The following is a 124,659-nucleotide window of genomic DNA, read 5'->3' on the forward strand; positions in this document are numbered from 1 at the left end:
GTTCCCAGCACCCACATGGGGTGGCTCACAAGTGCCTGTAACTCCAGCTCCACAGTATCTAATGACCACTTCTGGATGCTGTGGGCACCTGTATGCACATGTGCACCTGTACACACACACATACTTAAAAAGAAGATAACCTGCTGGATGGTGGTGGTGCACCTTGAGTCCTGCCTGCCACTTGCCCTGAGTCTGTTTTTGTCTGAAACCATCACAAAAGGTTGAGCTGGTGTGGAACTCTCCTATGGGGCTATGGATGTGGTTTAGCTGGTAGAGTGATTGCCTAACATGCAAAAAAATTCTTGTTTTTTTTTTTTTTCTGGAGTTTTGGTCTTACATATTCATGTCTGGCCTGCATCTTGTGATGTAGACCAGGCTGGTCTTGAATTCAGAGATCCACCTGCGTCTGTCTCTCAAATGCTGGGATTAAAGGCTTGCACCATGGGCTGGAGAGAGAGAGAGCTCAGTAGTTAAAGTACTCTTACAGAGGACTTGGGTTTGATTCTCAGCACCCACAAGGTAGTTCACACCTGTCTGTAACTCCAGTTCCAGCAGCCTTTAATCCCAGCACTCAGGAGGCAGAGGAGTCGGATTTCTGAGTTCAAGCCCAGCCTGGTCTACATAGTTCCAGGACAGCCAGGGCTACACAGAGAAACCCTGTCTCAGGAAAAAAAAAAAAAAAAACAACAACAAAAAAAAACCCACAAATAAATAAACAAACAAAAAAAACCAAAAAACTTAAAAAAAGAAGAGGGACAGGTAGATCTTTGTGAATTCAAGGCTAGCCTAGTCTACATAGCAAATTCAAGGCCAGCTGGGGCTACACAGTGAGACCCTGTCTCTACAAAATAAAAGCATTCAGTTAAAGAAAGAAGAGATTGAAGAGAATGCTTCAGTCTGGAAGGACAGTTACACCCACGGGAACTTTTGTGTGTTGTTATCAGGCACAGAGTCCAGGATCACTCACAGGCTGAAGGACCTCAGTGTCTGACATCATCCTGGAACCCTGTGTGCTTAAAGCTAAGAGTCAATGGGAAGTCACTTCTCTGTTCATCAATGTCATAGTGTCTGTCATGTGTGTGACAAGGATACACATGTCTGAGACACAGGAAGGCAGGGGCTTTGGGGAAAAGAGATGTGAGGGGAGTCCAGCTCCATACTGGGCTGGGAGGGAAATCCACCCAAGGCTGAGCATCGCCTCCATCTGCTGCACCTTGGAGCTTGGCCTGGACAGGCCGGCAGAGAGGACCAAAGTGCAGCTGTGATTTCCATACAGGCCTTTCTCCAGGCCAGGCACTGGGGACAGAAAACCTTCGAAAATGACCTAAAAGGGGAGGATACTGTTTGTGGATTTCTGTGTCCCTGTTCCTGTCCCTTTGAACTCGGGTCCCCAGGGAAGTTTTCAGAGGTCAACGTCTTTCCAGAGCAGTTGGCCTGGGCAACTGGAGAGACAAGGAGAGAGGCAGATTTCATCCAGGGGTTCTGGTCCTGTGTGAAAACCAGCACAGTGCAGGGCTGAACACATGCAGCCGGTCAAGCAGGTGGCTACAGGCTGCCAAGTGTCGCTGTGTTCAGGAGGAGCTGAAGTCGGACAGGACCCAGAGCGGAGGTGCAGCCTGGGCAGAACATGGGGAGGAAGAAAGATGGGGTTAGGGTGAGCATCAGGGAAGGAAAGAGGGAAGGAGACACGTTGGGGCTACCCTGGGCTGGAATTACCCTCCCTTGAGAAGAAAATTCCTTTCTTAGGCCAGGCCAGGAGAGAAGTCCTTAATCCCTCCTGAGTTCTGGGTTGGTACCTGGCCATCAGCCCGCAGGACTCTACCCCTGCCTCTCACTCCCCCCGTGTGTTCTTTGCCTGGGCTTTGGCCCTGGCACATCAGGCCCCTGCACTGGGTGACCTCTAGAGGCCCTTCTTTGTTTGAACTCTGTGACCAACATGACCTTTAGAACAGGTGTGAGCCACACTTCCTGTAAGGGGCCAGAGAGCAAATGCTATTCGTGTGTTGGGATGGGGGGTGCCGCAGGAAATGCCAGCAGCCTCAGACAAGGAGCAAATAAACAGACATGGCTTGTTCCAACACACCTACATAGACACCTCGGAGTGAATTTCAGGTCCTCTCCGGGTATCACAAAGAATTCTTTCAATTTTTTTAAAAATTGTGGCCAAATATATATACTAGCTTAGGTTAGACGTCTTGCCTAGCATGTCATCCCCAGCACTGGAGAAACAAGGGGTTTGATACACATCTGTAATCCCAGCACTTAGGAAGTGGAGACAGGAGGATTAAGAGTCAAGGTTATCCTCAGCTATATAGCAAATTGGAGGCCAACCTGGGATAATTGGAACATTGTCTCAAAAACAATTACAAACCATAAAATTAGCCACCATGGCTCGTTTACATACACAGTAGGTGATGTTGGACACACGCACATTGTGTGTAGCCATGACCTGCTTCCTTCCCCACAGCCCTTCAGCTGAAAAGAACTGTCTTCCGAACCAAACTTCACCATCTTCAGGAGTGACACTTGACCTTCTTCCCCGAGTCCCAGCTGTACCCACACCTTCCAGCCAAATTCGCATGTGGCTTCACCTCTTGGAGAGGGGCTGGAGTATATAAGTGGGAGGACTAGGGGAGAGGCCTCCATCTATACATCCACAGCCGGGGTGGAGGTCAGGCAGGGGTCATCATCTATGCTGGTGCAGACCTTCCAGTATGGCTGCTTTAAGATCACCCGCTCTCCTGCCTGTAACCCCTCACCCACTGCTCCATCAGTAAGACAAATAAACTCCTTAGTTCCCCAGAGTGAGCTTTGATGGAATTTTACCTTAGTTTGTCAAAGGGACCCTTAGTGAGTGGGGGTAGACATTGTTTATATCTCCCCCCCCCCGCCCCCCCGGAAGAATTTTAGGCACACAGCATAGCCAGCTGGCAGGACACAATGAAACCAAGGATGAGTTCTGGGAGAACAGCGGTGGCGTCCCTGAGATGGCTGATGAGACACAGCCGAAGCTGTGCTGCTGGAGGGTAGAGCATGGCCGGGCAGCAGTGATGCACGCCTTTAATCTCACACTCGGAGGCGGAGGCAGGTGGATCTCTGTGAGTCTCAGGCAAGCCTGGTCTACAGAGTTAGTTTCAGGAAAGCCAGGGCTACACAGAGAAACCCTGTCTTGAAAAAAACCAAAAAAATCAACTGGGGGTGGGGGGCAGACAAAAACCCAAACAAACAAAAATCCCCAAACCAAAAACTAACAACAAAGAAAAGGGTAGAGCATCTGAAGAGGGAATCTTGACGTGGCTTTCCATCCATGTGGCTTGTGGTAACGTGCCTCTTGGACATAGTGCAGAGGGTAATAAGAATCCGTCCCTGATGGGCTGGCTCAGACGAGACATTGGAGATAGTTTAGTGTCAACCTGACATAAGCTACAGTCACCCGAAAGGAGGGAACCTCAGTGGAGAAAATGCCTCCGTAAGCACTGGGCTGCAGGCAGGCCAGCCTGAGGGGCGCTAGAGCAGTTCTTCCCCTCCTCCTCCCCCTCCTCCTCCCCCTCCTCCTCCTCTTCTTTTTTGAGACACGGTCTCTCTGTGTAGCCCTGGCTGTCCTGGAACTCGCTCTATACATCAGGCTGGCCTCAAACTCACAGAGATCCGCCTGCCTCTGCCTTTGGAGTGCTGGGATTAAAGGCATGCGCTGCCACCACCAGCAGGCTATGGGCATTTTCTTAATTAGCAATTGATGGGGGAGACGGGCAATTTCATTGTGGGTGAGGCCACCCCCCAGCTGGTGGTCCTGGGTTATAAGCAAGCAGGCTGAGCAAGCTACAAGGAGCAAACCAGTAAGCAGCACCCCTCCACGGTCTCTGTATCGGCTCCTGCCTCCAAATTCCTGCCTGGTTTGAGTTCCTGCCTTGGCGTCTCAAGCCGAATAAACGCTTTCCTCCCCAAGTTGCTTTTGGTCATAGTGTTTTTATCACAGCAATAGAAACATTAACGAAGACCCTTGGCCATCGGCATGGGGGTTCTCGTGGATGTCAGGGGTTGGAGGACAGTAGAGAATAGAGTTAGGTGCTACTTAGGGAACTAGATATGAGGGAAGCAGTGTATGGTACCCAGGACAGGTGGCCTGAGAGGACAGTGTTCACTGATACTTAAGGAAGAACCGGACTCAGCAGGGACCTTGAATCTGGCTTGGAGCTTTGCTGTCTTTGCTGGCCCCTTGGTGGGGTAGGATCTTTATGAAGAAGGGAAGTGTCTTAGGCGAGTATGGTAGAGTGTTAGTGAAGTGGGAGATTGGCCTAGAGGAGATAAGAGAGAAGCAAATTAGAGGAAGAGAACTAGCTGGGTTATTTGGAGCAAATGAGTCCAGATTTGCCTGAGTTCTAAGGAAAAAATCGACAAAAAGATAAATTCTGTACTAAGAAGCTGCTGGAAGGCTCTGAAGCATGAGGAGCAGTCTACGAAAGGCATCGCGATAAAATCATACAGGTGGAGAAGAGCAAGCCTGACCCAGGGGTGGGCATTCTATCCCCTGACTAACCAGGGTACATGTCCCTCCTGCAAAAAGTTACAAAAAGGTCAAGACTGTCTACCCAGCCATGACCTCCTCCAGTAGCCAGGGGTGGCGGATGCAGAGGCGACAGCTGCCGCTACAGCAGTGCCAACGACGGAAAGCCCCTTGGACCCAGGGAGCCGGGAGCAGGGGAGAGCAAGGCATGGGTGGGGCCACTCGGCCCTGGGTAGAGCTGAGCAACCTGAGCCAGCCCCACGGGGTTCATCAGGGGTGGGGAGACACAGGGAGGCTGCACAGGGGGCTTCAGCATCTGGAGGCGGAAGGTTAGAGATTGAGGACTGTGGGGAGCTAATTTAGTGCCCCCTATCCACACAATTGTACCCAACCTTGATCTCTGGAGGAGGCAATTGATTCTAATGTGTGGACTTTTCCCATGCTGTGTTAGACCTTGCTCACCTTTGACCTTGCTGTCTTATTAGCTGTGAACTTCTGTGATGACCCGGCACTTACAATGGCTTTCAGAGGGCTTTGCCAGGGTTACCCTTGTAACCCCACTAATTGTTGGGTGGTTTGCAGACTTGGAAATCCATTTGAGATGTGTGGGTGCACCTGAAGGAGCAAGTGTGCGAAATCAGTTCAAAAGGGTTCGAGAGCCAGGTTCAGCCGTGCGTGACATTCTTGGGAGCTTTATGGCTGGGTAAGGTGCAGACGCTGCCCACCAACGTGGTTAAGACAAGCCTGCAATAACTTGGGTCTGTAAATGTTAAGGAGTAAATGGGAGGGGGGCATCTTGTGAGAGGGGAAACAGATGCTGCCTGAAACCGTGTTTTTTTGTTTTTGTTTTTCTGGGTTTTGTGTGTGAATGGTTTGTGTTTTTTTGTTTGTTTGTTTTTGTGTGTTTGTTTGTGTTGTTTTGTCTGAGGCAGGTTCTCACCATATAGCTCTAACTTGTCTAGAACTTGTTATGTAGACCAGGACATCCTTAACTCACAGAGATCCTTCTGCCTCTGCCTCCCAAGTAAAGTGTATACCACCACGCCCAGCCCATAAAGTTGTTGAGAACCCAGTGCCAGTCAGTGATGGTATTACCTCCCTAGCAGTTGTTGGCTACAGAGGCCTTAGAGGCCCCAGAAAGATAACACCTATTACCACAATTGCTGGTTGTATTTCAGAACAAAATGGTAAGAGCTTATTGCTGAAGACATTTTATGCTCTGGTCGCAGGACTTGGAGAAATGAAGCTAGGACTCAGTTGGCAGTTTCTTCTCCCTGCCAGCTAGCTCCTGGGTGCCAGAAGCTGCTGCTAAGGATGCTGAGGAGGACTAGGACCAAAAGTCCTACTCAGTTGTGGACCGGCACGCTTCACAGTGTGCCAGCTAGTGCAACAGTGGACCAAGTGGTTGTGAATAAACCTTTCTTAGTCAGGTGTGCTGGCACACGCCTTTAATCCCAGCACTCGGGAAGCAGAGACTGGTGGATTTCTGTGAGATCCAGGCCAGCTTGGTCTACAAAGTGAGTTCCAGGACAGCCAGAGCTACATATAGAGACAAAACAAACAGCCCCCCAAGTTTCTGAATGGCCTTAATGCCCTTCCAGAGGAGGAAATTCACATCTGGTACTGGAACCTTAGACAAAACACCATCACTAAGGAAGTCATGGGCACCAGTGGAGAGACAACTGCCATTGGTTTCTTAAATGATACACTCAATAAAAAAGTGCTTCCCTACATTAGTTTTTACTATTATAGCCGAAGATCATCAAAGCTGGCCTTGTTGACTATTGACCATCACTCTTGGAAGGAGGGGGCAAGAAGGGTCATGAGAACATCACCTGAGGATCAAACCATCCCTCCCAACAAATTGTATGCAAGTTTGCCTTATCTGCATGTGACTGGGGTCTCTGGCTAGGGCTAGATGGTATACTTGTGAGGGAAGAATTTGGGAAGGAGTCTCCACCTATAAATCCATAGGGAAGTCATCTGATGGCATAGTACCTTAGTTTGTTATTGGGATCATAGAAGTCGGGTAAATGCTGCTTCTGTCTTCCAAAGGGAAGGAATTTTAGCAACAGAAGATAAGGAGGGAGGGAGAAAGAGAGGGGTGGATGGAGGGAGGGAGAGAGAAGGAGGGGGGCAGAGAGAGCTTGAGTGACTCCCCAGAATGATGTCCCAGGCAATCACCAAAACAAGTGTCAGAGTTTTGGGGAAATGGTGGGATTCACATCACATGATTTAGCTCAACATAGCATGCAAGACAAAGCGTATGGAGGAGGCAGGTGTCTTAAATTAAGAGCTGTCAAGTGGGGGAAGATGGATCAGCAGTTAAGAGCGTTTGTTGCTTTTGCTAAGGATCAGGGTTCGATTCTCAGCTTCTACCTGGTGGCTTATAATTATCTGTAACTCCAATTTCAGGAGATCTGAGACTCTCTTCTGACCTCCATGGGCACCAGGCACACGTGGTGCACAGATATACAAGCAGGCAAACAACAGGTTACTTGTTTTTTTTTTTTTTTTTTTTTTTTTTTGTAAGACAGGGTTTTTCTGTGCAGCCCTGGCCATCCTGGAACTTGCTCTGTGAACCAGGCTGGCTTCAGACTCAGATCTGCCTGCCTCTGCCTCCCAAGTGCTGAGATTAAAGGCATGTGCCACCACTGCTCAGCTAACAGACTACTTCTTAGCTCTGTCCCAAAGAGAGCTGCAGGGAGGTATGGCCTGATTTATTCAGGGTATGGGGTCTGGCCTTTTAAAGTGACCACTGTCTTTAAGGGGCAGAATTATGTCCTAACAGAGTTTAAGGTACAGTCATACTGTGGTTTAAATGCCCGAAGGATCCATTTATCCTTCCTTTTCTTTTCCCTGGGTCTTCAGTCATGCTAGACCTGTCTTCTACCACTAAGCTATATCCCCAGCTAGAGATATATAAATAAGATATAAAATTCAGAGCCAAGGATAAACCTGGGCCTTAGATGTGTTCTTATTCCTGACATAGAACTGGAGCCCAGGCAGGCCTCGAACTCACAGAGATCCGCCTGCCTCTGCCTCCCAAGTGCTGGGATTAAAGGCGTGGGCCACCACCACCTGGTTTAAGGATTCTTTTCTGTTTGTTTGTTTTTTAAAGATTTATTTATTTATTTATTTATTTATTTATTTATTTATTTATTATGAACACAGAAGAGGGTGCCAGATCTCATTTCAGATGGTTGTGAGCCACCATGTGGATGTTGGGAATTGAACTCAGGACCTCTGGAAGAGTAGTCGGTGCTCTTAATCTCTGAGCCATCTCTCCAACCCTGTTTGTTTTTTGTTTTTGTTTTTTCAAGACAGGGTTTCTCTGCGTAGCTTTGTGCCTTTCCTGGAACTCACTCGGTAGTTCAGGCTGGCCTCAAACTCACAGAAATCTGCCTGCCTCTGCCTCCCAAGTGCTGAGATTAAAGGTGTGGGCCACCACTGCCCCGTTTAAGGATTCTTTTTTTCATATGTGTGTCTATATGTCAAATGTGTGTGGGTGTCCATGGAGGCCAGAAGAGGGCGTTGGATCCCCGGAGCTGGAGTTCCAGGTGGTTGTAAGGGGCCTGACGTGTCTGTCTTAACTCCTAAGCCATGTCTCCAGTGCCAGCGTTTCTTGTAGATATGGAGAAGCCAGCCATAGGACTAACTCAGCAGACACTGGATGTTCAGGGCTGGGCGGGAAGGGTGTGGCTGCTTACCTCAGCAGCCATGCACTCTCCTTGGATGTTCCACAGCCGCAGCACCCTGGAAACTTGTGTTCCATCGAGCTTCGCCAGAGAGCTATACTTAGCCATGTGGGTGTGGCCAGGAATGGGTGCTCTGAGTATAGATAGTAACAAGTGAGCTATTTCAAGCATCTAGAGAAGCCCCTAGAATATTCCAAGGCCAAAATGATATTTATAGAATCCACCGGGCTTTTGGAAGCAAAAGCCATAACCTTAGCACCTCTTTGGCTTTCTGAACAGGCTTCTTTCAGCAGGTTATGCGGAGAAGGACTGGGTCACCCGGAGGCCTGCTGTCCCTCATACACCTGTTTCCAGAAAGCCAAGGATGATCTTTAATTTCCACCCTGACTGGAAGAGCAGTGGAGACCCTCAGACCCCAGACGTTCTCTCTGCAGGTACCTGTCCTCTGAGCAAACAGCCGCACACGGGGAGAACGGCCAGCACTTCGGAGGAGCCAGCTTACAGATGTTATATGTTTACCTTGTTCATCAGTGAGCTTGGAGGCCTCTGCTTTCAATAGACACAATTGGGCCGTGACTAAATTACCTGCTTTCCAACTCTCCTCGGCTCATGTCCCTCCTCGTCCCCTGCTCATGCTTTGGAGAATGGCTCTAACAAAATGACCAGAAGGTTTCTCAAAAGACCCTACTGAGAGCTGGGCAGTGATGGTGCACGCCTTTAATTCCCAGCACTTGGGAGGCAGAGCTGTGAGTTTGAGGCCAGATCGAGATCCAGGACAGGCACCAAAACTACACAGAGAAACCCTGTCTCAAAAAACCAAAAATAAAATAAATAAAAAATAAAAAAGACCCTCCTGGGAATGTGGGGCTTTGAAGAGTAATTTGGTAGAAGGGGACAGACAAGAAAGGCAAAAAAAAAAAAAAAAGGCTGGCCAAGCACCTTGTGGGGACCCGCCCCCCAACTCCCTGACCCTCGTTCTGCAGGTCAGGGACTGGGCCAGAAATCAAGTGAGAAGTAAACAACCTCAGTTCCTTTGCTGTGCTGTGTGAAATAAGGTGAGACTTTGGAGGAGGAAGCCACGGAGCGCCAGGCTGGCTGAGCAGGCACAGGTGTCTGCAGGCGGGGCCGCTCGGCCGCCGTGGCCTGACTTCGGCCTGGCCTGCCGAGTGGAAAGTCCTCCATTCATCCCGTATCAGTTCCCTGGCAGGTGCCCTCCTCCTGCTCCTCTGCCAACCCCCACCCTCTGCTACCTCAGCCCTCCAACAGCCCAGATATAAATACAAGAGCATTTTCCATGGGCTGGAACCAAAGGGGGAAAACATTCCACTTTATTTTAGGCTGTGAGATTCCCTGCTTCATGCCGACAGGTGCGACAGCCCCATTTAGACATGAGAAACCAGAAATAGGACACAATCTACAATATAGCTTCCTCTGGGCATCTGGATGCTATTTTAAAAGAGCGCTCCTGTGAGAAATCCAGGCTCATGTTGGTTAGAGCTCTGAGGGCCCCTCTGCCTGGGGAATCTTGACCTGCTTACAGAGGCCAGACATTTGGGGACAAGGTTCCTTCTTTTGCTTTGACAGAGAGATGAAGAGGAGGTGTGTGTGTGTGGGGGGGGAGGTTCTTACCCAACCTTTGAAGCTATTTCAGGTAATTGACTAACTCATGGTCCTGTGTAGATTTTTGAGAAGGGATCATTTAGACCCCTTTGCCTTGCTCTAAAAGTGAGGGTCAGTCACAGGGAAGGTGACTTGTCAACACATGTTCTGGGATGTTTGGACTGAACAGCACTCCTCCATTCCAAATCCATGTCAAAATCCTAACCCCTAGAACCTTAGACTGCAACCTGAAGTGGATCTTTGCAGATGTTAAGATAAGGTCACTCTGGAGAGACTCACAGGACAGGGCAGTGTGATGGCTAAGGCAGAAACGGAGGAACTCTTCCTACAAGCCAAAGACAAGATTCACCTCCGCCCTGAAGGTCTCTTTGGGCTGGGACTTCTGGCCTCCAGAACTTTTGGTGGGTGCTTTTCCATTCAGAGGATACCCTCATGTCCAGTTCCTACCCATCCCCCTGGAAGGCAGTGCTCTTGGTCTGAAGACATGAGTGTGTCTGTCTCGTGTGTCCCTTCACCAGCTGGCATAGGTCTGGTGCAGTCAGCCTGCAATCATCTTTCTCACGGGAGTCTGGGCGGGGTATTTATGCATTTGCAGCCGCTCCTGGTGTAGAAGCCCAACCTCAAGGTAACATTCCTAAGCCAGAAATGGTGCTCACCCCTATAATCCCAGAACTTGGGAGGCTGAGGCAGGAGGACTGCTGTGAGCTCAAGGCCAATGTGGGTTATAGACTGAGACTGTTTGAGACTTTCTCCAAATAGATTAAGTTTCCTTTGGGAGGTCCCTAAGGCCTCTTAGGGAGCTATCCCTCACACCAGCAAACCACAGCCAGATGCTCATTACCGAGCCTGGCCTGAAGCAGCTGCAAAATCAGAGGTAAAGGTACCTGCATGACCCGTGGGCTTTCTAGCAGGCTCCTGGAAGCTCAGAAGAAGCTGGGCCTTGGTTACTGAGCCTGAACAAAGGATGCTGGCTCATGTCCCTTGTTCTGGGCCAGAAGTGGATTGCCCGATAGCCTCTTACCTAAGAAGGTGTCAAGAATTCTCTCTTGCGGACTCTGTGGGATTCCTTTCTCTGTCCAAATGCCAACTAGAGTCAATCAGATCCAATGGAAAAAGCAAGTCCTTCCCTGTTCTATGCTCAGGATGCTACTCAGCTGCACACAGTATTCCTACCAGTTCTCAGCCTTGGTCCTGTCCAAGCATCCTCCACGGGCCCTTAACCCTGGTGTGAGTTGTAGGCTCAGCTTCATTTTCCAGGCCAAGCCACTTCATGCAGCTTCTCTCTCAGGTTCCATTTCCAGTGAAGGCCCCAGCCTCACAGGGCTCTGAAATGCTCCCACAAGATGCCCTCAGTCTCCTGCCTGCTCTGTGCCCAGAAAGGCCCAGGTTATCTGGAATCCCATTGCCCCTGGAGAATTCTGCCTCTCCACAGATCCAAGTGGACTGGTAAAGACTCCAGACTTCAAGGCTCAAGACAGGAGGCCTGAGTATGGAGGCTCTTCATTCACTACCTCACGGCTGCTCTCCTGAGACATTAAGCAGTCACTGAGGCCAGCTCCAAGCAGGACAATGGAGATGAGGCAGGACCTGGCATCAGCCCAATCCTCCCTGGCCCTGCCTCATCTCAGGGGGAGGAGCCAGGACATATGTGTGCTCATGTGTGTGAATGCATGTGCACATAAGGGGTAAGAGAAAATGTGTCTCCAACCCAAGGGCAAAGGCAAGTGAGGCTGGCTGAGAGGTAGCTGTGCTTCCCAAGGTTATACAGACACTGTGCTCTCCTCAAGTAAAAATGATCGTTTTAAGTTGCACACAGAGGGACCCAGGTGGCCAGGCTCACTGGTGTCATGGTGGGATTTGTCCAGTGTTAGCCACTTCCCAACAGTCTCTCCTTCTTGGAATAGGTCCAGCAGACAGGCCAAGCTGAACATTAAACTGTTGGTTCTTGTTTTGGTGAGTCTGGTGGTGATACATCTACTCTGAATGTAGGCCTGGGGGAAAGATGCCTCAAGGTTCCACTGGGCTTCTTCGTTCTGGCTGGACACAGGCAACAGTAGCCTGGGCCCTGCCTCCTCTGGTTGTCCTGGATGGCATAGAGCCACTGAGAATATAGTCAATCTTGGTCCCTCCACCTTGCTGTGCCTCTAAGGGCCAGAACAGCAGCCAGCTTCCTCATGCCGTGCCAAGAGAGACATGCGGGAGAAAGCCTTGGAGCAGACAGTACAGCGGTACTTCTTGGTACCAGCATGGGTCTGCAGATGAGCCCGCAGGTTGGAGCGGTCAGCAAAGGCCCTGCTGCAGTGAGGACAAGTATAGGGCTTCTCACCTGTGGGAGGAAGATGGGAAGTCAGGTGAGTGACCACAGCCAGGACAATCCCACAGACAGTGGCCAAAGGTGAAATGTGCCTGTCTATTAATGAGTAACTTGCCTCTGCCCTCCAAATGCTCATCACAGCCCTAGCACCCAAGGTCAGAGCCCTTTGGACAACCAGAATGTCACTCTGGGCAGAATCACAGTATCAGAGGCTCTTCTGAGGCAAAGGCACAGTGTGGCTGCTCCTCTGTCTCTACCAAGCCCTGGGTGCTCAGTTCTGACCATGAGAAGTACTGGGAGCCTCTGGCAGCCCTTCCTGGCCACTGGCCAGCATAATATTGAGCCACTGTGAGGGCAGAGCTGGATGGAGTAAGCCATACTCCTGGACACAGGCACCATCTCCAATCAGGGCCACCAAGGATTGGGACAAAATCTTTCTGCTGGGACCTTGGCTTCCAGGATAACCCTTCCAAGTGGAAAGGGAGGGGGTCATTGAGTGTTGTCTGTCTGGTCTGCAGCCCACAAGGGGCACTTATATCCTAGCTGGTTACAGCTCTCCAAATCCAGAGTCTGCCCTTCCTGTTGGAGTCTCCACAGTGGCCAGGCTTCCTCACCTTCACACACTTCGCTGGCTCTGAAGCCACCAAACGTGGGGACAGGCTCCACTGGAGCCCTGCAATCCTCAGTCTCATCTTTCAAGAGACACCTGCTCCCTGACAGCTTCCCTGCTCATAAAGAAGGCCTCTGCAAAGATGACTGAGTTACGATGAGGCCACTTGGGTGGACCCTGGTTTCATGACTTGCAAGGGTCTCCTTCCCCTTACAGCAGATGTGGTCAGTTGCCAATGAGTAAGGCGGCTTCCAGGAGACAAGAGAGGCAAGTAAGTGGCATTCCTATAATCTTTGGGGAGAATGTGGCCTGGCCATGCCTGGATTTCAGGTTTCTGGCCTCGGGACCTTGAGAGGATATGTCTGTGGTGTTCTTCATCTGTGGAGCTGTCCGTCAGCATTTGCACAAGGTGCAAGGACCCTGCCAACGATGGGACCAGCCTCTCTTTTCTTCTGCCCATGGTCCAGCCCCTTCCCCAACCTGTATCCCTTTTCTGGATTGCAGCCTTGCCCGTCCTACCTGTATGGGTGCGGATGTGGCCCTGGAGCAGCCAGGGCCTGGAGAAGGCCTTGCCGCATACCTTGCAGATGCAGGGCAGCGTGTGGGTGCGGATGTGCATCTTGAGGGCCCCCAGGCTGGCATACTCCTTGTCGCAGTACCTGCAGGTGAAGGCAGGCCCAGCCGACAGATGGCAGTGCAGCTGCTGGTGCCTGGCCAGGCCGGCCAGTGTATGATAGGGCCTGTGGCAGTGGATGCATTCAAAACTACCTGGGACTCGCGATGTTCCCTCGGCCCTTAGTTGTTTATCTAGAGCTCCATCTGGGCCCAGGATTGGGGGCCATCGTGTGGGCAGCACCAACAGTGAGGGCAGATTGAAACTGTCTTTGAGGGGAACACTGGGGGCCTGGCCCGCCCGAGGGCCCACCCAGCCGGTTTCCTGGGGTTTGGGCCCAGAGGCTCCCAGGGCTTCCCCAGGGTGTGACAGAAGAGGCCGAGAGATGCAGGCGACGGCAGACGTGCTGTCCCAGGGCTGCAGAGGGTCACGAGGAGTGGAAGGGGCCTCCTCATCTGGAAGGTGGCAGGATCCCACCGGCTCCTCACAGGCAGGGCCGGAGCCATTAGCCTCTAGAAGGGCAGTGGGGGAGAGAGAATACATCGTGAGAAATGAGGCCATAAGGCCTGGCTTCCAAACGTCTGCTCACTTACCTAACTGCAGTCTGGCCTGTCTTATCAGCAGCCAACAGGAAGCCAGAGTTACGCGTGCCTACCACGAACCCATCATACCCAGAGAACCAGGCTTCCCCACCTTCGCCTACTGCTCTGGTCCATCCATGCAAGGTGGTAGTGGCGGGAGGCAAAAGCTGGGGAATGCATGAACTAGACAAGTCCGGACACTAGAACGTGAACTGAACTTCCTTGTCTAAAATGAGGAAAGGGAACTATCTTCTAGGACCTCCAGGGCCTAGGAACATAAACAGTCCAGCAGCCAGTCATGGTGGTACACACCTGCAAACCTAGCTCTCAGGAGACTAAGTCAGGAGGATTCTAAGTCTGAGCCAGCCTGGGCTACCTAGGACACCCCAAGAATCAGCTCCTCACAGGAGTCCTTGCTCTAAGTCTGTGTCTGGGCAGCTTGTCTAAGGAGACCCGGTCCCACATCTGGACAGTGGGCAGCAGCTGGGGCCAGCACCCTTAGGCTCCCACACAGATGAGCTCAGAACAAAAGGAACCTGGTTTAAAAAAAAAAAAAAGTCACCCACCCCCACAGCAATTAGCCTCCAGTGGCGTCAGCCACCCCTGTGGCGTCTGCTTGAGTGTGTCATGATATGCTGTGCTCAGACACATCCTTGGCCACTGCACAGCACATACTTGCTACTTGTCAACATGCATGAACATGCCCAGCCAGGCAAGTGGCTGGAGCTGGTGGCTGCTGCTCTACTAGGCAGCATCAGATCTAAGTCCCGGTTTTGTGTGTCTTTTGGTTGTGGCTCCTGCATTTGTGGCCAGAATTTCATGTGTTTAATCAAATAATGCCAGTATCCCTCCCCCACGCAAAGAGACCAGGCTGCAAATAAGAGGCAAATTTTGGATTCTCCAAAGACAGACGCACTAATCAGCTCTTCATCCACTTCTTCTACATGTGCTCAGACAAATCTCTACCCTTGTTTTTGCCTCGATGACTTTGTTTTGGGTAGAAGTGGCTGTCCACAGGTTGGGAGGGGAGAGTCCCAAATGAAATGTGTTGTGGAATATTAATTTAAAATGTGTTATATCTGTTTATGCTGTGGAACGTTTGTTTAACGATGTAAAGATGTGTTACATTGGTTTGACTAAATAAAATTAACCTGCAGCCAGGAGGCTGAATCAGCAACTAGCTGACAGGAAGTGGTAGGGAGGAACCATGTGCAGCTGGGGTTCTTAAGTGGGGGCCAAGCAGAAGGATGCTGGGTTTTGGGGAGATGTGAGCAAGGAGAGGAGGTGAGCTACTTGCTATTCGGCCTCTCTGAGCGAGCAGAATTTCACCTTAACCTTTGAATCTTGAGTTCTTTAGAGGGAGAGATGTAGATAAAGTTCCCTTCGGCAAATGTGGTAGAGCTGGTGCCTGAGGGAACAGAATTCCTGCCGGCTGTGGCCCTCGCGGCTGACGGCTGCTGGTAGCTGTGGGGTTGCAGTTGCTGATTAGGACTGCCGTTGCTTAAGGGGCAGCCACTATATTTAGTGAAAAACAACAAAAATGCTTGATTAGAATCTAGTATATGTACAAAGAAAGTGTCATCAGCTTCACGATGAAAAGTCTAACAGCACGATTTAAAAACAGGCACAAAAGGGTGCGAGCATAGCTCAGTCGGTAGTGCTCGCCTAGCGCACAAGAAGTTCTGGGCGCCTTCTCCAAACTGGGTGTAGCATTGCACACTTGTAATCCTAATTAGGGAGGTAGAAGCAGAATGACCAGAAGTTGAAAGTCGTCCTCAGCTACATAGAGTTCAAGGTTAGCCTGGGATACACGGGACATCCCCTCTCAAAAATAGTGTGTGTGGGGGGGATATAGGAATATCTATTTCTCCAAAGACAATACACAAGGGAGGTTGGCAAGGTGGTTCAGCAGGTAAACACGTTTGCAGCGAACTCTGACAGCCTGAGTTTTGTCCTGACCCACATGATCAGAGGAGATGGTGGCTCCTGCATGGTAGGCTCTGACTTCCACGTACATGCCATGATACGCACGTGTCCACACCCACCCACAAATAATAATAAAAAAAAAGACGAACATTTTAAAAAGGATATACAAGTGGGCAATCACACTTAATATAATAATAATATTATTATTAATAATAATCACACAAGAAAATGCCCAACATCATTAGACAACAGAAAAATGCAAATTAAAACCACGTTAAGATACCCCTTCTTAGTACAACGATGGCTAGAACTTAAGGAAAAAGACCCCAGCCAGTGTTGGTGAGGATGTGGAGAAGCAGAAAGCTAAACCCTTCACTCTCCCCACACCTGCGCTCTTTCACACATTCCCCCTAACTATGTAGCCAGCACATCACACTCCGAATTAGGGGAGGAGAGAGCAGGATAGCTAAGAGGCTCTCGGTAGAGTTCTGGACAACAGAGTGGGGCCACCATCCTGGAAAGTTTCACTGGGGTCCTGCCTGCAGGCAAATCTCTACAGCTGAGACGCAGGCACGACCAGATTTAAACCCTGTCTGTGTTCTGGGCCCACTCCACAGGCAGAGGAAAGGGACCCATGGCGGTGGCGGGGGTGGGGGATGGGGGTGGGTGGGGGGAGGGGGAGGTTCCAGGAAGATGAGGGTCTCAGTGCTCTCTGGCTCATGGAATCTCTGAGGCCCCTAAAAGGCATTTACGTAAGAGGAGGGAGGGGCCCCGACCTCAGCACCTCAGGTCTTATTCCAGGGTAACATCCTGATAAGAAGAGAGTCACTGGGACCATGGGGTCCTGGGAAAGCCAAGAGGGAACGCAAAGGCGTCAAGGCTGTCCTGGAAAACCCCTTATCCTCCAACAGGGCCGGCCCTGCAGGGCACCTGACTTGTTCATTTAAGTGGTAAGCTGGGGGTGTGCTGGAGGAGTGCACCCTAAGGTCTTAAACTTTGAAAGCTATGGCTTGAGGCTAGAGGTGTGGTTCCATGATCTAGTGCTTGACTAACCGTGTATGAGGCACCGATTGCATCGTTAGCACAAGAAAAACACCACATTCACTGGAAATACAACTTTCCACCTCCTCCGTAAGGAGACCCCCCACCCAACTAAAAGGAGACTTTTAGCCACTCTAGTAGTTTCTCTTCTGTCACAAAATTACAAGTGGTGACGCATCAAATTGAATTCAAAATGTTCCCTGAAGAGCAGGGTCCTAGATAGCACCCCCTAGTGGCAGCATGGCTGACGGGGTCCGATCCAAGGGGAACCCCCCCACACACACACACACACTGGGGTTCTGGGTAAGACTCAGGGGTGCTGGCCTGAGCCCTGAGATCCACGGTACCCACCAGGCTCTGCGCATGTCCCTAGTGGGTCTTTTCCAAAGAGCTGTCCACTTGGGTGGGGATGGCTCTGACCTACTGCAGCAGGGTGGCTCTGAGAGCTAAGGGTGCTTCAGACCTCAAGCCCTGGAGCCTAGCAGGAATGGTGAACACCTGAGCCTGTGTGTGGAGGGTGGCTCTGCCCTGGTCACTGCACCAGGAGAGCAAGGTTCTGCTTGCTCTGTCAGTGAACTCCCCACTCCCAAGTAGGATGCTCGGGGTGGGGGGTGAGGGGTCGGGGGGAGTCCTGCCTTTTCTCACCAGCCACCCTCTGCGGGTAGGACAAATTTCCCGGCTGTGGTCAGTGAGGCCCTCTCTGGGTGGGTGTATACAGCGCCTGGGACACAGTTTAAGTTTGGCCCCTTCCAGGCCTGCAGGAGAGGCCTGCAGGGTCTTAGCCGGAGCTGTAGTGTTGGCAGTACACAGGGAGAGGCGCTCCAGGGAGACCCGGGGCTCGGGAAACTTCTCCAAGTGGGGAGAAGGGCCTCCAGGTGTGTCCAAGTCTCCCGAAGAAGCAGAGAAGGTGCCCTGAGCACATCCCTCTGGGAGCCCTAGTCTTAGCCCAGAAGGGAACCTCGTCCCTGGGTGTGCTGGACAACTTGACCCTCTTCCCTTCTCACCTGGGAGAGGTGTGACCCAGCTCCCAAGGACTTCCCAGTTGCCTCCTTCCCTGCAGCGCTGAGAGCTGGGGACAGAGATCCAGCCAACCCCTACCTCTCCGTGTCTCCAGTTGCCCGTAGTTGGGGACCCTGTGACTGGAGTGCGTTTTCACCAGGAAGGAGCGCGGCATGGTCTCCTCCCTAGAGGCGGCAGAATCTCGAGCCCGCAGCGGGATACGGGGTGTAGGGTCCGCGCGGTGCCCGCGGGCAGCGCGGCCGGCAGGTGCGAGAAGGGTCAGGTTCATTAGCATAGCGCCCCTCCTCGGCCAACCAGCGCGGAGCGCGGCGGGGCGGGGCCGCGAAGCCACGCCCAGGACAGGTGCGCGGGCGGGGAACCCGCCGCGTGGTCGGCGGTGTCTGCCCCACGGGACTTGGCTGGCCCGCGCCGCGGTCACGCACCGACCCTGCGGGGGCTGGTCATCGACCTGCCATGGATGAAAGAGCAGAGTTCAGGGTTGGGTGACAGTGACAAGCCAACTTGAACAAGCTTGTCTCTATCCTCTGCAGCATCCTTCATGCCGCCCATGCCCCGGAGAAGTGGAACAGCCCTGTCTGGTGGTTTAGGTTCTCCATGAGGGTGTTTACGACTTTCGGGGTAGTGGCTGAGTAGCAGGGCTGTCTGGCCAGAAATGAGCTTTACCCTCTAACACGCCATTCCTTGGCATCTGTGGGCTGAGGTGGGGAGAGAAGGTGAATCTTCAGAGACAGTGGGGGAAGAGGCTGAGTCACCCTGGCATTCGGAGCACAGTAGCTGGAGTCATTCCGTTCTACTTTCATAGAAGACCAAGGTTCTCAGGGGGTCTGTGGACAACAGAACGAGGCCCAGCCCACACTTCTGGCTGGTTAGATGCGGCTGTGAGTACTCATTTGTTGATCTGTAAGAAAGTGTGGAAACAGGACATCTGTAGGGAGGCTCACTGAGGACACACGCCGGCTGGCTGCCCATTCACCTGTTCTTTGGACTTGTAAGAGTTCTATTTGTAGTCTTTCGTACCTCTCTCCTCCCGGGCATAGATAAGGCCTATGGTTCCTGAACCAGCTCCCACCTACCCCTTGTGTGGTCTTTGGCCAATCATCCAAACTCATCTCCTAACACCCTTAATGAGGGATGATCTGGCACACCTGAGGGGAACTGCCAGCCTCGAGAACGAGTTCTGGGCCCACCTTTGAGGCATTCACAAGCTGTTACCCTGAAGGAGGTTGGAGGTCCTCACTTCTCAGACCCCTCACCTTGTGGTTGGGCAAGGTCTTTCTTCAGCTGTGAGTCACAGTTACAACCACAGGGCCCCATGCAGGCCCAGGAGGAAGGCGTAGTTGTCTCCATTACCAGGGTTTACAGTTCTAAGTCCCTTGCAGTGGGAAGCCTCTCCAATGGGAAAGAGATTTGCCTCAGCCAGCACAAATCTCTTCAGGGAGACATGCTGTTTAGATACCCGGGCCTTACCTACTGCCTACATGCTGTGCTGGTCATTCACCTCCTTTAGCAGAAACTCGGGTTTGGGAATCAACTCATAGGCTTCAGCCATGCTCTGTAGGTCCCATGCAGCTCCCAGCAACCCCAAGAAGCATGTGTGGAGCAGGCCGCAGGACAACCAGCAGCCCTGACAACAGTGAGGCAGACACCCACCCCTTTATCACAGTGACAACCAACTCCAAATGCGGCCTTGCTGGGGGCTTCCACTAACATGCCCACAAGAGAAGTCATGGTTCGCCCATGTCCTGATCCCTGATGTACTGACTGAGCTGGTAGAGGGTGTCATGGGTTGGACTGTGTCAATTCAATGGGATACAACTGTGTGATGTGATTCAAATGTCGTCTTTGCAGATGTTGCTGATTCAAGACAAGGTCATTAGTTTGGGTTCTAATCTAATGATTAATGTCCTAACAAAGAGGGTAATTAGACTTAAGTGTGCACAGTGTAGGGAGCCACCTGTTGTTAGGACCGGGGTTGTACAGGGTCAGCGCGAGGGTCAGGACGGAGTCCCAAGGCCTGAGCAGTGAGCAGCTAGCGAGTCCTTGCCACCTCCCCTCACAGCTCTGACACACATCCACGTGGGACTTCTGGCCTCCAAACACAGAGAACCACTCTGTGGTACTCCAGCTCAGCATCCCATGACACTTGCACAGATGGCATCCTGAAAAAGTTGGAGCAGGGGGCTCCCACATGGCAGGTTTGTGGATGAGCACATCCCAGCCCTCAACTCCACAGTGCGATGCTGAGCGCTCTGGGGGACACAGTACTGTCACTGCCCCCTGCTCTCAGTGTCTCATCCTCCCAGGACCACAGCCTCCCCTATGGTCTCTCAGGGTTTCTGGAGTTCAGAACCGGACTGATCACACGAGGGAGGTGTGGTCTGCAAACAGCCTCACCAACCCATCTTCTCCCTGGTCTTCCCTGAGAAAAAGCTCAGAATGAGGGAGCTGGCTCAATCTTCCCACTTAGTACCAAGAGATCCCAGTTGGAGACATTCTTTAGCCTTTGTAGAGAGAGTCCGTGAACCACACTAGGCCTTGACACCTGTGTGTGGATGAAGCCTTTTCCTCCAGTGTTTTGAATGTTGGGAGAGAGGGCTGACATCTCACAGGGGAGGGCCCAAGAGGAAGGCAGCTCAGTGACAGACTTTGTGCTACCATCTCTCACCCAGGCCTGGCCCGCCCAGGTGTTTCATATACAGGGAGCCTTTCTCCTGGCATCACATCTCAGCCGAGGGTCTGGGTCCTCTGCAATGCCGTGGTTTCCAGGTGAGCGGAGCAGGAAGCCGGAAGGCTCCACTCACTCCTCTCCCGGACAAGCTGGGGGCAGGGTCTCCAAAATCCTCTCATCCGACGGTAACGGTGGTTTCTGACTGTTTCTCCGAGGCCTCATGAGCTCAGACAGGGGTGTTCCTACACTAAGTAGGTGAGCACTGAGCACACCATACAGATGTGCTTGAAGAATCACAGGAAGGCAAGACTCCTGCAGGCAAGCGGGCTGGTGGGTGGGTGAAGTGCAGCTGGTCATGGGTTGCTTGGTTCAAAAGTGAGGTGTGGGGGCATACAGTGCTGAAGCCTTGAAAACTGTACAGCACACGCGCGCGCAGGTGCACACGCGCGCGCAGGTACACACACACACACACACACACACACACACACACACACACACAATCATACAGCACTGTGTTTGTTCCGGTGCTGTGGGGGAGCACACAGATCTCTTAAGACACAGACGTGGAGATCACTGACAGTTCCTCAGAGCCCTGAGGCTGAGGATCCCTGTGCTCTGATTTTTTTCTCTAGTTGACTACCTAGCCCTGTCCTGAGAGGAAGGTCCAGGAACCTGTGGTCAGGGTGCTTTCTAGGAAGCAGGGGGCTAGCTTCTGGTGCTGTTGCATAACGTGAAACTAAGGGCATGTTGCTGCCAGCCCAGGCTTCTGACGCCTTGGATGCCGCAGGGCGTCATGGGCTGGGGGAGGATGGTTGAGTGTGTGGGTGGGTGACAGGGGAGACCCAGGTAGCTTCTACTATTCCTGGAGTCGTCCAAGGTGGGGAAAGAGCCTAGCTTGCTGAACTTTCAGCTTAGAGGTGAGCCACATCTCAGGACAGGGACTACCTGATTGCAGACACTGTGCTGATTTGTTCACAGCCTGGGGAGACTATTCTGTCCCTCCCTCTAGCAGACTTTATGGCACTAGGTTTGTGTGTGATGCTCTCAAGAAGAGTGGTGCCCCCTCTGTTCTAAGGGGTATCCCACTAGGATTGCTGATTCTAGCTACTTGTCTCCTAAGATTATTTTTTTCCCCAGAAAATACAAGGGAATGGTTGGCTGCTTTCTGAATCTAAGACTGCTTCACCTGGGTATGGGTCTGCTGACATCTGCCTTGTCTGGGTTTCCTACCCTCCTTGGGGTTTATTTACTCTGATGTCCCTCCAGGGACTCCTAGATGTGAAGCCATCTGCAGGTGCCAAGACCAACGGGGGAAGAAGACTAGGTAGTACTTTCAGGTGGATGCTGCCTCATGGCTTAGCTAAAGGGCTAGCTACCCTCAAAGCCCAGCCACAGCAGAGAAGGGGGTCAGCCCTCCTGGGCACAGGAGGTGTCTGTCACATCCCATCCTACAGCCTTGAAAGGTAGCCTTAGGGTTTCCATGGACTGAATCAAAGAAAGGAATCAGGAGTTCTACAAGCCCAGAAAGAGAGCGTATGGGCTGAATTTCATCACGGGGTGGAGTGTTCTAGGTTAAATAATGGACCCATTTGGGGAGGTATGTGCAAATGATAAGATCGACACCTCCTGCCTTTGTTTCTGTTCACTCAGAGATAGCTCTGCCTGTGGTGGGTTAGGGCTTGTTTTGTTTTGTTGTTGTTGGTTTTTGGAGAAAGGGTTTCTCTGTGTAACACCTCTGGCTGTCCTGGAACTCACTTTGTAGACCAGGCTGACCTCGAACTCACAGAGATCTACCTGCCTCTTCCTCCCGAGTGCTGGGGTTAAAGGCGTGCGCCACCACACCTGGCTAACCTGTGGTAGGTTTAATTATCATCTATCCAGGCAAGTGGGAACCATGTACTCAAAAAGTAGCTAGTCATGTGGGACACGGGAAAGGGACCCCTTCCTGCCCCTTGCTTCTGCTCCTAGTAACAGCAGTGTGGTTCTTCCTCATCCCCTCCCCCAGCCCTCTTGAGGGATGAGACCAGATACCACAGTGTTCGAGACCACACTTGATCTGGTGAGCACAGCCTGGGAGATCAGGCTGCCCTGTACCCGACCAAGATGTAACACGTGACCGTGGTGGACAAATGGCTTTACAACCTGCCATTCTTCCTCTTTCCCCACCCCCACAGGTGGGCAGGCTCTGCAGTTTTGAGGAGCCTTAGAGACCGGGCTTGCAGAGTGGCCTCCACAGCGCCAGCACAGAGGAAATCAGGAAGCATCTCATGTGAAGGTTGGGGCTGAGGTCACGGCCTGCTGTGACTGGTCTGCAGCTGCCTCCAGGGTTTCCTGGGCACCCGGAGATCATGCTCTCTGATGTGTCACTGCGGTCAGTCATGGCACAGGCCTGGGCCTGTGAGAGCACCACTTCAGTTCCTGTTGGACAATGAGTGCCTGTCCAAGAAGCGGCAGGCTTAGGTGGCAGCCAGGGATGAGCACACAGCAGCCTTGCTCTGAGGGCTCTCCGATGCAGCTCAGAGAGGTCCATGTCTGCATCACTAGGGAGGCCAGCCTTGCTGCAGCACTACTGACCCGGAATCTGACACTGCCTGTAAAGACCCCGCCCCCCAGCCACGGGAACCTCCCAGATGGAAGTCTGAAGGTGACTTTGCTTCTTACGGGGTATTTATTCATTGGTCCAGCGACCAGTCCCTCTCAAGTTACAGCCTGTGGGTGGGAGGCTTTGACTTGCCTGCCCATGTCCCACTTAAGTGAGACCTGCCACTGGGTGCCACCTGAGAACTAAGCGGGACAGTAAGGCACGCAACAGTCTACCCATGTCTGCTGCGGTAAGCCCAGTTGCCAGGTGACTCCCTAGCTCTTTGTTTTGAGACAAGGTCTAATTTGTAGTCCTTACTCACCTCCTGGAGCTTGCCACATAGCACAGGCTCTTGAGTGCTGGGTACTCCCTGTGTGAGCCACCATGCCCAGCTCTCCTCAGTTAGGAGAACCCCTCGGTGGGCTGGAGGGCAGCAGGGAGCCCCTCCTGGACCAGTTACAATAGCTGGCCTGCCTCCCAAGAGCCAGGATCCAGCCTCAGAATGGTAAGACACAGGAGCCAAAGGCGATGCTAACGTCTCCACCATTCTGTAGGCCACCCAGAGGCCAGGGAAAAGGTGACCAAGGGCCCGTGGTGGTACAGCTACCAGAGAAAAAGCCCCTTGAGGTGAGGAAGAGCTGCGGACAGGAAACCCCGCACCAACGCTGCTGTGGATGCTTGGAAACAATTTATTGAAACTCTTTTGAAAAGACAGCAATTTATGCCATGAACAGAACAAGATGCCGACAAGTATTTTCTAACCTGACCTCCCACCAAGCAGGCTTCTCTGGCCTCTGAGGGCTCTACCACTGTTAAGGGCAGTCCCTGCCTGAGGAGGGATGTGGTTGGCTCTGGAAGGTGACAGGGAGCCATGGACAGTTCCTGGGGCAGGGGAAGGGCCCCCTTCTGCCTGGACTGTCCTACATCTGCTGGGAGCAGCCACAGCAAGTGGCCAGGAGTGCGAAGATTTCTTCAGGGTCACCATCAAAAAGAAAACAGCAAACAAGAACCTCCTCCTCCTCCTCCTCAAAAAGCGAGTGGCTTGGGGACACCACCTGTCTCACACACAGAGGAAGCGCTGGCTATGCCCACTTCTCCTTCACTGTGTACTGATCGATCCCACACAAGTGTTTATTTTTGACTATTTTTTTTTAAAAAATATAACTTTGTAAATGCTCCATAAAAATACTGTTCTTCCTAGTCAAACACAGGTATTGCGGTATGAAGAGGAACTGCTTTGTCTTTGCTCTATAAAACGTGAAAAGATTATCACACAGGATAAGATAGAAAAACGCAGGGTTCCTAAATATCACAAAAGCCAGTACCAAATGCTTACGGTGGAAGCAAAGCTGGGGACCGGGTGGGCTGGCAGCCTGGCTGGGTGCCTCCTCCCCTGGTCCTGCTGGGGCACAGCTTAGGGCACCTCATCCTTCTCCACACGAGGATATCATGGCTGGGCAAGGCAGCCAACTGCTCTACCCCAATGGCCAGCACCTGCCTCTTGAAGCACCGAGGACCCAGTGCTGCTGGCCAGGACCCAGTGGTCCTGCTTGATGGCAGGGGGCCAGCTAGCCGGCATCCCAGCCCTGGGGGCTCTGAGACCAGCTCTCCTTGTGTGAAATTCCACTTAGCCCGGTAAGGCGCGTTCCCACGCAGGTGCCAGGGCAGGAGGGCCATCACCCCGTCCCTTGAGGCGGGACTGTGTCTGCGGCCCCAGACTTGAGGCGGGTGGCCAGGCTGTGCCTCAGTTCTCAGAGAGGGACAGAGCCAGGGCAGCCTGGAAGGCGGCTTCTTCGTCGATGCTGTAGTCCTAGAAACAAGCAGAGATGGGTTTTGGGAGGTTCCCAACAGCCAGCCCACTTCCCATGTTAGTCTACCCAAACACCTTCTGTGATCCCAAGCCTCCCTTTAAAAAATGTCTCAGGATGCGAGAGCCCCATCTACCTCTCCCAGTTCTTCCCCAGCGGGTTCCCAAAGTTATCCTAGGATCGTGCTACAGGCTGGCAGTCTGCAGATTTGTGACCATGAGGGGTGGTTTCACGGCCGAGTTGCTTTTTCTCTTCAGATAGTAAGAATCAGTTTCTTTGTCCAGCTTAGGTTCTCTGTGTGTATGTGAAGGCTTGTGTGTGACATGTGTGGATATAGAGGTCAGGGGGCTTCTTGTGTGTATGTGAAGGCATGTGTGTGACATGTGTGGATATGGAGGTCAGGGGGCTTCTTGTGTGTATGTGAAGGCATGTGTGTGACATGTGTGGATATGGAGGTCAGGGGACTTCTTGTGTGTATGTGAAGGTATGTGTGTGACATGTGTGGATATGGAGGTCAGGGGACTTCTTGTGTGTATGTGAAGGCATGTGTGTGACATGTGTGGATATGGAGGTCAGGGGACTTCTTGTGTGTATGTGAAGGCATGTGTGTGACATGTGTGGATATGGAGGTCAGGGGACTTCCTAATGTATGGGTTCCAGGGACTAAGCACAAGTCGTCAGCCTTGGCGGCAGGAGCCTTTATCCACTGACCCATTTTCCTGGCCAGGAACTGGGGTTTCTGAGATGAAAGGTCAGTCAGGGCAACAAGATCTCCAGCCCTGGGGACCAGGAAGAAAGAAACCCTAGTTGGCTGGAGGATGCAAGAGGTGATGGGATAAGTCTAGGTGAGGGGCCTGAAGTGGGCTGTACCCTCCTGACCCAGCTAGGGGGTGGACAGATGCTCCTGAGAAAGTCCTTCCAGCTTCTCTTCAGAATCACCGGGAAGTCAATACCTTACCAGGGACTCAGTCTCTGATGCTGCTACAAAACCAAGGTACTGCCTCAGGTGGCCCAGAGTGGTGACCAAAGGACCCAGAGCAGCTTGCCTGGTGTAAGGCTAAGCCCGTGACGAGTCTAGGTGCCTGGTGCCCTCCAGTGGCCACTGAGTCTTGGCGCTGTCACGCCTGGCAGGAGACCCTGAGGGGCGGCCAGGACACCTACCACGAAGGTATGTGGGTGGGGGCGGCCAGGACACCTACCACGAAGGTATGGGGGGGGGGCGGCCAGGACACCTACCACGAAGGTATGGGGGGGGGCGGCCAGGACACCTACCACGAAGGTATGGGGGGGGCAGCCAGGACACCTACCACGAAGGTATGGGGGGGGCGGGCGGGCAGGACACCTACCACGAAGGTATCGTAGGAGAATTTGTGCCGGTGCAGCAGGTGCTGCAGGAAGTTGGCGCTTTTGTAGCTGGGGTCCCCCCAGGGCATCGCCGAGCAGATGGGGCACACCTGGAACGAAGAAGTTGGGGGTAGCAGGGAGGGGCCTCCTCCCATGTCTGCCTGCCACTCACTCAGCCACAGTATGGTCCAGAGCACCACCACCGAAGGTGTCCACTGGTGTGTCCTACTCCCCGGCCAGGCCTGACCCCACGTCTCCCTCAGGCAGAAGCCCTGTGCTGCTGATGCTCACCACACGGTTGGGGTCGCTGCGGTGACTCTCCACACAGTGCTTCACCAGCTCCTGCTGATCCAGGTTGCGGGCTCCGCAGTATGGGCAAGCAAAGGTGGACCGGTTGGGGATATTGCTGGGGGTGGGAGGACATTGAGCGAGGCTAGGGCCGAGAGCACTCACCCCAGCTCCTCCCCAAACCTGCCTCCCCTCTGTGGACGGGCTGGCCCTGACCCATCCCCTGCAGCCTAAGGAGCACCATATGCCTTGTAAGAAAACTCCTGGTCCTCTCCTTTACCCCACCCACTGGACTGATGGGATATGGCCATGACAGAGGGGAGGGACTATACAGTCCTTGGCCTAGGAAATACCCTCACTCTGCTCATCTTGGGGCCCCATCCTGAAGGCTGCCTACCTGGGGATGGGCTGGGATGTGGGCAGCACAGGAACGAACTTGGGGCAGTTAGCCATCTGCTCCTGGACCTTCAGGCAGGAGGAAATGTGCACTCTCATTTTTGCCAGAGTCACCTAGGAGATGAGAGGAGAAAGCAGAACTGGGCAGGTCATGACCTCAGGCAGCAGGGACAGAGAATGACCAGCAAAAGCAGAGATCCATCCCTTCTGCTCTGAAAGCAACCAGAGGCTCTGAGCACCAACCTACACCCGAGGCTTCTGGAAGGGGCCTGGTGAACAAGAGGTCACACATGAAGACACACGGGTCTCTACAGAGCCACACAGACACAGCAGTGTTCATGGCTCTCAGGTAGCTGTACAGAGCAGGTGCAGGCCACTAACCCCCCAGGACAGGACAAGCAGGCGCCATGCCTGAGTCCCTAGAGAGGCCTGCAAATGGGAAGCTGTTCCAATGAGTGGAAAGGATCAACTCTTACTAGGTAAAAAAAGCTCACACCCCTAGGGAGAAACCAATGAAAGATCTCTCCTCTGACAAAATACTTTTTGTGGTGAAGATCACATTGCAGTGTGATCATTACCACCCAGCTGGTCCCATCAAGTCACCACGGTCACGCCAGAGTACACTGGCCAGGGGCAGCAGCCGAGCCTGAAGGCAAGGGATGGGGGACTGGCAGAGGATGCTCACCAGGGAGAGCTCAATCAACCTGGGCTCAGTGAGTAACCAGAAGAGAGCAGAATCCATGGCCAGCCTTTTCCTGAGGGTGGACACAAGGTCCTGAGCCCTGGTGCACACCAAGGCTGGGGGTAGACATTTCCCAGGACTGAGGGGGAAGGAGGACATGTTAACACACCAGTCTTGGCAGCTGGGTATAACACATGTCCTCAGCATCCAGAGTTTGTGCCCAAGACCAGCAAGGGTCCAAGAAGGTCCTCCTTGAGTCACAGCCAAAGCTGGGTATCCATGCAGGGAAATTTGCTTCCGAAGACAGCTTGAAAACTGAGATGTTCAAGTAGTGGGGCTACTTCACATGTGACACTGACCGGCTCTGACCCCAAGTCTCCCTCGGAAAGTCTAACCAGAGCACCCAGGGGGACCACAGCAACTGACAGCCTTGCTACTCCAGACCCAGGGTCGTTCCAGTTCCTCCACCTGCTGACCTTTAGGACACAGTGACCAGTTAACACAGCACAATGTATTAACTAGAGACACAGGGATGTCTGCAACACACACTGCAAGTGTACTCACAGCTGCTTATTTTCCTGGGAACAAAGGGAGAAGGAGGGGGCGAGGCAGGCTCTGGGGATAGGACGGAAAGAGGCCTGTAAGCCCCAGCACAAGTGGCAGGCCCTTGTGTGATGACACAGGGAACAGGGCCCATGCCATCCTTCTCGGGACAGACACTGGCATCGGGTGCAAGGAGCTCAGACTCAGAAGGCCCTGTCTCTGTCTGGCTGCACCTGCCACCTCAGAGCCCCCAGAACCTTCTTGGATTCCCCAGATTTGTCTGTCACAGCCTGAGTGCTCAGCCTGCATCTGCAGAATCTGCATCAGCCACGATGCAGAGCCAGCTGAGCCTAGGTCAGACAGCTGTGACGGCATTGCTTCCCTGGAGCTCTGACAGGGTCTGGCAGGTGGCTTCACACTGGAGCAGATGTGGTTACTCAACAGCCAGGGGTGTGAGCCCATGTACCCAGTTCCTCTACGGGAGAGTGGAACCCATGGGCGGAAGCTGCCCCACCCAGAGCCCCCCAGCCTCAGGAAACCCGAGCAGGGCGGGTACCTTCTTGTTGCAACCCCGGCAGGGTGCCTTGTAAGATGAGAGCTGCTTCTCTACATGGGTGGCCTTGTCCACTTTCTTGGGGTCGAAGGGCAGGCGGCAGAGCGGGCACAGAGGGGATGGCACCTGCAGACATGGCTGGAGGCACTCCCCGCAGAACCTGCAGGTGACATGGACCTGAGGCTACTTCCTCCATGCCAGCACATACAGCGTGGCTCCCCAGTTGCTACTGACAGTTCTGGAGACAATCTTATGCTCATGCCCCCACCCCCCAGCTGGGCATAGCTTAGAGGTGAGCTGTCCCTTCCGGCAGTATAGCCCTCCTGTATTTGGTAGATCCCCTGCAGCCTGTACCCCAAAAAGAACATCTCTGGGGCAGGGTGCCCATTTCTTTCCTGAAAGTCTCAAGATCATGTGGTGACTGACAAAACCTCAGGAATCAGGGTATTAGGCCAGGGGGCCAGGGAGTAAAGTGGACTAACAATTGTGGGGAACAAAATGCCAGGCCTGGAGCCCTGATACCACATGGTCAAAGCTGGCCAGGCAAGTCTCCTGGGACAGGGTCCTAGGCAGCAGGGCAGGGGTTCTTGTATCCTATGAGTCAAAGCTTGGTGACAGGAGGGACTATGCTTGGGTTGGCTTGGGTACTGGGCACAAACTTGGGACACTGAGGATCAGTAGGGGGCCAGTCTCTTGCTAGCATGCTCCCAGATGCCAGCAGCAGGAGTTCTGTCCTTGCCTGCCCACACCCCCAGATGGTGTTCACAATATCTTCCGTTCATCAGATAGATGCACACCAGTGGGTAACAAAAAGGAATGGAGCAAAATTGTGCAAGTTGATGGCTGTTCTTGGTTGTCAACTTGACTACATCTGGAATTAACTAAAATCCAACTGCTGGGCACACCTGTAAGGGATATTTTACTAATTAAATTGAAGTGGAAGACTCGCTTTTATTGTTTTGTTTTTGTTTTTCAAGACAGGGTTTCTCTGTGTAGTCCTGGCTGTCCTGGAACTTGCTCTGGTAGACCAGGCTGGCTTCAAACTCAGGGATCCACCTGCCTCTGCCTCCTGAATCCTGGGATTAAAGACCTGGTAGATATTTAGAGGTGGGTAAATCCACCTTTAATCTGGACCACACCTTCTGCTGGCAGCCTATACAAAGGACATGGGAGAAGAAAGCTTTTCTCTTTGTCTGTTTGCTCTTGCTGGCAAGTGCATTTCTTTACTGGCATTAGAGCCTACTTTTTTGGAATTCTGGCATATGCTGAAGACTAACTGAGACATCCAGCCTTGTGGACTGAACAACTACTGCATTCTTGGACCTTCCATTGGTAGACAGCCATTGTTGGGATTAGCTGGACCACAGCCTGTAAGCCATCCTAATAAATCAATCCCCTTTATATTATATATACATATGTATGTATATACACACAAGTCTATATGTATGTGTGTGTATATATATATATATATATATATATATATATATATTCACCGTATAAGTTCTGTTTCTCGAGAGAACACCGACTAATACAGATTTTGGTGTCAGAATTGGTTCTAAAGCAAGAGAAGTATAAGGGAGAATTTTTTAAGTATCTGGAATAGGCTTTCCAATTTGCTAACACCTATAGTTACTGAAAAGCTTGGAGAGTACTGAAAGTTCATGGTGTGAACTATTTTATAAAATTAAGGAGATAAATGGATTGATTATTCTGATTCACTAATTCTGAGAGGCAATGGATTTGGTGACTCTGTATATAAAACTTTTGACACCTTGTAGAAAAATAAGGGAGGACCCAATTAAAGCTGAGGACTTTGGACCTCAGATTCTCAAGTGTTTATCTCACCTGAGGAAGTAGTCTTTCCACCCTCAGCAGAAGATCTACTTCCACCCCAACTCCCTGAAACACTGCCTTTTCCACCTTTGACTGAAGAAATCCTTCATTGTCTGCTAAACCAGCAGTGACTTTCTCTAAATGAGATGCCAGGTAAGACAATACTGATGTTCCTTAGGGCCCATCGATAGCCGCCTCTAGACCTGTAACCAGACTTAAGTTTTTTTTTTTTTTTTTTTTTTTTTTGGTTTTTCGAGACAGGGTTTCTCTGTGTAGCTTTGCGCCTTTCCTGGAACTCACTTTGGAGACCAGGCTGGCCTCGAACTCACAGAGATCCGCCTGGCTCTGCCTCCCGAGTGCTGGGATTAAAGGCCTGCGCCACCACCGCCCGGCTCAGACTTAAGTTTTTAAGTACATACAAATGTAATTTATATGCTCCTAGAGGGGAGATAGGAAGTGTAGTCCATGAGAAGGTGCACTACACTACTAGAGAGCTTAATGAGTTTGCTAACTCCTTCAAGCCGAAGTCTGGAAAATACATGTAGGAATGGATTTGAAGGGTATGGGATAATGGTGGAAGAACATAAAACTGGGTCAGGCGGAGTTTACTGACATGGGCCCTCTGAGTGGAGATTCTAGTTTAATATAGAAGCTCACAGTTTAAAAAAGTTGACGTGTGCACAAAATCACAAGTGCTGGAGGCACCTGGAGGGGCACCGACTCAGCCTCCAGAGAGATGGCAACTTCAAAGACTGTGAGGGCTGCAAGAAGCCAGTGTCAAGTTTTACTTTTCCCCTGGGACTTCTCAGTAGGCTCTGGGGTGGAGATGAGGAGCCACGTTGGTCAGAAGGGATGAGAGAATCTTCTTGAATTTGCAGATGACTCAGCCAATGTCCCTTTGGCATTATGAGATCTCAAGAAGAGGTCCCTCTGCACTGAGGACGGCGGGCTACAGCCCAGGCAGTGTCAAAACTTCCTGCACTCTGGTTTTTGATGGAGCCACCACCTGGCAAGACATGTTTAACCAAGCTGAGAAGCCGGATCAGCCTGAGACCTGATGCTAGCACCGTGAACGGATTCTCAGAAGCACTTTTCTGCCGTCAAGAGGGGCTCCCTGTCACCTACCTCACCCCACAGATCAGGGTGAGATGTCACCAGCAAGCGCACACAAAGCCAGCCCTTGGGACTCCAGCAAGGAGTCCAAGATGGTCTCTGTCACTGGCCCTAAGATTTGGTGAGTTTGACAGCCAGCCAATCCCTGGGCCTCGTAAGATGGTGTATACAATGGGGCTCCATGACTGCCTGCAGGCAGTGTTCACAGCGGAACCCAGGAGTGCATCTGCAGGTGGTGGGCGCACAAAGCTGTGTAGGAACGTTACTCAGCCAAGAAAGGGAGTGGTGTGCCAACACACACTACCTGGAGGCAGACCTTGCAGTGGAAAAGAGGACAAGCCCAACCCAAGGGTCATGTGGTGCACAGTACCATTTATATGAAATGTGTAGCATGAACCAATCCAGGAAGAGAAAAAAACTGGTGAGTAGCTGCTGAGACTGTGGAAGCAGGTGAGCACTGGCTTCTTTTTTGGCCTGGGGAATGTTCTAAACAGTGCTGAAGGTTCTGTAACTTTGTAACCAATGGGTTCTATTAAACTAATGGGTTGAATTTTTTTTTGAGACATGGGGCTGGAAAGATGGCTCAGTAACTCAGTGGCTAAGAACATTCCTGACTTTTCTTTCAGAGGATGTTGGTTTGACTCCCAGCACCCACATGGCAGCTACCAAATGCCTATAACTACAGGCCCAAGGGAATCCAACACCATTTCTGGCCTCCACAGGCAGGGCATGCATGATGCGCGCACGCGCACACACACACACACACACACACACACACACACACACACACACACACGTGCGCGCGCAGGCAAAACGCCCATAAACAAAACAGTAAGTTTTGATGTAAGGTTTTACTTTGTGCCCCACACTGGGCCTTATACTCATACTGTCCTATCTCAGCCTTCCGAATACCAGGAGTGCTACCAACCTCCAGGTAGGAGCCACCAGGTCTAGCTTGGTGTCCACACTCTCAATGAGCAAACTGTGCAACACTGAATTCTACCTTGAAGAAACCCACAGGGAAAGCAAGGGAGTGGTGGGGGGGGGGGGGGGAAGTGTCCCAGGCAGCGCTGGGAAGAGGAGGTCTTCAAGGAAGATGCTGGTGTAGACAGAGAGGAAGGGGTCATTCTCCTCTAAGAATGCAAGAAGTGTCAAGGACACTGCTTGTCTACAGGGTGACTCTCCCTGAGTCCAGCCCCTAAGGAGAGGAGAATGAAACATGGGCGCAGCTCTTGGCCTAGTTTCCAGGGCACACTTCTCACACAGAGAGTTCCTGCCTGCATCGACAGAGTCGAGAGATGGGCAGCTTCCTAAGACTGTCCTCATCCCAGTCACGGCTCCGGTGTGGCCTCAGGACAGTTCCTTGCGCACACTTCTACAGGGCTTGGCTGGCAGGCCTTTTGCAGGTACCTGCACCCTGAAAGCCCTCCCCACATCCTCTCCCTCTCTGGCCCAGGTACGAGGGCGACAATTCTGCAGGGTTTGACTCACAAGAAAACCTCAGGAAGGAAACTGCTTCTGGTCAGGTGGCTCAAAGATGTGAATTTTTAAAAGCTGATGCAAAAGCTTAAACCTCACACTTACTTAAACACAGGCTACATCCAACAGACGCTGTAAATTAAAGGTAGGTGAGAACAGCTGGGGAAATGGAACCAGCAAAGAAAGTAGGACTACCTTTCCAAGGTGAAGGCTGTCCGGAAAAAAAGCTTGCAGAAGCAGCAACAGGAACAGTTTTATAGGAAAGATGCTTTTCAATCCTATGTTCTACCTTGCCCAGGGGGACAGCCTATTAAGACTTCGGGAAGGGGTGGGGGCAAATATTGCTTGGTGAAGACTAGGAAACTAAAAATATAGCGGCCTGTGTGCATTCAGTGAAGGGGCTGGAGGCAAAGCTTTCAAAACTGACAAGCCTCCCAGAATATACCGTAAAATGCCTACTCATGCATGCGAACAACAACAAAAAGGGTCCTGATCAAAGGCTTCCTGCTAGAATGTTACAGTAGCATTAGACTGAGTAGGAGCTATGCCCTTACAAGACAATTCAGCAGAACTCTCCTTTGGGAGCGGGACTCCAGTTCAGCCTGACACGTGGGGGTGGGATAAGGGGGTGGGGGGGTGCCAGGATGGAGACAAGGTCCTTGCCTCCTCCCTGTATGACTAGCAGGCACCCACCCACCCAAGCAGTTCCAGTTCCCTCTGCATCAGAGCCTCCAAAATCAGCTGCCTCTGTTTGCAAAATGCCTCCCACCAATCTGGGTGCACCTTGTCCAGCCCCAAGCAGTGAAGAGCCCCACATCCTCGGCAGCGTGGCCCTCTACTGAGAAGTCTTCCTGCCCTTTTCCAACTGCTAATCTCAAGAGCTGTACTGTGGAGAGGTCATGGAGCAGACGCTCTATCTTGGCTCCCTCCCAACCAGGCTGGAGCGGTGAAGGCCTGGAGCACCGCTCCCTCCCGCGAGCAGTCACGTCCTCAAGTTTTTGTTCCTGAAACACGGAGGAGGAGCCAGATTGGGGGAGGTCCTGGCTCAGCTGGGCACCCAACAAGGTGTTTGGTGTCCCGGTCCCGTTAGGCCCTGCTGCCGGGAAGCTTCAGGTTCAGAATAGGCCAAGTCCTTCAAAACAAAACAGCATCAGGCTCCAAACGAGCCCCTCTCCTAACTTTGGGGAACTCATTTCTTTGGTAGTCAAAAGGAGCAGACATGGGGTGGGTAAAAGTGGATTGCAAAAGCCACAAGTCATTTATTTACAACGGCGCGCCCGATCTCTACAAGCCCGAACGCCCGCGCTTGGCGCAGCGACCGCGTCCGCCACCCTCGGAGCAGCCGGCGGCCGTTGGCAACGCTCGGGGCCGGGGCGGGTGCAGGGCTTCCTTCGGCCCGGGTGCGGGGCGCGCGCGCGGCCGGCGGGTAGGGGCATGGCCTGCTCCCCCGTGTCCCCGTGCGGCCGCCCGCCACGACCCCGGCCGGGACCCCCCTCCCGCGGGCTCCCGGCGCGCGCGCTCACGTGTGGCCGCAGCTGCCGATGGCCACCGGCCGATAGTACACCTCCAGGCAGATGGGACAGCTGAACTGCGCCTCCAGGCCGCTGTCGCCGCTCGCGGGCCCAGCTGGCGACTGCCGCTGCTGTGCCGAGGCCACCAGGCTGCGGAACATCGCCATCCCCGGCCAGGCCGCCGCCGCCGCCGCCCCCTATCCAGGCCGGGAGGCCGGCGTCACTGCCGCGACGGCGCCGTGCTGACGTCACCGCTCGCCCCGCCCCCTCCGCGTTGCGTCACGACAGCGTCCGCTTAGCGCTAATGTCATATCGCCGCGCCGAGTCTTCATTACTGCGGACCTGTCGAGCATCTCTCCATGTGTCAGGCCGGTGAGGACTACGCGGGGCTGGCTCACCGGGAGCCTCCGCCCGGGCCACGGCCGGGGTAAGAGCCTTCCATAACAGGCCAGGGACAGCCCTCTTCGGCCCGCGTAGCCACCGACCGGCCCCGCGCCCTTAGGGTCGCAGCGACCCGAGGGCCTCTTTGAGTCGGCAGCTAGAATTAAGCATAGGCCCTGGTGTGTGAGCCAGGCGCTTTTCCTGCTGGCTTAGGCTGGGAAGCGAGACTCTGGCTTCCCCAAGTTCGCTGCGGTGGGAGAATTTGCCATCTATGTTCTTATTCTCTCCAAAGCCGGGAGCAGAAATGTGTGAAGTGCGCGGAAGGCCAGCCGGTGGTGGTGATACGAGCGGGAGATGCCTTCTGCAGGTGAGACCTTGGCAGCCCTCCTTTCCAGGCTTGCTTCTTCCTTGTAAGGGAACGGTTACTTTGTATGAGCTTGTCACATTGGCCCTGACCACGAGTAGTGGTGGGAACCATTGGTAACGACCCCCATCCTTTAAACTAGGCTCACGCCTGTATTTCCAACTCTTGGGATTCCGTGACAGGTGAATTACCTCAGATTTGAGGCCAGCTTGGGGCTACAGAGAGACCCTGTCAAACAGAACCCCACAAATTTCCTTGATGGGCCTAGTGGTAGGAAGATCTCTGGGGAAGCTTATGGAGTGCTCAGATTTGAGGGAAAGGTGTGTTGAAAGACAGGCATTTGGGGCAGTTGGAGTCCGTCCAGGGCAGGTCAAAACATCCTGGGAGCTTGGGCAGGAAGCTCTGGGTGGGAGTTCCTTCTTTCACGGGATGCCTGTTTATCTGACTGCCATAGAGATTTGGAAGGAGAGCTCCAGTCTTCTCTGGATCTTTGGACAGGAACAAGGGATTATTCCCATGGGGACCACAGCAGAAGGACTCACATTTTATTTGTGACTTTAATGGGTCCCTCACACCTCTTTTGGATTACAACTGTTTTAATGTTTGACTGTTTTAACAAGATCTTTAGCTCCCCAAGGGCAGGAACATGGATCTCTGGTGTTATTCCTTTAATACCTAGTGGTATTAGCAGTAGCTTTGTATAGTGTATGTTTGTTGAGTGAATGGTGATTTCACATTTCTAAGTCCCTTTGAATATCTGAGTCTGTTTTTTTTTTAAAGATTTTCTACAAAAGATTCTGGTGGAGGGGGCAGAAACTGATTTCCAGAGTCTTTCTTTTCACCTACCATGTTTGGGGAGCCCAGATTTGAAAGAAAATGTAGTGTTCCCAGGAATTATAACCTGGGCAAGGTAGGTACTGATTTAACAACTTAGGGTAGCTGCGAATGAGGACTGTTCTGTCAAAGAGGGTTCTGAGTTCTCCCTGCTCCCCTTTGCACCCCAGAGAGGCAGTGCTTCTGTCTGTAGGGGCTGAAACAGATCAACATGTTTTTGAAAAGGCTTTGGTGATTTCACCCAGCTCTAATCTCCATCCAGCCTTTCTTTTGCCAACTCCTTCCTAAGCACTCTGCAGCTCACATTTGATGGGATCTAGGTAGAGCCCTGGGAGTCACAACCAGGAAAGCTCCTCCATCCAGCTCCCTCACCAGGCTCTGCCAGAGTGTCTGTGTGAAGATGTTGCCTCTGAGGGTGGACACTGCCAAAGAGGGACAGTATCACCCATGATGGGGTCTCGGGCTGGTGGACAGGTGCAGAGCAGCCTCTCTTTGCATCTGTTCCAGGGATTGTTTCAAGGCGTTCTATGTCCACAAGTTCAGAGCCATGCTTGGGAAGAACCGACTCATCTTTCCTGGAGAGAAGGTACACATGGGGGCTGGGGGCTTGGCTGGCAGCCCCTGCTGTCTTCCTGTATGCACATTTCTTCAGCCAGCCTGCTGTCTCTGGACTTTGGGGCTGTCTAAGAAATGAAGCAGACTTGCTCACGTTGAAGATGCATGTCCTTGCTGATGCTCTCTCCCCACCCCAGGTGCTGTTGGCGTGGTCTGGGGGGCCTTCGTCCAGCTCCATGGTCTGGCAAGTTCTTGAGGTACGTCTACACCATCCTCTGGGCCTAAGCCTCTTTCCTCAGCCTACACTACAAAGTTTTTGGTTGACACTAGACAGAACCCCCCACCCTGGCTGGGACACCCATAGGATCTCACATGTATATTCAGCTGGTGTGCAGTCCAGAAGCCCTGTGCAGGGTCCCCGGCTACATCCCTGTTTGGCTGCATTTGTTAGGACATAGTATCACAGTTTGGCCAGTTATGACTTGTGGGCAGAGAGAAGTATTTGCTGAAAACGGGGAGGAGTGGCCTGGGTAGAAGGGGGTGGGGCAGATAGACTGGGGACTCAAGCTGAGAATGCCTGACACTGCTGGGGGTATGCAGGGTTTCCTTGAGGGCCCGGCACAGAAGAGGGACCTACATGCTCTTTTTACTGTGGGACACCAGCTAGAGGGGCCAGAGTGGAGGCTGTGGTTGACAGAAGTCAGTGGTCTGAGCTGAACTTGGTCAGTGGCAGTGCGTTCCAGTGGAATATCCTGTGTGGTACTTGTGGGTTTTTTTTTTTTTTTTTTCCTACCTGCCAGTCCCCTAAACCTGCACGTGTGGAGGTGAGGTAGCTCACCATGGAGCCATTTGTCAGTGTCTGATACCTCTCCTCTTGGGACTCTGCCCCACCTTCCATGGGTTGTCACCTCTGTTCTTACATACCAGAGCACTTTCTGAGGGTTCTAAGGTGCCCAGAGGTTGTAAAGTGGCCCCACCGCCCCATGGTCCAGCTGGTTGTCTCAGGCTGCTTAGGTGTCAGAAACAGACTGGAGAGGGTGGATTCTGAAGTTTCTGATAGGACAGGACATGCCCTCATATGGGAGGGAAGACTTGCACCCACATCCCTCCTGTGGGAGCAAAGACTTGGGCCCATACACACCCCTCTGAGGAGGGGAGACCCAGGCAGTTTTGTCCACTGTCTGGAGAGTCTGAAGTCCAGAGAAATGCTTTTGGCCAGGTCTGAACCCTGACACTTCTCTTCCAGGGCCTGAGTCAGGATTCTGCAAAACGACTACGCTTTGTGCCAGGAGTCATCTATGTTGACGGTACGTCTGGCCACTCCCTGTTCAGCCCCCAGTGGTGGGCGAACCCCAACAGGCCCTTCAGGGGACAGAGTGGGGACAGAGTTGTATTGAAGGGCCCAGGGGTTGAAGAAGGTGAGTTTAGAGCTGGTCTTTGGGGATGAAAGACCAGGCAGTTTCTTTAGCTGTGAGGGGAGCCTGTTGGAAAACACCCAAAAGAAAATGTCATTCCTGCTCTTACAGAAGCTTTCTCTGAAGAGCAGACCTGGTGGGACTTCATGTGTGGCACTGACCACCTCAGCCTGTTCCACCAGGCTCTTCCTCCATGACTCCTACATACTTTCTACCTGGGTTTTACAGAGGGAGCGGCCTGTGGCCAGAGCCTAAAGGACAGAGGGAAGACCTTGGCTGAGGTGAAGCTGATCCTGCAAAACACTGGCTTCCCATGGCATGTGGTTACCTTAGAGGAGGTAGGTGGGTCTGCCCCTGGTGGGGACCTTGGAGGGGATACCCATCAGAGCCACATGCTTGCTTACTGGAGCCGCCATCCTGTGGGCCTCTTGCCCTGGGCCTTAGGTTTCCAGCCGTTCTGGAGGGCAGGTATGGGCCTTGGACTCAATGTCCCTTTTTCCATCCCGGAAGGTGTTCAGCTTGCCGCCATCGGTGCTGTGCTCTGCTTCCCAAGAGCCAGCAGGGACAGAGGAGGCCTACAAAGCGGCAGTGGACAGCTTCCTGCAACAGCATCGCGTGCTAGGGGTCGAGGGCTGCGCCAGCCCAGCTCAGGGGGAGGATCAGCCACACCCCTCCCCCAGCCAGGAACCCCCAGGCGTGGCTGGGTCCCCTGCAGCTGCTCAGACTGAGGCCTTGTCTAGGTTGTTCACCTCCATAAAGACTCTGACAGCCAAAGAGGAGCTGCTGCAGATGCTGAGGTGAGCGCCCCACCCCCGCCCTCCCTGGCTCGCAGGACTCCAGCTCCAGCTTCTGTAATTCACCCCGTCACAGGACCCATCTGATCGTGCATGTAGCCCGAACCCATGGCTACCGCAAGGTGATGACTGGGGAGAGCTGCACCCGCTTGGCCATCAAGCTTATGACCAACCTGGCCCTGGGGAGAGGAGCCTTCCTTGCCTGGGACACGGTATGCAGGGCCTGAAGGCCAGGGCCTTTGTCCTCCTTCATTTGAAAGCCCCGTTGGGTTATCCCGGGGCCTTCCAAGTCGAGAGGCCTGGGACCCAACTGTAGATGGTGGCGGCAGTGTGAAGAGGTACTGCGAGGATCTGAGCCCCACAGTGTCTGCTCCCTAGGGCTTCTCAGATGAGCGGCATGGGGATGTGGTGTTGGTGAGGCCCATGCGGGACCACACGCTAAAGGAAGTGGCCTTCTACAACCACCTGTTTGGTGTTCCCTCTGTCTTCACCCCAGCCATCGAGACCAAGGTGGGCCTGTGGAGGAGAGCTGCATGGGCTGGCTGGGGGCATCTTCTCCACACAGGGTCAGAAATCCCTGGTGCATTGTTGGGGACTGGAATCCTTGCCAGCCAGCTTTAGCCCTTCCCTTAAGGCTGGCCTCGAGGCCCCAGCTGGTTCTCTGTGACCTTAGCACCTGCTGCCCTGCCTCTGAAAAGGCCAGTAGCAGTGTCCGTGTATCCAAGGGTCCTCCAAGCATGCCTTGTATCCTGGGAGACCAGGCTGGTACCCCTAAGGAGGTGGTGTGGAGGGAGAGGTGTCCCTGAGGTGAAGGGGCGGGCGGCAAGATGACCTATCACCCACACTGTGTGAATCCTGTGCTGGTCTCAGTCTCCTCGGGCTGGCCATGTGAAGCCCATGGTACTTGCTTTAGATGCCCCTCGGCCCTCTAAATACCCCATCTGATTGTCCCTAGGCTCCAGAAAAGGCTAGCATCCACCGGCTGATGGAGGCCTTTATCCTGAGGTTGCAGACTGTGTTCCCCTCTACAGTCAGTACTGTGTACAGGTGTGTGTGCCACTGGGGGTGCTGTGGAGCCTGCTGCTGCTCTTGAGGGGAGCCGAGCCCATGGCGGGGGCATACTTTTTACCTGTCCCTGTTGTCTGTGCACCTGCCCATAGGACAAGTGAGAAGTTGGTCAAGGCCCCCCGGGAGGGCTGTGCCACTGGCCCCTCAGGCCACAACTGCCTGCTCTGCATGTGTGCACTGGACATTGACACTGCTGGTACGTGCAGGGCCTTCTTGGAGTGCTGTGGGGGTGGTTATTTGGCCGCCCCAGGTCCCTCAGCCCCTCTCTATTGCAGACAGTGCCACGGCCTTCGGTGCTCAGTCCTCCTCACATGTCTCCCAGATGCTGCCTGCTTCGACTAAGATGCCTACTCCACCCTGCTGTGGTGCAGGGGAGGGTCAGGCCCAGAGCTACCACAGGGCTGTTGGCAGGAGGTAAGACCCTGCCTGTGTCCTGCCCTGTGGGCGGGTGGAGGGGGCAGGAAGACTGGCCTTAAACAGGGTTCGGAGTGAGACCAGGCACACAAGTTCAGTTCTGCCTCTACAGCGGGGATGTCCAGGCCTGCATCATAGAACAGCTGTGTTACAGCTGCCGGGTGAACATGAAGGACCTGGTGAGTGGCTGTCCATCATATGTCACTGTGAGCTGTCCCCACTGTCCCCATGGTTTCTCACACTGCCATCTCTTGTAGCCTTCCCTGGACCCATTGCCACCTTACGTCCTGGCTGAGGCTCAGCTCCGCAGCCAGAGGTAATGCCTGCTCTTTGGGGAGACCTCTGGGGAGACCCCGAGGACTGGTTCTCACTGCAGTCTCCCTTAGGGCCTGGGTCTCTCAAGAAATCCAAGAGTATCTGATTACAGACAATGATGATGAAGAAGAGAAGGAGGAAAACAGAGCTGAGCCTGGGCATACCCAGCCATGCACACCCATCAAGCAGGAAGGCGAGAACACTGGCCTTGGTCTCTGACTGTCCGTTTGTATAAATAAAATGTTTTTACTTAGAAAACTCTACAGTACTTGTGGGAAGGGAGAGCCAGGCCCCCAGACCCAGTGTGGCTAGTCCTGAGCTACACTGGGCCCCCAGCCCAACAGGCGGGGACACAACAGTTAGGGACACGGTGTCCCTTTGACAGCAGCATCATCAGGGCTTACATGGGCCAGGAGGATGTGTCACAGCTCGTGGCCTCAGGCAGCTCCGCTCCTGTCCAAGGAGCTCTGTCAGCCCTGGTGGCCAGGCTGCCCTGGGGCAGCTCCTTCATTCCCGGTGCCCAGGAGCCAGGCTCCTACTCCTTCTCACGTGTCCACTTGATCATGGTCTCTGGTGAGCGGTACAGGAAGATGAGCTTGGCATATAGCTCCTCCTCCAGCTCCAGCTCCCGGGTCTCCCGCACCAAGAAGATATCCTGGCACAGCTTGAGGATGCGGTCCACACATGGCAGCTCCTCGAACATGATGGAGTGTGAGATATCACTGAAGAAGCCCCGCATAAACTTGCCGACAACCAGCACAATGGACACATACAGCCCCACGATCCTGTTGGGAGAGGCACGTGAACTAGGACCACCCAGAACTGCCCTGGGGGAGGCGGGCTATAGGGGATTCCTCTGCAGTACTCACCCGTAGCCAGCCAGGAAGCCGAGGCTAGGTGGGCTGACCTTGTCACTGAAGATGACCATGGGCAGCAGGTTGCAGTCAGCCTGGCAGTCCTGCAGCTCAATCACCCACCACTCCAGGAAGTCAGAGGCCTTTGTGTCTGCTCGCTCCCCGGAGGCCCCCGTGCCCACCTGCTCCCTCCGCAGCTGGATGCGCACACCAAGATAGTCGTCTTCCTCATCTGAGTTGAGTGGGGTAGTTAGGAGTCGGGCTACCACCCATCCCTGGCCTAGGCGTACCCCAGCACCCTGGTCCCACGCTCACCTGGCTGCAGCTGCTTCACTGGACTGGCTTCAGGCCCATTGGGGGCACGGATGTACTTGGGGAAGAGGTGGGGAATGACCCTGTGGAAGGAAGGAGTCAGCCAGTCAGGGGCATCTCAGGCTCCCCTGCCCACCTGCCCCACGGTGGCCTCCACTCACACTGACTGGTCAGGTCTGCCCTCGAGCAGTTGGGCCAGCTGCCTCCGTTCTGTACTGTTGGGGGCCAGCTCCAAGGTGTGCTTCTCATTGGTATACTCCACTTTGCCTCCCTTGGCCAGGTCCCTAGGGGTGGGCAGTGTTAGGCAGTGTGGGGCATCCCCCAGACCCCCGTGAGCACGGGACCCACCTTTGGAAATTCCAGGTGAAGCGCAGCGTGATGTCCGCTGTGCCATTGTACAGCTCCTGCTTCATCTGGGCCCGGCTTGGGGGGCTGATGCGCCACAGTGCCCCGGAGCTGCCCTCGATCTGTGCAGTGACGATGTCCTCGGGACTGTACTGGCTAATGAACTGCATGGCCAGCTATGTGGAGCACGCCTCGGTTAGGGCCAGCGGGTACCTTTTCCCTGCCAGCCCACCTCACACCAAGGGATACAGTGCGGGGCACTTACTGGGTAGGGGTCAAACTGCTGGGACAGCTCCTCATAGGCCTGCTGTGTGAAAGGCACTATAGAAGGCTGCTGGGCGCTCATGGTGAACAGCGGCTAGGGATGGGATGGATGCATGGTCAGCAGGGAACCACCCAGCCTGCAAGGAGTGGGTGTGTCCTCGCCAATGGGGGAATGGGCAGGCTGGAGGCTGGCTACTCACCTCATAGCCGCCCAGCTTGAGGGTAACAGTGACATCAATGGGCTGGTTGACGACACCCACCACAGAGCGTATCAGTGACATGAAGAGCAGTGGGAACCAGATGATAGCAATGAGGAAGAGGATGATGAGGCCACCCATACCATACTTGACGATTTTCTTCTTCTTCTGTCCTTTGGGTTGTGGGTATTTCTGGAAGGGAGATACTGGTCACCCTCCCAGTCCCTTGGCTGCAGGCCGCCAGCCTCAACCTGGTGTCACTGAATAGGCCCGAGGTCAGAAATAATAGGGTCAGCTGCTTTAGTGAATGGGGCTGGGGCATTAGCTGCATGCCACACTCACAAGAGAAGGGCGCCTACTTTCTGCAGAGCTGCAAGCAAGGACATTGGAGCAGAGAGCTTGATGTGAGTGTAAATGCCCAGAAGACACATCTCTGCAATCTTACAGACTTCTGGGAACACCAGAAGTGAACACAAACAGGAAAACAGTATTTTTTAAATTAACTTTGTGTTTCAAAAGTGATAATGAGCCGGGCGTGGTGGCGCACGCCTTTAATCCCAGCACTCGGGAGGCAGAGGCAGGCGGATCTTTGTGAGTTCGAGGCCAGCCTGGGCTACCAAGTGAGCTCCAGGAAAGGCGCAAAGCTACACAGAGAAACCCTGTCTCGAAAAAAACAAAAAAAAAAAAACAAAAAAAAAACCCAAAAAAACAAAAGTGATAATGAGAAAGCACTACTCTTGTAGAAGTCCAGAGTTCAGTTTCCAGAAGGCATGTTGGTTGGGTGGCTCACATCTCCTGTAACTCTGGCTCCAGAGGAATCTGGTGCCCTCTTCTGGTCTCCACGAGCACCTGCACTTATGTGTACTCACACATAATTACGAATAATGAATTTTTTTTCTAAGCAAGGATAACCAGGGCATGAGAGAGTGCAGAGCAGCCATATGGTGGGATGGAGTAGCCAGAGCCTACAAAGAATGCTTACAAATCTAACAGATGGCCTGACCACACCTAGGACGTAATCTGAATAGATGTTTTTTCTCTAAGGGAGATAATCCGGCAGCAGCACATGAACTGTTAAACATTGGAACTTCAGTTAGCTGGTGAGAGAGATGCAGCCACTTCAGAAACAGTTCACAACGACAGAACAGTGACCTCCTAAGTGCCCCGTATAAGCAGACACACACAGTGAAAACAGCAGCAGTCCACCCACGGAAAGGTAGAGACACACTGGGGTCTCCGCACTCGATGGAACCTACATGGTCTAAGGAGTGGAGTACTGACCCACTACAAGGAGGAACCTTGGGAACACCGCTGAGGGGAGGAAGCCTGGTACCAAATGGTTCTGTGTTATCAAACGGGCAAACCACAGGCAGGAAGTAGACTGTAGACCACCAGGGGTGGAGAGGGGAAGTGGGGAACAATTAATAAAGGGGACAGGGTTTCTTGGTGGGGCGGTGAGATCCTAAAGCTGGCTGCAATGGTGAGTGCATGTACTTTGTGAATATACTAAACCAAGAAACAGCCCTGGTAACAAACAGCTAACATCTGCCTGCTGCCACCTCCCAACCCCAAGGGCCCAGTCCACCGTCCCCTGCTGCCCCCTAGACCCACTGCAGCTGTCCATGAGATCTAGAAAGCTCCTTTCTCTGGGCTGCTGTGCATGTGGGTTGTAAACTCCCAAGAGAGATCCACCCATCCTCTGCCCTGGCACCTTCTCTGTTTCTCGGCTGCATTTGATGATGAAGATGTTGGCATAGATGTCTTCTACACACATCCAGTTGGACAGGGACAGTGTGGTGTCAGTCCACACCCAGTCCATGACGGCCCGCAGCTCCACCAGGAAAGGCACTAGACGGAACCTGCCGAGGCCAGGGGTCCTTTAGCAGGGGCAGCCTACACTGGCTTCTACCTACTTGCTCTTCATGATCCCTAGGCAGACCACACTCACCCCTGGAAAAGGAAGAGGTTTACATGATTGTACTTCTTGGTGAGGAAGTTGCCCAGGATACGGGTGGGGTAGCCGCAGCGGATCTGGTAGGCAGACAGGGCAAAGTAAATGCACTTCACGAAGTACCACAGCTGGGCCACTGCATTCTGGCTGAACATTCTGAATGGAACAGGGACAGGATGTCAGGGAGGGTGAACTTGACAGAAACAGTTCTGGAGGCCAACCCAAACTGTACCAGGCCCAGAGTGTCTAGTGCGTCAGGGCAGACCGAGGCCCCTGGGGGCCGTGCCTCACGTCACCTACCTCTCAGTGACGGCTGGCAAGATAAAGAACATCCAGAGGTGAATAGCCACCACCAGGACCACCTGAAAGGCCAGCTTGCCCAGTACAGTCTTGCGCAGGTAGAGGGCACGGTCAATGACCATGGTGCTGAACTGGACCAGCAGCATGAAGAGGAAGGCCTCCGGCACCTGGTCATCTGACAGCGAGGATGCGATGTCCGTGGCTGCCGAGTGCTTCTGTAGTAGAGGGTACAGGTTGTGGAGATGGAGCCGTAGCGCACCTGAGAGTTCTGAGCCCATGCACTCCAAAGGCCTAGAAGCCAGTCATCCACTCTGGGGCCCCAGGTCAACTTACCCCAAAGGCCCAGAAACCAAAGATGATGATGATGAAGTCGACGATGTCAGCCAGGAACATGAGCGCATAGACATCTGTGGCTGCTCGGTACTTGGTGTGCAGGATGTCATGGAAGAAACGCCGCAGGGGTTGATAGATGCCCTGAGCTCTGTGGATGGACAGTCTCAGAGGGAGGGTATCCAGCGAGGGACTACCTTCCTGCCCCGATGCCCACCATTCCCAGCCAGCTTACTCACAGTGACAGGCAGAAGCTCTGCAGCCGGCGCCCGGCTACCTTCATTCTTTCCTGAACCTTCAATCTTCCTCGAGCGTGATGGGGGCTCTTTCTCCCTGCAGCTTCTTTTTCTTCCTCCTCCTCTTCCTCAGCCTCTGTGAGTGTCCAGGGAAATGTCAGCGAACCCACCAGGGACTAGTTGTCCATTCCAACAAGCTAGCATCACCCCACTTTACAGACAGCACAGGAACCTCCCCACAGTCACCAGTGAGAGAGCAACTGCTGCTGTGTCCTTTCTTGGGGTAGCCTTGAGACTTCAGCCCTGGCCCACAGACATCTCATCCTGGGTATAGGGACAACTCCAAGGACAGATACAGGGAGAGTACTGAGCAGTTGTGTGCTTCCCAAAGGGTTGTCCTTGTGCTGGGCTGGCCATCTGTGTCTCCTCCCCTCCTAGGAATCCTCAGGGGTCTAGCCTGGACTCTCACCCATAGCTGCTGCTCCTTTGGGTCCTGGAGTCTTCTTCTTCCTCCTGAAGCGTATGCTGATGTGCCTCTTGTGCTGGGGCTTAGGGTCCTCTAGGGGCTCTTGGATCCCATCCTCAGATCTAACATCTCCTTTCCCTTGGATGTGGTCCCTGGGGGTACCAGCCAACACCAGCTCCTCGGGATGCCCAGTGCCTGCCTCGGGCTGCGATTCCAGCCTAGCTTCTGACTCTTCCTCAGCCTCCTGGTCCTTCTCACTACTCCTGCGGTGGTCCTTGGAGAAACTGTCCTCCTCATGGTCCCAGAGGCCATAGCACTGCGGAGAATATGGAGGAGCAGTCAGGACGCCAGCCCAGGCCCATATTTAGACCAGACCCATGCTGGGTCATTCAAGCATCCAGCCTCTGGGCTCGAGAATGCCTGGAGCTTCCAAGGAGCCCCTGCCCCCCCGGGACTGGCTTGTGGGCTCACCAGTAGCTGGGAGCGGTGGAAGAAGAGGGCCAGGAGCTGCACCAGGTCATACTTGATGTAACTGTCAGTTTTCTCAAGACCCAGGATACGGGGAGGGAAGTAGGGCTTGTTCTCGTAGCGCCGCAGCACCACGTAACTATTCCAGGGGAAGAAGCCGAACTGGAACAGGTACTTGGTGACCACCATGACCTGCAGGACAGGGCACTCAGCACGGGCCAGGTGGCCCCGCCCCAACCCTTCAAGCTGCCACCAACCTCAGTGAAGACAATGGCTGTCATCCAGAAACGCTTGCTGGGCCTCGGGATGGTCAGCATGGCCCACAGGAAAATGAGCATGGGCAGCACCAGGGAGGCAGCCGAGGCTGTCACCATGTGGTTGAGGATGATGATGAAGTAGCAAAGCAGCTCTGAGTGTGCCGCCACACACTGGTACACGGCTCTTAGCAGCCGCAGAGTCCGGCCCTGCTGTGCTTCAAACTCCTCAGCCTCCTCCAGCTCGCGGATGCGTAGGCGCCTGCCACAAGACCACAGGAGTTTGGGGGCAAGAGCCAGGAGCACCCCTAGGGTGCAGAGCCCAGCCTGCAGCCATGGCAACAGACAGACTCCAACCCAAGGCCTAGCCAGTTCCTGCCCCCACTTCACCCAGCTCCTCCCACTGGGCTTCCTGCTCAGGAGAATTCCCTTGGAATCCTGCACACAGCCTAGCCCTGTCCCACCTGTCCAGGAGCAGCTCACTGGCTGTGCGCATCCGTGTGCGAGCATTGGCTAGAAGCTCCTGGGAGCCTTCCAGGGAGGTCTCAGCCTGGAGGTCCCCAGTGTCAGTGATGATCTCCTCGCTGCCACTGCGGGTGTTATAGCCTGTGCTCAGGGGGCTGCTGGTATCGTCTGTCATGCTACTCAAAGGCTCTTCGGCTCCCAGCCCACTGCGGGAGAAAAGGTCACAGAGGGCCAATCCTTAGGCTCTGGAGAAGGACAGAGGAGCGGTGCCTGGAGAGTAACCAGAAGCAGCTGAGACTGAACAGTGTTAGACCCTGATGACCTGTCAGCAGCTCAGGGGTCAGTCCCTGCTTTGGGCCAGAGGACAAGCAAAAATGGGGACCCTGGCTCACCCCAGGCCCCTTGGGCCCTGCACCAACCTTGAGGCTGTGCTGGGTCCATCACGGGTCTCCGTGGGACCTGCTGGCAGCGTGGTCTCGGCTTCGCTCATGTAAAGCTGGTCTAGCACCCCTCGGTGTACCTCTCCACCCTGCAGAGAGCATGGAGAAACTCTCAGGCCCTTGAGATGGGCCCAGCTCTGCTCCACATGTGCTCAGCAGGTAGTAGGTATGAGCGTGGCCTTGACGAGGTATAGAGGAGCTTGGCCCAAGGGGCCCTTACCCGCAGGAGTTCCTGGGTGAGCAGGTAGCGCTCTGCACGGAGCACGTCGCTCATGGTGTGGTGGTGCTTTGTGAATGTGCACAGCCAGCGTGTTAGCCCGTCTACGGAGGCCTGGCCCAGCACCCACAGGAACTGCATGGTGTTCAGGACACGCTGCATCATATGGCTGCGGCCTACAAAGAGCAGGATGGCACTGGAGGGTTGGCTGGCCCCAAGGGCCTTCAGCCCCCTGGCCCCTCCCCAGAAAGCCCACATACCTGCTGGCATCTCATCCTCTGGGGCCTCTGCTGGCTCCACCTCCTGGCCCAAGTCATCACCTCCTGGGCACAGGGAGAATCAGCATCAGGGAGCCCTGCAGCCCCCCTACTGGAGCCCCCAAGCACACTAACTCACCAGAAGACAGTTGTCCCGCCTGCTCCTGCCGTGCCTGTTCCCGACGCTGCCTCAGCACTGTCTGCGCATTGGTTACCCATGCCTGGTATGCCATCTGCCAGCCAGATTCCTTGGTTAGCACCCTGGCATCTCTAGCTGAGATATCCATTCATAGTCCCCTCCCAAGGAAGAGGATGGAGGGACAGCCATATACTAGATCTGGTCGGTCGTGGACCAGATCCTAGCTCCTGCTCTCTATCCAGCTGTGCATCTTCACCTCCCCAAGCCCTCTCTGGAAATGGACTCCAGAGACTGTGATAGGAAGACAGACGTGCAGCTGCCCAGCATGACCTATCCCTCAGTGCCAGGGCCTCAAAGATGGACAAGGGCCTCTTCAGGTCCCAGGACACCAGTATCCATCAGACACATGTAGCCTTTCTCTCAGACCAGGTGGCAGTCATAGAGCCCCGGAGGTAAGGCCGAGGGTGTCAGAGCCAGAACTTTCATGAAATGTAGCGGAGGGGCATAGTTGGCAACCTATGAACCTTGCATCTTGTTTCCCTAGCTGCCTGGACAGGTCTGATGGGCTAGGTGGACTTCTTCAATATGCAGGAGCTGGACTCCGAGGCCCTCAGATGCCTGTCCCTCCATACTGCCCCACTCAGGAACTCCATCGACAGAGCAAGAGGCAAGGCTCCAACTCACCTGGAAGGCATTCTGTGCTGCAGGCCTGGGGTCCTCAGGTAGGGCCTCCTCTTCCTCCTCACTATCCGACTCAAACAGGAAGTAGTCCCCAGAGTGGATGACTATAGTCAGCAGGGGTAGGAAAGTGGATGTGTATGTGAGAGCCAGTCTCCATGGCAGAGCTGATTCCTCCCCAGCCAGACCCTGAAAATCCTGGAGTTCCTATCTTCAGTTTTGAGTTGGGTGGTAGCAGAGCCATGGTTAAGGATGACGTTCCCCCTCAGCATCTTCCCCCCACGTGGCCTGGCTTGAGTGCCTCCCTTCCCACTAGAACTATCCCATCCAGGGTTCAGCAGGATGGGGAAGGTGGTCCATGCACAGAACACAGGTCAGAGAGCCTGACATGACCAGACAGGACAAGGAAAAGCTAGTAGGCATCAGGTCAATAGCAGAAGTGCAGAGGAGTCAAGGCAGGGTACCTGTGGCGTGGTCCAGCCAGGGGCGCCACCACTGTCTCCGTGGCGGGGAGGAGCCCCCTGGGCTGTCAGGCCCTGTGGAGGAGCAAGGCAAGCGTGAACAGGCAAGGGAGGCTGTAGGGCAGCCTATCTTGGGCACAGGGGCACGTGGCAGAGACAGAAACAGACACAGAACTCCTGCAGTGACAAGGTTCCATGTGGTGCCACATGTCTCAGAGCCCTGGAGGGATGGAGAGGGGTCACAAGTGCAAGGGGACAGTTCCAGGCGGCCTTCTGGCCTGCTGGGACAGAGGGAAACACATCACATGGCACAGGACTAGAGGCAGGGTCCTGAAGCATGCCACTTACACACAGCACAGGACAGGGAGCAGGGTCCTGTGGCACATCACGTATATACGTAGCACAGTACAGGACAAGGGGGTGGGGCCCGTGGCACACCACTTGCACAGGTGCAGGGAGGTTCCAGCAGCATGAACATGCCTGGATGCAGTATGTGTGTGTGGCGGGTATCCTCTGAGGTTCCGGGTTTTGTCCATGCTTACCTGGCTCCTGGCTGGGATCCTGGGAGTCTGTGGACTGGAGTTGGCCACGGCTTGCCTGGCTCTGCCTGTATTTCTCCTGTTTGGCACGGATGCGTTTCATCCTGCAAATAGGAAGGAGCTCTGAGTGCCAGGCTGGCCAGAAGGGTCAAAGGGTCCCTCGCCCAGATGACACCTACTGTCTTTTCAGCTGGGCCAGGGACTTCTCTTCAATCTGGCGGTGGAAGTTGATGCTCTTAAGGTTGGCTGCGTTGTAGAGGGCAAAACCCCTGAGGGAAGACCGAGACCTCAGTGCTCATCTCCAGATGCACGGGTTTTCTCCACCTTTGGGATTGTCTAGGCTCAAGCCCCTGCCCCTAGGTAGCCCGCCGGGTCCTCCTACTAATACTGAGGCATGTGCTGGGAGACACCTGCCACCCGCAGCCATGAGAGAAGAAATATCTTCTGCCACCTCTTTTCCTGGGGTGGTAAACCATCACAGGAAGGGGCATTGGGTGGCAACTCTGGGGTAGGAAGATGAAACTGCTGACCCTAAGTTCAGCTCCAGGGGCAGAGGCCTCTGCTGGGAGCATGATACCATGTCACAGCCCTCCAGCTGGGGTACACTCAGGCCAATCCGGGCCACATGTTGGGCTAAAACACTGCAGGGCCACACTGTCTTCTCAGCCATAGGTGTAATAAGGGCAGCTCTAGTGAGATACCAAGGTGCTAGGAGTCCTTTGCTCTCCCTTTTGGTGACAGGATCAAGAGGAGATGTTATTCTAGGGAACCTGTGCTGAGGATGAGGGACTCTTCCCCACCCCAGGGTGAAGCAGCTAGGCAGACCTGGAGGCCTGCAGGGCAGTGGCCTTCAGCTCAGCACTGACATGCAGGAAGTAGTGGCTGAGAAAGACGCGCCGTTGCAGCAGCAGGAAGAAGAAGCAGACGCTGTCCCAGATGATACCAGCCTCCTCCACGGGCAGCAGGCAGTCCCGGTCTCTGCTCATCATCTCTTTGGCTGCGAGGCAGAGACCAGCATGGGTAGGGGTCCAGTACCAGAAGCAGTGGGAAGTCTTGTGCCTGCCCCTCACCCACGCTTCTCGCCCACTCACGATTGTAGTAGCCTTTTACTGTGCACACGAGGCTGAAGAGCTGGATGACCCAGCAGAAGTTGCTCTGCATTTGCTCCACGAAGACACAGGACAGGAGCTGGGGTCAGGAGAGGGGACAGGTTAATCCAGGGCTCCCGGGGAGGCCTGGGGCAGGGTTGGGTGGGCAGTCTGCTCACCGACAGCATATTCTTGGAGATGATGACCGTGACATTATAGAGGATGAGGCAGTCCCACAGCACGAGTTGGGCTCGTGTCTCCTTCTGGAGCAGGGTAGTGCCGAAGAGCAGCAAGTAGAAGCAGGCCAGCAGGTACCCCAGCCCAAAAATGCTGATGCGGGTGGCCCCTGTGATAAACACCACCACAAGCACCAGCCAGAACAGGTAGCGGAAGATGGCCACCTTCAGCATATCCAGATAGGACCTGGCAAGTGGGGATATCACTGAGGTTGCTGGGTCAGCCCAGCTATGCCCTCTTAGCAGGGTGCTTCAGAGTGGGCAGTGTGGGACCTACCTGCAGTGGATGAAGTTGGGTACAGGGTTGGGCTCCCCACGCAGGGGCTCCAGGTGGTCGGTGTTGATGCCTGCCATGCGCTGCCACTCCTCTGTCCGCTCGGCCGAGAACACCTGCCACTGCTGGGAGGCGCAGAGCAGCAGGAGGAAGTCACCTGCAGGACAGGAGAGCTGCTGCAGGGCGCGCGGCTTGCCCGTGAAGAAGAACGTACTGCCAGGGGCTGAGGGGCCGCTCCCATTTCACAACTGAGAAAGTGTCCATACATACAAGCTGGAACCAGGAAGGTGTCAGACTGAGGACCCACCGGTCTGTATGTATGCTGTACACGTGCACACATGTCAGGGAGCGTGGGCTGCTGCGGATCTCCCTGCACACTGTAGGGCCGTCCGTGTGCACACGGGTGACCACACAGGTCTGCACACCTGTGTTCACCCATACACTCTTGGATGTGTTTTAATTGCGTGAGGGTCAGACCTTCAGCCGCATCAGGATGAGGCTGCGCGGCAGCATGACTCTCCTATGGAGTGACACACCACTCAACTGTCAACACCTAGACAACGCGTCCCTTGCTGGTTCCAGGCAAAGGTCCCCACATCTCCAACAAGCACCCCGCCTCCATAGGGGTGTAGTATAAGGCCTGTATAGTCCTTACACTCTCCGGTGGGGTGGGCGGGTATCCTGGGGTGAGTGATGGGGTTGCACTTACTGATCAGGTTGGTGGAATTGGGGGCTCTGAAGAAGTCAGGCAGGTACAGCCACTTGATGAGAGCGGAATTCATGGGGATGGCCTGGCTCCAGCGCCATGGGTAGTCTGTGGGTAGGGGACACATCAGAAAGGACACAAGCTGGCCTCACCCCCCTCTGCTCCCAGGAGCCCCAGAGGCCAGTGGCTGTGTCACACTTCCAGCGTGGTTAGAACTTGTTCTCAACACCACTCACAGTCTCCAGAACACTGACCCACAGACGCAGAGTCCAGCAGGACATGATTGCTAGGCAGAAACTACACCAGGCTTCAGGGGTTGGGGAGGAGGGCAGAGGCGCCCACCAATGGGTCAGAAGGCAGACCATGGTGAGCCTCACCTGAGACAGGGCAGGTACCTCCCAAGGAGACGCCAGTACTTGGAATGAATTATGGTTCAAACAATTTCATAGCATGAAACATATAAAATAATAACCCAAAGCTGGAAATAATCTAGAAATCCTTCAACTATTATGGCACCACACACCCTGAATATTGTTGCTGAGGCAACAACACCTGGAAGAAGTCCACCTAAGTGAATAAGAACCCCTGAGAGACCCAAACACCTGAGGAATTTTGTCTGCACCCACTAAGAGAAAGAAACCAATCTCAACAGAGCACACTGCACCCTTCTGCTCTGGGACATGGACAGAAGATAGACTGATACCCGAGGAAGGGCAGGGCTGACTTCAGAGGGCTGCATTAAGGGGCAATCAGGGTGTTTGGCACACTTGTCAGGAACCAGGGCCCAAGCTGGGCAGTAGTGGTGCACACCTTTAATCCCAGCACTTGGGAGGCAGAGGCAGGTGGATTTCTGAATTCAAGACCAGCCTGGTCTACAAAGTGAGTTCCAGGGCAGCTAGGGCTACACAGAGAAACCCTGTCTCAAAGACCCAAAATAAATAAAGAAATAAACGAACCAGGGCCTTCTGTAAACTCATCAATCCTGAAGGATGGAATACCACAGTACAACTCATACTATATCAAAAGAAAGTGGTCACCAATCTGATTACAGTAGATGGCCAATTCAGGCATCCTTTCCACTATTGCTAGGAGTCTTAGAGACATAGGATGGGAAACTGAGGTCAGTATGTAAAATAAATGAAAAAAGTGCTATTTAAATAAAACAAACAAACAAATAAGTAAAAGAAAGTGGTCTAGGTATTGTAGGGAGACAGTGACAAACTGGAAGATCACTAAGTGAAGACCCCAGAAGGTACTGGGAAGAAAGGAACCAGTAAGAATCACAGAAAACCATGCTTCTGGTATGTACTCACTCATAAGTGGATACTAGATGTAAAGCAAAAGATAACCAGACTACAACCCACAGCTCCAGGGAGGCTAGCAGGGAGGAGCCTAGGAAGGATGCACGGATCCCAGCGAAGGAGAAATAGATGAGATCTACATGAGCAAACTGGGGGTTAGAGGAAGTAATGGAGGGCAAGGATGGGCGATGAGAACCTAGGGGAATGGGAGGTTCGAGCTGGAACAGGAACCGAGTGGGAGAGCAAGGAAAGAGATACCATGATAAATGAAGATATCATGGGAATAGGGAGAAACAGAGTGCTAAGGAAGTTCCCAGGAATCCACAAGGATGACCCCATCTTAGACTACTGGAAATAGTCAAGTGGGTACCTGAACTGGCCTACTCTGGTGATCAGATGGCTGAATACCCTAACTGTCATCATAGAGCCCTCATCCAGTGACTGGTGGGAGTAGATGCAAAGATCCATGGCTGGGTGCCAGGCAGAGCTCCAGGAGTCCAGTCGATGAGAGAGAGGAGGGATTTTATGAGCAAGAGACATCGAGATCATGATGGGAAAATGTACAGAGACAACCAGCCAAACTAGTGGAAACACATGAACTGTGGACCAATAGGAGCCCCCATGGTACTGAACTAGGCCCTCTGGATAGGTGAGACAGTTGTTTAGCATGAACTGTTTAAAGGGCCCCCAGGCTGTAGGATCGGACCCATCCTGAGTGCATGAGCCAGCTTTTTGGAGCCCAGTGCCTATGGTGGGACACTTTGTGCAACCTTGGTGCAGGGAGGTGGGGCCTGGACCTGCCTCAACAGAATGTACCAGGCTTTGCTGACTCCCCATGGGAGACCTTGCCTTGGAGGAGGTGGGAACAGGGGCTGAGTTGGGGGGGGGGAAGGCTGGGGGGCAGGAGGAGTGAGGAGAGGGGAATCTGTGGTTGGTATGTAAAATGAATAGAAAAATCTCTTAATAAAAAAATGAAAAAATGAAAAAAGAAAACCATGCTTCAAGGGAAGGAGGAGGCACCACTAGCTATGTGGACCATAGGTAGTGGACCACAGATAGTGACCTAGTCACAATAGGTCTGTCCCAAAGCTCTGTCTGAACAGACTGGGGCTCCTTGGCCAGGGGTTGATGTCAGGGCACAAGATGAGACAGGGGTCCCAAGAGCAGGAAATGTCAACATGTCTGGGAAGGCCAGGCCATGAGAGGGCTGGGAATGCCTGCGGCCAAAGCAAGAAGGTGTGAGAGACAAAGCCCACTGCAGTGGTCTCAGAGTAGAGAAAGGGAAAAAACAGTGGTCTCAGCACATCTGAATAAGCAAACAGAAGGAGCAATAGCTCTCTTTCAGAAGATGCTGAATGAGAAATGAGATTTATATAATCTTAAAGCATCCCCTTGTGATATTAAATAAGGAGAAAAATACAAATCTCATGGGAAAACCTGGCAGATGTCACTATAACTGAGTCACAAAGATTAAGGTCACCAGAAAGAAGACACAATACCCCCCAGGACACTCTCAGAACTTGTTTGAAGTGTTTGGAACTCTCCTAGGTACATAACCCAGGTAAGGGAGACATCCCAGGCAATCTCAAAGGGAGGAGAGATTGTCCATTCCTCAAGGACTCGGAGGACAAGGAAAACCCCAGGAATCACCCCAGCTGGCAGAGCAGGATGAGTCAGGATGCCTACTGGGTCCCCACAACCTGAGGCAGGAGGACAGACTGAGGACCTGAAACCCTTTCCACTCTGTTCAAAACAAAGAGGAGGGTGTAGCTCGGTGGTTGAGTACTTGCTGAATATGTGTGAAGCCATGGGCTCCATCTCTACCCCAAGGATGCTAAAAACAAAACAAAACAAAACAAAAAACAAACCTTAAACAGGTGGTTGAAAAATTCGAGCTCTCCCCTACAGAAAAGCTAGCGGAAGACTGAAGACACATGAGAACAGAAAGACAGACCATCACTGGAGCAGCAGGCAGGGTCACCCTGTGTTAAACGTTTGTCTGTAGCACCCAGATGTGGGCAGGCAAGGTTGCTCCTGAACAGGTGAAATGGACAAGCCTGGCTACAGTCATGGGCCACACCACCTCCACGGAACCATCATGAATGAAGTCCATGCACATAGGGGTCCCCAAGCCAAGCACTCCCAACCCTTGGGGCATGTGACAAAGCCACCAGCCTGGCTGTCCAGAAATGTCACAGGGATGGCAAAAGCTGGATGAAAGAGACAGAGAACACAGTGTTATGGAATAATACTTTAACTATGTCAAGATGTGTTACATTGGTTTATGCTGCATTTGTTGACATAGGTAAAGATGTGTTACATTGGTTTATGCTGCTTTTGTTTAGTTACATAAAGGTGTGTTGCGTTTGTTTTACCTTGCCTGCCTAAGGCACCTGATTGGGCTAATAAAAAGCTAAACAGCCAATAGTTGGGCAGTAGAGGGATAGGTGGGGCTGGCAGGCAGAGAGAATAAGGAGTAGGAGGAATCTAGGCTCCAGAGAAAAAGAGAGGAGGGAATAGGAGGGAGAAATAGAGGGAGATGCCCAGGGCCAATCAGCCAGGCAGCCACCAGCCAGCCAGACACTAGAGAAGGATATACAGAAGGAAAGAAAGGTAAAAGACTCTGAGGCAAAATGTAGATGAAGAGAAACAGGTTAAATTAAGTTACAAGAGCTAGTGGGACAAGCATAAGATGAGGTGGAGCACTCATAACTAAGAAGAAGTCTCCGTATCACGATTGGGAAGCTGGCTGGTGGCCCAGCAGAAAGCCTGCTACAACACAGGGCAAAGGCCAAACTGAAAACAGTGCAAGAACGAACTGGCGCCATTTTAATAGACCACACAGCTGACATCGGTGCTGCTGCAGGAGGCTGCCACGAGAGGCCACAGCCCTGCAGGCACACAGTCACCTTGCCCTCAGGAAGCCAACCTCAGGCCAGCACTGTGTGAAGATGTCACAGCTACGGCTCAAGTGGCCCAGAGAGAAGGTGCAGGTCACAGAGGATATAATGAGTGCCCTTGACAGGAATCTAGATGTGCCCAGGAAGGAAAAGCCCATGAGCTTCCATGCAACCACACGTCCCAAGGCCCTCAATCCGTGGCTTACCAATGCACAGTGCAGGTGGCATGCCCAGGCACAGCAGGTACTGGTACAGCAGGAACAGTGTGAGGAACAGACAGTAATTGGGCCAGAGGTGGGCGATGGCCTCACGGCGCCTGCGTGTCAGGATGGCCACCAGCCAGCAGCCATGTACAATCACCATGAAGTTCATGCGCTGCCCGATCACATTCACGGCCATCAGGAAGCAGATCTGGAGGGGATACAAGGGATGGACATAATGGTAGGAAGGGACTTTTGACCTGCTCCAGGTCCACAGGCTCAGAGGACCCCTGCCTTGAGGTCATAGAGTGGCCAGTCACCCAGACTACTGTCCTAGGAGGGCAGCAGAGGCGAGACACATCTCCACCATACTTCTAGGATTAGGTCAAGGCTCAGGGATGGGGGGGGCTCCATGGCTGGGGAAGACTTGAACTTCAGACACTGGCCAGCCTTGGCCTCCTCCTGCAGGGGGACACAGTATGAACTCTCTGGCCTTCCTGGGCACTGTGGCGAGCCTCTCAGCTAGCTCAGGGCAGGCTGTGGTAGAGCACTTAGACGTCATTACAGATGCTCCGGCGAGCCTCCCCGCCATCGGTCCTGACCAAAGGAGTGACGTGCGGACACCCAGTCTCACCTCCAGCCCGAATTTGTAGAAGAAAAAGTTGATGAAGTATTTGAGGCAGCTGAGTAGGTCCTGGTCCAGCCTCTGGCGGGTGCCGTCTGCGCACACAGCCTGGGCAGGCAGAGGGGCCCGCTGGTGCTGGCGGCGGTAGTGCTCTTGGCGCCGGTACACCACGGCCTCAAACACCAGCAGCAGAAGGATCTGCAGGTGGTTCTGTGAAGGCGGGGGTCAGCAGTCAGTGGGGACCATCAGGGACCATCAGGGACCATCCGCCCTGGCTGCCGGTCCCCACTCACCTGGATATAGCCCAGGTTGGGGAAGCCCTTCCGCACCCCGAACCAATTGGCGGGGTCAATAGGGCCACGGTACAGCAAAGACTGGTTGATCTCCATGGGCTGCAGGTTGGTACTGTTGGGGAAGGGCTGCAAAGAGGGGTGAGCATGAGCCTCGGGTCCCAGGTCAGGATGGAGTGGGGACTGTGGGTGCTATCTTAAACCCATCCCACAGCTGAAGCTCCAGGTGGGTCCAGGGTAGACAACAGCTGCCCTACCAGAGGTTCACAGGGCTGTCCGTCTTGGGACCACTTTGATGGGGAAGGGGGCAGGCCAAGGCCAGAGGTGTAAACAGAAGCCCAGAGAGAATGGATGGAGCCAGGTGAATATCTAGGCACAGCTGTCCAGAGCATCTCTCTACTCTCATCACTGGTCCAGTGTCTCCACATTCCAGGAGGAATCTCTCCAGTTGGGACAGCTCCTCAAAGGCCCCTGGGCCCCAGGGATGCCTCCCCATGCCTGTACCTCGGTGCAGTTGCTGGAGTACTCGTGTGGGTTGACGATCTTGAGCTGATAGAGCATCTTGCACACAATGATGATGCAGGTCCACACCGTGGAGAGGCAGGAGGCCATGGGCCGGAAGCGCGGGTAGGGCAGGGCAAAGGCCCACAGCACCACCAGCAGCAGGTTCATCACAGACACCTGTGGAGAACAGACGGCAGTGGACCAGGTCCAGGACAACTGCCACAACCCATCAGGCCGGGCTCTAGGGCAGCCAGCCAAGCCAGGCCACCAGTGACGCCGCTGCAGACAAGGAGACTGAGCCCAGAATGCTACACTCACTTCTTTCAGGGCCACCCAGACAGTGTAGAAGGCTACCAGCTTGAAGATGTGCAGCTCGAGCAAGCGCCGCACAAACACCTGGATGCGGGTGAGGACATCGGAGAAGCTGGCCGCTAGGTCCAGCAGCCGGTCAGCCACCAGGCCCCATTTGCTGGCTTCACCTGTGAAGGTGGGGGCTCCGTGAGGAGGGGCAGAGCCCGGTGAAGGGGTGGGCAGAAGTGGTAAGGGGTGGGGCTTAGTCAAGAGGTAGAAGCTCAGTGGGAATTGCTAAGAGGGTGGACTGTGAAAGGGGAGGGACTCAGTGATAAGGCGAGGGTGGGGTTCAGTAAGGAAGGGTAAGGCTGAGAGAGAGGGACAGGGCTTGGTGAGGAGGATGAGGCTCGGTGGGGATGGGGTGGGGTGGAGCTTGGCGAGGAGGGGCTTGGGCTCGAGGAGAAGGGTAGAGCCAGAAAGGTTAGAGCCCTTGGGGCTCAGGTGTGCCTTCCTCAAATCCACATCCAGGAGGTGGCAGAACGGAAGAGGCCCACTCCTTGACACCCTGTGCGCCTTGTGGGGCTGTGTTCTGCTCACCCTTTCCAGACTCACCCTCGGGGACCTGTGTGGCCTGGTGGGGCCCGTCCACGGCCGGCCCATCCACACCCAGCCCATCATCCCTGAAGACGTCCTCTTCCTCCTCCTGCGGCTGTAGCAGAGGAGCCTGGCTCACTGTGTCCTGCCTGGGGGAATCCGAGAGTCACTTCCCGCCTGTGTCGCCGTCTCTTCTCCCCCCGGGGCAGCCCCCACCTCTGCACAACATCCCCACTGTGTTTTATCTGTGGACGCCAGGCCAAGAAAACATGGACCAGAACAGCACCACGGCTCCTCTTCAAGCCGAGAAGCCTCAGCTAATCCTGTGACACAGCTCCCAATGCCACCCCTCCCCCAGCCCCACAAACTAAGAAAACCCACAGCACCCATGGCCCTCGAAGGCATGTGAACCTGTGAGCCCATCGAGGGCGACGGGTGCCCGGCGGGGGCACGTGCTCCAGGTCAGTGAGTTGCATAAAGGGCCGGTGGAAGTAGTGCAGCTGCAGGATGCAGGCCAGCAGGAAGAAGCCAGGGATGAGGATGCTGGAAAAGAGCTCCGACACGCTGAACTGCTCCAGGCCCAGGTCCCCCAGCCTGGCAGAAGACAGCCATCAGCACCTCACTCTGCCCGGCCCCAGACCCACGTGAACAGGGGCAGAGCCTAGGCACGGGGTGGGAACCGGGGGAAGGTGCCACGGCTGCCCCAAAGGGATCAGCTCGGCTGCGCCCGACTCACTGCTCATCCGTGAAGCCGGTGAGGTTGCGCCAGTAGGTGGGGAAGTCCTGGAACTGGAAGGTATACACCGCGATGAGCACCAGCATGGTATAGGCTACCACCAGCCACCAGAAGACACGGAGCAGCTTCCTCCACAGGCTGTAGTAGACCTACAGGTGGTAACCGGTGAGCAGGGCAGGTGTGGGGCAGGGCCCCACTCACTAGCCCTACCTGCCCATCACGGTGGGCACCTGGAACAAGGTGAGGCACAACAGGAAAAGGAACATGTAGACGATTTTGTAGACCACCAGGCGGCCAGCGAAGCTGACCACGATGAACATGCCGGCGCACACGTAGATCCAGTACTTGGCGTAGATGCCTGTGACCAGCTCCCCCAGGCTCCGCAGCAGCGTCTGAGTCTGTGTGGGCTCTGCAGAACGGGACAGCAGGCAGAGTGACGGCCTTGGCAGAGAGAGGACAGTGGGGGTGGAGGCCGCCCCCGCCCCACATGCTACTCACCTGTCTCTGCCACTGTGACCTCCAGCAGTCCAACAGGCACCCTTGCCTTCTTTAGCAGCTTCTCCTTCACAAACTGGCGCAACAGGAGCCAGAATGTGAGCAGGTAGAGCAGCTGTGGGGAGCAGGGGTGTCACCGAGGACCCAGTCCGTGACATAGGGCCATGGAAAGCCCTCGGCCCCTCCCATGGCCACGAATCCAACCTCACTCATATGTGTAGGCTTGCATGGCCACAGATCCACAGATGCACATGAAAGCCTCACAGACCCAGGTTCACAATCTCACATACTTCGGCCAAACTCACATGTTTACGCTCACATGCATACAGATACACATATAGGCTCACAGTCTCACGAGATACATTACAATCCATCAGCCCACAAACAATGGGCAGGCATCAAGACACTGTTGTACACCTGCCTCATGCAGGAACACCTGGGTGACTCAAGAACCAAACTGACCAGACACAAGTCACGGACACCCAGGGTCACATAATGGGACCCTGTCAGGCAGGCAGAATACACAGGGATTCCCACAGCATCAAGGACATGGAGATAGCATCTGCAACAGCACAATGCCAGTCACTCAGCAAACAGGCTTTAAACACATACACCACATATATGTATTTGGCTTTTTTTTTTTTTTGAGACAGGGTTTCTCTGTGTAGCCTGGGCTGTCCTGGATCTCATTCTGTAGACCAGGCTGGCCTCAGACTCACAGAGCTCCGCCTGCCTCCGCCTCCCCAGTGCTGGGATTGAAGGTGTGAGCCACCACACTGATCACAAATTCTATATTCTAGGGTGGACCCATAGTAACTCAATGTTGACCTAAGACATACTCTCCTATGGCCGGGCGGTGGTGGTGGTGGTGGTGGTGGTGGTGGTGGCGCACACCTTTAATCCCAGCACTCGGGAGGCAGAGGCAGGCAGAGCTCTCACGTTTGAGGCCAGCCTGGTCTACAGAGTAAGTTCCAGGACAGGCTCCAAAGCTACATAGAGAAACTCTGTCTGGAAAAACAAAAACAAACAAACAAAAAAACCAAAAACCATACTCTCCTACAGTCTCTACCTAATTGAACAAGTGACCAGTTAACACTATTATCCTCCTGGGTTCCCAGGCAAAAATCCCACCACTGCCCAGATGTGGCAGATGACACTCACCATGGCACCAAGGTCCAAGCAGGGGTAGCGTGTGTGCTCCAACCCCAGCTGGTGCAGGCTGACAGGGCCCAGGGTGGTGGGCAGCTCAGGGAGTTCCATGGCCCACACATAGCGCAGGCAGCAGAGTGTCAGCCCATACAGCAGGATGCAGGGTGAGCAGAGCATGGCCAGCTGGTGGCGGCTACGCACGGTCCAGATGAGGCAGGCCCAGAGCAGCAGCACGAAGGTCAACCAGCTGTGGTACGTGATGCTCCACACCTGGACAGCCAGGGCCAGTGAGCAGGGACTGCATGGGACACCTGGCCAGCTCCTCAGCCCCCAACAGTAAGGCCCCCATGAGGTAGCCCACATACAACATTGTGTATACATGCACTGCATACACATATGTGGGACGTTGGTGACTTCCACAGACAATTCCAGCACTGTTTCTAGTGACGAGACTGTGGGCCTCAGTTTCTGAAATAAACTACATCCCACTCCCCTGCATTCTATAAGAAATGACAGTGGCCCTTGGGGCTGCTCCTTACCATCATGGCAATCAGGGCACACACATAGCTCTGGTCCATGATGAGGCGGCCCAGGCCATGTAGTGGTGACATCTCTTTCAGCTCAGCCAGCCTGGAGCGTGCTGGGGGTGGGACTGAGATTAGCTACCACATAGGAACCCTTTGGAGTCCCTCCCTCCCCCATACTCAGTGTGGTCCTAAAGCATGGAGCGGGCCACCTGCACTTGGCTGGGCCTTACGGTGGGATGGGAGGCCCACCAGGCAGTCATAGTGGATGCTGGCCAAAACCAACAGAAGAATCTAACCCTTCTGGAATGTCATGTGTCCCTGGCCAGACCCTACTGGCCTCACTTTTTAAGACTCTGGTGCAGGAGACGGCCCTTTCAGATCTGTGACTCCCATGCATCACACAATGACAATTGCATAAGTGAAGGTCGGGAGATGTAGCTCAGTGGTACAGTATAAAGCCAGGCACACAAGGTCCCGCAGCCAATCTCCAGCATCAGAAAATAATCTCAACCCCAGAGTTCAAAGTAGAGGTCTGCAGGGTGGCTCAACAGGTTAAGGTGCCTGCCACCAAGCCTGAGGACCTGAGTTCAAGACCCACAGTAGAAAGAGAGAACCAAGTCCTGCAAGTTGCCCTCTGACTTCTACATGCATACAATAGCTTGACACTCTCTCCCGCACACACAAAATAAATAAATAAATGTAATTAAAGATTTTTTTTTAAAGTTCAAAATAAAGAAATAAGAACCCAGAAAAAGATCTAGCAGTCTCCACAGAAATGCAAATCAGTGAAACTCCAGGCCAACACTCCCAGGGCAACAGAGGCCCTTGGGACCCTGGGCCATGGGAATGTGAGACCTAGAGGGCCACCCAAAGGGTCTTGGGGACCAGCTACTGAGCCATAGACTGGCCCTGTGAGGTCTGGGCGTAAGATAAGGAGTGTGTGTATAAGACCTATGACCACCAGGGGGCAGTCCTAGACTTGCCCACAGAGAGATAGAGCAAAATGGGCCACTGCTAGTGAGTGTTCATAGGAGGGCATCCCCCTGGCCACCGGGCCTCTAACTCACCGGGACGCTGGCGGACAGGACTCTGGCTGGTTAGGACGTGCACAGTGCAGTTGTCAATGTCAGGTCCTGTGGACGTGGGTATCACACACTGCAGAAGACATGTGGGTGAGCTAGTGGCTGCAGGCCGTTCCCCATGACTTTGGAATACCCATGACCACCTGCTCACCTGGCTGGCATCCCTAGCCTGGGACTCTAGCTCCAGCTGGTCCAATTCCAGTTCATGTTCCTCATCCTCCCTAGGCGCCTCCTTCCTCTGTAGAGACCAGAACCCTGAGTACCAGTCCTGGAGCTGGGAGGGCCCCAGGATATCTGCCTCAGGACCTCCGCCTGGCCAGCGTAGCAGATGCCAGCAGAGGTGATGGCAGGGACTTACCAGGTCTGAGGGACGGCTCTTTCGGAGCTTCAGGAGAGAGGTGGCCGTGTAGTAGAGCAGCAGCAGGATGCCAGGGCTCACGTAGATGGGCCAGGAGTGGTTAGTGTTGAGCGCCAGCACGTTGGGGCTGGTGCAGTTGGGGAGGTCTATGAAGTTCTTGAGACCGAACACCCTGTTCAGAGGGAGGGCCTGTCACTGACCGCCAGCTTCGAGGGCGGCCGAGCCACGGCTGGTTGGGAAGGCCCATACGGAAGCCTTACCTGGCCCAGATGCTGCCAGGAGGCAGCACGCCCTGGACAAAAGCTGTCTGGTAGCAGTAGAGGCAAAGGAGATGGCCGGCGCCAAAGCAGCTCACCATGACGCAGAGTGTGTTGAAGCCCAAGGAACTGAGAGGAAAGTGGCAGGCCCACCACGTGCAGATGGCCAGGAAGACCAGCAGGTAGACACTGGAGAAGGCCGAAGGGTGGGCTATACCTACAGGGTGGGGGAGCACAGGCCCTCGGGGTCATGCCTGGCCTGGCCCACCAGGGAGCTCTGAGTCACCTCCCCATGCCAGTCAGTGTCAAGGCTCTACCCCTCTCTAGGGTACCTGCCAGCGCCAGCAGCACAATGGTCAGCATCCTTCCAAAGGCCATCAGCAGCCAGTGGGCTGTGACCCGGAAACGGGAGCTCAGCCACGGCCTGCGTTTGGTTGCCAGGGCAGGGGCTCCCTGGAGCCCCACCGCTGGGGCAGCATCCATGTCGTCGTCGTCATCCTGCTAAAGTCATGGGGAAGTGGCATCATCACCCCAAGGCTGCTCCAGCCTCATCTGCCTAGCTGAGGTAAGAGATACGGCCTGTGCCACAGCTGCCCCTCTGATGTTGCCCACAGCCTGACACCCTGGCAGAGCTTCCTCTCTGCCCAAGCCTTTCTCCCTTCCCACTAGAGCTCTGTCACTAAGTGTCACCCTTAGGGCCCCATCCACAATCCTGGCGGGCCAGGCACAGGCTGACCCGGCTATTCTGGAACACTCCAAGCATCTCTTTCTGTCCCATTTTGGGTCACGATGCCCTAGAAGCCAGGACAGCCTCCCAGACCCCAAATCTGTCCCTGAAGACCCTACGTCAGTTTTGTTTGGCTCCTGGGAAGAGACTCTTAGGAAGCAGGGAAAGAACATGTACACATGCATACCACATGCCCTACACTGCAGTTTTTAGAGCACCTTCAGACCCACAGTCCTTGATCCAGAGGTGGCAGGTGACTGCCCCAATCCCACATGTCAGGGAGAGCAGGGCTACATTTCTATCTTATGGGGCCTCTAGGGAGTGGGGGTAGGGGGTCTGCGGGGCACAGCAGCATGGGGACCTCCAGCTCTCCAACTAGTCAGTTCCTAGTCGTCCCACACGGCAGAGAAAGTGTGCCATGTCCTGAACTGCTGCTGACCTCTTTGACCCTGCAGAATGACAGCAGTGCCCAGCTACCTGAAAAGAAACAAGGCAGCCCCTGCCTGGGGCAGGAGACCGAGACCTGACAGGATCTGTTTTCCCTGGCACTGACGGAAGGTTTCCCAGAACAGAGCTGCATCCCAGGCCTCGGGGAAAGCCAGGGTATGGTGGAAAAGAACACAAACTGTCGTCAGCAGCCCCAGCTCAAGCCAGCCGCTGGCAGCCCATGTCCCCAGCTGTGCCTGTGGGAACAGTTGAGGGGTTATTGGGGACTTGGGCTGAGTGCGCTGCTCTGGAGCTAGATGGCATGGGCACCTCCCATGCTCCAGCTGTCTCTATGCTGGGGAGCCTGAGGAAAGTTGCTTAACCTCTCTGAGTCTGCTTCCCATCTTGCAAAGAAAGCTGTGGAGCCTGGGCATGAAAGATGAGGCCGCTATCAAGGTCCCAGGGATGTACTATTTATCATCGACTAGAAGCGGGAGGGCTGGAGGTCAGGCCAGGAGACAGAATAGCTAGTCCCTGAGCTCCCCTCTTCTATAAGCCCTTAGAAGCTGGAAGTAAGGCCAAAGAGGACCTGGAGGAGGAGGAGCTGAGGGAGAAGAGAGAGCTATACTCTGCTAGTCAAGGGAGAGGAGATGCCCCTGGGGTAGAAGATACGATGACCCGGCCTAGTCCTGGGAACCTCTTTTTGTTTGTTTGTTGTTTGTTGTTTTTGTTTTTTGAGACAGGGTTTTTCTGTGTAGCCCTGGCTGTCCTGGAACTCACTCTGTAGATCGGGCTGGCCTTGAATTCACAAAGATCTGCCTGCCTCTGCCTCCCGAGTGCTGGGATTAAAGGCGTGCACCACCACCGCCCAGCTTATGGACTTTATTTTTGAGACAGGTTCTCACTGTGCAGCCCTGGCTGGCCTTGAGGCTCTGGGAACCTCTTGAGAGCATTGTGACAAATGAGCAATTCTAGGCATAGGAAGACAAGGACAGCTGTGACAGAGGGACAGACGCCCCCAAGCCACCTGATCCTCACAGCTCCACCCAGCCCCCGACCTCCTGAGGCTTCTGGAGTCCCTTCCACTCTCTGGTTTCCTCTAAAGCCTAGCAAGTGTCAGGTGTTGATAAATGGATGCTGGGACCCGGGGTCTGAGAGCAGGGTGTGTGCCTGCCCCAAGACACCTGGGTGGCCATAAATCCTATCTCAGCTGAGGACCTGGGGGAACAGGCTAAGGCTGGCATGGTGCGGGAAAGCTGGACTGCAGACCTTGAGCAGGGTTTAAAGGTGCTGAGTGTCCAGCCGTGGTGCCTGGGAACAGCGTCAGGGAGCCCCTGTCTCTCCCTAAAAATAAGCTCGATGAGCGCCTCGGGTCATGCAGGGAGGCAACCGCAGCCTTTCGGGTTCCTACCCAGCACATTTCAGCTCGGCTGATACCCACACGTGACAGTTGCCAGAGTACAGACCCACTTCAGGGTTCTGTTGATTGAGAACTGGGGTCCTGCGGAGCAGGCCTCCCGTGAACAAAGCCACATGACTGGAAGTGGGAGAATGTGGCAGGACATGTTTTCCTCTCCCATAGTCCTCTTCACATGCTACCTGTAAATAGCCTCCAAACTTAACCTTGAATGTCTACGTTTGTTCAAATCAAAACTGTCAGAGTGAGTGGGGCTTCAGCACAACACCCTCACCAGGACGGCTGCTGCAGTGCCTTACCGGCTCCTGGGTGCGCTGGCTCTGCCGAGCCTGCCTGGTGAAGCGCGAACAGAGGCCGAGGCAAAGAGAGGACACCACTAGGACTCCCAGGTCAGGCGCCACCAGCCTGGTGGTGTTAAGGATGTCCTTGAGGTCGTTCAGGCCCAGCCTGTGAGGGACAGGGAGAACAGAGTGGGACAGGGGGATGGGGACATGCCCAGGCTATCCTTAGGACTGGGAACTCCAAAGGGAGGCTCGCAGGGGGTGAGGAAGTAATGAGGCTCTTACCTTGTAACCCCTATGTGTCGAGACACCTCCCAAAGGCTGCCTGTAGAGAAAAGAGTTGAGGAAGAGGTTCCAGGCCAGGCAGGATGCCCAGTGGTTGTTCTGGTGGAGGCTAAGGGGCCCCGTGGGCATGATGGCTAGGGATCTCACGTAGAACAGAGGATCAGTGACTCAGGAATGTTGAAAATGTCATCTCTTTTGTTTGTTTATTTGTTTTTGAGACAGGGTCTCTCTTGTAGTCCTGGTTATCCTGCAACTTACTCTGTAGACCAGGCTGGCTTCAAACTCACAGTGATCCTCCTGCTTCTGCCTCCCAAGTGCTAAGATTAAAAGTGTGTGCCACCATGCCACCATCACAGACAGAGAAACTGAGGCCAGTCAGGTACTCACGCTGCTTGGCTGGTCCATTGGCTATGAGTGGCAGGACAGAGACTCCCAATTGTGTGTGGGGGGCTAGAAATGGCCTGTGAAGCTGCACTGGGCTCCAGAGTGGCAGGGACCTGAAACCCAGGGCTTCTACACACAAAGCTGGTGTGCAGGCATCAGCCCCTCCCTGACTAGGAGTGGAGACACTGTCCCTGGGTATAGGGCAGGGACAGTGAGGAGTCCTCGTGTTATACAGCCACATGACTAAGCTACAAGCAGACACAGGAGGAAGATGTTGACAGGTGCGGACACCAGAAAGCCTGAGGCTGTTCCCACCTGATGCCACTCTGGGACTGGCCTGGCCCCACTGACCACGTCACTGCCAGGAATATGCGGGCTAGGCCATCTGGGTCACACATAAATCGTGGCCGGGCACCAGGGGCTGCCCATATTAGGTGAAGGCTGAGTGAGGCAGGGTGGCCCAATGAGGCTGGAGGCCTGAGGTTGCAAGCTGGCACCTCATCCCCTCTCTCCCAGGACTGCTGTCCTCAAGCGCCCCTCCCCGGCTCTGCTCCTCAGACACTTACAGTTTTGTTCCAGAAGCTGTTTCAGGTGAGGCATTGTGTAGAGGCATATCTGGAAGGCGAGGTGGGCCACCAGGAAGAGAAGGCTGAGGCAGAGTAGTGCACGAAGTAGGCGGCCTGTGTGACCTGTGGCAGGGTGGGCAGAGCAAGGATCAGTGTGGATCCTGCCTAGGCTAGCAGCCTCCTTGTCCGTGTGCCTAAGTCAGCATGGACACAGGGTCTGGGCAAGGGGACCAGCCGCAAGGAACCAAGACTCAGGGCACCTTCCAGGAGGCAGCGGGAGCCTCCAGTGACAAGAATAGCCCACGCAGGGCACATGTTCCCTCCTGGTGCCTGGTGCACTGTTGTAACCCTGGTTTATAGATGAGGCTGTCATCCCAGAATGGGGAAGGGACTGGCAGAGACTGTCTAGGGGTCTCTGGGGAACAACTCCGGCCAGTTGCTTCCTACTGTCCTGTTGCATGCAGAGGCACCCTGCCCCTCAAAAGACCAACACTGAACAGGAGAGACACCATTTAATCTTCTTATTTAGCTATCACAGGGATGTCAGTGCTAGGTCTTGGAAACAAGGAGGAAGAAACAAGCAGAGAATAGGAAGCCATTATCTACCACAGCCATGCCCACCTGCCCCTGCATAGAGGCTGGAAATGAGGGCATGAAGGAATTGGTATCCCAAAGAAGGGGCCTGGGTGGTGGGGGCCAGATGTCCCCAAAGAAGTGGGTGGCCAGCTGCCTCCATCTGGGGTGTTGCAGAGCAGAAGTTTCCACAGTCATACAAAGTCATGACAAACAGGACGCAGGCCCCAGCTGCAAGCCCCAGCCGCAAGCCGCACTGAGTGAATACCTGCCCTCAGAGATCTTATTTCACTGATTACTTCATGGGAAAGAAATAGGCTAGCAGTCAGTCATCAAACCATGGGACCCTGACACATGGGGACATACTGTGTTTGGCAGGCTATACACGCACACTAAGGGCGTTCTGCAGCCCTGTTCTGCCTCTAGCCACCCTAGCCAGCCCAGTCAGCAGGGAGGCCCTTGGCTGCAGACCAGGCTAAGTGGCCATAGCTGGTCAGGAGGACATAGGGCCCTGGTCCTTGCCTCTGTCCTCTGAGAGTGGGCGGGCAACTCACAGGTGGACAGAGACTGGGGCCAGCTTCTAGCTCTTCACCTGCTGGCAGTCAACCACTCCAGCAGTCCTGTCAAACGGGCCACAAGACTACTGAGGCCATCAGCATGGAAAGCCTCAGAGCCACATGTCTCCCATGAAGGCAGCCCAGCAGCATCACACCTGTCCTCTCTCTCTCCGTGGCTACCACTGCCAGTATGTCTGTCCTGTGCAGTTTCTTGGGCACAGTCCAAGTGTGTGGAATAGACTCAGAACTGACCTTGGCCCCTGCTGGGATAGCCTCATGGGTGACACCCACTCTTTTTTTCCTCCCTGTAGTTCCCACCCCAGAAGGTGCTGGGACTCAGCCACATTGTGCGTATGGCCAGGTGCCCCTCTCTCACTGACTCCCTGAGCTAAGCCTTGGGCACCAGAGAGCAGGGTGGTACTCCAGCTGTGGCCCAAGTACTCTCCAGTGCCCAACCTCTGGGAGGGCATCGGAGGACAGAAGAGACAAGCCTGACCACAGGACAAGACCAACACCAAGAGCAGCCCTGACATCAGGGCTGGGAGGATCAGGCCCACATAGAGCTCCAGTAACATTGAGAGGTGAAGGTGTGGCTGGTTTCTGCCAGAAGAACCAGAAAGGAGGGTCCTAAGGAACCTATGGTAGGTCCTGAGCACCAGGAAGGACAGTCGCCATGTGCAGAGGCAGGAGCTGTCCCAGCTCAGCTATGAATATTACAGCATGCACCGTGGAAGATCTGTCCTACAGGGCATGGTCCTTCTTGGAAACTACATGAGAACTACAACTGCAGGGGTTCCACCATGTCTCCACATACGGGCACGTCAGGATAGATATGAGTCGGGTGGCGGGGGCTATCAGAAGTGGCTCCCACTGAGATGGCATATGAGGGAAGAAGGCATGTGGTGGAGGGTGGTAGGTGATCTCAGTAATGGAAGAAGCCCCGTGGCAGTTAGAGGGCAGTGGGTCTCTGGGAGAGTTCTCCTGGGCCAGATCTTACAGAGGCAGTGGTCACAGCAGGGGCTGGAAGTGGAGTGAGGATATCTACCTGCATGTGGGGCCCAGCACCAGGAGAGAAAGAGGTGGCTCAGTGTGGCAGCCTCTGCAGGATAAAGCCCGACTTCTGGAATAACCCTGACTCCTGCAGGTGGCTGGATGGACGACTCTGGAAAGAGCTCTCCACCACCACCACCAACCAGCTGGGCAGGGGTCCTGCTGAGCCTGGGGGATCTGCACTCTCACCTGCGAGTCAGCCCTTGCTTGGTCCTGGCCACAACCCCTGAGGTAGCAGTAAACCCTGCCCATCTGACCGGAGAGTAAGTGTCGGCTCCAAGAGACAGATGAGCTCCCAGGCTTAGCCGCCCTCCCACTCACTGTCAGCACCCAGGTCCACACTGGGTCCTCCGTGGGCCCAGAATCTCAAAGCCCTGAGTTTCCTATCACATCTGACTCCTTTCCAGGCAGGGCCTCCTCTACCAGCCTGGCTGCTCCCAGCCGCTCCCCTGTGTGGTATTGTGTTCCCCCAAATATTGTACATGCTAATAAACTTATCTGGGGTCAGAGACAGAACAGCCACAATATTAAACATAGAGGATAAGCAGTGGTAGCACATGCCTTTAATCCTAGCATTCCAGAGGCAGAAATCCATGTGTTCAGGGATGCAGCCAGGCATGGTGACTCATCATGCCTTTAATCCCAGAAAGCGAGCCTTTACTCCCAGGGAGTGGTGTTAGAAAGCAGAAAGGTATATAGGTCGTGAGGACCAGAAACTAGCAGTATTTGGCTAGTTAAGCATTTGGCTGGTTAAGCTTTCAGGCTTTGGAGCAACAGCAGTTCAGCTGAGATTCATTCTGGATGAGGACTCGGAGGCTTCCAGGCTGAGGAAACAGGACCAGCTGAGGAACTGACAAGATGAGATAGCTCTGGCTTGTTCTGTATCTGATCTACCAGCATTCACCCCAATACCTGGCTCAGGTTTGATTTTATTAATAAGAACTTTTAAGACTCCTGTTACACCCCTGTCCTGGGGAAGAGAGTGCACTGGACTTAGCCAAGTTCATCCAAGGCCCAGGATGACAGCCACCTTTGCTCCTGGTCACCTTTCTTTCCTACCATACATTGGGCCCTGACCCATTGGCTAGATGGAAGAAGCGCATCGTCAAGGAAGGGACTGTCATCCCATACTAGGGAGATAATACCCCTCCCTGTCCCATTCCGGCAAGGAAGGGGCTCCGCACAGCAACGCATATCCACCAGCAGAGAGAGATGGACTAGTATGTGCGCTTCCTAGAAAAAAACAGGAAGTGAGCTGGGGGAGGGGAGGATAGCAGACAGGGCACCTGACCTATGGCCTTGACCCTGCTGGAACTCCTACATCCCCTGATCGGTCAGTGGAGGCTCAGAGGTGCTTCCCCATATTCTTGCCCCCTCCCCACCTTCTGGAGCCTTTCGTGCCCTGCCCACACTGACCGCAGCCCCCACTGGACCTCACTCGGAACAGACTCCAGCACTGCCCACCCCTAGGCAGAGGCACCGCTCCACGGTATTTCATGGGCTGTCGGCAAATACCACCCTTCTAATGTGAGCTGGGCCAGGGTGGGCTGCCCGGGGTCCTCGGGAGGGAAGGAATGTCTTTGGTACATCTGACTCCACACACGGAAATGGGATGAAGAGAGGACAGGGTAGGGATCACAGCACAAGTCTGAGCGGAGGCTCACCCAGCAAGGGAAAGAAGCTGGGGAAGGCCTCTCCCATCTGCTCTGGAGCAAAACATGGGTAAACCCAGAGACTAAGAAGCCACTTGTGACCCAGCAAACCTAAGCCCCAGTCTCAGGGTGCAGGTTTCTGTCCTGGGAGGGCAAGGCAGTCTGCTCACAGGCCTGGGACCCCAGTGTCATTTGGCTACCTACCGATCAACTGTTTTGTCACCCCACTATCCCTCTCCCAGTCACAGGCCTAGGAAGTTCACACGGTCCCTAACAGCTAAGAGCCATAGAGATATCCACAGGGCAGGGCTCAGGGCGTGAGAGGGCTTTGTAGCTTCCCAGGGCTGATCAGGGAGGGAGACAGTACGTCCAAAGCAGGGGATGGAATCTACACAGGGTGTGTGTTGGGGGGGGGATGGGGGTTACCAAGGGACTGGTGAGGCTAAGACTTGAGCAGGCCCCCTTGGGGAGAGTAAGGAATCGGGGGGTCAGAGATCAAGGGCAGCCTGGGAGGTGAACTCTGCCAGGGCAGGCAGTTGGGCTTCCTCGCTCTAATTACAAGCAGGTGTCTGAGAACAGACCCCACAACAGCATGGGCTCTGATGCATCCCAACTCTGTCCTGTCGTCCTGCCTGGGACACCCAGCCCTAAGCCGATCCAGCATCTCCTCTCTGTGCAGCCCAGCTTAGGCCCAGACCCTGAGAATCAGGCAGCCGCCTACGTGGGGAACAGGGCCCAGCAGTGTCAGACCTTCCAGGGGCCAGTGCCAGGGCAGCAGCTGCACAAATCATAAACGCACACAGGGCGCTCCGTTCTGCACCGCCGGGCTTCACATTTTCCTCTCACACCCGGAAAAACCAGGCAGCAGCATGTCCCTGAAGGGCCTCTGAGGCTGGACAGATAGAAAGATGGAGGGTCGAGTGGGAAAGACTTCCCACCCTGCCTTCCAAGTCTCCCGCGTGATCCCTCCTGCCTGGCTGGGAGTCTGTACCTCCCACGGTTGATCAGGAGTGTTTCCAGCTGCTCACAGGGCATGAAACCGTCTCGAGACAAGAGGTTTCCAGAAAGGACCTGGGGACGGAGGGGCTGGACTCTGTGGTGAGCAGAGTATGGAAGCTAGACCTTCACCAGAGGCTCAACACAGGAGAAAGGGCCCAGCGCTTAGGCTGTGGGTCTTGGAGGGATCTGGCCCAAGGCCCCAGTGGTTGTCAACACACTGCTCAGGCTGAACTCCCGAAATACCTGTCCCCGAATGCCCAAATCCTACCCATGCTCTACGACCCCTTCTGGTTCCAAAGCACCCTGAGCTGGGCAGGAGTTGCCCTTCCTGCTGTGCCCTCATTGGCAGAATGATGGACCCAAGGCATCCCTGCCCAATCTCTGCCCCCATGCACATGTGACTCACATGGCAAAAGGGACCAAGGCAGAGGTGGGGCTGATGTCACAGCCAACTCAACAAGGGGAGACTGTCTTGGACCATCAGTGACCGTCACCACAGAGCATCAGGAGTGAAGAGGGCTGCAGGGCCATGGGACATGGAAAGGATCCAGTTGGCCATGGTGGCTTTGAGGTAGACAGTGTCATGAGCCAGAGATGCCCCAAAACAAGACGAGACAGGAAGCTGATCCCTGGAGCCCTCTAAAAAGGCACAGCTGGGCTCACATCCTGACTGCAGCCCCAGAAAGGCACTCGGTCTGACCTCCAGCGGGTGGGTATGGCTCTCAGCAGCGTGGCTTGTTTCAGAAACCACTGTAAGCTCGCTCTCACTGGGGCCCCACAGAGCTAGGCGCACTGAGTCCAGCACCTCTGAGGGCAGTGCTGAGGATGTAAATGCCTTTCCTGGGCCCCAGGCAATCACAGCCTGCTCTGATCCTGGCTGACCCACAGACACTGGTTACTACACTTGCTGTGTCTCCTGGGAGCACGGTCTCTCACCCTGATGCTAGCGCTCCCCAGGTCACTGCCATAAACTGTAGCTCTGACCTCTCCATTCAAGTCCAGGAGACAACAGAGGGCCTTCTCTACTTCAGGAATGCAGGTCAACGTGGGGAGGGGGTCATTGAGCACTTACTGTTACTGAATACCACAAAACATACTCTGTGCACCAAGACCATAGATGACCAGAGCTAGTGTGAAGGGTCTCAGGAGGCCCTGCCACTCTGAGACCTGCCTGGCCTGTGGTCTTCTCTCCAGGACAGTAGCAGCCTCTCCCTAATGGACAGGACTCTGGGGCTGGCCTGCATACTGTCTATTGTTTGGAAGGCACAAAACAGTGAAAGCTATCCCTGCCCAGCTCAGACCCTGATGGAGCCCACAGCCGTCCAATTCCTTACATAGCAAGGTGGTATAAGGTAGGGCCTGGCTTTCCAGAGTGAGAGTCGAGCTGGCCAGAGCCTCCCCAGACAGAAGAAGCAATGGAGTCAGTCCTGGGAGCTTAGCTGGAAGATGGTATGGACCCCAGTGCAGATCCCTAAACCTTCTACCTAAACGGGACACCAGGACCCACTAATTCCCACTGCCTTCAAGAGCAATTGAGCCGGCTCGCCACCCCACTCCCCACCCCCCACCCCCGTGACAAACAGTCAGCAGGACAAAACAAAGCAAAACAAAACAAAACAAAACAAAACAAAACACCTGAACTGGCTACGAGTCTGCCGTGAAGAAGTAACCCTCGGTCCGCTCAGTAGTTACCAGGCTGCTAAAATGGAGTCAAGTCTGTGGCTATACAGTGCTTATCCAAATACCCAGCCCCTTACCCTGTGGTCAGAGTCCCCCAAGGAGCTCGGCTCCACCCCCGCCCCCGCCCCCGCCCCTGCCCCTTACCTGGTATGCTGTGTCTTGAGGGGCCTGGAAGCCAGGGCAGCAGCAGCAGAAACAGCAAATAGACCAGTGAGAGAGCATTGAAGCGCAGCAGGGAGGCTGGAGGAGAAACAGATGGTTAGGATGTACGGCGGCGGCAGCAATACAGGCAACCCTCACCCCGAGGGGCGGGCATGGGCAGTGCTGCCCCAGCGCCCCTTCCTCACCCCTGTAAGCCTGCATACCCAAGGCCTGTGCACCACAGGCAGAAAATCCATGTTCCCGTCACCAGGCACACAGGTTGTTCCATGATACTACACGATTCTCCCAACACAATACATGCATTCACACGTGTGTACACACAAGGTTCTGACCACTCAACACACTCCTACACACACAGAACTCTGGTGTCTGCTCCTTCTTAACTTGCTTTTCCTTCTTTTTAAAGTGTTGTCTATTGATTGGCAGGCAGCTCAACTGATGTCTGGGCCCACCAACGAACATGTGGGAAGTTACCGGGACACAGAGGCTTCTGGCACCCCTCCTGGGTCTCAGTGATGGAACTAGTTGAGCAATACTTAACCTAGCTTCCCAGCACTCTGCTGGCAACTGCACCCCTGCCTGTGCCAACATAGAGCACAGCTTCCCTCTGGTAACTTCCCTAACACCCATGTTGTCCTACACTGTCCCGGTGAAGTCCGCCAGCGAAGCCAAAGAACCTGAGGTAGAAAGCAGAAACGTGGCTGGCCCCTTACCAAATGAGTCGTTTTCTTCCCAGAAACATGGGCTTTTTTTCCCAGGAGACAAGGTTCTAAGACCCTGTGCAGTTCTCAGCCCCAGGGGTACTAGGCCATGCTACCTGTCCTTGGGAGTACATAATGAGCCAAACCAAAGAGATTCTACATTCTGCCGGACCCCAGCCACACACAGCGCCATTCACAAACTCGAAGCCACCTCCTTGCCCCTTCTACGACTCAGGCAATTTCAGCCTATAGAAACTGACTGCCCAAGATGGGTAGGGATAGCAGAGCATGAGCTAGGAGCCAGGGTGCATCACGAACCTTGATCCCCTCCTGGACAACACAATCCTAGGACTGGACTGTCCAGCATCATCAAACCTACTTCACTATCCCACTGAGTGGTCTCCTGGGGGCATCCTCCATACTCACACTCCCCTAACAACAGCTCTGGACAGCCAGGGCAGACCTGAACTTGGAGACAGAAATTGGCCACAGGAAAAAAAAAAAGAAAAAGAAAAAGAAAAAGAAATTGGCCACAGAAACAGGCTCTGCTGGAAGGATGTGGCAGGAACCCAGAGTGTGCAGTGCATTAAAAAAGAAGCTGAGCCAGGTCACCTCCTCAGGGAATGGAGAACAGAGTGACATTGCCCATTTTGGGTCAGTGACTCCATGAAGAACACTCCTCTGTAAGCACATCTGAATTCAGCTTGCACCCTTCCCAAAGCCCCCCAGTCTTCCTCCAGGACCACAGTGGACATAGGATGTACCCAAACTTCCAGGGGCACCTGCTGCTTCAAGGAGGCTGAGAGTTTTGGCTATGGGCAGCACTTCTCTTGGCTCCGAAGGGCCTCCCTGGAGTCAGGGTGTGGTCTTTCTCCACTATATATATTAGCAACCATGCACATCTCAGCTCTCTTAAATCTGAAGTTTTCAACAATAATACATTTTTAAAAAATCAATCTTCCTGGCCCAAGAGGCAGGAGGGAAGTGCATTTATGGCAAAGCTTTCCAAAAATCCCTCTGCTTTTCAGCCGCATCAGGGCAGTTCCACCCGTCTTAAGAAGGCAGCACTCTCCCCTCACACCATCGCGATGGCTTCTTCTCCAGTCAGGTGGATGTCTACCCAGCTGTCCGTTCACTCATCCACCTGTCCACCTATCTATCCAGCCGCCTGCCCACTCATCCATTCATCCACAGGTCCCTGAGAACTTTCTCCCAACTCTAATGTTACAGGTCCTGTGTCTGAGTTCACTGGTTTGAACTGATATACCAGGAATGCCAGCACTGAGCCAGGGGCAGGGAGCTGGGGAGAAGAATCAGTCAATAAAGTGCTTGCCACATAAGCATGAGGACCTCAGTTCAGATCACCAGAACCCACATAAAGAGATGAAAAGCCAGGCTAGGGACATGACATGTCTCAGTGGCTTGCCACACAAGCCCGATGACCTGAGTTTGAATCACCAGGAGCTGTGTAAAAGCCAGATGCATTACTACACACACCTGTAATCCCACTGTGGTCCTGGAGGAAGACGGGGGAGCTTTGGAAAGGGGGCAGGCTGAATTCAGATGTGCTTACAGAGGAGTGTCCTTCCTGGAGTCACCAACCCAAAGTGAGCAATGTCACTCTGTTCTCCATTCCCTGAGGAGGTGACCTGGCTCAGCTTATTTTTTAATGCACTGCACACTCTGGGTTCCTGCCACATCCTTCCAGCAGAGCCTGTGATCCCGGTGCACCTGTAGTCCTGGTACACCTGTGATCCCGGTGCACCTGTAGACCCGGTGCACCTGTGATCCCGGTACACCTATGATCCCGGTGCACCTGTAATCCCGGTGCACCTGTAATCCCGGTGCACATGTAATCCCGGTGCACCTGTAGTCCTGGTGCACCTGTAGTCCCGGTGCACCTGCAGTCCCGGTACACCTGTGGCCCCAGTGCACCTGTCCCAGGAGATGGGCAGCAGAGAAAGGAGAATCACCAGAGGCTGTCAAGCCAGCTCGCCTGGGCAAAAGCAGCAGTGAATAACAGACAAACCATGTCTCAAACAAAGTAGGAGGTGAGGACCAACATGCAAGGTTGCCTTTTGATGTGCATGTGCATGCTGTGACATGCACACACCGTGTTCACACACACATGAACTAAAAGATACACAGACACACTTAGATTATACAAGATAGATCGATAGACAGAGGCATAAAAGGCTGTGTGGTGGTATAGACCTATAACCTCAGTGCTGGGGAGGTTGTGGGAAACAGCAATAGGTAGATCTCCAGAGCTTGCTGGCCAGTCTAGCCAACTGATGAACTCCAAAAATAAATAAGGTGGAACACGGATGAGGAAGACACCTGGCTTTGGCTTCTGGCTTCCACAAGCAAAGCCCATGAAAGGCAGCCAGCATGGTGTGAGTACCAGGAAGGCTCCTGGAAGCAGAAGCATAGGCCCTGGGGGGCAGGAACAGCTGCTTTACCCGACAGCCTGCTTGTCAAGCTTAAAAGACAAACCCTGAGGCTCGCTGTGTGTAGTGGTGGTGGTAATGGGGAGGGCTCGAGTTCAACTGCTATAAGGTTTGATGGCCAGCAGTGACATCATGTGAAGATGTGCCTAAGGCCACTGCACTATACACTCAAAAATAGGTTAAGATGGTAAACTTCAGGGACGTATGTTTTACCCGAATAAATATGAATAGTGTTCAAAATCTGTGAAGGATTCCAGAAGGCAGAGATCCAAGATGGCAAAGGGTAGGAACAGGTCCATGCCTAGTCTACTGGCAATAAGGAAATGAGAGATGGGCCAATGAACTTGAGGTCTGGCCTCCCCACCACTCCCAACCCCAGGTGGGGCCAAGAGAACCCTAAATAAATAGCTATATGTGCCAAAGGTAGGAAATTCGAGGTGAGGCACCAGATACCAGGCGGAGGGTAATGCCCTGCCCCGAGGGCCATATTCCTTGCCTCAGCCACACAGGTGAGCTTGGGAGAGGTACAAGCCCTGAGTTCTTACCTTTCTCCTCTCTTTTCCTCCCTTCCCTTCAGTGCAGAGCTGGCCCATCACTGCACATTTAAACAAAGGCTACATCTAGAGACTCACCTTCTAACCCAACACAAGCCAACAGGCTCAGAAGGGTAGAGGGCAAACCATGAGATTCCAGGGTCTTGGTTTGTTTTGTTTTGTTTTGTTTTTCGAGACAGAGTTTCTCTGTGTAGCTTTGCGCCTTTCCTGGAACTCACTTGGTAGCCCAGGCTGGCCTCGAACTCACAGAGATCCGCCTGGCTCTGCCTCCCGAGTGCTGGGATTAAAGGCATGCGCCACCACCGCCCGGCTAGATTCCAGGGTCTTGGATGCCAGGGTGTCTTGGAAGGTAGCCGCCCATACCGAGAGCAGCCACCCTGCTGTGACAGACTCTGAGACTCAGGTGCCTGGGTCTGGCTAGTCTCCCTGATTCTATCTTCTGCCACCGGCCCTGTGAGGAGGCTGGTCTGAGCAGACAGGTAGCCGTGTCTGGAAGATGTGAGCAGGGAAGGCTGGGCCTGTGGCTGCAGGGCCTGCTGTGGACGGAGCAAGGAAAGAGGCTTTGTGAGCTGATTTCCAGCCATCATTCCTCCCAGATTATCACGCCTCAAGAGCTGTATGGGGCAAGAAGCCCGCCAGGAGAGCGACCCCTGGGCCAGCATGGAGCCAAGGCAGAGTGGTGCGTTCAGAGGAAGCCCTGGCTTCTGGGAAGGGAGGAGAGAGTACTACCATAGCCAGGCTGTGACAGGGTACCCGTGTTCCCAGGTGCTCCCCTGTCCTGGTGGGGTTATTGGCTGAAGCACACTGCTGGGATTGTCATAGCCGTGACTTTAACTGTGCCAAGGCCAGAGGTGAGGCACCGTCACAGGCGGCCTGGAGGGGCCAGCCTTGCTCTTTCACTTGAAGGTTAGCTGCAGCTCCATGGCTGGAGGGGTCACGGGGACAAAGACATTCCTAAAGGAGTATAGAGCCTAAGTCTGCTCTGGTGGAGCTGCTGAGCAGAGCCTGTGATTTCACAGGAAACAGGCCTTTCCTGAGCCAGCAACAACAGGACAGACAGAGGCAGGAAGGGCCCCTTGCAGGCCAGCACATGCTTAACCCTTTACAGACTCTCACCCTACAGCACAAAGCTGGAGACCCTTGCTAGCATCCACCCTGGGTCCTCAACCAATGGCTGCGGGTACTGAAGTCCACAGGATGGTTCCCCTGGCCTCTGAGTGACCCAGAGCATAGCTGACCTTTGCCCTTAGTGGGAACTGAGTCAGGAAAGGAGGGTTAGGGGGTAACAGGACCACACACGACTTCTAGAGTGTTCCACACAGAAGGCTGATTACCACCCCTCTTTCCCACTGTGTGCCGGAAGACAGGCCTGCAGATAGGGCTGTGAATGGGACCTCGGTTACTCAAGATCCTGTGACTATGTCGTTCCTAGCAACATCCCTCAGCCTGGCCCAAGTTCTAGGGAAGAGATGAGGATCCATTGGGCCTCCTGGACTCACCACTCCATGCAGGCTCTTTGGGCAAGCTGCTCCCCACCCAGCTCTCAGTCCCCTCTGCGGTGCAGAGGGAGCCAAGCAGGACAGCACAAAGAACCATCATGCACGGGCATCTCATATACCTCTGCTCAAAGAAGTCTCATGGTGACCCCAAGGCAAGTGCCAGACTCATTTGTAAATGGCTCCGGAAATGGAATGCAGCCTGAACCATGAGGCCGAACTGCTGGGAGCTTCCCTTGCTACAGCCAGTGCTAGACAGACAGCAGGAAAGGTGTGGAGAGGCAGCAGCCAGAAGGACCCAGAGACAAACGGGTCCCTTAGGGGCTGGGCAGCAGGGGCAGAATATAGTGAAGTCTCACACAAGGTATCCTAGTCTGCACTGACAGGAAGCTGACTCGCCCAGGCAGAGACAAGCTTCTTGTGTGAAAACAGTATGGAATCCTCAAGGGAAGGTTGGGTGTGGAAGACACTCCAGCCTTAACACCACGGCCCAGCAGGGACACAGGGTTGAGTGTCTCATATAATTCCCCATCCCACCTGCAGAAGAGAGGGAATGAGGAATAGATGGCCTGCCCTCCCAGCCTCTAGGCTACCTGCCTCTGAGAACAAAGCAGAAGGTACACAAGAGGAGAGTACCTCCAGGCCAAAAGAAAGTGCCTGGTGGGAGCTGGGCAAAGGCCCTGGCAGAAGGGACCAGGCTAACCCAAAGAACTGCAACCCATTTCTAGGGCAGGACAAGGCAGGGCCTGTCTGGGACACTGGGACAACCAGTCTCAGCCCTGGAGGAAGTGGTGTCTAGACTGGCAAGGAACTGTAAGGCAGATCAGGGTCTGGAGTCAGCCAGCCCTACAGGATCTGGCGTCCCTAAGGCCAGCAGTCTGGCTATGTGACAGCCTTGTCCAGGGCTGAATAGAGCCTCTTCTAAGAAAACTTGGGTCCCATAGATGGGCACGCTGTCTAGAGAGCCGTAGCTGCCAGGCTGAGAGAACCACTGCAAGGTGTGCTAGGGGCCCAAGAGTGGCCTATGCCCCCAGAATACTCCTTCTTGGAGGGACAGCATCTGCCCCATCCCATGGCATTGCACAAAGGCCTGTACAATGCCACACTCAGCCAAGCATCTGGCACAGTCCAGGGGTGGGTATCAGTCCCACAAGTATCCCCAAAAGCTGGGGTCTTCAAGGATCAGAGACAGGGATCACAGGAAGCAATCTCCATGTTCCGAAGTCCATCTGATCAGTGTCCTGACACATCAGTGGCCAGCACTGACCACCACTGGAGCTGAGCAGCTGACGGATCATTAGGACCTCTGAGCGCAGTCCTGCCCTCAAGCCCTGGGCATCTGCCCACACAGTGTACCACAAAGAGCCTAGTCACCAGTGGCTGAACTAAGTGCCCTGGGTGAGTCCCTGTCCCTAGTGTGGTTTGTGTGTACTTGTGAGAAGGAAGAAGAACGAGACAGGCAAAGGATCTTTCAGGACTAAGGAAAGACCAGATTTTCAGTTCAGACCCACAGAGGCCAGGCAGAGTCCTGGGGCAGGAGGGAAACACACGTGCAATGAGGGGCCACAGCAGCCCAGGAGCCCACGGTGTGCCTTTGGGGTGAGTGGGACTGTGTCTAAATGACTTCTGAGAATGGCCACTAGAGAGGGCTCTGGTCACTGTAACCTGCACACTGGGTGAGGCTTGCTGGGGCCCTTCAGAGTGGAGGTGAGGATATAGTCCACGCTGGACACAGCAGGGAGGCAGGCGGTCAGAACGAGGTGATAGGAAGAGGTATGGAGAGCAGGACTAGAACACCCAACTGGACCCAGCCCTTCCTTTTTCCTCTTCTGTAAAAAGTGCCCAAGGCATGGTGCCAAAAAAGGGCTGGGCTCCGAACCTGGCTGTGCCCACCCCTGGGGCTGGGAGCCAGAGACAGTAGGAACAGGGAGCCTATGGGGGACCCCAGGACAGTAAGTGACCTTGGCCCACCTAGCTCTACTCCAGCAGACGGTCTGGGAAGCAGGAAAGTCCAGAGCCAGTCCATGTGAGTGTCACAGACTCCAGCCACCCCAGAAGACGCCTCAGGGAGGCCTGGTCAGCTAGTTCAACCATCTCCATTTCCCTAACCAGCCAGGTGGGATAGGGCAGGGGAGGGATAGAAATATGTCCCCTCCATCCCTTGGCCTCATGCCCACAAACAACCCAGGCTGCTTCCCCAGGCAGGGGCTGCTCTGGCTTTTCCTCCTATTGTCAGTAAGGGACGATGGTGCTCACAGCTCCAGGACAGGTGCAGGCCTGATTTCCTGCCCGGCATTCAAGATCCTTACTGTAGGCCCCCATGTGACCACCTAACCTTGTGGGCTTTCTGTTACTCTTCTACAAGCCAATGTGCTGTCTGTAGCCCAGCCTTGGCTGGGGCAGTGCCCTGGCCTCCCCTTTGTCTTCCTGTTGTCTATCAGGCAGCTCACCGAGGCTGGTGTCCATCACGCTGGCCTATAGAAGCTCATATACGACTGTTTTTCCTCTGGCCTCTGCCAGGAAACAGCATTTTGAAAACAAACAGCTCACTGTCACCACTCTAGGTAACCTGGAGAAACACAGCTGTGGACCTGCAAGAGGTGACAAGCCCGGCAACCAGGGCAAAAAATCCAGCAACAGCCTTCGTGTCCACCGGTATCCGAGACCGTGGGGCATAGAGCAGCAGGGCCCCCCACAAACGGGGCACACCCTGCAAAACTGATGCCCCAGGGCACGTGGACGCCTCACAACTGTTTGACAGCCACAGAGAAGGCCAACCTATCTCACATTGCTTAGTCGCTCTTCAAAAGTCCCACCTGCCCCTACCTGGGGGGCTCCTGCGGGCATACTGTGCTAGGCACAGCACCTGAGAGGTGGCACACACTTCTGAGCAAACGATACAGACAGGGTGAGCCAAGTTCACCCATTGAATCCTTTATGTGAAAGCTAAAAGTAAACCACAGCACTAGAGAAATGGATCAGCAGTTGGGGATTTAGCAAGGCCCTGGGTTCGGTCCTCAGCTCTGAGAGAAATGGCTCAGCACTGGCTGCTCTTCCAGAGGACCCAGGTTCAGTCCCTAGTACCCACATGGCGGCTCACAACCATCTGTAACTGCAGTTTCAGAGATCTGATGCTCTTTTCTGGCCTCGGCAGGCACCAGGAATGTATGTGGTGCACAGATATATATGCAGGCAACACCTCCATACACTTAAACCAAAAATTTGAATTGAAAAATAAATAAATAAATGTAAACAAGAAACTGCCCACGTATCTGATCTTTGTAAGTAGACAGAAAGGCTCAGAGGGTCCCCATGACCTCTGCAGAAGGGGGCCCCGGGTCTTCTCACTAACACCTCTCCTTGGGGCTGGTAAAATGGTTCAGTGGGTAAAGGCCAAGCCTGATGACCTGAGTTTGATCCTCAGGTCGTACACAGTGAGAGAACTAACTACCAGAATCTGTCCTCAGACCTGCACAACCATGCTGTGACACACCGATACCACACACCTATACGTACACACATGATAAAATAAAAATAAGTATAATTTTTTTAAAGTTGGAATTTGACATCTCCTTTTCTCAAGAAAAGAATGCTGCCACAGATTACTAGAGTGGTTCCCACATGAACTGACTGGGAAAACAGTTTTGTGGTCAGGCTGAGCCGACTGGCCCTGTCTGTCCTTCACAGAGGTGGATAGGGCAGGGAAGGCCGCAAACTGTCTTCCTCCCAGAGCACACAGTGGCTACCAGACTGGCATCCTTCCTAGTTGGGCCTGGTGGCTCAGGCCTGAGATCCCAGGGTGCTCAGGCAGGAGACTCACAAGTTCCAGTCTCGCCTGGGATACCCAGCAAGACTCTGCCTCAAAATAAAAAAAGGGCTAGAGCCGGGCGGTGGTGGCGCACGCCTTTAATCCCAGCACTCGGGGGGCAGAGCCAGGCGGATCTCTGTGAGTTCGAGGCCAGCCTGGGCTACCAAGTGAGTTCCAGGAAAGGCGCAAAGCTACACAGAGAAACCCTGTCTCGAAAAACCAAAAAAAAAAAAAAAAAAAAAAAGGGCTAGAGACCAGGTGTGTGTGCCTATAACCTCAGCACCTGGGAAGTCAAGGCAGGAGGGTCGGGTGAGGTCATCCTTAGCTATCTAGGGAATTCAAGACCAGCTTGGGTTATACAAGACCCGACTGGAGACCTGGCCCGGGGTGTGGTACGGTACTTGCCTAGCATGTGTGAAGCTCCAGGCTCAACCGCCCAGTCCACGAAATACATATTGAGTAAACAGAACACACGAGAACCCAGATCTCCAGACCTAGGTGAGCACCCTGCTAGATCCTGCCTTCTGCTATGCCAGCTGGCTATACGGGGTGCCAGGGAGGACCAGATAACTGCTGCTGAGCAGTACAGCTACAGGACTAGGGGTCCTGATCCACACCCTGGCTGCTCCCCACAACCGCTGGAATTCCCGGTTGCCTGTCTGCCTTATTTGGCTGGGCTGCAACCATAAACACTTCTGTGTGAGGCTTCTGCCAGTGGGTGGGGCCAGGCAGAGGAGGAAGAGGAATGGAGAGGACGTGGCAGAGGATTCCGGAGGCAGCTAGGTCAGCTCTGCTCTTTGCTGGAGCAACTCAGACTATGGTGTCAGTGGAGCTCAGTGGCCACACCTGCCACCCCCAGGGAGGCAGAGGACAAAAAGTTAAGCCAAACCAGGCCCAGAGGGTTCTGGTCAATCTCCCTTCCTGGAAGAGGAGGGTTAGTTCAGTCAGCTGAGGGCACATGAGGAAGCCAACTGCCCGGATATGTCCCTAAAGCTTGGGATTAAAGCTCGTATCTGGGTTAGTGTGTGCAGAATGGCCAGATATCTTAGCCCCTTGAGATCAGGCCCAGGTGGGGCTAGCAGGAAGGAGGGTCAGGCCTCCTCTGCAACTTCCTCTGGTCATTTGAAGTTGTCCTCATTCCTCACTTGTCACCTCTACAGCCCCAGGCAGACATTGAGCCTGGCAGTCATGTGAGCGCCCCATAAGAAGGCCACGGGGACCTGGGCTCCACCTTCTACACCCAAAGCCCACCCCACCCACACCAGCAGGGACCTCTGGCCCTTGGATATTTCAGAGCTGCCTACAAACTGTTCAGAGATCTATTTGATCTGGCTGGCCCGTCCATGGTGCCATTGCTGACCTGCGCTAGAGATGATGGCTGGAGACAGGGAAGACAGGGAGGTTGAGAATGCCTAGCTCTTCAGGATACAAATTAGCCTTGGTGGTGCACAGGAATGGTTTCAAAGCACATTGGGGTTATGGAGCGCTAAGCATGCCAGGACTGATGCCCACGGGAGAAAGCTGAGACAATAGGGCAGAAGGAATAGGCACGTGGACCAGTCCCAGAGGAGTGAGCAGAGGGGTCAAAGTAGGAGCTGCCCCAGCCTGGGCAGCGAGGGTGGAGAGAGGCACAGGAACACGGTGTTACCTACTTGGAGCCCAGCCAAACAGCCCAGGGCTCTTTGGAGCATTTAATTACCACGGGGTTCCGGGGGTTTAATTAATGCCGTGTCTGGAAGAGGTGGTTTCATGGCTCATCTGACCTGCGCGGGGCAGGTTGAGTCATTCTGGTTCTCCCTCCGCACCACAGTTCAATGGTCAAGGCTGAGGGTGGTCTGGTAGGAAGAGTAAGTACAGTAGGCAGAGGGACCCATAGTCACACACTCCAGTCTGGACAGCTAGCCACCTTCCTCTGTCTCCCTCAGCCCACAGTGACCCTGTGATACTTTGAGGAAGCTGCAGGGCCAGAGAGGGCTGGCCGCAGACAAGGTGGCCATGCAGGTGGCAGCAGTAGTCCCAAGCTGAAGATGGACACACGGAGGAGGTGGTGGGAGGGTGGCCACTGCCCAGGGAGCTGGATGTGGCCCACCAGGCACTGGTTACGAGCCTCTCAGCTTCTCACTAACCTGGGGCAACTCCTCAGCACCCACTCATAGGTGACCAGAGCAGAGCTGCTGAAGGAGATGGTTCCCCAGGAGGCCAGCAGGAAACGGCTTGGCACTGAATCCCAGCTCACAACCAGGGCTCCATCAGGCAGAGAGGGTAAAGATAACACAAGCTACTGCTGGCAACCTGGCAGCAGAGACCAGTGGACGCAGGGCTGTCTGCCTCCCATCCCAAACTTCTCAGGCCACCCAGAGACCAGAGATACAGAAGACGGGAGAGGAGACTTGACCGTGATAGACTCCCTTACAGCAGAAGCCAGGCTGGTCCCTGTTAGGCGGCTATGTCCTGCCCAGGGACCCTGCCCACAGCCTTCCCCACAAAAAACCACACTGTCCACCATACAGAGGCATAGTCTGTACTCCACGCTAGTCCCTTGGAGGTTTGGGACTGCAGCCACCCCAAGCTGACCTACCCACGGGAGACACCTATCCACAAAGTAAAAGAGAACTTCAGGGCACAGGGTGGGCCATATTCCGTATCAGCCATCCAATCCTCGCCACCCACCTGTGGGTCTTTCCCTTCCAGGAGGGAAGAAGCCGGACACATCTGCAGCCATCTCTATGGGCTGCCGCAGGTAAACAGGCCTGGTGCAGCATGGGCAGGGCCCCAGAAGTACATGGGTCCCGGACAGTCCTTATCCTAGTTGGGAGGGAACGAGTCCTGCAGAACTGTCTCTGCTAAAGGGGACACCCTCCTCCCAGAACCCCTGCAGCTCAGTGGTCTTTGGTCTCAGCAGGAAGACTAGGAAGGAAGGGGCCACTGCTAGCCCTGTACAGTGTGCCATTATCAAACTTAGCCTCAGACCTAGAACTGTTCCCTTAACATACTGTGAGTTCTCCGGAGCCTAAAACAAGCACAATAAGCCACCCCAGAGCCTCTATGAGGGTCAGCCCTGTCCACAGCCCTCGCCTGACCACAAGTCACCCCTTCCCAGATCCTCACTACTCAAGCCTCTCAGGGAAAAGAGCTCCCACTACCTTGAAGGAAAAGTGTGTCTGGGCCTCAAAGCTGAGCCATGAAGGGCACAGGGCTGACCTGCAAAGGCATCACATGATTTACACAGGGCAGACAAGTAAGGATCCAGCAGTCTACAAAAGGCTTTTCTGGGTAGAGCCTTCCCTTCCCTACCCAATGCATTCTGTCAGATGAGGGAAACTGAGGCACAATGGGCATGGCCCCTCCACAGCTTCAGCTGTTCTAGACACTGAACTCAGACTAGGATTGTCTGAAAAAACAAAATTCAAACAAACAAACAAACAAACAAGAAACAGGCCAGGGCACTATCAGTTCCTGGATCCACTGGCAACAAGCACACATGTGCCTTGGGCTCTTTCCTCGGGACACACAGACCCTGGGACCCCACTAGATACAGCCCACTTGGACATTCACATAGCCCCAGGTTATCGTAGTCAGCACATTCCAGTTCCATAATTCTCCAACTACAGCCATCTGAGAGCATCACAGTGGGTGCCATGGAAGAGACACTGCCCCAGGACCTGAGTTTGGGTGTGGGGCCTGATGATACCCCATGTCCCAGGTTGTGATTCAAACCTGCCCAGGGCCCAGCTGGTAAGTATAGCACAGTGAGCAAACAGTAGCTCTTGAATGCTCAGTGATGGCATCAGTTGGATCCCAGGAGCCGCGGGGGCTTTGGTGACGGCCTGCCTGAGTATCTAAGGGGCTCCTTGGTGAGCAGAGCAGGCTCCAAACTGACGGGTGAGCCCCTGTGTCTCTACGAACCTGGAAAGGGCAGTTGTAGCCCCACCTCTTCTCTCTCAGGGAGGGGGTCGTCTAAGAAGACATGTATGGGGAGGTCTCCTGGGCAAAGTGCTGAGCACCTCCATTCACTTGCTGGGCGGGGAATGGGTCACCACAGGCAGTTTCCCCATAGAGTGGACAGCACATTCCAGAAGCCTCTTGAACCACACTGATTAGCATGGAAGGGCTGGCCTTGAGCTCTGGGTAAACAACACAGCTCCTGATCTGGAGGCACTGCCCCCAGAATTCCAAGCTGCCAGAAGGCAGGATTTCTCACTGCCAGCTCTAAGCAGGGTACCTGAGAAGGGCGGAGAGGCTTTGAGAACCTAGACAACAGTTGGGGTTCTGCAGCTCCAGCCCCCTAGCCCTCTCTGAGCCATCCATCACCACACCCCCATGCTCATATTCTGTAGCATATGCCTGGGCCTCACAATTCTCACAGCAGAAACCTACCTAAGGCTGACATTAGATAGGGACTATGAGTCAGTATGGGAGCCAGATCTGCCACAAATACAGGTCAGGTGTGGTGGTGCACATCTATCATTTTGGTACTAGGGAAGTTGAGGCCGGAGAATTATTATGACTATTTTTTTTTTCAGCTTAAATGAGATGCAGGCAGTTGACTTTTTATTTTTGGTCTTTAACGGCCGAGCCATCTCTCCAACCCAGGAACTGACTTTAAATGCAGCTTGTGACCTTGGGCCAGAAAAGCACGTGGATTTTCCCACATTGGTATGTTGGGTTCTAGTCTGCCACTTTCATTTCTGTGAACATATCTCAGTCTGTTTTTCCCTCTTTCTCCTCTCCCCTCTTCCTTCCTGCTTTCCCTCCCTTCTTCCCTCTTTTCCCCTTCCTGTTTGTGTTCTTCTCCTCTTCCTCCTTCTTATTATGACTTTAAAGCTAGCCTAGTTTACATGGAAAGTGCCAAGCAAGCTTGGGATACAAGTTGAGACCCTGTCTCAAAACAAACAAAAACAATGAGAGTAACCTCAATACCCAGGGCACACTGGTTCTGGGACCCTTGAAGGCCCGGAGCAAGGCGCTCATGCCCTTCAATAAAATGGTTTGCACAGAACCTATGGCCATCCTCCCTTCTCCAGTATTCTTAAGTCACCTCTAGATGACTTACAATACCTAACACAACATAAACGCAGCACAAACAGTCATCAGGCTTAGCTGTTCTGAGAATAATGACAAGAAAAACAATCCGAACAGTTTAGTGGAGAGGCAATTACCATAACCTCAGAGCAGAGGAATGAGACTCGAGGTTCACAGATGCAGAATTTGCAGATATGAGACCTAACAACACAGGAGTTTCCCAGTGGGTCATGTGGCTACATGTAATAAGGAACAAGGAGAGCCAGGCCTGGTGGCACACGCCTTTAACCCCGGCACTTGGGAGGCAGACGCAGGCAGATTTGAGTTTGAAGCCAGCCTGGTCTACAGAGTGAGTTCCAGGACATCCAGGACTACACAGAGAAACCTGTTGGGGGAGGGCAAGGAGGAGCAAGACAACCCGCCTTTAGGAGTCCATGGTTTCCCAGGGCCATGGTGGACAATAAACCAGTACATATAGGGAGCGTCACAAGATGGGCTCCCTGGGGGCACTGAAGCGACACATGGTGACAGGATGGGCCTGGACTGTGGGACTTCAGCAGACAAAGCTTCAAGTGTGAAGGGGATGGGGCAGAACTTGCAGTGAGGCACGTCGATCACAGAACAGGACCCCTCCCTGGGCGCATGGTCACGTGTCCCACTATCTGTCCTGCTTTGCCCAGGTAAAGCATCACCCATCCTATAGGGCATAAGTCCTCAGGGTGGGGTTTCCAGCCATGTCTCACATGAGAACCCGTGGAAATGTGGAAGCTCAAGTGTCTTCGTTGCTTTTCTCTTGCTGTGATGAGACACCATGACCAAGGCAGCTTACAGAAGAGAGTTTAGTGGGGCTTACTGGGGGTTAGAGTCCCTGACCATCCAGGCAGGCACGCAGGGATGGCGCTGAAGCAGTAGCTGAGAGCTTACATCTGATCTAAAAGCATGAGACAGAGAGCTGACTGGGAATAACCTCAAAGCCCACCCCAGTGACACATCTCCAACAAGGCTGCATCTCCTCATCTTTCCCAAACAGTTCGACCAACTAGGAACCAAGTATTCAAACACGTGAATCTATAAAGACCATTCTCATTCAAACCACTAAACCTAGGGTGCTCTCCCTGGCTCCCTTGAGGAAGAGAGACAGGGTACAGGCTACGCTTCTAACCAACTAGTTCTGCCTGCTACAACCTGTATAAATGCATGGTATTTATTACCAGCACATCCCACAGCAGGCTGCCCAGAGCCACAGCTGCCGGCCAGACAGGGAGACTACAGCCAGCTCTGATTAACTCCACTAGCAATAACCTGTAGCAGTTTGTCCCAGAAAGGTAATGGGCTCCACAGGAGCTCTGGGACCTGGAAGCCCTTTGGCCACCACTCGTTAGGGCCATGGTTTCCTTCAAGATGTGGTACCTGGCCTAAGCAGCTCCAGCCTCCTCATATTTCCATGTAGCTTTGGCTGAGATTCCTCCAGGTTGCACACTGACTCAGACCACTGAATCAGCCCTGTGATTCACCATAGTACCTCTTGGCCCATTCAGTCCACCTTATGTAAGCTATCCAGGGCCTGGTCATAGGCCATCCAGCTCTCCAGGGCCTCCCCTGCACCTTGGAGGAATGTTACCTGACTGCCTATTGCTGCTAGCACAGCAGGAAATAACCACCGGCCCAGTAAGTCCCTGGTGAGGGAAGTCCCCTGGCCAGGCACCCCTTCCAGCCCAGGCATCTACATCACTTCTGTGTTTTCAGCAGGAAAGTGGCATCTGGTCCCCTCACCTCCCAGCCACGCCTTGTGGCAGCACAGGACATATGGACAGACAACATAAACAGAGATGATAGGTAGCAGATGTAAAGATGATGAATGGATGGACAGATGATAGACAGACGACAGACAGACTATAAGCAGATAGATGATAAAGACGGATATAGGAACACACCTTTCTGAAACTGCAACAGGTGACCCCCTCCCTAGCACCAGCACCCCAGCATGGCCTCAAGGGGGAACAGCATGAGATGGGCCCAAGGACGGCCAGCCAATGGGAGGCCTGGACCCAAGTGCTGCTCTCAACAGCTGTGACCACAGGCAGGGTGGCAAAGTGTTGGGCCTCGCATGTACTGTGGAAAGTGGATAATCTTGTAAAGTGACCAAGGGGAAAAAAATCAACAATATCAGCTCTAACAACCAGCTTGGTGGCCATACCTGGTCCCACCCCCCAACAGTGCAAAGATGGCACTGAGGGCCTGCTGAAAACATGGGCCCAGCAAGCCTTAGTTTCGCCCCTTCATGAAAGACCCCTGGCCAACTCTCAGAATACTTTGTGGTCTTAGTTTTCGAGATTTTAAAATAAAGAAGAAATGAGAGTGGGACACACTCGCTGCTGTTACACCTTCTCCATCAGAACCAACTGAAGCTGGTGCTGTCCACCTGCCTCCCACAGTCCTCTTGCCCCTGTAGAATCCTCCCAGGGAACTGCTTCTGCACTGAGACTTTGCCCAGGGTCCCTTCCAAGGGCATTCCAGGCCTGTGGCTGCAGGGCGTTTGGGACTGGAATAGACGAAAACAGCTGGATTCCTGGCCTGAAGAGAGACCAGCAGAGCCTGGCAGGAGAGCTGTGTTGCCCAACCCTCGGCGGCCATTCCAAGGCCAGGATACAGAGGCCACAGGAGCCCCAGGCCTGCGGGGAGGGGACTGGTGAGCAGCCCAGTCCACCACAGCCACAGAGAGGCTCTCTCTGGCTCTGATCACCATCCCCTTGAGGATGCTGGGGTGCTGAGTGGGTGCTATCTATTTCTTGGGAAGCTCCACCCCGACCCTCGAATCTCAGCGCCTCACAGCAGCATTACCAACTCGCAGCCGAGGAGCAGGTCTCACACTCACAGGATGAACCTGGGATACCGGGGGGGGGGGGGGGGGGGGGGGGCACTACCGCTGTCCCCACTCGTGGAGAATGAACCACGCCAGGAAGGACAGAGTCATCTAGAAATACACCACTAAGCCAGCTTCAACCTGTCAGAAGTGGAGTGAGGAAGACTGGAACCCGGCTTCTCCTGGCTTCTTCTGTAGGACCCACTCAGCAGAACCCTCACACCGAACACACTCCATGCCTTCCGTCAAATGGCCGGACTCTCCTAACATGGGCGGCAATCCGTACACATCACTCCGGGTTCAGGCCACAGCCTGGAGATTCTTCCTCAGAAATCCCACAGTTGCTTATACAGCAGGCGTTGTTACTCTACATCTGTGACTCTGGAGCAGAGGGGCCCATGAACCCTAACTCTGTGCTCAGTGATGTGTCCTGGGGAGGGGGCTAAAGTATCGGAGGCACGAGGTCAGTCATGCCCAATGACCCAAACCCTTCCTCCCACGCTACACCATGCCTGGCCCTTGAACACTGCCAGAAGATCCCCACAGAGGCTTTCTGGCTCCAGGGGAAGCAGTGAGCTCCCCTAGCCAGCCAGAGAAGCTGATTAAGAAGCCACTTAAGAGCAGAGTGCGGGCTGTGCCCTGCATAGGCAGGCAGGGTGGGGACAGGGACAGTGCCGGCCAAGGGCTATATGTTCAGTTCCTGGAAAAAGAGGGGTGAGAAAAATGACGGGCGGGCGGCCCTCCTACGGCCACATCCTGTTTTTATGGAAAACTAATCTAATTCCTGATGGTGAAGCCAGCAGCAGACATCCCCTGGGGGTCTCCAGGGGCCTCGATGTCAGCACCACAGGGTGAGGCCCCTCTGCCCAGTGTCCAGAGTGGCCACCCTCCCTGCCAGCCCCACCCTGGAAGGTGGAGTTCCCATCTTAGCCACATCCTCCCCTCCCAGAGAGAAGCCGGATCAATAGGCCTTCCTACCAGTGAAATGCAGGCTGATTTTCATCCTCAGGCCAAGCTTGGGCTAGCCTAGTCTCCCATGGCCTCAGTGAGTCTAGGGAAGGGGACAGCTGTCACCTGAGGATGCTGCTCAAGACAGACAGGTCAAAAAGTACTGGGGACATTGTGTGCTCCCAGGACCTGGGCTGTGTATGGCAGCCCCATAGCCAGAACAGGCTTGGCCAGAGTCCCGGCTCAGCTCCTGAATGACCTCCGGGCCTTAGTTTCCTCATCTGTGAAGTGGGTCAGCAATCCCATCCGCTTCAAAGATTACAAATGAGAACCACTGCACACACTGTGACATGCTGACAGCTTGCTGTTCCCCCTGCAACCACACTAAACTTCCTTCTTCACCTCCGGCAAACTGTTCACTGGGTATGCATTCGGGGCTGCTGAGCCCCTGAGCAGCCTGAGAAACACCAGGCCAAGGAATTCTGAGATTGACTACTGACTCACATGGCCTTTGACCACAAAGAGCCTTTCTTGGCTTCCTGTGGGCCTCTACTGGTCACTCTGAAGGGTCAAGGCTGGGCTTGGGCCCTTCACAGGAAGGAAGAGGCCCGAGGACAACAGAACCTGCTGCCCTAGCCCTGGGCCAGGCTGCTGTGGTAACAGAAGAAACAGGTGAGCTTCCTAAGGGGCTATCCATGGCAAGACACCTGTGGGGTGGGTGGGGCCAGGGCAGGCCTCAGTTTACTCCTCTACTCCTCGAGTAGATAGAAAGGGGGTGACTGGCTAAAAGGCTTACCACATGCTGCTTCCACCGGGGCTAGTGTGGGCAGAGGGTCATGGACAGGTCACCGTTCCCAATAGCAGACATACTATGGTTTCTAAGACCTGTTCCAACATCAGGGCTGGGGGCAGGAATGGACACTCACTTCATAGCCAGGCCTCACTAAAGGGAGTCTGACACCTCTGGCCTCCTCCCTGCTGGGCAGGAAATTACACTCGCGCTAACCCTGATGGCTGAACATCTACCCATCACTTTCCCTTTCAAAGATGCATGGTTTGGTCCTCACAGTCTAGTATAGATTGAACCTGCTAAGCCCAGAGGGAGCTTACAGTGCAGACAACCATGAAACATCCAACACTCGGTTTGCATCGTGTATCTCAGGGCCTCTGCAGCTAACACCAGTTGTAACCAACTCCCTGTGGCTGGCCACATCCTATGGTGACCTTGCTCAGCCTCCCAGGCCTGTGACCTGCACAGCAGGGCCGAGGATAGCAACTGCTATCTGAGGCTGCTCGGACAATGTAGGGATAGCACAGATGGAGTTTAGGGCAAACATTTGGCCAGAGGGCCTCAAAGTGGATGAAGCCATAGAGGGCACATGGCCTCGCTTCTTGCTCAGTCAGTGAGTTCTAGCTCAGTCTCTGAACTGTGGGCTGCCTTGAGCAAAGAAGTCATCAGACTTGGCAGCAAGTTCCCTTAGCTACTGAGGCATTTCACTGGTCCAAGCCCATTTTTAAAGATGAAGGATTCAAAGTGTAGAGAAGCTGTGTAACTTGCCTACAAAGGTACCCATCAGCAGACGTCCAGTACCACCCTGTCTCCAGGTACAGAGACACCAGATGACCTCCTCACCTGGCCAGGCATCAGAATGCCCCAAGGCACATGCCGCCAGCAGGCAATGGTATAAGCACGTGGCTATTCTTTGCCATCCTCAAGATGCACAGCTAACTATAGCACATGCAACCTGGCCTGAAGAGTGGGAGATCTGGCCCGTGCACCAGCCCTGCCTCCTCTCAAGATGGATTTTGTAAGGCATTTCCACCCATGTAACCTGAAGGGCTGTCCCAGAGAGGCGTGGGGCCAAGCACTGCAGCTGATAATCTTACAACTGAAGACTTAAAAAGACTGGCTGGGGGAGGGAGTCTCCACCACAGAATTGTTACAGTACAAGGCACCTGCTCCAGGTCCTGCTGGCCAGGCACTCGGCCCCACAGGCTCTGTGAGAGGCGTCTCATAGTATAGGCAATGCAGCAGACAGTGTTTTTGATTGCTGTTGTTGTTTAGAGACAGGGTCTCATTATATTGTTCAGACTAGCCTGGAACTTGCTAGGTATACTAGGCTTAGGCTGGCCTGGAACTCACAGAGATCTACCTGCCTTTGTCTTCTAAATGCTAGGATTGAAGGCATGTGCCACCACACCAAAACCTGCAGTATTTTTTGTTGTTTTTTGAGACAGGGTCTCACACTGTAGCCCAGGCTGACCTGGAATTAGGCAGTCCAGGCTGGCCTTAAATTAGCAGCAATCCTTCAGCCTTCACCCTCCTAAGGGTTGGAATTATAGATCTGAGCTGCTATGCCCAGATGACCACTTTCTTTTTTGTAAAAAAAAGATTTATTTATTTATGCATATGAGTGCTCTATTTGCATGTATACCTGCATGACAGAAGAGGGCATCAGATCCCACTATAGATGGTTGGGAGTCACCATGTGGTTGCTGGGAATTGAACTCAGGACCCCTGGAGGTGTAGCCAGTGCTCTTAACCACTGAGCCATCTCTCTCCAGCTCCTCCCCCCCAACCCTACTTTCAAATAGGTAAGGTTCATGGCCAACAAGACGGCTGGCTCAGAGGGTAAAGGTGCTTGTAGCCTAAGTTTGATCTCCAGGACCTATGTAGTGGAAGGAAAACCTGACTCCCCCAGGTTGTCCTCTGACCTCCACATGCACACCTTCCATCCACACACAGTCACATATCAAAAAAAATACAGTTTTAAAAATTTGAACAGCTGGGCAGTGGTGGTGCACACCTCAGTCTCAGCACTTGAGAGGCGGAGGCAAGTGGATCTCTGATTTTGAGGCCATCTTGGTCTACAGAGCAAGTTTCAGAACATCTAAATAAATAAAATAAAAAATTTAAACAAGGAGGGAGGAGAATCTACAAAAACGTAGTTTGTTCAAAAATGCAATAATGATATATAATACCTTATGTGCTAATTTGAAGATTTTATTTTTATTTTAAATTATGTTTATACGTGTGCATCTATGTACGGGTTTGTGCACATGAGTGGAGTCCAGAAGGAAGTGTTGGATCCCCTGGGGCTGGAGTTACAGGTGGTTGTGAGCGGCTTGATGTGGGTGCTGGGAAGGGAACTCAGGTCCTTCAGAAGAGCAGAGAGTGGTCTTAACCACTGAGCCATTCTCTAGCCCTGTATATGAATTTTAAAAAATAAAGGATTATGTTAATTTTTTAAAGGGATGAAGGGTTGGAAACTCAGAGAAGCTATGTAAATTGCCTAAAGGCATCAGCAGCACAGCCAAGAGTCAGAATATCTGAAGATAGAGCCAGGGGGATTCAACAAGAAGCCAAACCTGGGGACAGCCCTCAGCCTGCCGCCTACCTTCCAGGAGGAAGAGATTATAGGCACTGCCAACCACAGTTCTAAAGTGCTATGCAGAACCCCAGGGGGCATTTGTGGCTAGCCCCCAGCAGGAGCGTAACTCAGAATACAGTTCAGTGAAGAAGTGACTCTTGGGTCACAACCCTCTTGGGTCACAACCGAAGACCTGGGGATAGCAGGGGAAATGGATGGCCTCTGTTTTTATACTCACACCATCAGGTCCTGGCCACAGGCAGGTGGGCTGTGTGATCTAGGATATCTCAGGATGGTACCTGAGCCTGAGTCTGGTCGAGGGTGAAGTCTCTGGCTTCTGCTCCATAAGATGGTTGGAGATACCTCCTCACCATCTCCTGAGACGCCCTGAAGTTCCCACCTAGGTCTACCCCCCTATAAGCTGGTGCAGCCACACTCAGTAGGGCCAGTCTTCCTCCGGTGAGTGAGGGGAAGGACCACTGTGTCTCAACACTCCCTGCCTCACTTGGGGCCAAGAGCACCTCTACTTCCTCACTGGTCTCCCTGGAAGGGCCTGCCATCTCTGGAATGTAACTCAACCTGCTGGTCCAGAAGCTCCAGGGAGCTCAGAGCTCCATATCCCTGAGAGCAATGATTATAGCTCCTCCCACAGCCCCAAGGCCAAGGTGTCTTCAGTCACCTGGGTCTCTCAGGTTGAGTCATAGCTTTACCTTAGACTTCAAGCCCTGTGCTTTGTACAGTTGAGGGGGAGCTGGAGGAGAGGTACAGAGGGGCCTGAATGGGGGCAGTGGGAGAGGTTTGCCCACCCACTATGAGACAAGGGTGAGATGAGGAAGAGGAGCCTGCCTTGAGATTCAAGGGGACAGGTCTTCACAGCGAAGACTCCGTGCTGTATGGTCCTGCAGAAACCCAGCTTCACCCCGGAGTGCACAGTGAAGATGATGGCTGGTGCTTCCCTGGCTGAGGGAACACATCCCAGAAGGTAGGGGATGACCACTGACCATCAATGTAACAGCAAAGGAGACACCTGGTGTCCACCCAGGCTGTCAGAAAGAGGGTCCAGCCCAGGAACATCATCCCATCCACAGCAGCCCGACCACCACACAGAGCTGCCCCCACCACATACTTCATGTGTCTACTCTCTAGGCTTGTTTTCACTGTGAGAACTGGGAACTGAGGCAGGAGGCCCTTACAGAGATCTCAGATCAAACTGCTCAGAGGCTGCTCAAGGGATCCAGGTTCCACCAAGCCTCCCCCAGGCAGTACCACCCTTTGCTCATCAACAGCTTTCTTAGGTCCCTCTTCCCACAATACTGTGAGCCTCTCCCCCACACTCCTGATCCTTAGAGATTAGGGCCTACCCAGCTGTCCTCCCCCCACCCGATGGAAAGGTCTGTGCCCATTGATAAGGTCTGTGTGATGGTTGGTTTTAACTGTCAACCTGACATAAGCTAGAATCAATCACTCGGGAAGAAAGCCTTAACTGAGTTGTCTAGATCAGGTTATCCTGTGGGTATGTCTGTAGGGGAATGTCTCGATCATTACTTGGTGTGGGAAAGAACCAGTCTACCGTGGATAACACTGTTTCCTAGGCAGAGGGTCCTGACCTGTATGAGAGAGGAGAATCAGGCTGAGCACAAGCAGGTGACCGTGCATGTATTCAGTTTCTCTGCTTTTGGCCGTGGAGTTGACTTCCCTACAGTGATGAACTGTAACCCGGAATCATGAGCTAAAAATAAGTCCCTTTCGTCCCCAAATTGCTTTCTTGTCTAGATACTTTATCACAGCAACAGGAATGAAATGAGGGCAGCTTGAGATGTGGTCACCATAGGACCATGTCACCAGGCAAGCCTGGACAGGTGTGACCTCTGCTGACAGTCCCTTCCCACCTACAGGATGGCAACTGACCCCACTAAGCCAACACAGGCAGGAAAACACAGATGCGTGGTGCCAGGTAGAGGCAGGAGTGTCCTTTGGGGCTGTGGATATTGGAGGCCCAGCCACTGTCCCCAGGTCCAAGCTCCAGGCAACATGTCCAGTCACCTTCACATAGTGGAGTAGAAACAGGGACAGCCCTGTAGGGCCAGCCAAGGACCATGCTGGATTTGGGGAGACAAAAAAGGAGGCAAGAGGTTGCACTCAGACCCCACAAAGCATGCCTTCCCAGATAAGCACAGGGCCTGAGAACTGAGGGACAGCTCAGGTAGTTAGCACACAGCCTCTGGGGAGACTGGGGGCCATGGACTGCTTGGGCTCCCTAGAGAACCCACAAGACATGGGTCATCTGAGTGCCCGGATGACAGGACAAAACCCACACTTGTGCTTTATGAGCCCCTGGTGCTACTGTCCCTCAGACTGAGGCCTGGGGGATCTGTGCACAGGCACAGTGCAAAGCAGGGAACATAGGCAAGGTACAAGGATAGCCACTGCAGTCCCTAGGAGCAAGGACAAGAGGAGTGAGGACATTAAAACAGAAGGCCCCAGGCCAAGAGACCAACAGGCCACCTTGCAAGGATGGAACAAGGACCTTCTTCAGGCCTATGAATTTTAGAACAGGAGTGAGTACAGGGACAGAAGGAGCAGGCATTCTGACAGCAGGACCAGGCCCCTGGGGAATGAAGTGTGACCCAAGGACTGAAGGCCGAGCAGGTGGAGGGGGTGGAGGGGGTGGAGGGAGTGGGGAGTGAGGGAGGAGCGGGGGCAGAACAGACATTCCATAAGGCATCCAGGCAGGTGGTAAGCAGGACAAGGTCCAGCCCCACAGCAAGGCAGGGAGAGCCACATGGCTAAGGAGTGAAAACATTCTTGTGGAAAAGTAACCATCTACACAGAGCAGGCAGCAGTCCCACAGGTTACCTGGATACCATCTGGATTAAAAGAGCCTGTCCCTAAAATGACACCATGAAGACTAGAATAGGTATGCCACATGGGCACAAAAACACTCACAGTTGATGAAAGGCTGAAATGTCAAATTCGTAACAAACTCCAAGGATCAAAAATAGAGGAAGCCAGGTGTGACACACAGATCCTTAGAGATCCACACTCCTATAATGCAGCCCTCGGGTTTGAGGTTAGCCTGGGCTACTTAGTGAGATCCTGTCTCACAAATAGGGCTAAGCATGTAGCTTAGTTGGTCATCTGCTTACATAGCATGCATGTAACCCTGGGTTTGATCCCAGTAATGTATAAGCCAGGCATGGTGGCACACATATGGAATCCCAGCACTCAAGATGATGGTTAGGAGTTCAAGAACATCCTCGGCTGAGACCCTGCCTCAAATATAAAAAACAGGGCTAAGGAGATAGCTCAGTAAAGTGATTTACCGTAAGCATGAAGCCCTGAGTTCAATCTCAAGAACCCACATTTTTAAAAGCTGGGTGTCCTGGTGTGGCAGCAAATGCCTTTAATCCCAATACTTGAGAAGTAGATGATCTCTGTGAATTTGGGGCCACCCTCATCTATACAGCAAGGTCCAGTCGGGCCAGGGCGATATAGTGAGACCCTATCTTAAAAAGTAAACAAAAAAGTTTAAGCTGAGCACAGCAATGCACAGCAGTGCACAGCAGGTATGGAGACAGTGAGGAGTAACTTCTGGGAGCTTGCTGGTCAGTATTCCCAGTCCAACTGGGACGTCACAGACTGCTGAGAAATCTCTCAGAAAATAAGGTGGCCGGCTCCTGAGGACAAACACTTGATGTTGATCTTTGTCCTCCTTGAACACACACACACACACACACACACACACACACACACACACACACACACACACACACACCCTAGAAGAAAAAATGAAAGAAAGAGAAACCAAAACAGATTACTTAGTTGTTGTTTTTTTTTTAATGGCTGGAAGACATGAAAAGACACTTCACAATGAAGTCAGAAAGGGTCGCATACTAGGCCCAAGTGACAGCTCAGCAGTTTGCTTCACAGGAAGCAAACTGAAGCCACAGGAGTCCCCTCTGCACTAACTTGTACCTAGTTGCATCAGGGCCTCACTCATGTGGGTAGGACCCAGAGGTTGGAGGCTGCTTCTGAGTTTACACACACACCTTCTTCTCCGGCCAGAAAGGGTGGCCCTGTCTATGCACCTCAGGAAGATGAAGTCCTCTCCCCACAGCCACTTCACGGCATACACAGAACAGTGAATAAATGCTATTGCATGTGTGGAGAGTGTGATCAGAGGATTTGGAGTTCCAGGCCATCCTGGGCTATGTGGTGAGGCCTTGTCTAAAAACACAAAAAAGGAACGGTAGCACACAGCAGCTGGGATGAGTCTCACACACCTGAGCAAAGATGACAGACATGCACATGACCAGTGGGCTTTCTGAACCAGAGCGGGAGGGCAGCATGGGGGTCCCTTCGCTGCCTTGTTCTGGAACGGCTGTTTGGAAATCTTCAGCTGTCGAATCTCACCAGGCAGTACTACAGAACTATGGGTTCCACTGGGTGCTGGTAACACTTCAGGTGGAAGACACGCGGGGCTCTGTGCTGGCCTCAGTGTTCACGTGCACCAGAAACTGGGAGTGGCAGAGGGACCCCACACCTAAGACAGCCTGGGCCAGAGCAGGTCCTACAGACGTTTGTCAAGTGAATGCCAAGGGCAGTGTCTAGAGGACAGGTGAGTAGATATTGGGGGAGGGGGAGCAGAGTGACCCAGCCCTGGATGAGAGTGAGGTGTCTGGAAAGACATCTTAGGGGACCCACCCAGGAAGGAAGAGCAAGGGAATTGCTGGTGGGACACACTGAAGGGACCAGGGCTGGAAGACAGGGCTGCTGGAGCAAAACTTTGGCTCTCAACAAGGACTACGTGTCCCCACAGTCCTACACACCTTTTCATACTCTCCTTAGAAACCAGGCTACCTGGGCTGGGGAGACGGCTCAGTGGGTAAAAGTGCTTGTCACTCAAGCCTGATAACCTGAGTTCATATCCTTGGAATCCATGTAAACTGAGGCCTGTTGTCTGTAATCCCAGCACTCTATGGTGAGAAGAGAGACAGAGACAGGAGAATCCTCCAGAAGCTCGCAAACCAGCTAGCCTGGAGTACACATATGGTGGCAAACACAAGGTAGAAGGTGTGGACCAACATCCGAGGCTGTCCTCTGACCTCCACATACTCGCCATAGCGCACACACAACCTCACACATGAATACGTACACACATGCACATTCATACACAAAAATAATTTTTTCAAGGAAAGCAAGGGCTTGCCCACTTAGAAGCCACACTCTCCCACACCCTGTGGCACATGCTGCCATGGCTTGGGGAGGTAGGTGAGACTGGAAAGTCAAAGGCCCAGGGCTCTCATAGTGGACGACACTGCTCTGGGGACTTCTCGGAGGAAAGGACACTGGCATGTGCCTGGGAAGACAGGGACAGCAGTGGGTGCCACGAGCCTCAGTAGCCATAGGCAGGGGAGGACTTCTGGATTCCCATGGAGCTAGAAGAAACCATGCAGAAATGCACCCAAGAGACTGGCCATTTGAGGCAGCCAGTCTATATCAGAGGTGAGGAAAACAGTCCTGGCCCCACTCACACACAGAGGGGACAGGGCTGGGCGAAGAGCCACAGCCCACAAGGCTGTTGTAAGCCTGCATGTGACCATCTCACTGTAGGTGATGTAGGGAACAGGAGGCTGGCCAGGACTGGGTGTACTCAGCTGCCCACAGAGTGACTTCACCTATCCACAGAGTGATCTTGGGCAACTGGGATTACCAGTCCACTTGTTCCTTCATAAACAGGACAAGAAAAACCCTCCCCAGGACAGAGACCATGGCACAAAATTTAGCACAGAGCATACAGGAGTCATGTGGGTCACGACTGTCACCAGCCCTCAGACATGCTACTGAAGGAACAGCTGTCAGGCTAGTGATGGTTTCACTTTCCTTTTAAAGATTTTGTTACTTTTTTAATTTGTATGTGAGGGAGTTGGGGCGGGGGGGGGGGGGGGGGCACGGGTGAGTGCGGGTGCCTCTAGAGTCCCGAAGAGGACGTCTCGATCCCTGGGGCTGGAGTTCTAGATCACTGGGAGCAGGCCAGTGTGTGCTGGGAGCTGAACTTCAGTCCTCTGCAGGTATAGTACATACACACTCTTAGCTGCTGAGCCATCTCTCCAGCCCCTCATTTCCCTTTAAAACTCCCTGTAATGTTGTCAGGATGATGCTGTTAAACAGTGTCTTAACCATAAACAGAAATCAAGTAAATGAGAGAGAGAGAAAGAGAAGGGAGGGAGAGAGAGAAGGGAGGGCCAGGAGCATGCTGGAGCCACAGCCCAGAGGCAGACAGGCATGCTGGGAGCTGGGGTGCAAGGTGTCAGCAGACAGACAGCAGGTTTCAGGGGTTCCAGGAGGTGAATACTAAACCCTATGCTTGCAGTCTCCAAGGCTCACCTCAGACCATTTGTCCAGAACCCTCACCCTCAGGTCCCCAACAAGCACAGGCCTTCAGTGCAGACCCTGGGGATTTACTTGCTCAGCAGTTTTAATTCTCTTGCTGAAGAGTCTTTGGAGGATGGCCAAGGCTTGGAAGATGGAGGTGCCTGCTTCACCCTGGAGGAAAACCAAGCAGCGGGAGGAGGCCTAACACACGCCCTCTGAAGGCCTTAACCAGGCTGATCAGGAACACTAGCTGGAAGGTTCAAGGCCTGGATGGGAGGTGTGTTGGTTTGAATGAGACTGGCACCCATAGGCTCATGTATTTGAAGGTTTGGTTCCCAGTTGGTGGACTGTTTAGGAAGGATTAGGAGGTGCGGCCTTATTGGAAGAAGCGTGTCACTAAGGGTGGGCTTTGAAGTTTCAAAAGCCCACACCAGGCCCAGTCTTATGCTCTCTCTCTGCCTCCTACTTGGTGGATCAGATGTCAGCTCTCAGCTACTGCTCCAGCACCATGCCTGCCTGACACCACGCTTCCCACCATGATCATCGAACCCTCTGAATCTGTAAGCAAGCTCCCAACTAAATGTTTTCTTTTTTAAGTTCCCTTGGTCGTGGCGTCTCTTCACAACAATACAAGAGTAACCAAGACAGGAGGCCACCCCAGCCAGCTTCACGTTCCTCAGAGCCCAGCAGCGACTCCCTGGGCCCATTTTAGGCTTCCATTCAACGGCAAAGAAAACCACAGGAGGCCGAGGTGGCCACCATCCCTCAGCAACCTGAACCCAGAGAAAAAAAACGGTCTCAGCTATATATACTTACAGAGAAAAATAGCGTGCACATTGCAGCCTGGTAAACAGTCGTGGCTGACCCTGTCAGCCTGTTAGAGAGGACCAAAAATACCCCTTATAATTATGCTATTAAAACATGCCAGAAGAATGGACCCACCCCACTCAGCAAGGGTTCCTGAGATGACTACAGGGAGTCAGGAGGTGGCTGCACATCTTGGCCAAGGCGTCTGATTATCACCCAGGAGGCTGGGCTGCTGGTCAGTTACCCTTGTCCCCTACAAGGCGACGCTTGCTTCCCCTCTGTGGCCAGTTCCCCCAGGGACCAGTGTGAGTGGCTACCTGGGTATATGTGATCTTCATGCATAAATCCAACAGGACTCAGTGTCCAGCCCAGAGAAACGCATGAAAGGACAGAGGTGCCCTTGACACCAGAAACCTAGAAGCAACTGAAGGGAGGGACCTAAGGGGGAACCCCAAAATAACCATGGATGTTCCAACCCTAAAGGACAAGGTGAGGTGACAGGACAGTAGCAGGAGGTCACGTGCAGCAGATGCCACTCAAGAAGGACCCGGGGCAGGACCAAGCCCTCCTGGGAACAGGGATGGGAGTTGGAAATTAAAAGGGTGAAAGCGGACTGAGTGGTGGAGGAAGCGGTGGTGGTGGTGGTGGTGGTGGTGGTGGTGGTGTTGGTACACACCTTTAACCCCAGCACTCAAGAGGCAGAGGCAGGTAGATCTCTGAGTTCCAAGCCAGCCTGGTCTACAGAGTGAGTTCCAGGACAGCCAGGACAACAGAGAAACCCTGTCTTGAAAAACCAATGAATAAATAAAAGGGTTAAAGCGGAATTTACGCTCAGTTGACCTGAGCTTTCAACCTTCTTACACCCAGTCACAGTACAAAAATATTTGATGAAAAATTCCAGAAGTAGACATTTCATCAGTTTTAAAAATATTTTATTTGTTTGTATGTGTGTGTACATGGGGAGTGCACATGTACTACAATATATGTGTAACTCAGAGGACAACTTTTGGGAGCCTTTACCCGCTGAGCCATCCTGCCAACCCTTAAATAACTTTTTTTGGAGACAGTGTTTCACTATCTAGTACTGGCTGGCCTGGAACTCTGATATGTAGAACCAGGCTGGCTTTGAACCCACAGAGATCTGTCTGTCTCTGCCTCCCTAGTGATGGGATGAAAGGCTTGTGCCACCATACCTGTCTTAATAACTGTTAATGCCAAATATGGTGGTAATTATTTAATGTTATTATTAGCTCTTGTGGTTAACCTCTGTGCCTAATATGTAAATCAAACCTTATCATAGGTGTATATATAGAGTGATGGATGACATGAAGAGTTAGTTTGGTACAATGGTAGGTTTCAAACATCTCCCATAGGTATTTGTTTAAGGAAAAACAATTCACTGACTGTACTTCAAGAGGTCCACCAGGGTTTTTTGTCTGCTTTCCTGGTGCTGGGGACTGAATCCATGATCTCACACATCCAGGCCATCACTCTATAACTGGACTATTCCACCAGGCCCTCCTTTTGCTTTTTACTTTGAAACAGAGTCTGGTAAATGACCCATACAGTCCTTGAACCTATGATCCTCCTGTCTCAGCCTCCAGGGTAGTTGGGATTATAGGCCTTGGTCACCAAGACAGGCTCCACCAGGAGCATGTACCATACAGATAAGGAAACAACTATAATTGAAAACTTGGCTGGGGGGCATCCTCAGGCTCCACCCAGCCCCCACTCCCTGGCTCTTGCCCCTGGAGGCCCCTCTGCAAAGAGGGGGCAGGTCCAAGGAGGGCTCTTCTGGCCCTACCCAGCCCCAGTACCACTGACTCTAGCAGCTCACCACCCACCAGGCCCTAGCTGGTCTCCTTCTAAGGAGGCAGAGGGCCCTGGAATGCTACAGTGACCTCATCCTCTAGCCTGGCTACCTATCGTCTCCCTCCAGACTAGCGAACCCTCCATCCTATACCCTCCTCTTCCTGCAACTCATGGGTTTCCTCAGACTGTTCTGTCCAGATAGAGGAGGGAGCAGACCACTTTGGAAGGCACTTCTGGAGTGCTCCACTTAGAGGCACTGATTGTTGGGGAGACCTGTTTGGAATATCACTATTAGGAAGTCCTTTGGGATGGCACTATTGGGGGGCCCTGTTTTGGATGCCATTCCTGGAAAACACCATTTTGGATGGTATCACAGAGCCCCTTTGAGGGGAGCTAAGGGAGACTGTTTGCAGGTGTAACTGCTGCCTTTGAGCCTCGCTCTACCTATGAACAGCTGCAGGGGCTCCCAGTGCCCTCAGGCCTGGTCAGAAAGAAGTGAGCACTCTTACCTCTATCACATTCATCAGTCCCGTCCCCCACCCCCACCCCCACCCCAATGCCCAGGCACCACTGGCCTGGAACCAGAACTTGGCTCTTGGCTGCTACCCAGTACTTTGTCCCACAAGACCTAGATGAGAGGACGCATGAATGAACTCAGAGGGTTCAGGAAGCTGCACGCTATCTGAGTGTGCGATGCAGGGTACAGGGCTGCAGACCCCCTTGGGGACAGGTCCTATGCATGGAAAGTGAGGGCACCAGTGCCTACTTTTCCTAAGAAGCGTCATCTGTGCTGAAGGGAAGTCGGTAGTGAGAAGCCCCATTCTACTTAGCTCCCGGGAGACCTGACCTAGCCACTGATGGCCAATGACTGGCCTCGCACAGCACACATGGGAAAGCACTCAGGGGCCCCTAGCCACCAAGACCAAGAAGGAAAGCGCCGGAGGAAGGACTGGCCTTTCTCCAAAGGCAGCTGACCCATCCACCTCCCCGGCCTGGGTGTGAGAGTCACAGCCCAGGGACCAGAGATCAGAGTCTGGAAGTGGTCTTAAAACTTTTATAGCTCCATTTACAGGAGAGATGAAGCCTAGAAAGAGGTTAAAGGCCAGGCAAGTTCAGAGCGAGACGAAGGCACGGGATGCTATCTGCTGTCTCTCACCCAGACTCCTCCACCCTCGGCACATGCTCCAGCAGACTCCCTTTGTCCTCCCAGCGACCTTAAACAGGTACCTGCCAGCAAAGAGGGCAGAGGAAGCTTCATGTCGGGGTTGTCCCTTCCCATCCATATGCTCTCGGGCCTGCGAATCAGTTCCATCCATCTATCCTAATCCTAAACAGCTGCATTCTGACATGGAGCCCAAAAGCCAACGGTACGATAGAGGGCAGGCGTGAAAGCTGAGCTTTAGTCACAAGAAGAAATGTATATGAAGAAGCAAACATCCAATTACCCACTTCTAAAATAGGTAACAGAACTGAAAGGAGACCCGGAGCTGCGTGGCGGCAGCTCACATGGAGCCCTGCCCTCCCCAACCCCGACGGTAAGAAAGCAAAACTCAGAACTGTCAGTACATGCAGGCAGAGCCACCGCCCAGGAAACAGCCCGGGGCCAGGATCAGAAGCTAGCACTCTGCCTACCCCAGCGAGGTCACTTCCTCTGCAGGACCCTCCCCCTGACTGCCAGTGACCACCTGCAAGAAGACGATGGTCTGACGTGTGATCTTCTCTCAGTTCTCAGAGGGTCCCCAGCTCCTCCCCTAAACATACCGGGACCTAGCCTGCTTACTCATTCCCTCCCAGACCCAGCATGGAGGCAGGGGCCCACCCCTCTGCCAGGCCTGGTTGCCAAGGCTCAGCAGGGAGTCCCCCACAATGCTGCCGGGGGAAGTGAGACCTCACCCATTCTGTGGCTACCAGGACTGCAGCACCAGGAGCGGGAAAGGCTTGGTTCTCTGCCATCTTACTGCCCTTCCTGGGCCTGAGTGTCAGCAACAGATCTGACCACTGAGTGAGGACTGACTGAGGTATGTGTGCTGGGCAAGCCAGATACCTTCCCACCACGGACAGTTAAATGGTGACAATGAAAATATACTGAGAAGAAAGGCATATCCCCACTGTAAACAGTGATACTTCTCAGAGACGATCACTCAAGCCCAGGTGCCACTCTGTCATGGATGTGGCAATTCCCCCCATGCTATGGCGGGTGCCATGTGTTGGACCCTGAGAGCAGAGACCATGTTGTTTCACCACGGGTCTTTCTCACTGGTGTCCTCAGTGAGCTTTCTTACTACCTGGCTCTTGCTTGGTATTTAAGTTCCTGGCTCCCCTGTGAGGCCAAGAGGCAGGAGACCTGGTCCTTTCTCTCCCAAGCACAAAACACCTCTCCTAGACCTCTCTGGAAGCTTCCATCCCTGGGCCCTGATCCCTAGGTCTCCAGGTCACCAGGTAAGTCTGCCTGAGCTGGTCACTGTTCCCTTGAGGCTGGGGCATCATCACCTGGCTTTTCAGGTTGTCATCCTGTTAGGGGAGGGACAAGGGGGCTGAACCAATCCAGGGTGACTCAAATCTCTGCGAAGGCCTGGGCCAGCACCCAGCATACAGGATGACTAACCTGCGAAAGCCTGATTTCCAAAACACAGGATTCAAACTGTTCAGAGGGTGGAGGGCGAGGGAGCCCGCACAAGAGATGGAGTGAATGTCCCACCTCCAGCATGAGGTCCCTCAGAGACGGCTATGCCCCATAACAATGAACAGAATGCCAGCATCTCCTGTGGCACCATGCAGCGCTCTTGGCTGACTCTGTGTCCCCTGCCCACCTCCCCCGGCCTAAAGAAAAGCGTTAATGGCCACGCTCACACCCAGGCTCAGAGTCAGGGTAGGTGTGGCCTGTGCCTGGGTATGTCCTCATGAATGGACTTTATTGGGGGGACAGTTTGGGCCTAAGGAAAGACAGCAGTGTTAGTCATCAATATTCTTTTGAAAGCTCCCTAGGTGACTAACACACAGCCTGGGTGGGAACCCCCTGAGCTGGCAAAGCCTTGTTCACATCCTAACCAGACTCAGACTGGAAGCTTCCCCTGCCACCCACGCACTGCCACTGAAAAGCTAGGGGACCTCAGAGCCCTGACTGATCCTCAGGGGTCACTGATCCAGGTTGGACCCGAGCTCACAGTCGATTTCAGTACTGCCCATGAGCTAAGAATGGTTTGTGCATTTTTTAATGGCTGGAAAAAAAAAATCAGAGTATTTCATGATGTGAAAACATTCACCATCTGGTCTGTCAGAGAAAGCTCTGCCGACTTTGTTTAAGAAGGGCCCTGTCTGTGCAAGAGGACCTCTTTGATGAAGATGAAACCTTCCCACACAAGCCCACCTATTCCCTGTCCTGCTTTTCATGTCCCCAAGCACTGACAGACAGTTATGGAGCCTCAGGTGTCCTGAGAAACAGCTCCTGTTGCGGCTATCCCCTTAAGAAGGGTACCTGTCTTCTACACTGTCCTCCACCCATTCAGCTTATTTTTATAGTCTACAGGCCAGTGAGGAAAACAAGCCACCCATGTGGGCCCTGGACCTTGGCTCTCCCGAGACCTGGCTGAGCTGAGGACAGTGTCCCCCGGCCCCTCCTTTCCAAGCTCAATGGTTTTCATTGATTCCTGCCTTGAAAATTTTCCCCCATGTCTCACCACATTTTGGTGCTACAAATCAAAACTCAGCCTGTCTGGAAGTCACAGTACAGTTTGCCCAGGATGCCTGACACCCCAAGAGCCTGTTCCTAAGACATCTACCTAAAACAGGGTGAGCAAGCAGTGGTGTCCCTGGAGGAACTGAGGGGATCAAACACACACACACACCCCACACACACACACACACCTCCAACAGATGGATTTCACATAGGCTGATAAACTTTCACAATGCAAACCGCGCCATCTCTCTGTGGGCTAACTTAATCTGGGCATGGAGAAGGTCACATGTCTGGGGTTTGGGGTGACTGCTGGTATGGGGGGGGGTGAACAGTTGGGCACGGTGCCCTGGGTGAGGCTGGGAGAGCTGCAGAGGAGCCCAGCACCTATGGCACAGGAAAGGAGCTCTTTGCAAGCAAGGGACACATGCCCCGGTTGGGGATCTCCAGTTCTGACACCAGGCCAGAGACTTCTGGGGTGCCCTGTGTCCCAGTCCCTCTGGAAGGTAACCAAGTAGGGCATGAGAAAGACAGGAGCTCTTTCCAAGGCATAGGGCAGACAGCCTCGGTACTGGGACTAAGAACACTAGGGACTGCGCCTAGGGCTGGAACATTGTCAGTCCTGGTAGGAAAAGTCGGACTTGAAAAGCTCCAGGCAGAACGCCGCCTTCTCCCAGATTGGTCAGGAAGTCGTGATGCAAGTTTGACTTTTTTTTTTCTTTCCTTCTTTCTTTTTTAAACACGAAAGAGACTAGAAATTCGCGCTCCCCTCACGCCTCAGACGCGAACAGCCCCTCGCCTGGGCCTCTCCTCCTAGCCCGCGCGGAAACGCCCAACGCTATCTGGGGCGCTCGGGGACCCGCGCCTCACCGCGGCCGGCCGCGATCCCACCCGGTGCCCGGGCCGGGCCCGCCGAGGTCGCCCTGCGCGCTCACGCCTCAGGAATGCGATCGCCCTGGGCCGCGAGTCCCGGGGAATCTCCTCGCCTAGGCTCGCCCGCGCGCCCCCTCGCGCGCCCCCGGGGGGCCCCCCTGGACGCAGCCTTCCGGCCCGCGCCCTCCACTCACCCGCCAGGAGCGTGCAGGGCAGCAACAGCCAGTAGAGCCCGGCGCCCAGCACGTGCGGCTCCATGCCCCGAGGCCCGGGGACCGCCCGGGGTCGCGCCGCCGTGGCTAAGGGGAGGTGCGGGGGCCGGAGGAACCACGCGCCATGGCACTCAGGGCGGGTCTCCACACGTGGGGCGCGCCGCGGCTAGGACCTCCCGCCGGCCTCGTCCTCCGGCCGGGACCCGGGCCGGCCGCGCCCTCTGGTACCGACGGCCGGAGCCCGCGCGCGCTGAGGTGTCAGCCCGCCCCGGGCGGAACTCCGGGCGGCTCTCGTAGGGCCGCGCTGGGCCGGACGGCGACTCGGCGGCTCTCTCCCTGCGCCCGCCTGCGGGCCTTTATAAGCTCGGCCCCCGCCCTCTCCGGAGTGCCCGCCTCCGCGCTTCCCTCGACGGCCTGGCGCGCCCAGGCACCCCTCGCTGCCCAGCGCAGTCCCCGCGCGCGCCGGCTCCCCCGGCCCGGTGGGTGCCGGTGAGCCGGAGACCCCGATCCGGCCGCCTCCGAAGACCCCCTGCAGCCCAGTGCGGTCACTCGCACCGTGCCGGGATTGGGGGGCGCTTCTCCCCGGGGGACCCGAGCCTGGGACCCGGGGTTGGGGCGCTACAAAAAGACTTGCAAGGCCTGACTCCCCTGACCCTCTGTAGCACCCACCGCAACTGCGCCCCTCGTAGCTGGAGTAACTTTGCGCTTTGCTCCCCAAGTCGCGAGGGCGCAGCGCCCCCTGAGGGTTGTCTGTTGTTTCAAGTTCTCCACTGTGGCAGCGGCGGCCACGCTGGCCAGGACTTGGTGGTTGGGGTGAGAGACACTACTGCCGTGGCACCCGACAGCTGCATCGCGCTGTGGTCTGGATTGGGGCTTTGGGACTGCTGCCAGTCCTACCTGCCCCACTGGGTGGTTTGGCCTTAATCAGTGTGCTATAGATGGTACCCCATGCTGCCAGAGCACCTGCTGCCCCCTTGGTGCCCAGACCAGGTCTGGGTCCTGCACGTGCCGGGTACCTCACCCAAGCCGTCTTGGTTTAGCTCAGTCTTCCGTATTAAGGCGGACAGGAAAGAAGAAAGGGGGGAAAGCCCCATGATTGTACAAGCGGCACCAAGGTCAGCATGCCCAGACTCCACTGCACTGGGGAATAAGTGGAGTTAGGAGCAGAGGCTGAGGGACCAGGAGAGATGGTGTGACCACCATTGAGCCTCAAGGCACCAGCGGGCTAAAGTCAACCAATCACCACTTTGGAATCTTCAGTTCTCCAAAACCAGCAGCAATGCAGGCTTTCCCTGGACGGTTAGTGTTCAAACATTGACATTGTCTCCAACACTCACTCCCCTCTAGTCTGAAGGTTCTGAAGGGCGAGTGCTAGTGCTGCCGAGACATGGGAAAGGTTCTGAAACCCATCCAAGCCTTCTTCTAGAGTAGCAGTTCTAAACCTATCCGTCGTGACCCCTTTGGGGGTCAAAGGACCTTTTCACGTGGGTTGCATATCATATATTCTTCATATCAGATATTTACATTACAATTCATAACGGTAGCAAAATTATGAAGTGGCAATGAAATAATTTTGTGGTTGGAGGTCACCACACCATGAGGAACTGTATTAAAGGGAGGCAGCATCAGGAAGGTTGAGAAGCACTGTAGAACTGAAATGTTTGTGTCTCACGGCTGTCAAAGTAGCAAAAGGTGAAAAAAAAAAAAACCTGAAGGCAGAACTGTCAAAGAAACTAAAATGTATCCTACAGTGCTGTTCTCTGTAGCAGTTACAGAGTAGCTAAAGACTCCCTGCATTGTAAGATACGGTGTTACCATTGGAACAATGGTGCCACCCTCACATGCAACAAGCATGCTGCCTCAGCCTGCATGCAAGCCTCCTACCCTTTGGTGTCATAGTCAGTCACATACATGTGTTACCTCGGCCAAATAAAATGGACCAGATCCTTAGTATGGGAACTTTCCTACTTGCTGACTGCCAAGAGGGAGAGCCGGAGCAGGCAGGACCAGGAAGAGCCTGTCTGGTCAGCAGCCCTAGCACCTCGGTTCACTTTTCTCCCTCTCCCTCTTCCTCTTTCTTTAGACATGGCTTCGAACTTGCTAGGAAGCCAAGGCTATCGAACTTCTTATCTTCCCACAGCCACTTAGAGGTGTGTGGGATTGCCGGTGTGCCTTGCCGGAGTTTATACAGTGCTAGGGATCGGTCTCCTAGGTGGGGAGGATGGAACAGGGCCAGAGTAGACAGAGGGATTCAGCTCTGCCGCTAGGGTTTCCGCTTTGTCTGAGAGCCGATCCAGTCATCCCTACTTGTCTATAGTGGAATGTTAATTCTATGCAGAAACACCCCAAGTGTCTATTAGTGGGTGAATGGGTGGGCAAACATGAGCCATCATGCAGTTGAGTATTACCTGGTTATAGCAGGGGACCAAGTTATGGCACCACTACAAACTAAACATCTGGAAAACACTGAGCCACAAAGAATAAATAGTGTGTGATTCCAGGGGTTTGTGTTTGTTTGTTTTGTTTTTTATTGTTTGGTTGGTTTTTGAGTCTTCAAAAACCAGTTTTCAAGCAGAACTTGGAATTGGAGTACTGAGAACAAAATTATCCAAAAAGTAGAAACAGACCAAAGATCCATCAGCTAATGACTACTAGACAAACTATCTATCCAGTGCCATCTGGCTCTGTTTTATTTTATTTAGTTTTTTCAAGACAGGGTTTCTCTGTGTAGCTTTGCACCTTTCCTGGAACTCACTCTGTAGCCCAGGCTGGCCTCGAACTCACAAAGATCACCTGCCTCTCCCGCCCCCCCCCCCCAGTGCTGGGATTAAAGGCATGCATCACCACTGCCCAGCTTTTTTTTTTTTTTTTTTTTTGAGACAGGATCTCACTATACAGCCTTGACTTGACCAGCCTCCAACTTAGAGAGATCCGCCTGCTTTTGCCTCTGAGTGCTGGAATTATGCCTGACTTTATATAAAAGTATCTAGATTAGGTCAGTTCAGACACGGAGAATAGAAGACTGCCAGAGTAGAGTGTGGGGAGGAAAGAAACTGTTAATGGGAACGTAAAAGGCTCTAGAGCTCGGCATGGTAGCACAAACCAGTCATCCCAGCTCTCAGGAGGCAGGAGAATTGCAAGTTTGAGGCCAGCCTGGGCTACCTTATCTCCAAAAATGAAGAAGGAAGAGGAGGAGGATTTTGAAAGTTCCTTAATTGCATACTTAAAAATGGTTAAAATGGTGGAGGGTGGAGGTCCATGCCTTTAGCCCCAGGTCTCAGGAGGCAGATACAGGCAGGTCTCTAAGTTCGAGATCACCCTGGTCTACAAAGCAAGTTCCAGGATATCCAGAGCTACACAGAGAAACCTTGTCTCAAAGAAAGAAAAAGAAAAATGGTTAAAATGCCAAGCCGATGCGGTGTGATTTACTATAGCAAACGGGCTTAAGAACTCCAAACCTGTTGACACATTTTCAAATAGCACATCCTAAGCCCCAGAGGCAGCCTGTGTTGCCGACTTCTCTAGCATCTTGCTTCCTTGGCTCCTGGCCAGCAGCTGTGATATTTGGGGAGCTATTATTTCAGTTCCCTGTGTACATTTCTGTCAAGTGCCAATCCCCATTCCTGGAAACAGAAAAATTCATCAATCCCTGGAAAGGGGGCTTGTACCTGCCTTTGCCTGCAGATCAAGGACTCTTCCTAAGGGCTGTTTTGGCCTGGACACAGAAACAGGCTCTATCAAGATGCCACCCTAGCAGATGGCATTCCCATCTCCTGCCTCCCTCCATCTAGGGTCAGCAGCTGGTGGCCCCAGAAGGCCTCTCCATATTGAGAGGACTCATGCTGGAGAACATACCTGGAGCTATCACTTGCCCTCCTGCCTTCACACAAGCCAACCAGCACACACGGTTATAGACACCCTCACCTTCCAGAGCCTGGCAGTAGTCCAGAGGACTGGCCTTTCCCACTCTTTCCCACTTGAAGACCTGTCCCAACTTTGTTCCTGTTTGTCATGGCAGTGGACAAGGGTCTTGAGGACCTCAACTTCATGTCTATTATTTGAAGTTGTATCTAGAATCTGCCTGCTGCCTAAGTGTCAGATGGAGTTAGGAGGTTGGCCATTGGAATCGAGCAGAGTGGCGCACACTGTGAGCCCAACATTCAGGTGGCAGAGACAGGAGGATCACAGCAAACTCAAGGCCAGTCTGGGCTCCAGAGTAAGACCATGTCTTAAAAGAAGTAAAAAAAAAAAAAAAAAAAAAGCCGGCTATGGTGGCACACGCCTTTAATCCCAGCACTTGGGAGGTGGAGGCAGGTGGATCTCTGTGAGTTCAAGGCCAGCCTGGTCTACAGAGAGAGTTCCAGAACTGTCATGGCTACACAGAGAAACCCTATCTTGAACACCAAAACTAAAACCAAAACCATATATATACCATATATGGGATATGCCAAAAAGCTGAGCTGGCTTATAATCCCAACACTTGGATATTGCGGTAGGAAGATCAGGAATTCAAGGCCAGCCTAGGCGACCCGAAACTCAGTCTCAAACAAACAAACAGTTAAGGTTCTAAAGGCCAGAAAGATGGCTGAGCTCAGTGAATAAAGATGCATGCAATGGGACCTACCTCAACTGAGTGTGCCAGGCTCTGCTGACTCCCTGTGGGAGTCCTTGCCTTGGAGGAAGTGGGGATGAGAGGTGGGTTGGGAGGGGGGAGGCTGGGGGACGGGAGGGAGGAGAGGGGCACCTGTAGTTGGTATGTAAAATGAACAGAAAATTTCTTAGTAATAAAAAAATAAAATAAAAAAAAAGACCTGTCGGGCGTTGGTGGCGCACGCCTTTAATCCCAGCACTCGGGAGGCAGAGGCAGGCAGATCTCTGTGAGTTCGAGGCCAGCCTGGGCTACCAAGTGAGCTCCAGGAAAGGCGCAAAGCTACACAGAGAAACCCTGTCTTGAAAAACCAAAAAAAAAAAAAAAAAAGACCATTAAAAAAAAAAGATGCATGCAGCTAAGTCTGATCACTCAAGTTGGATCCCTCAGAACCCACACTGGGAAAGGAGAGAACTGGCTCTTAAAAGTTGTCCTCTGACTTCAACCTACATGCTGTGGCACACACACACACACACACACACACACACACACACACACACACACACACACCAAATAGACGTTTTTCAAAAAATAAAGAAAAATAAGGTTGGTAGTAGAGACCCCTCTGGGAAGCATGCCAACAGGGCTTGTGGCCAGGAGCCTTTGGCAAATTACTAACAGGAGTGGGGTGGGGGCAGGGGCGAGTGTTCAGCCCACACTCATGTGAAGAAGCTGGGGGGAAGACAGCCAGATTAGTCATCGGCATTTTCCAAATGAGTTCAGCACCAGAAGGGTGTCTGTGGTTATACCAGCCCAGTCTAGCAGTGAAACCAGATCAGGGCTGGAGTGGGGATTTGGGAAGGACAAGCCCAAACCAACCAGAGAATGATGGCCCAGACCCAAGCCCGGAGCTGCACTGAACCACACAAACATCCCAGTGAGGTTGTTTCTAGACAGGCCATAGAGGAGCTGTAACAGACGACCTCTGTCCAGCCTTCCAAGGCCGGGAACCATGGCGCTGTCTCTAAGGAGCAACTGTAGCTAAGTGACTCTCTCAGGGAGGGGGCAGACTTTCCAATAGAGGCCAACACGGGACCCAAGTGAGCCAGAGACAGTGAGTGCTGCTGTTAGCTCTACCACCTGCTCTCTAGCCTGGCAAGTGTTCTTGGCCTCTCCACGGCCCCACCGCACCCCATCTCCTCAAGGTCTGGCTCCCCCATCCTGGCCCTTGGAGGCAGGGAACCACAGCATGGCCTCTTCCCGGCCTGATCAGAGCCAGGAGGGAAGGGACAGGCCTGTGTGCAGACTTGGCTACCCCTGCTGCTCAGCCTTTTCCTGCCCACAGCTGGCTGTGGAGGCGGGGCCCTGTGCAGGGGTGGAACTACTCACCAACTCAGCCCCTTCCTCCTTTTCCGGAAGCTCCAGGAGGGGTTACAAAGAAAAGCCTGTCCCCACGCTGGAAGCCTCTCCTATCTCTTCATGACCTGTTTTCTTCAGGCTGAGGGTGCCCAGGTGTCTCCCGGCCCCTGGGGAAGAAAAGTTACCTCCTTCTCAGGGAGGGGCAGAAAGCACACCTATGCTGGCCACAGTGAGGATAGCCTTCTTCCTGTGCCCCACGGGCCCAGGTCAGGAGCAGAGATGAGAGGAAAGGACTTGGGCATCCAGGCCCTAACTGCTGATTGTGTCGCTCCTGTCCTTACAGGTGACAATGACCAGTACTTACAGATCACACAGTAACCAATCTTTACGTTTAACTACCATGCGTCTGCACAGTAGCACCTCAGAGAGCACCCAGAGTGTTTCCCTCTGTCATACAGTCACCTGGATGCCGTTTATGAGCCCCTTAGCTGCCCTGGTCACCACCATGTCTGCACATCTAAGGTGGATGAAGCCTGTGTCAGCCCTACCTCCTGGGTGTAACCATGATGACCATAGATCTGAGAGCTTCTGGGCTATCCCAGTGACTTGGCATGCCCAGGGCCAAAACAGAGAATCACAAGTTCCGGGCCTTTGACACCACTGCAGATGCTAACTACCAAGCCCAACCAGCAAGCTGCACACCTTGTATCCACAGACAATAATGAGTTCATACCAGCCCCAACTCTAACCATGCCCCTCCTACACCTACTTTCTGCTATAGGTCTTTGTTGGCATGGAGAATAAGATGGCTGGGACACACCTGTACCCACATGCCCATTTCTAATGGGGCATGGCTGCCCTTTGATAGCTATGGGTAAATACCCACGTCCTGAGTGGTGGCCAGCTCTTTTGAGTACTCTTGAGTGTGACTGAGTGCCCAGCTTCATGGAGATCGCCCAGCCAAGACCAGCCGCTAGGGCCCTGTCTGTCCTGCTTGGTCCTCCTCGCTTCTCACACTGTTCCCTGAAGAACTGGCCTCAGAAGAATCCTTGCCAAAGCCTTTAGCTCCAGCTCTGCTTCCCTTGTGTTCCAGGTGAAGAGTCCCCAACCCTTGGCTTGGGCGTGCCTCAGTGGTCGAGTGTTTGCCTGCCATGTGTGTGACACTGGCTTCCATTGGCGTGTGTATACACCGCCCTGTCCCCTGACACAGCCCCTACTGTTAGGTGTCAAAGGAACCCGGGACAAGTCTCACCCCACCCTCTACCCTAATCTCCCTCCTAGGGGCTGGCTCCCCCACTCCCCCAGGAGGCTTCTGATCCTATACAACCTCAACCATTTTGGTTACACACTCTCTTGACCTCCTTCTCTACCCTTTTCACTCTGCGACACACACACACACACACACACACACACACACACACACACACACACACCGCCATGGCCCAGTTCAGCCTGCTGTCCTGGTTCAGTCTGGATCCTTCCAGACGCCTCTGGCTGTGCCCTCCCTCATCTCTACAGTAAACCTCCTCAACTATACCTAGGAGGGGTCATGTCCTCATATGTTTTCATCCACCTACTACAGCAGTTGCAGAGGAAGGTAAAAATAGACCTCAAAGCCGGGGTCCCTGCAGGTTCAACACCTCACTCCTGAATGTAGCATTCCCAACTGCAGCTATCTGTGGCCTCTCGCTCTCCCTGAGGACCTCTCTCTCCCCTCTGGATTCTTTGAGCCCTCCACTGCGCTGGTCTTTAATTATGGTGGGTTTGTTGTTATGCAGGGGGAAAACAGGGCCATCAGTCACCAGGCCCAGCGCCTCTGCCAGCACCTGGCATACTTCACTCCTGCTGGCCGTGAAGGTTTCCCTACTAAAGAAAGACTGGCTCATTGAACACCCATTACCTCAGCCCTGAGCTGGCCTTTAGATAGGTCACTGAGAGATAAAGTTCCCTGCAGGGCTCCTTCATCACCTCCTTGTGCAGGGGCAAATCTGAGGGCTGAACCAAGTCAAGATGAAATATAGATACCCTCTCAGAAACCTCTCAGGCACAGCTTGGTGCAGGAATGCTGAGAATCCCCTCCTAGATTCCAGGTCGGGGATGGACGGCCTGGAAGACCAGAATGTGCTCTCAGGGGTGGGGCCCATGACTGGCTCCTTCTGCCATCTGCCAGTTTATGCCCCTCCCAGGGCCTGGGACCTTCCTCTTTCCCTCAAGTGTGTCTTTCTCTTCCTCCTTACCACAGACAAGACTTCATCAAAGGCCACTAAAGGTCACAGGTCCAGCCACATGACTTCAAAGCTCAAGTGTCCCAGTCTAGAAAGTGTGCTGCTTTCCCAAATGCCTCACCTGTCACCGTGGCACATCACATTTGCCACCATAACTAACTGTGGGTGGGTTCTGTTCTTCAGCACTGCCCAAGAGGCAGGCCTACACAGGCTTATAGATCACCTACTGAGGCAAGTGGGTGAGCACTTTGTCCAAGAGGGGTTGAGTTTCACATCTGACTTCAGGTTTGTTTTGTTTTTTGAGACAGGGTCTTTCTGTGTTGTCCTGGCTGTCTTGGAGTTTGCTCTGTAGACCAGGCTGGCCTCAAACTCAGAGATCCACTTGTCTCTGCCTTCCGAGTGCTGGGATTAAAGGCACGCATCACCAATGCCCGTTTTTTTTCCCCTTTGTTTTTGAGATAAGAGTCTCACACTGTAGCTCAAACTTGAGGCAATCCTCCTGTCGTCTTAGCCTCCTGGGTGACTTTCTCTTAAATGCTATCCACCCATGAAATAAATGCTGTGGGCTTTTCCAGATAATTCTATCAGCTGCTCTCTAGCTCCCAGATCCATGCAGATTCACTGCCAGAAACAGGAAATCAAGCACTTCATATGGACTGGAATGTTCTAGGAACCAGGGGATCATGGGAGCTTCTTATAATGTAATAGACCTTATACAGCCAGCCTCCCAGAGGCTGCAGATGCATAGGCTATTTAGGCTTGCTGGGACACTTAAAGCGGTACTCTAGAGAGGTGCTCTGTGAGGTCTGCTGGACCTCCAGGAGCTTCTGCTCTTCCTCCGGGGACGATGAAGGCTTGGGCAGAGGAGCAGCAAAGCAAGAGCGGCCCAGGCGTTCCTGTTGGAAAGGGTGCAGGGGAAGGGACGTGGGGATGACCCTGCTTGTCTCACCGTGCTCAGGCCCTGGCTTCCTCCTAGAAGCTCTGTGGTTTGGGGAAATATTGGAGTTACTGCCAGGGCTTTATTGAATTATTCAGACAGTTTCAGGTTTTGTTTTGTTTTTTTGTAATTTTTTTATTTCATTTTTTTCTTTCCTTTTACATACCAATCCCCGTTCCCTCTCCCTCCCCTTCTCTCGCTACCCCCCCACCTCCCCCCATCCCACCCACAACCCCTCCTCTTAGAGGGTAAGGCCTCCCTTGGGTAGTTAACACAGGCTGGTATACCAAGTTGGGGCCAGACCTAGTCCCTCCGCCCTGCATCAAGGCTGAGCAAGGCATCACAGCATAAGGAATGGGCTCTAAAAAGTCAGTTCACATACCCGGGGTAAGTCCTGGTCCCATTGCCAGGGGACCCACAAACACGTCAAGCCACGTAACTTTCACCCACACTCAGAGAGCCTAGTGCGGTCCCATGCAGGCTCCCCAGCTGTCAGTACAGAGTCCATGAGCTCCCACTAGCTTGGGTCAGCTATCTCTGTGGGTTTTCCCATGATGATCTTGACGCCCCCTTGCTCCCATAATCCTTCCTCCCTCTCTTCAACTGAACTCCAGGATCTTGGCCAAGTGTTTGGCTGTGGGTTTCTGCACCTGCTTCCATCAGTCACTGGATGTAGGTTCTATGATGACAATTAGGGCAGACACCAATCTCAGTATAGGGGAAGGCTAGTTCAAGCGCCCTCTCCACCATTGCTGAGTCTTAGCTGGGGAGTTTCTGGGGTTCTTATAATTCAGAGACCCTTTGCCAAGAAGGAGAGGCTAAGTATGTGGTCATTGGTGGGGAGCAGGTGGATAGAAACAGTGGGGGACCTTAGCCCAGCTGACCAGTGGTCCTAAAGCAGGGCACCTGCGCCCAGAGCCCTGAGATCCAATTGCTGCACCAAGTACGTAAGTATGTGACCTTCCACCCAATTGACCAGGCTCTGCAACCAGGGCCCCATGGCACAGCTGGCCCTGTTAGCTGACTGTGCAGTTAGTGAGGAGTCTGTGCCCATGGAACTTTTACAGCTCCACCTGTGGTCAGGGTGGGTTGCTGTCTAGGCTGCCACCGTAAGTCATTTCCTGCTGACAGAGTCTAGGTTAGTCTTATCACCATGCCCTACTTCCACCAAGCTTTGCAGCGCCATTTGAAGTAGGAGGTACAAGAGAGGAACTGCGTGCCAAGAGGTTCAGCGTTCTGTCGAAGGCTATTCAACCAACAGAGATGGAGCTATAAACTCAACCAGGATGATAATGGCAGTGGTGAAGACGGTGGTCTGACGAGGAGGAGGATGGTAATGGCAGTGATGGTGGTGATAATTAAGATGATTTTGGTGGTCAATAACAGAGAAAAATGTCAAATGTCTCATTAAAAAAAAATTCTATTATCCAGGTGTAGTGGCGCACGCCTTTAATCTTAGCACTTGGATGGCAAAGATAGGCAGATCTCTTGTGAGTGTGAGGCCAGCCTGGACTACATGGTGAGTTCCAGGACAGCAAAGCCTACATAGAGAGACCCTCTCAAAAATAAAAGGAAAAAGGTGTACACCTTTAATTCCAGCATTCTGGAAGCAGGTCGATCTGTGTGAGTTCAAGGCCAACCTGGTCTACACAGTGAGTTCCAGGACAGCCAGGGCTATGAAGAGAGACCATGTCTCAAACAAACAAAATAATAAATTATTTATTTATTTTGAAAGACACTTGGGGCATAACTGATACAACTTAATTACTATAAGTGTTGGGTTTTTTTTTGGTTTTTTTTTTTTTGTCTTGTTTTTTGTTGTTTAAGACAGGGTTTCTCTGTGTAGCTCTGGCTGTCCTAGAACTCACTCTGTACTTCAGGCTGGCCTCAAACTCAGAGAGCCAGCTGCCTCTGCTGGGACGAAAGGTATGCACCACCACCACCAGGCTATTACAGGTATTGCAACCTGATGCTCAGTTATGAATCCTCGGTTACTCTTTCAGGGGACCCAGTTTTGATTTCCAGCACCCAAACGGCAGCTCACAGCCACCATCTGTAATTACAGTCCCAGGGGATCCAACATCTGGCCTCCACTGGCAATGCATGAATGTGGTACACAGACCTACAAGCAGGCAAAAGACCCATATAAAAGCAAAGACAAAACTTTGACAAAATGATTGCCACCTGATTCTTACTACTTTTTGTAATGTACTAGGAAAACTTGAAAGCACACAACTCACACTGCATTTCTATTGAAGAGGGCCATGTTAGATGCCCACATAAGGAATGCAATGGTTACTTGTCAGCTTGACAGAATGCAGATCCACCTGAGAGGCAGGCCACTAGGCATGCCTATGAAGAACAATCTTGACTACATTAATCGGGGTTAATTGGAAGACCCACCCACTATGGGTACCATCATTCCCTCGGCAGGGGATCCTAGGCTGTATAAGTAGAAGAAGCAAGCTGAGCACTAGCATCCGTTAACTCTTTGTTCTCTGGGCTTGACTCTGGATGTAATGGGACCAGCTCCCTCTCAAGCTCCCTACTGTTGTGACTTCCTGTCATGGCAGACTGAAATCTCAAGCTGTGAGCTGAATAAACCCTCTCTCTCTGAGCTGCTTTGTGTGAGGGTATTTGATCACAGCGACAGAAAGGGAACTAAGAGGGCTAAGGGCAGAGTCAGCCCTCTCCCCATCTGATACTTCCCGAAACCAAGTGTGAGAAGAGGGCTTTGTCATCACTGAGGTAAAACAAGGCTCAGTTCCTCCTCCCCCAGGTCCTGCAGGAACCTTGCTGTGAAGCAGGTTCCACAAGACAAGACGCCCTGGTGCTGACCAGGAGACCGAGTCTTGGAGGGAGAAGAAACTGCTGGTGTCGCTCAGCCTGCGGCCAGCAGTAGCATCTTCTCCATGGATCCTGCTCTAACGCATCCACAATGGATTCTAAGGTTGTCTGGCAGACAGGGAGCCAAGCGCAGATCAATCCTGGCCAAGACCCAAATGCCTTCATTGAAAGTGAAAGCTGCCTGTCTCTACATGGCCTCGAACCTCGAGTTAAAAGCCAAGACCACAAAAAGCTCCTCCGTGGCTGCAGGTGACTCACAGATCCTCAGCGGGTCCCCGAGGAGTTCCATGTTGGTCCAGCCATCCGTTACAGTTTCCTGTCTGGGAATGTGAAGGAGAGCAGCAGATGGAGAGCTGGAAGTGGGAGGAGAGAAGGTGCAGTTCCCTGGCTCACCAGCTGCATGCCTGGGGCCTCGGCTTCTCCACCTGCACATCGGTATGACCCAGGGAAGCACTCGGAGTGAGTCAGAGAAGCCACTCCAACAACAGGAAGCAGGGCTCTCTTCAGCAAACCTGGACAGAAGCCATTCTCTTTCATTACACAAAGTTGAAGCCAGTGAAATGCTGCACAGTCACACTTCCTTGTCCTTGTTCCTCATGGATGGCACTGGGATGTAACCGAAGAGCAGAGTCGAAGTCATTCATTCTGTGCCTGAGGTTGGAGCTTGGCAGGGAGCAGGGCTCAGGGAACCACAGTGGGTTCTAGGGAAGTTGGGCAAGGCCAGTGTTAGGATCCTGCCCTCACTACCGCACATTGGGGTCTTGTGTCTTACATCATCAGCGGGTGCTGGCGACTACGTATCTGCCTTAAAAAGCCGGACACGGACCCCCACCCTCTCTGTTCCCACTCTGCTCCCGCCATCTTTCTTTCTCTCCAGGCCTGGCTCTCCTCCCTCCTACCCCCCTACTTCTTTCTAATGAAGCTCTTTGTAACTCTGGTAGTCGTGGCCCTGGCCCGTGACTTTTCCGCCAGTAACCAGCGCCACTTCCAGCGCCATTTATCATAACCATCAGCCAGAACATGGCTATCGTCAATACCGAGGACCTATGACAACTCTAACCATCCTCAGGTGGTGAGAAAAAAACGATGATGGTCTTGATGAAGATGAGGGTGAAAGTGGTGATGACTTACTTTTTCCTCTGTTGCAACAAAATACCCATCAAAAGCAACTTAACAGGATTGAGAATCACCATGGACACACACCTCTGGGTGTGTCTCTGAGGATGTTTCCAAAAGGGTTTAACTGAGGAAGAAGGACCCATCCTGAGTGTGGGGGCACCACTGTATGGACTGAATGAAAAGAAGAAAACTGAGCATCAGTACTCATCTCTCTTGACTGTGGCTCACCACACCCAGCGGGCGGCCTCTTGTTCCCACTGCCATGCTTTCCCTGCCTTGATGAACTGTATCATCACACCATGGGCTAAAAAAACAAACTCTCCCCTCATCAAGTGGCTTTAATCAAGCCTCATGTGGATTGTTTTTTTTTTTAAAGACAGAGTCTCAGCCAGGTGGTGGTGGCACACGCCTTTAATCCCAACACTTGGGAGGCAGAGGCAGGTGGATCTCTGTGAGTTTGAGGCCAGCCTGATCTACAGAGTGAGATCCAGGATAGGCACCAAAACCACACAGAGAAACCCTGTCTTTTTTTTTTTTTAAAGATTTATTTATTTATTATGTATACAGAAGTGGGTGCCAGATCTCATTACAGATGGTTGTGAGCCATCATGTGGAAGCTGGGAATTGAACTCAGGACCTCTGGAAGAGCAGTCAGTGCTCTTAACCTCTGAGCCATCTATCCAGCCTGAGAAACCCTGTCTTGAAAAAGCAAAAAAAAAAAAAAAAAAAAAAGACTGGGTCTCTTGGACAGCCAGGGTTACATGGAGACCCTGTCTCAAAATAAGGGGGAGCCGGGCGGTGGTGGCACATGCCTTTAATCCCAGCACTTGGGAGGCAGAGGCAGGCAGATCTCTGTGAGTTCGAGGCCAGCCTGGTCTACAAAGCGAGATCTAGGACTGGCACCAAAACACCACAGAGAAACCCTGTCTCAAAAAAAAGGGGGGGGTGTCTCTCTATGCAGCTCTGGCTGACATGGAACCTGGTCTATAGAGCAAGTTCCAGGACAGCCAGGGCTGTTACACAGAGAAACCCTGTCTGAAAAAACAAGAAAGAGGGAAGGAGGGAAGGAAGGGAGGGAAGGAGGGAGGGAGGAAGGAAGCTAGGAAGGAAGATCAATCCCTCATGGACATGCCCAGAGGCATGGTGACTCTAAATCCAGCCAAGCTGATGATGAAGACTAACCCTCACAGTTGGGCAGGCGACACAGTTCAGATGGTCGAGTGTGTATAATGCCTTGGGTCCCATTCCTTATCACTGCAAAAACAAAGCAAAGGGAACCTATTCCCAAACCCCCGAGTTGCTGTGTCTGGAGTTACACCTGTTTGCTTGCTGCCTTACCTTGAGAGAGGCCAGGAGCACACAGGGTGGTAGGCAGTTCCTACCCCCAGAGCAGTCTCTAATCCTAGGAGAACATTTGATTGGCTCAGCCACGCATCACTTATCTAATCAGCTGTGGCCAGGAGGCAGCTGGCTTTGTCCTGTCACTGAGGCAAATCAAGACTTTCTGAGGGGCTCCAATGCTGAGTCATCCCAAAGGCCTACTTTGCAGGGGTGGCCCCAAATGTAGAATGGTTACTATGGCCACTCCTAAGCATCCAGAAGGGACGCTGGCCGTGAGGCTCCAGGGCATACCACATTCATACTCAACTCATGAGTTGAGAGCACCAAGTCTCGAAACTCTCACTACTTCAAGTCCTGGTCCTTCATCCCACAGCCCCAGATGCATTTTAGACTGATGCTCTGGACTGTACATGTCCCCACCTCCTGGGAACTATCTTTCGGTCCTTACAGCTAACCAGGTCTCCCAGGTCCTGTTTCAGCGCTGTCCCCTCCCCCCAATGCCCTCCCTCCTCCTGGGGAGCCACCTTTGCCTAAAACGGGCATGGCCATTCCCTCCAGGAGTGTTGGGGGCATTGGGTGGCGGTGACTGAGGAAAAGAGGTGATGAGGAAATCAGTCCTTCGGCGTGGCTTTCCTGATTGCCCATGCCTCTAGTCCGCTTCCTACTCTGGAGCCCCTCCCAGAGCCGACCTCTGCACTCCATAGCCCGGATGTAGCAAGAGAAACGAGATGCTTTTGGAGCCTGTTCAGCTGCGTGAGCCTTCCAGGGTAGATTCATCGCGCGCCTGGGACCAAATACTCAGCAGTTGCTTGTGACTCAGATCCAGCTACTTTGCTGGCTTGCGAGACCAGGCTATTACTCTGCAAA

The 124,659-nt window shown here is 53.6% G+C and overlaps 4 protein-coding genes across 9 annotated transcripts; 1 reads left to right on the forward strand and 3 right to left on the reverse strand.

The window, feature by feature from the left end:
* Positions 1-9,490: 9,490 nt before the first annotated feature.
* Snai3 (snail family transcriptional repressor 3) lies at positions 9,491-18,162 on the reverse strand. The gene is made up of 3 exons (XM_006987387.4): positions 18,006-18,162; positions 13,266-13,871; positions 9,491-12,148 (listed from the first exon to the last, which is right to left on the reverse strand). The coding sequence occupies exons 1-3, from the start codon at positions 18,079-18,081 to the stop codon at positions 11,967-11,969; spliced, it is 864 nt and encodes a 287-aa protein (XP_006987449.1). The 5' UTR covers positions 18,082-18,162; the 3' UTR covers positions 9,491-11,966.
* Positions 18,163-23,847: 5,685 nt separating this feature from the next.
* On the reverse strand, positions 23,848-34,893 carry Rnf166 (ring finger protein 166). Of its 3 annotated transcripts, none has more exons than XM_076572238.1 (6): positions 34,739-34,893; positions 28,794-28,950; positions 27,014-27,126; positions 26,620-26,734; positions 26,331-26,438; positions 23,848-24,986 (listed from the first exon to the last, which is right to left on the reverse strand). In XM_076572238.1, exons 1-6 carry the CDS (start codon positions 34,891-34,893, stop codon positions 24,921-24,923), a joined length of 714 nt encoding a protein of 237 aa, XP_076428353.1. In that variant the 3' UTR covers positions 23,848-24,920. The 3 variants fall into 3 exon arrangements, with proteins under 3 accessions (XP_076428353.1, XP_015861400.1, XP_076428354.1); XM_016005914.3 differs by lacking the exon at positions 34,739-34,893 and adding an exon at positions 33,999-34,555; XM_076572239.1 differs by lacking the exon at positions 28,794-28,950 and having other exon boundaries at positions 34,739-34,869.
* An 80-nt stretch (positions 34,894-34,973) lies between these two features.
* Ctu2 (cytosolic thiouridylase subunit 2) lies at positions 34,974-41,124 on the forward strand. 2 transcript variants are annotated; one of them, XM_016005916.3, is made up of 16 exons: positions 34,974-35,153; positions 35,400-35,474; positions 36,252-36,381; positions 36,813-36,891; positions 37,058-37,117; positions 38,107-38,167; positions 38,504-38,613; positions 38,786-39,072; positions 39,146-39,281; positions 39,448-39,579; positions 40,025-40,116; positions 40,230-40,333; positions 40,413-40,551; positions 40,664-40,730; positions 40,809-40,867; positions 40,938-41,124. In XM_016005916.3, the coding sequence occupies exons 2-16, from the start codon at positions 35,462-35,464 to the stop codon at positions 41,083-41,085; spliced, it is 1,617 nt and encodes a 538-aa protein (XP_015861402.1). In that variant the 5' UTR covers positions 34,974-35,153; positions 35,400-35,461; the 3' UTR covers positions 41,086-41,124. The 2 variants fall into 2 exon arrangements, with proteins under 2 accessions (XP_015861402.1, XP_006987450.1); XM_006987388.4 differs by lacking the exon at positions 36,252-36,381.
* On the reverse strand, positions 41,087-109,537 carry Piezo1 (piezo type mechanosensitive ion channel component 1 (Er blood group)). Of its 3 annotated transcripts, none has more exons than XM_042277809.2 (51): positions 109,359-109,537; positions 74,394-74,489; positions 67,739-67,861; positions 66,789-66,828; positions 66,522-66,669; positions 63,985-64,150; positions 63,656-63,869; positions 63,396-63,567; positions 63,189-63,275; positions 63,023-63,110; positions 61,968-62,068; positions 61,441-61,698; positions 60,283-60,394; positions 60,015-60,193; positions 59,785-59,933; positions 59,460-59,642; positions 59,067-59,197; positions 58,482-58,642; positions 58,164-58,340; positions 57,663-57,788; positions 57,379-57,579; positions 56,751-56,955; positions 52,347-52,451; positions 51,641-51,794; positions 51,307-51,550; positions 51,131-51,227; positions 50,865-51,036; positions 50,219-50,308; positions 50,043-50,143; positions 49,504-49,575; positions 49,046-49,146; positions 48,362-48,455; positions 48,226-48,288; positions 47,969-48,141; positions 47,728-47,837; positions 47,308-47,514; positions 46,847-47,105; positions 46,593-46,781; positions 46,125-46,437; positions 45,659-45,791; positions 45,423-45,570; positions 45,090-45,304; positions 44,787-44,945; positions 44,550-44,697; positions 42,842-43,030; positions 42,643-42,735; positions 42,381-42,553; positions 42,194-42,316; positions 42,036-42,115; positions 41,736-41,952; positions 41,087-41,651 (listed from the first exon to the last, which is right to left on the reverse strand). In XM_042277809.2, exons 1-51 carry the CDS (start codon positions 109,420-109,422, stop codon positions 41,402-41,404), a joined length of 7,653 nt encoding a protein of 2,550 aa, XP_042133743.1. In that variant the 5' UTR covers positions 109,423-109,537; the 3' UTR covers positions 41,087-41,401. The 3 variants fall into 3 exon arrangements, with proteins under 3 accessions (XP_042133743.1, XP_006987451.1, XP_076428352.1); XM_006987389.4 differs by having other exon boundaries at positions 63,985-64,153; XM_076572237.1 differs by lacking the exon at positions 49,504-49,575 and having other exon boundaries at positions 63,985-64,153.
* Between the last annotated feature and the right edge of the window lie 15,122 nt (positions 109,538-124,659).

This window comes from Peromyscus maniculatus, chromosome 5, assembly GCF_049852395.1.
Source record: "Peromyscus maniculatus bairdii isolate BWxNUB_F1_BW_parent chromosome 5, HU_Pman_BW_mat_3.1, whole genome shotgun sequence".
NCBI lineage: Eukaryota > Metazoa > Chordata > Mammalia > Rodentia > Cricetidae > Peromyscus > Peromyscus maniculatus.

What these genes read in the sequence shown, in the direction of transcription:
- Snai3 (XM_006987387.4), bottom strand. Translation starts at nt 18,081, where the DNA reads ATGCCGCGCTCCTTCCTGGTGAAAACGCACTCCAGTCACAGGGTCCCC. An exon ending in GCAACTGGAGACACGGAGAG is followed by an intron (nt 13,872 to 18,005) that starts GTAGGGGTTGGC and finishes CTGCCCTTCTAG; the next exon opens with AGGCTAATGGCTCCGGCCCT. An exon ending in CCACATCCGCACCCATACAG is followed by an intron (nt 12,149 to 13,265) that starts GTAGGACGGGCA and finishes TTCCTCCCACAG; the next exon opens with GTGAGAAGCCCTATACTTGT.
- Ctu2 (XM_016005916.3), top strand. An exon ending in TGGTCTGGCAAGTTCTTGAG is followed by an intron (nt 37,118 to 38,106) that starts GTACGTCTACAC and finishes CTTCTCTTCCAG; the next exon opens with GGCCTGAGTCAGGATTCTGC. An exon ending in ACTGGACATTGACACTGCTG is followed by an intron (nt 40,334 to 40,412) that starts GTACGTGCAGGG and finishes TCTCTATTGCAG; the next exon opens with ACAGTGCCACGGCCTTCGGT.
- Rnf166 (XM_076572238.1), bottom strand. Translation starts at nt 34,893, where the DNA reads ATGGCGATGTTCCGCAGCCTGGTGGCCTCGGCACAGCAGCGGCAGTCG. An exon ending in GCAGCGACCCCAACCGTGTG is followed by an intron (nt 26,439 to 26,619) that starts GTGAGCATCAGC and finishes TCTTCGTTCCAG; the next exon opens with GTGTGCCCCATCTGCTCGGC. An exon ending in TCTCCTACGATACCTTCGTG is followed by an intron (nt 24,987 to 26,330) that starts GTAGGTGTCCTG and finishes GCTTGTTTCTAG; the next exon opens with GACTACAGCATCGACGAAGA.
- Piezo1 (XM_006987389.4), bottom strand. Translation starts at nt 109,422, where the DNA reads ATGGAGCCGCACGTGCTGGGCGCCGGGCTCTACTGGCTGTTGCTGCCC. An exon ending in TCTGGGTGGCCCTGAAAGAA is followed by an intron (nt 58,341 to 58,481) that starts GTGAGTGTAGCA and finishes TGTTCTCCACAG; the next exon opens with GTGTCTGTGATGAACCTGCT. An exon ending in AGTGAGCTGCTCCTGGACAG is followed by an intron (nt 47,106 to 47,307) that starts GTGGGACAGGGC and finishes GTCTTGTGGCAG; the next exon opens with GCGCCTACGCATCCGCGAGC.